Source organism: Arvicanthis niloticus, chromosome 10 (assembly GCF_011762505.2).
Source record: "Arvicanthis niloticus isolate mArvNil1 chromosome 10, mArvNil1.pat.X, whole genome shotgun sequence".
In the NCBI taxonomy this organism is placed as follows: Eukaryota; Metazoa; Chordata; class Mammalia; order Rodentia; family Muridae; genus Arvicanthis; species Arvicanthis niloticus.
The window spans coordinates 22,009,838-22,127,591 of NC_047667.1; the positions used below are offsets into that span (position 1 = coordinate 22,009,838).

Below are 117,754 nucleotides of genomic sequence, written 5' to 3' on the forward strand. Positions count from 1 at the left end.
CCCCTCCCCCACCCCCAAGAATTTCTTTTTCCTTTTTTTTTTTTTTTTGTTCTTTTCTAAAGATAGGATTTCTTCATGTACCCTGCAACTCACTATATAAATCAGGCTGGCCTCAAACTCACAGAGTTCTGCCTGCCTCTGCCTCCAGAGTGCCACAATCAAAGGCATTTGCCACCACAGCCGACTCTTTTTGTGAATACATTAAATTAAACAGAATGAGATTTGGGTACCATATTGCCCAGTCTAACTGTTTTAGAAACTTGGGTTCCATTTCAGAAACACAAAGTACAGGTGTATCCCTTACAGGTGACTAAATATGGTGTTTATGTTCACGCCTCCAAACAACTGGGCGCCAGGATCTCAGTGAGGAATGTAATTTCTGTTATCACATTGCGTATGAGTAAAAACAAATTCATCCTACACCATTTTTTACCAGCAGTGCCATTTCCAGGAATATAACCCAGGCTAAACTCAAGAGCTGCCTTCAGTTCCACAAGCTTTGCTATCTGCAGTACATGGTTGGCTGCCTTTCTGGTTCACCGAGTTCCCAGGGCATCTGTGGGTCTTGGCAGCTTCCTAAGGACAGGTGACCAGAGAAGATCTTGGCTTCATGGGACCCTCTTAAGAAACAGAAGACAGAATTACAGTTGCTTCTGAGGCTGGAGATATGATTTAGTTAACATTGTACTTGCACAGAATGCGTGAGGACAGGTCCCCAGTGCCATAGAAAACAAATAAACAATAACTCCCAAAGAAACAAACAAAATACCCACAAAATCAGCTCCAATGGTAATGTTTAAGAATTTATTCATTATATTTTTTTTGTGTACGGATGTTTTGCCTGCTTGTATGTCTATGTACCACTTGCAAGTCTAGTGCCCAAGAAGACTGGAAGAGTACATCAGATCCCCTGGAACTGGAGTTACAGCTGTTGTGAGCTGCCATGTGGGTGCTGGGAGTCAAACCTGGTTCCTCTGGAAGAGCAGCCAGTGCGCTTACCTGCTGAGCCATCTCTCCAGTACCCATCCTCCCTGACCGCCCCCCCCCACCCCCGTGGTATTTTTACTTAGGACTAGACAGAAGGTCATAGAAAAACACATGGGCCTCAGAAATGATGGCCTTTTCCTTTGATAACCCTTCATTCATCCGGACCAAGACCACTCAACAACTCCCATCTCCCAAGCTGATTCTCTTGGTTCTCCACAGGAGAGAAACCCCCAAGCTTTAAACCGTGTTAGCTCCACTATGCATTTGCCTAGGGCTGTTCTCCTGTCTCTAGTTAGTCTCCAATAGCCCAGAGGACAAGACTCTGCACTGGTGTGGTGGTTCGAATAAGAATGGCCCCCATAGCTCATACATTTGAGTGCTTAATCACCAGGAACTCTTCAAAAAGATTGGAAGGATTAGGAGGTAGGTCTTGTTAGAGGAGGATGTCACTGGGGGTAGGCTTTGAGTTTCTAAAGCCCATGTCAAACCCAGCACCCCCCCACACACACACACCTCTCTGCATGCAGATAAGAATGTAGTAGTTTTCCAGCACCACAGCTGCCTGGACCCTGCTCTCTGCCAGGATAATGATGGACTAAGCCTCTGAAACCGTAGGCAAGCTCTTAACTACATGCTTTCTTTTACAGGAGTTGCCTAGGTTGTGGTGTCTCTTCACAGCAATAGAACAGTGACTAAGACACCGGGGAGCCCGAGTAAGGGAACAGAGAGCAGCGGACACTCCAGCCAGCACATTTGAAAGCAAGGTCTGTCCAATCATTCTGCATGACTTCCACATTGAAGCCAACCGCTCTATGGTCACACTCCCCATAGTTGAGTCACCGGTGGAACAAAAATCCTCGCTGACTCCTGAGGCTCCATCCTACAGCTCCTGGGATGGGAGCTGAGCAAAGGAGACATGCAGCGGTGGAGAGTCCTTGAGAGGGAGGACTATGCTACCCCACCCAGCATCTCTCCTCTGTCCCCACCCATCTTCCAGGCACACTCCTTGCATGTTGTATGTTCAGGCTCTAGGCTCCTCTCCTTAGAGCCTCCAAATACACAGCCAACACACACATCAGTTCAGGATCCTGATTCTCCCACTAAATAGCCAAGTGAAGTTGAACCAAGGATTTTTTTCTAGGGGTACATAATCCAACATCTGTCTCTTAAAACATTCTGATGTTCTAGAGTCTTAGGCTTCCTGGCAGGACATCGTACTTACTAAGCCCAGAGATTAAACTTGGAGGGCAAAAGGTCAATACCAGAGCCAGTAAATCCTCTGAGTAATTACCTGCATACTCCCAAAGGACTGTGCATTAAGTCCCTGTCTTTTCCCAGGGAAGCATCTGTTTGAGAAAGCAATACCAGCAGAGGTAGGTGGACTTCTATAAGATCAAGGCTAGCCTGGTGTACATGGTACATTCCAGACCACTCCTGTCTGACGTGAGTCTGCATACATTGGTGGTGATCCACTGACACCACAGTGTCCTGTAAGATCAGACTCAAAAGCTTGGGGCCAAATCTGAACCCTCTACTCACTTAGGCTCCACCAGGTCTCCCTTACAAGACTTTTGAACAAGACCCTCTCTGGAAAAAAAAAAAAAAAAAAAAAAAAAAAAAAAAAAAAAGTTTATTTAGGGCTGGAGAGATGGTGCAGAGGTTAAGAGCGCTAGCTGCTCTCCCAGAGGACCTACATTCAATTTCAGGCACCTATATTCACAACCATCTATGGCTCTAGTTCCAGGGGATCCAATGTCCTCTTGTCACCTGTATGGGCACCGCATACATGTGGCACACCATCATACATGTAGGCAAAACACCCATACATATAAAATAAAAATAAAGGGAGAGATGATAGTGTGCAGTGAGTTGAAAGAGATGCTGTGTCCAGATACCATGCCCATCCCAGCTGTGCAGAGCCCCCAGTCCATCTCGGATCGGTCTTGAATGCACACTTGTGCCTGGATTGCTACCTTCCTTCTAAAAGAAGTGCAACAGGCACTTCTCCATGCTTGAACTCTGTCTGTAGTGGCCTCGAGTTCTGATCTCAGTTCTATGTTCTAATTATAAGGATGCTGTTCTATTTCCAGAGTCCTGGGTTTCCGTGGGATTTTTTTTTTTCTTCTTTGGTTGTTGTATTTGCTTTCTTTTTTTTTTAAGTGTTGAGAATTGAACCCAAGGCCTTATGCACACCAGACCAGTGCTATACCTCTGAGCCACCCACACCCCTTCTTACTTTTGTTTTGAAGCAAGGTCTTGATAAATTGCCCAGGTATATAATCTTTCTGCCTCTGCCTCTAAAACAGCTAAGATTGTGGCATCTCTATGCCTGTTGGGACTTTTCAGTTAGATGACACATAAAGGAGATCACTACCCTTGCCTCAGTCAGCAAATGCCCATTGCTACTCCTGACTAAGAGATCTCTATGAATTAATTTAAATGTTAATATTTTTACACCAAGAAGAGAAGCTTAATAACCTTCTGGAAGCCACACAGAGTGTGGTCCAGCAAGTTTCAGGCCCAGATCTCCCTGAATCTAAATTCTTTCCCACTGGGTTATATGAAACTTTTTTCTAAGCATTCATGTTGTTTTCCTATGCTTACCTAATGTGTATCAGGGTCTGCCACTCCGGGATCAGCCAGTGGCTAATAGGATTTGTTCACTGATTAGTTATTATTACCAGGTGTGGTGGCACATGGCGGTGATCCCAGCACTGAGAAGGCTGAAGCAGGATGATCACACTGAAGATAGCCTGGGCTACAAAGACCCTGCCTCAAAAACTGCAACAGTGGCAGAATTAACCAGCTGTTGGGCATCCACTGTAACAATTTAGTTTCATCTCAGTGCTGCCTGGGTCAGGCACAGCCTTCCAGAGTGTGTGCTCCAGTCCGGTTTAGACATTCAGTGGTGGTGTGGGTAATAGGAGGCAGGGGGTTGTGCCAACTCAGACCTGGAGCTGGGAAAAGAGTTGGCAAAATCTCTTCTTTGGACATGTGTCTGCATATGTTGATGGCCTTCAGGCTGGAAACTTAGTTCTGCTGACTTGACAAGTGTCAAGCACTTGGTGCCCTGCTGAACCCTCTACTCCCTTAGGCTTAGGCTGGTCGGTCTTCATTACAAAGGCTCTTCTTTCTCAGTGTTCCTTGATTTCCTGTCTCTACAGCAGCGCCCCCTCCCCACCCACCCCCCAGCCTCTGGCCTCTCCTCATCCTAAATCACTGCATACAGGGCCACAGTTGAGTTTCGAGATCTTGGTCGCAGGCTCTCCCACTCTGCACAACCAAGGTCATACTACCTGTACCAGAGAGATGCCAGGATGAGGACTCCACCTGTCCCAGCCTCCATTTGCTGGGCCTTTAAATGGGGACATAGGTCAGCTTGAGACAAGAGCTGTGTGAAAAGGCTCGGTGTCTCTTAGTTCATCCCCAGCTTTCCTCTGCTGCCTGCACCCCCATCCCCCAACCCCCACCCCGATTTCAGACAGCCCATTCTATTTTGCTTGCCTCAACTTTCCTGCCTTGCTGGTCCCCATTTTCTCTGCCAGTTTAAATCTTATCCGTCCAGCTGGGCTCAGCTGGAAGCTCAGCTCCTCTATAAAACCTCCCATGAATAACCCAGAGCGTTTCACTCTGTGTTTCTATGGCACCTTCCATTGCCTTGAAATGCTAAAAATTTGTTTCAAGTACTTCCAAGCCGTCCCCCTCAGCTCCCGCAGGCCATTATACCCCACAGCAGGGGTGGCGGGTGGAGGCCTGGGAGTAGTTCAGCAGGAATTTAGTATGTGCTTACTGGAAGGATTAAAGGGCCAACTCCTCTGTCTATACAGAACACAGAACTTCAAGTCCAGTCGACAAGCATGTAGGCATGGCTGCTGTCACTGCTGGCTGTATTCTTCAAAAAGACAGGACCCAGAAGCCCTGTGTCTGGCCAGGGACACTGAGCTGAAGCCAGTCATGAAGAATGGCCCCCTAAGGAAGCCCCGACTTGCAGAAGTCCCCATGCCTTGGGGACTTCTCTCATACTGACTTTCCAGGCTCTGGTTGGGCGTGGCCTGCTATGAAGCTGGGCTCTGATATCCATTCTGAGTGGGCCACACTGAAGGCCTTTCAAAGACTTGGGCCTGAAGCCTTCACTGCAGCAGGAGACCTACTCTTCTAAGCCCCAATGTGGGCTGGTGACCCAAATTTTCTACGCCACCAAGCAGTAGCCCAGCACCCATTTTCTGCATACACAGAGTCCTGCTTTACCTCCTAGTTTTATGGCTTCACGATGACCAGCCTGCAGGTGGAGAACCCTGCAACCAGGTCCCAGTGTGGACCTGTCAGCTCCTCCCTTAAGCCCACTGAGACTAACCATGTGCCAGGAGACTAGAGCTTCCTGTTCTGGAAGCAGTACTGGAAAGTCTACTTCTGTTAACAGAAGAGCCGCCAGCGCCCATGGACAAACTCAGCCACCGCTACCGTCCTACCCACCGTTAACTTGGGGAAGGTAGTATCAGGCAAAACTGTGGTCACAGCCACAAGCGGTGCCTATGAGCCACACCTGTCCTACAAGCTGAATTTCCCATCTGTTCTCTTGGCTTTTGCAAAAGGGTCGAAGGGAGCATGAGCAATGCCACTTATTTCTCCCCTGACCCCCCAAGCGCTATGCCCTTCTCCCCCTCTCCCGTAAGCCGTTGGTCTTGATGCAGAAGGACCTGCTCAAACTACGGCATCGGGCCCCACCCAACTCCTTCCTCTGGGATATGTGCAAGTGAGGCAGAAGGGGCTTCTGGCCACTCAGGAGTTAAAATGGCAGCGGGACTGGAGGGGGTTGGCGTGGCAAGCAGACAGGAGGAGGCGACCAGAGTGGGCTAGGGAGGTTGGGAGCGCGGCGGAGCAGCTAGTGAGGAGGACGAGCGCGAGCAGCCAGGAGGGAGGAGGCGCGGCGGGGGCGCCGGGCGCCGCGGGCCTGCTCCGTGCTCCGCAGACGCGCGGCGCTCCGGGAGCGCTGGCCCTGGCCGCCAGCCTCCGGCCGCGACGCGCAGGATTGGGGACACTGTCATTTTGCTGACGCCCTCGCAGGATCAGCGTTGCGACCACTCCCAAGACAAGTGCAGGTTGGGGAAGGCGCCCGGTGAGCCTCCCGGGCCTGGGTAGCAGAGCGCAGTGGAGAAGCGATCCCAGCCGGGCGGCGAGTGACAGACATAGGACAGCGCCCGCGCGGTGAGTGTGCGGCTCCCCGGCGGCCGGGGTCGTGGACTCCGAGGACGCTGGCGCGGCCTCGAGGGTCGCCGCGATCCTGTCCCCGCGGCCCGGGCTTTGATGACCGGGTGGGGGAGGGGAGCGCGGCCGCGACCGCGGCGGTCGCCGAGATGCCTGCAGGAGAGCTGGTGATTTAGGAGAAGGCCGGGAGGGGAGAAGGAAGGAGAGCTGGAGAATGCAAAGGAGGTGGCCGCTGCACCGGCTGGACCCGTGCGGCGGGGGGGAGGGGGTCGGGGCCTGAATCAACTGGGAGAGGCCCCAACCCCTCAAACTGTTGCTGGGTAGCGGGGAGCCCTGGAGATGTGGAGGAGCCAAAGAGGTGGCTCCGGGGTTAGAGAGGGCGTGACAGAGGCGGACTCGCAGGGTGGAAGCGCACCAGAGCCTAGGGTACTTTCCCTTCCTGGGAGCTCGGGTGGTGGCTATGCAGAAAAGACAGGATGGCCTTGGTTGGGTCTGTACAAAGTATCTGGCACCGAGAGCCAGGCTCCTCCGGAGCGGGAGACTGGGGTCTGACTGCAGTCTAGGATGGGACTTTTGGGTGGGGGAGGGGCCGGCCGGGCTTAGCCTGGGTGCTGTGCGGTTTAAAGCAGCTCTGAGGCCACCGCATCATGCCAGGGACAGGCTGGGCTGGCCAGCCACAGGTGGGCCGTCTGTCCTGCTGGCATGACAGGGTTGTGCGGGCGCAGACTGCCCAGCCAGCCAAGATCCGCAAGCGGCGGGGGTGAGGCAGATGAACTGAGAAGCTGAAGGAGAGAACTGGACCCCGGGGGTGGGCCCTGGTGGGGTGTTGCAATGCTCCCGGCTGCCCCTGCCCTTCCTCCCCCACCAAATGAACAGGAAGGAAAATGTCAGCTGGGCTTTGTGCTCTGTTCCTCAGGCTGCCGCAGCTCCCATCTGTTGAAGCCAACGCAGCTTCTAATTGGGCGACTGGCAGGGCTTGGAGGGGGTGGGCTGGGCACAGCGCTGGTTGCCGCTGGTTGCCAGAGATGGACTGGCTGGCGTCTGCTTGAAGACCCCAGGAGGCAAGAGGGCACTGGAGAGAGCAGCCAGGTCAGGACAACAGGAGTGGTCTTTGCCAGCTTCTTCACCATTATCAAGGGGACCAGGAGCAAAGATCTAGGCGTCTTTACTTATCCAGAATCCATGCCGCTTGCCTCGACATCACTCTGGACAGTGTTCCCTTTCCGAGGGAAAGCCAGAAACCTCCTGTCAGTGGCCGCTGGGCTCCTTGAACAGTCTTCCAAAAGAGCAGGGAGGAGCAGGGCTATGTGCAGGACAGGAAGGCTCCCTGGCCAATGGGTCTTCTCCCTACCTTGTGGTGGCTTGACCCACTTTCCCCGGCCAGGACGTGAAGAAGTGGAAGAGAGGAGCACAGATAGGGGTCTGTGCCTCTCGGGCCTTCTTCCTTCCCTGCACTGCCTCAGATGTTGCCTGCTGCCTGGTTAGGGGGCCTGGGGCCTAGGGTAGAATATTATTTGGAAAGGGTAGAGTGGAAAAACTCTCTGGCACCTCAGGGATTTTGACACTCCCAGGGTCTGGCACCTAGAAGCACCCCCCAAAACCGGATCTGCCAGAGCTTACCCTGAGGGAGACTCGGAATAGCCATAAGAATGCAAAGGTCTGGGCCTCATTGAACCAAGCTAGGCCAGCAGAATACTTCCTAACTGCCCACGTCTTCCCCCTTTCCCCTGTCCCTCCTTTATTCTTCCCTCCTCCGAAGCACCTCTCCATCTCCCTTTACTTTTACACTTTACTGCTCAGCTTCCACTATCCCCCTCCAAGTTTCCCTCCCTCCTTCCCTCCCTCCCTCCCTCCCTCCCTCCCTCCCTCCCTCCCTTCCTTCCTTCCTTCCAGGTCTCTACCTCCACCTTTGCCTTTCTGTAAAATGCAGCTTAAACCACAAGCTTACACAATGGCTTCCTCGACTCTTGACAGTGGGTGCACATGTACCGTTGTCCCTGGAGCATCCCCTTTGCAGAGAGGACCAGGTTGGTCGGTCTGGCACCTGAATTTTCTTGTTTCTGGTATCCCCTTTGCCCTACCACTCACTCAATTGCTCCTCCTCTTCCTCCCTACCCCCCTTGTTTCTTTTGTTTGAAGGGAAGGAGGGAACGCATTGCTTTTTAAAAAATTTATTTGTCCAACAACTACTCATTAAACACCTACTATGTGCCTGTTTTAAGCGTGGAGGATGTAAGAAATAGACAAACCTCCACCTCACAGGCAGAACTGAACTTGTATTTAACTTGATGGTTCCATGCCCGCCAGTTTCTTTCAAAGGTTTGGTGGAGGGAGACGAGGAGTATTAATAACTCCAGCAAATTAACAGCATAATCACAGAATGACCCTTAACATCTGATCCCCACTGCTTCCTATATACAATGTATCACTTAAGTTGTTTCTAACCTGAAAGGATGGAGTGGTTTGTATATCCAGGACTGGATAGAGGCCAGGACTGTGTAAACATCAGTGGTTCGTTCAAGAAAGGAATTAAAGACAGATTCTGGAGCAGCTGCTCTGCAGCAGGCTGTGAGGAGCTTTACAGAAACCATCATATTCAGTCCTAAAGGGCTGCATCCTAGTATCTGCGTTCTAGCTGGGGAATCTGGAGCCTAAAGAGAATGGACCACTTGCCCTCCATGGTTTTGGAAACCACCACTGCAGTTCAGTTGCCTCTTATGATACTTACGACATCTGCTGAATTCTACAGTTGCAACGGAGCCCACATTCGCCCTAGCTTTTCAGGGGTGTGTCTTGTCTCTCTACTTAGAATACAGACTATATTTGCTGAACGGGTTGCATGAATAAACCTTCTCACATGATCCAGGAAGGCTTCCTAGGGGAAGGAGGGCATTGCAGAGGACACAGGGAGGGCAGAGAATCCCTTTGACCTACAGAAGTAGGTGGCAACCACTCTCCCTCGGTCTCCACCTTTATCGGAGTGAAGAGTGAGGAGGTCATTGCTGTGTTTATCTGAGGCCAGTGTTGGAGCTTCATAGGTGGTCAGCCTAATGAGTCCGTGTTGCTCTTGTTCTTGGCTTCTTTGGCTAAGCCGTCACTGTCACAAAAGCCCAGAGATAGAGAAGGGGAGTGGGTAGCTTGGGTACCTGCAAGGACTTCGGGCCAGGACAAGGTCAGTGGTCGAAGGGGGAAGGGGGACAGGCACAAACAGGAAGAAGACAGTGATAGAGGATGACTTCAAAACAAACACAGGGGTGTGGGAAAAAAATAGCCACAGCAAGATAGGTCCTGCTGCAGAAGTGTGTGACTGGCCGCCAAGAGAGGCCAGACCAGAAAGGTGACTTTGTCTTAGATTTCCTGAATAGTGTAGCTGTCACTAGGCTATGGACAGGCATGGAATTTGTTTCATTTGAGCTTTACTTGTTCAGCCAACACATCTTCCCTAAAGCACCTACTCTGTTCAGAAACAGTTGAATCAGCTATTGTCTCTGCCCTTAGGGAACGCACAGTAAGGGTATAGATTCTGGAGTCACCCACCCAAGTTCTACCCAGGCTGCAACACTTGTTGCTGGGAGACGCTGGGAAACTCATCTACCCTCTCTGAACCTCAGTTTCTCTGTCTCATAACTGGTATGATAATAGCACCTACTTCATAAGGGGAGGGAATACAGGCCAAAGAGCCCAGGGAAGTGTCTGAGATGCAGTAAGTGCTATATAAGTTGCTGTTATTATTAGCAAGGAGTTGGTGCTATATAGTCTAGAGTTGAAGAGAGGAATGTATTTGTGTCTTTAGACTAGAAAAGACTTGCTGAAACACTTGATATTTGGGGCAAGGCCAGAAAGGGGGCCAGCTAGCAAAAGTGGGGAGCCTCAGGACAGTGGGGCTAAGGGTATCTGGGGCACAGGAGTTGTATATGAAAAGGCACCGAGGAATGTATGTATTGTCCTTTATGGAGATCACTAACACCACTTAGTGGCCCTCTTCAGCCTTTTTGTTCCTGATGCTAGGAGCTGGGTGTCTAGTGGGGCTGGCTAGCTGCCCAGAACAGCCCCACACCCCTTGGTCTAAAAGAGTGTGCTTCTAAACAGGGGGCTTGGTGCAGCCCTGCTGGGTTTGGTTGTGTGACCTTGACTCCCCACACATGTCTAAGCCACCAGTGTCCAGATTCTGCTATACCCAAGGCCTTGTATTCTGGTTTCTGGTACTTTCTGGGGACCTGGGAGATGCTTTGGCCTTAGAGAGCTGCCTTGTAGGAGGTGAGTTTAACCAGGTCTGCTTTAGAATTCAGTTTGTCTCTGTGTGTTTCTTCCACCCACATCTTCCCTGCTGTTCAGCGTTTGATGGACTTGAAGCAAGTTCCAACACGAAGAGCATGCAGAGAGTTCCTGGGGCAAAAATGGCTTCTCAGCTTCCACCTCTCGACTTGTAATGACACACAGTACAGCCCCTAGCTGAGCACTCGTGTGCCAGGCACTGTGCAAAGTGCTTGCCCAACTAGACCCCAAATAGCCCTATTAGCTGGGTGGCTTTCCTGTCCCTAATTGAAACACAGAACAATTGAGGCTTACACTTGCTGAAGTAGACATGAAAAGAGGGAGGGATTTAAACCCTTCTCTGACTTCAGGGTTCCAGCCCCTTCACCACCCTCCAGGACTAAGCCATTATTGGCCTAGAGGTACCCTGAGTCATGTAGCCTACTCTCTTAGCTAGCCAGCTTCTTCCTACATGAACAAGTTCCCCATGGTCCAAGCCAGTGGTCACCTTCCCTCTTTAGGAAACTTCAAAGTCTCCCCGACCCCGTCTCCCAGTTCCCACAGGTGATGATATTCAATACTATTAACCTGTTTTTATTGTTTGTTTCTTGGTGGTTCTAGGGATTGAGCCTAGGCTCTTTCACCTGCTAACCAAGCATTCTGACAATGAGCCATAGCTGCAACCCCCCAGGACCTGACAGTTCAGGCAGTGGTGGCACATGCCTTTCATAACAGCACTCAGGAGGCAGAGGGACACAGATCTCTGAGTTTGAGGCCAGCCTGGTCTATAGAGAGAGTTCCAGGACAGCCAGAGCTACTCAGTGAGACCCTGTCTCAAAATGAAACAAAACACAAGATCTAACACTACTTCTTTCTGTCTCGGTCAGAGCCCCCAGGGCCTCCAAGAAGCTGACCCCTGACTCAGTGCCCATGGACACAAGAGAGGGTCCAACCAAAGCATGGCTCTCTGGGGGAGGGGAGAATGGAACACAGGCGGCGAAGGTGAAAGGAGCCAGGCAGGCTATGTAGGGCCGGCAATGGGCTGCTGCTAACACAGCAGGCTCAGTGTGCTGGGGAGAGCCAGTGCAGCGGGTTCTGTTTACAAGGATCTCTTGAGGCAGCTCCTTCAGAGAAAACATGAGGTAGGAGGGGGCGATGGTTGTGAAGCAGCCAGCTTGGGTCCCCCAGGAGAAGCGGGTCTGTCTTATCTGATCCTTCCCGGAAGCAGAGAGAATAACAGCAAGGAAGGTTTGTGTCTGCATAGCACTGCACTTGGACATGCAGAGTAGGGCCAGAAAGGTCCAGCTCGGGAAGGCAAAAGTCTCCATGTCCTGGAAAACCTGTGCCAGAGGAAAGGGAAAGGAGAGGCTGACATTCGACCGGATGCTCAGGATAGTCCAGGCAAAGAGGGACATAGACTCCCACAGCCCAGGGGATCTGTGGAATGGCGCCACCCACAGCCCATCTCTGCACTGCCATGCCTCTGCCTTCATAAACAGGGTAGGTGGTGTGCCTCTTCATTAGCCAGTGTTTATCAAGCCTCCGTGCCTGCCCCAGGCGTACAGGCAGCAGGGAATATCGGAGAGCTCAGCCCTTAAGGAGCTTTTATGTTGCCATCTGGGGATACAGCAAAGTAAACTTAGAAAGCAACCAGCATGTTAGAGAGTGTGAAGTGTTCCAGAGAAAAATATAGCCAGAGAAATAGATAGATAGATGAGAGGCCTGGAGGGAAGGGGGAGGGGTAGGAGGAAGGGTCGTTCAGGGTGGTCACAGGTGACTGACTAGACATCGGGAAATGAATGCTGGGCAGAAGGCTGGTGTGGCAGCTGGAAGGCAGGATGGGGCCTGGCATGCTGGAGAAGGGCAAAGAGGAGGAGCCAGGAAGAGTATGGTGCTGAGAAAGGCAGAAGCTGAGGGTTCTGGTTGAGGACTTTAGCCTCTCTGGGTGAGATGGATTTGGATTTTTGAAACCCTAGGGTGGGGTCATCAGTTCCAGCGTTCTCTTGTCACCAAGAGTATTTTGGTCAATCAGTATGTGCCCACTTGTTTGTGGCACTTAGTGTGTGTGTGGGGGGTGGGGGTTGGGGTATGGGTGTGGAAAAGTGTAAGACCTAGTCGCTGCTGGTAGGGAGATGCTCAGAGGAGTTAGGGAGGCAGAATTCATACTTTGAAATAAAACGAGGGAATAATACCAGACAGTATTTAAAACCAAGTGCTAAACTGTGCGATTTAGACTATAAATGTTATCAGAACTGTGCGCTTTGTGTGGGAGTACGGAGGGAACGCTTCCCCGGGAGGTGCAGCAGATCGGGGGGGCCTGGAGAACAAAGTGGGGTTCCACTCTGCATAGGGGAGAGATCAAGAATCTATACCTGGAGGGGTGAGAGGGTGATCAAGCAGGAGGGGAGGATTAGGGGTCACCTTAGGGGAGGGAGCAAGTCAGCAAGCTCTGTGGGGGGGGGGGCAGGGAAGTAGGGGATGAGTCCCTTCCCTGTAGCTTCTGTTTCTCATGGTGTCCTCCAGGGTTTTTTGCCTCTTTTCCAGGTCCAGCTGCTTTCTGTTCTGTTCTCAGAATCTGAGCAGTCCACAAATGTCCTTAGCCCATCTGGTATCTGTGGCCTGTTGCTCTGGAACGCCCCTGGGCTTCATTTTCCTTTCTAGTCAGCAGCCAGCCTCTTCTATTGCATCTTAGTGGCCCTGAGCTCCTGTCTGGCAGGTTACTCCCTGACAGTCCTGTGAGTGAAGTGGCTGCTCCCCCCCCCCCCCCCCCGCCCCCTGTAGGGAGTGCTCCATGGGAGCAGGGAGTAGCTCACCCCTGCAGCAGAGGGTAAGAGAATCCACTGGGGTGCCCTCACCTCCTCAAAGTATAAGCAAAAAAATGCACCACTCCTTGGACCTCAGCCAACAAGTAGAAGCCAGGAGTCACACCGATAAAATCGCCACTATTCACTACCAGTCCCTTCTCCTGTTCTGGACCCTCAAGAGTTGAGAAAGGAACATTCAAACTATGCCGCAGGTCCAGCTCCTTGAAGCTACAGGGCAGAGTCTAAGGCTGTTGTCTTTGTGGCTCACAGTATCCAGCAAGTGGAGTCAGCTGGAGCTGGGTAAGAGCCCCATTTTCTAGCTACTTGCCCTTGGGCATTTTAGCTTAACCTCTCTGAGTCTCAACTTGGGCTCGTGTTAAGTCTGGGTTAATAACAGCTACTTCCCAGGGTTGTTAGTAATAATAGCTAACACTTGTGCGTGCTTCTGCGGTGCCCAAGGCTTTACTGCATTCATCTCATTTAATCCACAGAACGCTAGGAAGCAGACATTATTTTCCCCCATTTTGCAGCTGAGGAAACTAAAGCCGAGAAGCTTTAAGTCACTTGCCGGAGGCCACACATAGTCGGCAAGTGGCAGAGCCAGAATGCAGCCCCACATCACTGTGACTCCAGAGCTCTGGTTCTCAGCCACCACATTAAATGAACTAATCTGTGTGAAGTGCCTACTACAAAGTAGACACTCAATAAATATTAGTTTCTCTTCCTTTTCCCCAGAGAACAGCTTTTCCCTTCTGCGTCCCCTTTCCAGAGTCCCCTGGAACATGAGAGGTAGCAATGAGAATGAGCTGCTGGTTCATACCAAGGAAGAAACTGCTGAGAAGAGACTGATCCATTTGAATAAAATCTACAGACCTGGCCCAGGCCACGGTTACTTCCCACCTTTCTGTGTAGTGTTATTCAGCCTTACGGGGTCTCAGGCCCTGGCAGACTGTATCTGCCAAGACAGAGGACAGAGGTCAGGTGGAAAGAGAGAGGAAGCTACCATCTCTCCCCCAGAGCAAGGAGGAAGCTGTTTCACCTGCAGTGCTGGAAATGGCCCCTAGGACTGGTGAGCTCCTCACAAGAAGGTTCCAAGACCGAGCTTTCCAGTCTTGGGTATCGTTTTTTTGAAGGGTGTAGAAGAGAGGTTAGTATCTCAGCTTGATGACAGCTGAATCAGTGCGTCTCCTGCACCTGACTGACACACATAGCTCGATCTGAGCTTATCAGGAAAGAAAACCAAGAACAGACACTGCAGGGTAATCTGAATGTCAAGGTGAATGTGGGTGGAGCTAAGGAGGCTCTTTAGAATGGTTCTCATTCGTTCCTCCCTAGGCCCCCTTTTCTGGTGGTCCTACAGTCATCTCTGTGCAGCCTGCAACTTCCTGTTAACAGTGCCACGGGACATGCAGGTTCCAGAGTTCCTGTTGTTTCCTCGGAAGGAAATCTCAAGAGATGAGAGGAGGAACCCGGGTCTCAGTTACTTTATAACTGAGAGTCATCTGGCCTTGTGCTTTCCAGTGCTTTTAGAATTGGATGTTTTGCTTTGTCTCGAAACAAAACTGCAGTGTATGGTAGGCAGAGTAAAAGCCCTTTTGTATGACACTAGTCCCCCGAGCCTGTGACTATGTTGTCACATAGGAAAGAGATGGTAAGTTTGTGAATAGCAATGAAAGGTGCGGATCAACACTCAAATCAAGAGATGTCCTGGACTAACCTGGTGAGTACAGTGTAACCACAGGGTCCTGTGAAGAGGGGACAGAAGTCGGAGCTGGAGAGATGCAATTCAGAAAGACTTGACCAGTCATTGTTAGCCTTAGGCCAAGAAATGAAGGCAGCTTCTGGAAGAAAAGGGAAAAGCATGAAGCGGTGTTCCCTGGGGCCTCCAGAAAGGAATGAACCTATAGATACCTTGACTTTAACTGGGAGAGGCCCATTCCAGTCAGACTTCTATGTCTATAATAAATAAACTCAAGTAAGACACAGAATTCATGTTAATTTGTTACAGTAGCCATAGGAAAGTGAGTATAAGGCGATGATGATGATGATGATGATGATGATGATGATGATGATGATGTAGGGAGGTAGACCAGAACTCCACTCAAGATCCTGCTGACCTACCAGTGACCCTGGGGGAATTGCTTTATATCCTGAGGCCTGAAAGCTAGTTTAAAACATTAGACTTAAAGTGCCTCCTCCATGTCTTCCAGACAGTGAAGCCAAGGCACAGAGAGAAGGGACTTTGTTAGAGGTCACACTGAGTTGTCAAACGAGTTAGGCTTCCAACCTAGGACTTACTTTTATCTTGTCAAATCCTGCCTGCTTCTGTAAAGTCTCTCTTCCACTCACCAGTGTGTAGTGTGTGTGTGTGTGTGTGTGTACTTACCTACAAAGAGTGCTGTGCTAAGTACCTGGCCAAAGTAAAGTAAGACCCAGAACAGCATTGCTTGGATTCTGCCCTGCCTTCAGACCCTCATTGGGCCCTTAGTTTTTCCAAAACATATGTAACCAAGCCCAGGCTTCTTAGGGCTGCAGTACTCCTTGCCCTGGGGTTGCCAACTGGACTCTATCACAGCCACTTCCTCTGCACCTGCCCCCACCTACCGCAGCCTATGCAGGATTCATCATCCTACCAAGCAGCAGGTGAACAACAGCACACAGGTCCTGGGAGTGGGAAGTAAGAAAGGAGGCGGAGCCAGCAGTACCTCACAGTAGCACCTTATGATCGGCCTCTGTCAGGCAGTTCAGCCTTCCCAGCTCTCCCCCTAATATACCTGAGCCATTGGCCAGCCCCCAGGGCTGCCAGTTTCTGGTGTTGGTCTCCATGGCAACCCCACATTTACCCGTTCTGGTTTCTAATGACTTATTGGCATGTGTGGTAATTTGCAGAGCTTGGCAGGCAGAAGCTTGGGAAGCTGGGAGGAGGAGCTGGAGGCAGTGAGAGGCTTGGCCATGGGGAGGGGTTCAGAGTGTCCAATGGAGACTGAGGCACAAGCCTTCCTTCCTCACCTCTTTCAGTCTCTTTGGAGTAGTAGTTCAAGTAAGGGTGTTACCTCAGGCCTAGGGCCTCCCCTCTAAAGAGGATCAGCTGTCCCTTCAGACCTGCAAAGGAGACAGATGGACAGGCAGATGTGGAACACAGCTGCTCACCTGCCAGACAGGCTTGAACAGGTGTGGGGGAGCTTACAGCTGTGTTTAGCTGTAGCAGATCAGACCACGCATGCCTTCTAGAACTCTGCCGCCTGCTCTCCTAAGCTCTGGAACAAGGGGTCTCTTCTGGGGCGAGGAATCATAGGCCTCATGGGACATGGGTAAGGACAGTGTCCACAGGCCCTGAGTCTCGGCTTGTTTCTAGGCCTCTGGACCATTCAGAGAACTAAGAAGTACAGTTCTGAATGAAATGTAAGAGGGTAGTGGGAAGGGAGAACTAGCCCAGCCATCAAAGAGAAAGAGACGTGCAGGGAGCCAGACCCTTTTCTACTCTGCTTGGGCAAAGGTCCCTGAGCTCGGAAGTGTGCACAGCTTCCCCAGGATAAGGCCATGGGGAGAGGCAGTGGGGAGCCTCCGCTGCCTTCTTCCTTCACACAACTTCTCAGTCTTCCCCTCCACTCCTGTCACGCCTGATGTCACTGTGTTGTGAAGTTGTGGGGGCAGTTGCTGTGCTGAACAGTTCACCTTTAAAATTAGCTCCTAATCTAGGTTAGAAGCCGGGGGCCACTGCTTACTTACTCTGTGGCCTCAAGACAGGCTCTAAACTTTTCTTTAGGTCTCAGTTCACTTATTTCTAAAGTGGGATTAACATCTCCAGCTCACGGGATCATAAAATAAGATCAGCTCACATTTGTAAAAATTTGTGATGTGTGGTTGGCCCTGATAAATATTAGAGAATGTTTCTTTTTAGACTTTTAATTATCTACCCAAATAAACAGAAGTAATTCGATCGATAATGTAGAATTCTGGTGGACTTGGTAAGGTTTTCCTCTTTAAATATTTGAAATGCCTTCATTTATTCCGCAAATGTTTATTGAACATTGACTACTGAGTACAAGCATCCAGCCAGATAGAGGGTTTTTCCTGGTGTGTGCATGTAACACTTCTCAGAATTCGGGCACCCTGGAAGTGGTCCTGATGTGATGCCCTGAGAAGTGGCTGACCCCTAGACAAAGACCTGCCTTGTGAAGGCTCCAAGCAATGCAGGGAGATGGTGCTGCCCAACTAGAAAGGTTGAGCATCTTCAGGGCTGACTTGAGGAGGAGTAAGGCTTAGAGTTAAGGAGCTGACAGGTGATCACTCCTCTACCTTGAAGAACTTCTGACAAATTGAGGGGCCACCGAGGACCACCTAGCCACCAGCTAAAAGAGGAGCAGGGAGCATCTGCTCTCTCCGGGTCAGATGAGCATGCCATAGCTCCTTTGGCTGTGGCAAGAACGGACGATAGGAGAACAGGGGGAGCTAGGACACTTGGCTTCCTCTGTGGCAGCAGATGGGCTTCTGCCTGTAGCAAGTGTCTGTTCTTTCATGAGCCCGCCTACAGCCTCCTCTGAGAAGGCACACTGGAGATGCTGGTGTAATGGCAGGGATGCTGGGGCCCAGGGATGCTGGGGCCCAGGGATGCTGGCTCACCAGTTGGGTTCACACTGTAGCTCATATCCAGGTGACAACGTCTAGGGGTTCCTGCTGACCCAGGGATTACTATCCAAACATGCCATACTGTCATGTTTAATCTGGGTTGGAAGCCAGACCTCAGCCACTTCCTGAGTCCTACTTTTATTTATGAGAAAGTTCAGCTGCTCGGAAGGGAAATGACTTGCCTGAGGTCACGCCATGTGTTTAGCGCTGTGGGAACTAGACATAGAGCTTCTGACTTGGGCCTTGTGCTGCGTCTGTTGCCTGCTCTTCCTGATTTTCTCCGTTTTCCTGAGCTAGTTCCCAGGGCATGTCAGATGCAAGGGGAGGCCATTTCTCTACGCCTCGGAGTCACACTGCCCCTCCCTGCCTCTTTGCCAGCCACTCTCCTTATTAAGTAAGGCCTTTGGTGCCTGCCCATATTTCCCCTCTCCCCTCCCCCATACCTACCCTCTCTCCCATCCTCCCATAATGACTCCACCTTCTTGCCCACCTCTTTCCAAGCCGATCTGCCACCTGGTAAGATCAATGACTCTGTGGACAGCATATCCTACCTCAGGCCCAGCAGCCCTTCAGTGGGTCCCTCCATCAGGGCCAACACCTGCAAAGTCACCTAGAGGAGCACCCTGTTTTCTGATGACCATCTCCTCCTGCTCTCCCAGCTTAGTCGGCTAAGGACCCTCACAGCACCATTCCTGAAACATTGGGACCTTGGGTCCATTGGACCCCTTTCATTCGCTCGGCTGATTCCATACAGATTCTGAGGTCCATGTTAAGGATCCTCCCACCAGTATCCTAAGCTGTCTTGACCCGCTCTCTTTTTTATTGCTACCCCCCTCCCCCCAGGTCCCACTTCTGGATCAATTGCTCTTTCTGCTGCCTTTACCTGAGATCAAAACTCCTGAGGACATACACGCACATGTGCGCATACGCGTGCACAAACACACACGGAGGCAGATGGGGACATCACCAAGCTCACCATCACCAACGCAACTTGTTCTTCAAAAGTGCCTGGTATTCCTATCACATTCCCTGGTCCTCCCCGCTGAGTCTCCCGATGACTGTTTCACACCCTCCTCCCCAAACCTCCGCCTCCACTGGTGATCTCAGCCGAGGACCTCACCTCCCACTTTGCAGAGAAATAGCTGTCTACAGGCAGAACTTCCCAGTTTGTCCCTCCCAACCGTCAGGCACACTGCCTCTCACTATCCTCCTCGACTCCCTCTGTTTCAGCCAAGGTCACAGGTGCCACCTCAGTCAGCGCTTGCTGTGGATGGGTTCCAACACCTTCCTTCAGCCCTCCAGTAGTTTCTCCTGGCTTCAGGAAAGCAAACCAACAACGAAGTCCTTCCTCAAGCCCAGTTGCTGGCCCCCGCCCCCATCTTCATCCTCTCCAGCCAAGTGTCTTGAGAGACTTGGCTCCACCAGTGTGCTCTACTTCACACCGCCCACACCTTCCTCAGCCCCACTCGGGTATGGCTTCCTCCCCCAGCCTGGGAAGCAGCTCTCCATTCTGCTCAAGCTGGAGGGTAACAGGCTCCCTTTGTGGAGGCGCTTCCCCTCACTCTTGGCACTTCCCTCTCTCTGGCGTTCTCTGACCCCGTATTCCCGTATTCCCGGCTTTTCTGGCTACTCCCAGGTCATCTTTGCTGACTCATGTGTCTCCTCTCTGTCTTTAAATGTTAGCCTTCCTTGTCGTTGCCCCAGTTGGTGGTACTGTTTTCACACTGAAGATCCTGCCTCCAGGTCATGACTCCACAAGAAGAGCTCCCCTTATCCGCATGCAGGGGACCCCCAAGCTCTGTATCCTCATAGCCATATGCTGGGATGATTAAGGCTACACCGGTAAACTTTGAATTTGGGCTATCTCAGCCAGAGTCCTGCTTTTCCTAACTCCCCACGCCCTTTCCACCTCTGCCTGCCATGACTTGACTTTGTAAACGGTGCCACTTCCTTGCTGCTTCTGAAAGCCATGGGCTAGGACTCATCCACCATTCTTCCTTTCCTACCTGAGGTCCAGTATGTGGCCAGGTCCCATCTCCCCTTGTGCAGCCGCTTCACTGCCCTTCCTCCACAGCTGCACTTCAGGCTGCCTCTCCTTTGACGCCAGCCTTTGAGATTACCTTCTCCCTGGCTGTGACCACCTTACATCTCTAGTCTTGCCTCTCAGTCACTGCTCTAGTGACGTGTGTGGGCACATTCTGTCTGTCATAGCCTCAGCACTCTTAAGGGCATCCCGGTGTTCTTTGGGATGGCCAGGAATAGCCTCATGTGAGACTTGGCCCAGGCCTGCCCCAAAGCCCACTCTTGATCTCTGAGCTCTTGGAATATGCTTTCTCTCTCTCTCTCTCTCTCTCTCTCTCTCTCTCTCTCTCTCTCTCTCTCTCTCTGTGTGTGTGTGTGTGTGTGCGTGTGTGTGTGTGTGTGTGTGTGTGTGTGTACGTGCGCATGCAGGTTCAAGTGTGTGCAGGTGTGCAGGGGCACATGTGGAGGCCAGAGGACAACCTCAGAAGTCATTATGTTCCTCAAGAACTGCCTTATTTTAGAGAAAGGATCTCTCACCGACCTAGAACTCATGAAGTAGGCTAGGCTGGCTGACCAGGGAACCCCAGGGTTCTCTGCCTCCCCAGCCTCAGAACTACATGTGCATACTACCACACCTGGATTTATTTGTTTTGGTAAAACACAGGTGCTGGGAGCCATTCAAGTCCTGATTCTGGTGAGGCAGGGCCTTTACTGACAGCCACAGCCCCGGTTCTACACCTGTGCTTCTCTTATGTCCTCATGGCCTTCATGTCCTCTGTCCCCTGTCTGTTTGCTACTCCGATCCTATACTTCTCTTGAAATTCAGGGACAAACTTCAATTGCCTTTCTTTAGAAAATCGACCATCTACCTCCTCAACCCCTGGTGAACACTCACAGTATCCCATGTGTTTCTTTTAATCCTTTTTACAATTGTTTGTTTGTTTGTGTGTTTGTTTGTTTGTTTGTAAACAGTCCCATTGTGCAATCTAAGCTGACCTGGGATTCACAGAGATCCACCTGCCTCTGCCTTCTGAGTCCTGGGATCAAAAGTGTGCACCACCACACCTAGTACATCCTTCTTACAAAAGGTTTATTCTTATTTTTGATGTGCTTGTCTGTATGTGTGTGTGTGTGCCACATGTGTGCAGGTACCAGTAGAGGCCAGAAGAGGGGTTGGACCCCTTGGAGTTCCAGGACTTTGTGAGCTGTTTGACAAGAGTGCTAGGAACCAAACTTGGCTCCTCTGGGAGAGCAGCAAGTACCCTTAACCTCTGAGCCATCTCTCAGGTCCCACAACATGCATCTCAATAGCTAATCACATTGATGAGAACTTTGCAGAGAAATGCTTTTCTCCTTCACTAGGCTGCGACCCCCTGAGGGTAGAGGCTTTTCAGTTTAGTCACCTTGCATCACTGGCACCTGGCACAGATTAGGTATTTACGAATATTCAGAGCAAGTATGGTGGCTCATATCTGTAACCCCAACACTAGAGAGCTATTAGCAGAAGGATGTCAAATCCAAGGCCAACCCAGACCATATAGGGAGATCGCTCAAAATCTCAAATGAGGACTGGGTGTGGTAATCACATACTTGTAACACTAGTACTCTGTGGGTAGTAACGGAAGAATCATGAGTTTGGGGCCAGCCTGGGCTACATAGTGAGATTCTGCTTCAAACAAAATAAAAGGGCAGAGAGAACAAAAAAAAAAAAATGAATTAAAAATATTAAGGAGTGAATTCATTAAGAAAATAACTTTAAACACTAAAAGAATCTTATAGCAAAAAGCAGGTAGGAATAGAGAATTAGCTCTGAAGTTAAGAGCATTGGCTGTTCTTGCAGAGGACTGAGGTCCAAGTCCTCACACCCACATGGCAGGTCATAACTGTCTGTAACTCTAGTCCAAAGGGACCCAATTCCCTCTTCTGACCTCCACAGGCACCAGGCTCACATGTGGTGTACATACATAAATGCAAGCTACACATACACATAAAAGATCATTTAAAAATAAATATTTTTTAAAAATATTCCTAAGCTAGAGGAAACTCTGGCTCTTGAGTATGGCATTGGTAGGCCCAAAGGCTGGATCTCGCCAGTGGCTTCTGGGTGTTCCTCAGCACTTCTCACCCCTCCCTTCCACCAGCTGCAGAGCCAGCCCAGGTTTAAAGGGAAGCCAGGGGCTCTTGTGAAGGCCTCTCCCCACCAGTAGCTCTCTCGAGAACTCTTTCACATGTGACATTTGAGGGTTTGGTGGCTCCCGTGCAGTCCCGTGTCTGATCAAGCAGAGTTGAGCCTGGGCCTCGTGTTTGGGGCCTGACTCCAATCCTACCCCCGCTGCTACCTAGCTATGCTTGTGGGAAAAGGCTGTTGTCCACTCAAGACGATCCATAGCAAAAGATGGAGGAGTTACACCAAAACCCAAACCCCCATGGGGTAGAAGATAGGATCTGAGGTCCAACCTGCAGTTTAGGGGAGCCAGCCTTGTACTTTTCTCAGAGATCCTCAGAACCTTCACTCCAGACTAGGGACAGTGTCCCATCCAGAAGCAGAAGTCCCCAGAGAGTCCATAGTGAAGAACGAAGACCTGGGAGCTAACGGAGGACGGTGCTCCTTGAATCCTCTCCTAAAGACCAGGAGCCATGCTCTCCCATGCCTCTCCTCAGCCTTCACTGCCTTGAGCCAGCTGCCCTGTTCCCCCAGCCACCCTTTGCTGCTCCACACCTCTCACCCTGGGGACCTTCCCAATCTCCCCTCCTGGCTGGCTCTTCCCCACACCTCAGCATGCACATCTACTGACATGCCTTCCAGGAAATTCCTCCCACATACTGAGCACACTCTGCACAGTCTACAAAATGCCCTTATTTGCTGGTCCTTTGCTTCTGTTGGGTTGGAAGCTCCTCAATGACAAAGCCTGGGTTTTATTCACAGGGGTACTCCCATGCTGGCGTTCCACGGTAGCAATAAAATAACACGTATTGAACACTTGCTGTGGACTAGACGCGCTGAATTTTAAAGCAGCTTTTTATTTTAAACCAAGTATAGATTCGCTGGAGGTACAAAGAAATGTACAGGGAAGTCCTAAAGACGATTCATCCAGCCTTTCCTGCATTTAAGATCCTGCTTAATTACACTGCAATATTAAAGCCAGGAAACTAAGCCGGGCATGATGGTACACACCTCTGATGATAGAGGAAGCCAGATCTCTGAGTTCGAGGCAAGCCTGGTATACAGAGCAAGTTCCAGGACAGCCAGAACTTAACGGAGAAGCCATGGCTGGGTGCAGGAGAGGGAGGAGGGCAGGAGAGGGCAGAAGGGAGGGAGGGAGGGAGGGAGGGAGGGAGGGAGGAAGGAAGGAAGGAAGGAAGGAAGGAAGGAAGGAAGGAAGGCAGGCAGGCAGGCAGGCAGGCAGGCAGGCAGGCGGGAAAGAAGAAAAACAGGAAACTGACTTGGCGTGACCCATAGTGTGTGTGTGTGTGTGTGTGTGTGTGTGTGTGTGTGTGTGTGTGTGTCTTTGTGTTACTACAACTGAAATCAAGATACTGAACAGGTAGGCATGGTGAACATGTCTGTCATCCCAGCACTCACAGCTAGCCTATGTTACGTAGAGAGTTCCAGGCTAGCCTAAGCTACACAATGAGACACTATCTCACATTACTAAATAATGTAAGATAGTTAACTAGGGGCACTGGACTCCGCTCTGCTGTCCCTTTATAACAGTGCACCCCCACCAATCTGTTGCCACTAGTTATATGATGTCCAGATGTTCTGTTCTGTCACGACAGTTTATAGGATGTCCAGATGTTCTGTAAGATGAATCATACAGGCTGTAATCTTTTACCATTAGTTTTCCCCCCTGCACTAAGCATACTCTCCTTCAGATCCGTCAAGTCATGATCAACATCGATCAGCGATCCATCTTTGTTGCTGAGTAGTATTCCAAGAGAGGGAATGGCTGGATGTGCTACCATTTGTTGAACATTCAGCCACCAGGAGATAATTGTCTCACTCCGTTTTACAAGTAAGGACACCAACGTGCTCAGGGTCGCATGACTAGCCAATGGCACTTAGTAAATATTAAATGAGAGAAAAACATAGATATTTATTCTACTGAGCTCTACTGCATGAGGGTACTGTGTGCTCTAGCACCTGGAAAGTTGTTCTACACACAGTAGGTCCTCAGTAAATGCTTGCCCATGAGATGTGCCTGTGTTTACATGAGTAAGAGTCACATACGGCTTGCCCCGAGTACCACCACCATTTGCAGGACAAGACTGGATCTTCTCAATATTATGCCTGACATCCGCACTTTCCATTTTACTTGGAATGAAAGTAAAATCAATTGGGATTGTAAATGTGTTGATCACAGGCAGGTGTGCTATTTTATTGCCTAAAATGTCTAAAACTATTGGCTGTCTTATAATTTCCATATTTGCGTGGTAGTTGGCATCTAATTTGCAGGTTGCTCAGTTAATCAAAATGCCAAGCAACCTTTGCAGCCCCTGCTCCTTGTCACCGTTGCCTTCTCAAGATGTCAGATCCTGGGTCAGGCTGAGTGGTCTTGGGTCAGGGTGTGCAGGTTCTACCTATAAAAACAATCTGTTGGGCCCTGAACATGCCCATTGAAAGCTACAAAATCTGCCTGGGTGTTTTTGCTCCTGGAAGGGGTGACAAGTCATTACCACTCAGCAGGGGCCCCAGGAGGTTTAATTAAGGAGGATTTGTGGGGCTCTTAGTCCTCAACCTGAGGTGTGCAGTGCCAGAGGCATTAAGTGACTGGAAAGCAACCACGAGTTGGACCAGCCCTGCTGTGGAAACAACACCCAGGAGACATCTTGTTGAGCTCTCCTGCCTCCCCCTCTCTGGTAGGGTGACGAGAACAAATCACTGCCTGTAGGGACACACTAAGGATACACCGGGTATCCATGATGGGACTGATACAGGGGGCATGTGGAAATAGTCACGTGGCCTTGAGGAAAACCTATAGTTTGGCCCAACCAAGGCCTTACCAACAGCCATAGCTATAACTAGGCTTTACGTCTAGGAAGAGCCAATGACTTTGAGTCCCCCTAGAAGTGGTTCTGAATAATTGGACCTACCTCATCTCGAAGGCTCCAGCGCCCGTAGCTGTACCTGGAGGAGTCTGTTTTGAGCAGAATCTTGGAGGAGTCTCCTGTCTGCTGAGCTCATGCTGGGCACTGGAGAACCATTCTCTTAACTTGCTTTTCAGCGGCAGTGCCCCGGGGACACACAAACTCAGTGGGGAAAACACTGGAGGGAAGCAAGCACCGTCTGCTGAGATGTTTATTTTACAAACAGTTTAAAATGAGACTGGATAGTAATTGTGGCCTCCTGGTGTCCATTTGGAACTGTGTCCTCGGGCCCTGGAACATATGACTACTCTGCCATCGGGGCACCAAAGAGATGGCATACTGCTCTGAATAGGGGCTCCCAAAGGGCAGTGTATTAGAGGTATATTCCCCAGAGTGGTGCTGTTGGGAGGTTTAGGCCACATGTTGGGGGTATGTCTTTAAAAGAGAAGGAGTGTAGGAACCACAGTCTCTTCCCCTTGTCCTATCCCTGCCATGAGGTGAACAGTTTGCTTCACCACATGCTCCCCACCATGATGGACTTCCTTACCAGTGGCCCAAAGCACCACGACCGATCAGTCACCACTGGAACCTCCCAAACTGTGGGTTCGATAAACCTTTCCTCTTTGTAAGTTAAGGTATCCCATGTGTTTTCTTACAGTAGTGGAAAGCCAACTAAAGCAGAAAGAATGGTACCTAGGGATATAGAACAGACTCTTAGGAAGTGGGGCCACCCACTACAAGAGCAGAGGGGTAGCATATCTGATTTAGGATACGTAAGTAGAATATCTAAAAACACAAGTAGAATTTGGTGCTTGAGGGAACCGAAAAGGAAGGAAAAATCTGTATGAAAGATGGCCGCTGGGCCAACTCTGGCAGTATAAGAGATTACAAGAGGTTATAAGGAGAGCCCGTGAAAGAGGAGAATGGGCCTGCAGGTGGGCAGAGGTTGGGCCCAGAAAGAACAGAGTTCAAGGTAAGCATGGAGCTAGGAGTTGAAAATCAGGGCTCTTAGCCTGCCAGGAGCTCCGGGAGGTGGAAGCTAGGGAGATGACGGTAAACACAGCAAAGCCCCCGAGTTCCAAAAGCAAATCATGGAGGCTTAAGAAGAAGGGGTCTGTGGCTAGGAGTGACAGCCAAGGGGACACTTTGTCTTAAAGGCAGAGGAAGGGGAGTAAGTGAGTGAGTTTCCTGGGGTGGGAAGGGATGAGGCTGGCAGAGAGGACATAAAGGACAGCAGAGACCACACCTGCCAGCATCTACGTTGCAGATGGTGCACGGCAGAGCGTGTTCCATCAGGGCTGTGCAGAGTGCTGGGGCAGCAGCCAGAGGAAGAGGGATGAGCTGGAATCATACTCTATATAGGGCCAGTCTACCGGCTTACGTATTTTCTTCTGCAATGCTTTGGGAGGGGGCACTTTCTAATGTTGTAGTTGAGATGGAACAGCAGTGACCTCATCCTCCTGCAGAGTCTGGCCTCCTTCTGGAAGCCCATTCCCTCCCTGGCCTTGCTGTTTGGGAGATATCTCTCCCTTAAAAGCTCACATTGTTTCTCCTTGGCCTGACTTATGGATAGCACCGACTCTGAGTCCCTCTGCCCTCCACTGCAGTCCCTCTCCCCTGAGCACTGTTTCTTTTTTTTTTTTCCCTTCTCCTCCTATATCTGGCAACAGCAGTTTAATAGCCTTCCCAAGGGTCAGGCTGGGAAGATGAATGCTAGCCTGTGGGGGCTGTGTCCTGCCTTTCCATTAGGGAGGTGATAGAAGACAGGGTGCAAAGAATGGATAACAGAAACACACATAACAAACAGCTTGTAGGATAAAGCAGAATGTCCACCTATGCTGAAGCATGCTGTGTTGACGGGAGAGCCCCCAGTCACTGGCCTAATTAACGCCGAGTTGGAGAAGGCAGGGTGCGTTTTCTGGTGTAAAGTGGGCAGCCAGGAGAAATCACATTTGCCTCAAAATGTTTGCTGCGAAGGAGCAAGCGAACGACAACCACATGCATGCCCAAGCTGCCCTTGTTCAAAGACTTTGCACACTGAATGAGCGCGGTTACCACAGGATACCCCAGAACCAGCTGCTTCTCATGTGCCTCCCATGTTGTATGTGGGCTCCCTGCTAGCCAGGTTTACTAGTAGTGAGAAATATCATATGTCATCTTCTGCCCCTCCCTGTGCTGACACAGCCCATGTCCACGAGGCCTATGCACTGCTATCCTGTCTCCCCACTCGAGCGCTGGTTGGTGACCTCACTGCACCTTTGTCATCTATGGTTCAAATGAAAGACAGAGGGCACCTGGGGCAGAAAATACAGACTAAAGGGACATCTCAAAGGCTGTGGAAGTAAAGCCACAAGGAAATGTGGATCTGTGCTTCACTTCCCGCATGGGGTCTATATAATATTATGTTAACCTTAACCCCATCAAAGCTCTTTGGACCTCAGTTTCCCCATTGAGATCATTTTCTCAGCCTGGTCCCATGAGTCATTCTGAGAAAAGGAAGGGCCCCTGAAAAGACAGTTTCTAATACTTGTGAAGTAGGCTGTATCTGAGAAGGACCACTCCCAGTGATAAAGGACTGCAGCCGACTTAGGAGTATCCACCTTCTATTTCAGTTCCAGATCCCAGTTACCGACCGACTGATCAGCCTGGGTTTGTCACTCTTTGACTGCAGATTGATCTCTCCTCCATAGCATGGAGCTCAGTACCTGCTTCACATAACACACTAATAAACTTCAGTAAGGTAAGAACAATTGGGAAATCTTTAACTACCCTATCACAGACTGAGGAAAATGGCAAGCAGATTCCAGGCCTGAGCCATATGGACCTGAGTCTAGTTCCCACTGTGTGTGTCTGTGGCTTTGGACAGGTTGGTGACCGGTCTTGGTGCCATCATCTGCAATCAGTGGAGCATTACTCAGTGGATGATGGTCTTGTGAAGGGCTGATACTGGAACTGTCCCATGCCTGTGTGTGGCTCTACTCCTCCTGTTAGAGCCCTCTGAGGTCTTCAAAGGCAGCTCAGCAGACATCACTTGCACATGCTTTCAGACACCCAGCCTACCCCGGCATCTCTCTATTGGAATGCCACATAGTCTGTACCCTCCCCAGGGGCACATCTCCAGTCACACGTCTTCTGGACCTAGTTTCATCCTGCTGAACAGCAGCTGCATGCTGAGGAATGCCAGACTGATGAGGTCCACTCTGCAGACCCTGCAATCTCATGCCATCCTTCTGCTGGGGACTGCACTCCCTGGGCAGTTGGCCACTTGATGAGGTTGCCCAGCCATCTTGGGCAGGTGCCAGGGACAGGAGTGCTCTGGAGGAATTTTTCTCCCCTTGTTTTCATCTGATCCAAGCTTAGTCAACTGTCTCATCTGCAGTTCTGACAGCCCTTCCTTTATTGACAGCCTGAATAACCTCTGACTTTCCCTGCCATGGGCAACTGGGGACCCCTCACCACTTATGTGGCTCCTGGCAAAATCCAGACGCTTTGTCTAGATAGCTGTCCAAAGTTCTCTGTGCTCTTATATGGCCTGTGGGCTACCTGCTTCAAAAGATCCTTAAAGTGGGGTGCATTAAAAATGCAGATTCTCCATACAGTGAATATATAATAAAAAATGAATAATACATTTGCAATTCAGACCAGGGGTCTAGAACTTTGTATTTCAAATAAACTCCAGTGAGATGATAAGCACAATAAAGTTTGAAAAACACTGGGGGAGTTCCCGCCCCCTATGCTCTACTGTGGTAGAACTCATAAAGAACAAGCAGACTCTCCGTGTGCAGCTTGATGAACTAGAATGTGATGTGTGCAGTATCCCCTACGTCATCACTCCCAGATCAAGGCCTAGAACACCCAGTACCACCCTTGTTCCTTTATGTTCCTTAACAAGAGAAGCGAATGTGACCACATGGATTCCATCTTACCTGTTTTAAACTTCACCTGAACAGAATCTGACTTCCTTCCCTCAGCATGTCTGTCTGTGCTGCCTACTGTTAATGAGGCAAGCCATGTCTCTCCTATCCTGTGTGCTTTGGCTTCTCCTGAGACACAAAGAGAAGTCAGGCCTTAGCCCTAAACCCCTGCCATTCAGTTTCCTCATCCTCCTGACTTGCTCTTGTGGAGACTACACTCAGGTGTGGAGACCACATGTGGGGGTATCATTCTTCAAAACAGTACACAGGAGGCTCAGCTGGGGAGATCCTGGGCCAGTTCCTCTCTAGATAGCAACTAAAGTTGTTCATTTGTGGGTATGGGTTGCTAGAAAGTCCAGGCACACTCCAGATGAAATTGGCCAATTTCAGCTACAAATGAAAAGACAAATGAGATGGAAATTGCACAGAACAAGCCTCCTCCCTGTGTGGAGGTATCAGTGCTGACATGCTGAGCTGAGGAAGCAATTCCAGCCCTTTTCCCCAGCAGGGTCAGAAGGGCTTTCCTGGCAATGGGAAACACCATCTCCTCCCGCACCCGGGCAGGCAGAGGAGCAGCCACCCAGGGAAAGGTAGAGGGAGTGTGTATATGTGTGTGTAAGGAAGAGAGGACAAGACAGGTGGAGGACACTGGGCAGCTACTAGAGAAATAAGGTGACATTTATCCCCTCCAAAGAAAAACAAACATTGTTAATATCTACTACATGCCAGGCCCCGTGCTGGGCCTTCTGATTATAAAAAGGAACAAGAGCGGTCTCTAAGAGTCTCTTAGCCCAGGGGTGGAAAAGAAAGTGATGGTGGTCCTGGTAGAGAGGGCAGGGAGAGATGGGACACAATTACGGATGAGAGAATGAACGGCTGAAAGGAGCAATGAGCAGGGCAGGAAACTGGAGAGGAGGAGCAGAGGCCCCTATCCTCCCTGCCCCAGGGAAGGTGGCCAGGAGGACGCCCTGGAAAGAGGCCACAGACACCTTTGCAGGCACCAGCATTAGTTCTTGGTAAAGTATCATTCCTTCCAGTGAATTGGGAGAACAGACAAATGATAGATAGATGGTGTCTTATCCCCTGTTGTGTAAACTCCAAAGACCCAGGACTTCTCAGGCTCTGGGTCTCTGTGGCATCCATTTTCTTTGTTAAGACTGTTGCAAAGAAGCAGAGAATGCAAATTTGTTTTCATACGGACCCGAGCTAAATACAATTTTAGTAATAATAATAATAATAGCAAACACTTAGAAAGCACTTACCATGAGCCGGGCTGTTCTAAGTACTTCACACATATTAACTCATTTGCATAGTAAGTGTGCTGGGAGAAAAAAAAAAACCTATGATGCATTTCAAAACCAAACAGAAATGACTTTTGAACTATCCAACACCCACACACGGTCTAAGGGCTCTGTTCCAAACCGCCCCCTTTCCCACACCCACACACAAGTGAACGTGAAAGCAGAAGTCCTAGGAATTGGGCTTCAAAGCGGTTCCAAGTGGCCTTGAGTAATTCTAGACCTTAGCAGGCCGACAGGCTCATCCTCTCCTTTTCCTCTGAGTTGACACACTTTTCGGTAAGGCACTCAGGCTTAGGCGACCCTGGAGACATCATAAAAGGATGCAGCCAGTGGTTAGGGGGAAGGTGGCTTTCTATCTGAGGACTGTTGTGCTCCAATCTGTGTGCATCACATCACTGAGGATGTTACAAACATGATTGCCACAAGGGAACTGGTTTCCATAGCGACAGAGGTACAATAGACCCTTGACATTCTCAAGGGATACAGCCTAGCCCTTGAGTCTATGGATTAGAGAGACCACATCATTTTCCCCATAACATACACTAAAATATGGCTGGGAACTGTAATGAGTGCCTAGCAGGGGCACAATCCCCAACTCCTAGCTGTCCCAGTGCCCTCCCAGTACCAGTCTCAACCCTTGCAGGTCAGCATATCATGGTAGATCATGGTCAGGACAGCAGACACAACTTTATCCTAAACCTGAAATGCCAGTGTCTGCCACAGCAGGAGCTGGGAAGACATTCTGGTTAAGTATAACAGAGTAAACACATCCAGGAGTCTCCCTGCTCCCTCCCAAGCCACACTGAAACGAGAGCAAAGGGGGGGCAGGGAGGGGAAGCAAAGCTAATGAGCAGCTTCCGTGCGTTATGGAAACTGAGGAGAGTACACTGCCGTGGAAGAGAACAAAAAGCCTGTTAGAGGGGTGCAGGGAAGGCAGAAAGGAGGGATGGATGGCCTGGCTACTCCTGCCACAGAGCCACACAAAGGCTCAGAACTCCATGGCCCTAAAACAATGGTTATGGAACAGTGACATCCTAGGTCACCTAACTACATCTTACCCTGTGACTGTCCCGCCCTTACCCCCAAAACACCCTAGAGAAAACTCTGTTTCCCAGATACGTTGTGGTGATTTGGATAGGAATTTCCCCATATAGACTCCTGTGTTTGAATGCTTGACCTACAGGGAATGGTATTATTAGGAGGTGTGGCCTTGTTGGAGTAGGTGTGGCCTTGTTGGAGGAGGTGTGTCACTGTGGGGGGATGGGCTTTGAGGTGTCCTATGCTCAGGCTATACCCAGTGTGGCTCCCTTCTGCTACCTGTGGATCAAGATGTAGAACTCCCAGCTCCTCCAGCGCCATGTCTGCCTGCACGCTGCCATGCTTCCCACCATGATGATAATGGACCTCTGAACCTGTAAGTCAGCCCCAATGAAATGTTTTCTTTCATAAGAGTTGCCTTAGTCATGGTGTCTCTTCACAGCAATGAAACCCTGAAACACTGACCAAGAAGTGACTCTACTTGGAGACCTGAGCACAAATACAAAAGGCAAGCTTGAGAAATGGAGAGTTGCCAACAGCTTGCAGGCAACATGAAGAGTTCTTTGCCTTCCCCTTCCCCCTGCTTCTCCAGCAGCTCTGGGGTGCTGCTGATGGGAATGTGGGTGTTGAGCTCTCTCAAGGTGACATCTGCTAGTTCACAGCTCTCCTTGGGCATGTGGATTGTTTTAAATCTGCCTTTCAAGGCCTCTCTCAAAAAATGCAAACCATTGGCTTTGGCCAATGGTTTTTGAACCACAAGATTCTAAAAGAAAATTTCTAATATTGGGGGAAAAGGTAAGACAAATAAAAAGTAATATGAAGAAATCAAAGATGGTGAAAGGTGTAGGGGCCAACAGGCTGCCAAGCCACCATAGGTGATATCCTCCAAGGAGATATTATAATAAGATATAAGATATAAGATATTATAATAAGGAGATATAATAAGAGCACGGGATGCTTTTTAAAGTTAAGGACTAGCTCAGACTCCATAAAATTCATCTTACTATTACACACAATTTAGTGGGTTCTTGTGGATTCACAAAGCTGTGCACCCATCACCCCTAATTCTAGGATATTTTCATGACCCTCCCCAGGAAACCCTGTACCTATTAATAGGCACTTACTCCCCCATCCCTGGCAACTACTAACTCCTTTCTGTATCTATAGAGCAGCCCGCCCTGACGTCTTATATAAGTAGAATCATTTAGTGTATAGCTTTTCATGTCTGGCTTCTTGCACTGATGTACAGCGTTCAAGGTTCCATCTTGCTGCACACATTGTTACTTCGTCCCTGATGTGATTGGATAGCAATACTGCAATGCATGGATATATCTTATTCTATTTGTTATACATTACATTTTAATCCATGCTGGTAGGTATTTAAGGTTGGATGAAAAAGAAGAAGAGGAAGAAGAATGAGTTCTTGGAAATTTAAAATTTATTTTCTGTCTGGGTGTGGTGGCTCATACCTGGATCCCCACATATGGGGCAAAACAGGAGGGTCAAATGTTCCAGGCCAGCCTGGGCTACATATCAAGACTCTTTCCTAATACACCACGGTCATTGTTGCATTCTGTAAGTCCAGAATTTGGGAAGCTAAGGCAGGAGGCTTGCTTGAATCCAGGAGTTTGAGAACCAGCCTGAGTAACATGTCAAAACCCTGCCTCGAATTTCACAATCTCGAGGATAAATTTAAGATTCTGTAAATCTCTAGTAAGACAAAGACAGGCTTTGGGGTACAGCAGACTGCTCAGCAGCTACCCTGGCAGCAAGCAGACGATGGAACAGTACATTTAGAAATACTGGGAGCAGGTCGTTTCGATGTTGAATTCTACCAAAATGTCAGCCATGCAGATTGAAAGATGTGTAAGCATGCAAAGTTTCAAGAAACTTTTTTTTTTTTTTTTTTCAAAGCAACAGGAAGGGGCTGGGAAGATGGCTCAACAATTAAGGACACTTACTGCTTTTGTATTATGCCAAGTTTTTGCATGGCTGTAGGGATTGACCTGACAGGCAGGAAGGAGTGAAGAAAAGACAACTCCACACAAAAGCTGGGACTGGGTGGTCTGGACTCTCTGACGGAGAAGCCTCAGCACCCTGGAAACTCTGCCTGTGTATTATGTGGAGAGGCAGGGTTATTGCATAAAACTGAATCAAGGGGGCAGGGTTTATTTATTGATGAGCTAAATCAAGGAAGCAGATTTAGCTAATCTCAATAGGAGCCGTCTCTTTAGGGGAACTGTGTGTCTTGGTGTGGGGCAGAGAAAGCTATCTATGGTTGGACATTTTTTTGCACATTGCCAGCATTTGTACATGGATCCCAAGGGAAAGCTTTGTCAAGCCTCAGAGCTTCCCCGGGGAGGGTCTCAAGAAACTGAGGCATTGGATTCCTTGACATGGCTATGCCCATGTCAACAATACAACAATATACCATGTCACTCAGAACTTCATCTCTGCTGGCCTGTCTCTGTTTCCCACAGCTCAGGATCTGGGTTTGCTTCACAGCACCTACATGGCAGCTTATAGTCAGTCATCTCTAACTCCAATTCCGGGAGTCTTGACTCCCTCTTCAGGCCTCTTAGAGCATGTGGTGCACATACGTGCCTGCAAGCCAAAACACTCATACACAGGAAATTAAAATGAATAATTTTCAAAAGCAACTGGAAGATGTACTATATCAAAAAACAAGGTTAAAAAAAAAAAAGATGGCGTGAGATGAGGAGAGACAAAAAATGTTTATCACCACAGGAAAAAGCTGTCAAGACAGTGTTGGAGTATAAGAACAGTTAGCCCCAGAAGGGGATGCGGAGCATAGTTTAAATGTCCTCCATGTTTTTTTGTGTTTTCTCATTTTTCAATAATAATGTTATAGCGTACCTACCAATGGGTGTGATTTGTCACATGCAGATACAGAGAGCCAGAGGGCAGGAGAAGAAACAGAAATATCAGAAGCTAAGAGGAGATGGGTAGCTCTAAAGCCATTGTACCCAAAGCCAGCATCCTAGATTGCAGGTGCCTGAGCAACATGTCACAGCCATAAGCCACCTCTGCCCATCTGCCCTGCTGGATAAAAGGCTTCCTCAGGACAGACACTGGATCCTGTTTAGCTTATATACTGTCTCTGTCTTGCAGACAGAAGGTAGCAGGTCGTGAAATGGATGCACAGTGAGAAAGAGGAGAGTGTCCATGTAAGGTATGAGGGGTTAAGGACACAGACTCTGAGACTAGGCTGTGAAGATTCAAATCCCAGCTTTAGCTGCACGACCCTGTCTCTTTACATTCTTGCCTACAAATGGGGGTAAATGCACCACGGACGGGATGCAAGAGTCTATGCTAAGTACTTAGAACAGCTCCTGGTGGGGCCCCAGTATAGGGGCCAGTTTATCATTACTTCATGGCGGAGGAGTGGAGCCCAGAGAGGTGTAAGCATCCCTGACATATAGAATTCAGTTGAGAGGCATTGTGCTTTCATCCTGTCCATGAGTCGCAGACGCTGACTTCCGGGCATGTGCTTCCGGGGGCGGCAGGGCGCAAACCTGGCCCCGCCATTTCTTCCATTGGCAAGTAGAATGAGGCAGATGCAGGTCTTTGCTTCAAATGCACCGACCAGGGGCTGGAGAGATGGCTCAGTCAGTGGTTAAGAGCACTGACTATTCTTCCAGAGGTCCTGAGTTCAATTCCCAGCAACCACGTGGTGGCTCACAACCATCTGTAATGGGATCCAATGCCCTCTTCTGGTGTGTCTGAAGACAGCGACAGTGTACTCATATACATAAAAACAAATAAATCTTTTAAAAGTAAAAGCACTGAGGCTCAGCTTACCTTGCCTAGGGGTCAGAGCTGCCCAAGGAACAAGCCCTAAGGAGGGAGTAGAATTCGGAGATTCGCCTCCAAGCCAGCTGACTCCAGAAAAGGGGATAGTGGCTCTGGTCAGACACTGCCCTGAGACAGCTTCACATCTGAATCACCTACTTGGAGCTAGTTCCCTCGTAGGTCTCTGGATCCCACCCTCCAAGCAGCAGGAAGCCCCATGAAGGAGCATGGGGTTTGCACCCTAGCAGGGCTCTGTGGTTCTTGGGCATACTCTGCCTTTGTTTTGCTGTTTGTTTTCTTTTTGAGACAAGGTCTCATGTAGCCCAGGCTAACCTTTGTAGCCAAGGATAGCCTAGAATTGCTAATCTTCCTGCCTTGGGTTTGTGAATGCTTAATTATAGGCTTTTTTGTTCAGCAAGGGGGCTGCCATCTAGCCCTGGGAGGTGTGGCTCTCCAGCAGGAAACAGCCACCATTTATCCAGTCCCTACTCACATAGATCACTTTTTGACATCTCTAAGGAATTTCTACTCTAATTGTACAGAAGAGGAAACTGAGATCGGGGCAATTAACTTGCCAGACATGGAACACAATGAGACAAAGCTGAACCAGCCCTTTGCTCTCCCACAGTGCCCACACACCCACTCATAGACGGGAGAAGAGGGTGAGTGACAGGACATCAGAGAGGGTCCCAGTGCCTGCCTGCCTTTCCCTCCCTCTCTTTCCGCTTCTGTGAGGTTCTTCAGGTGTGCAGTCACTGTTTTGACAGACCTTGAAGCAGTCCACCACCTTTTCCTTTCCTTCTTTGCAGCCTCCTATTGTCTCCCTAATTAAGGACGACTTGAGAAATCCCCCCTGTGAGATGTGCTGCTTGGCAGTATGCCAACCCCCTGCTGGGGAAGGCAGCAGCAGGCACCTGGTACCAGGGCACATGGAGACACCTGAGCACTAGTAGGGGGCCAGCTGGAGAGGGGGAACAGAAAGAGGGAGGTGGCACAGGGCAGGACAGGGTAGGGTAGGCTGGCAGTGGTGCCTGTCCAGCCACACAGCTGGGGGGAGGGGCTCTCTCCTCAGTTACTCAGTTTGCATCCCAAACCTTTCCTCATTAGTTCCCAGGCTGGAAAGGTTTGGGGGTGCAGGACTTCAGTGCTAACACTGGAAGGTAGAAACAAGGTGGTCACCTCCTCTCTGATCCTTCATCATTACAGTCTCATAAGTCTCTTCTTCCAAGAGGCGGCCGAAGTACCGGGTACCACATCCCTGTTAGCCTAGCTCAGGTTTCTATTGCCGCCATGATATGTCACCAGTGGTAATGGCTTCAAGCCTCACACATGAGTATTGTCTCATGGTCCTGCCCCTCACAGGTCCAGCTGTGTGACCCCCTGTTTCCTCAGGTTTAGGCTACAAAAGGCCAAACCACGGTGTCAGGCAAACCATGGAGATCTGCTCTACCCTCTACCTGTGTGGTTGATAACATCAGGTCCTATTGTAGGGCTGTGGTGGTTTGAATCTGCCTGCCCCAGGGAGTGGCACTATTTGGAGGTGTGGCCTTGTGGGAGTAGGTGTGGCCTTGTTGGAAGTGTGTCACTGTGGGCATGACCTTTAAGACCCTCATCCTAGCCATGTTGGGAGCCAATCTTCCCCTAGCGACCTTCAGATGAAGATGTAGACCTCTCAGCTCCTCCAACACTATACCTCCCTGGACGCTGCCCTGTTGATAATGGACTAAACCTCTGAGCCTGTAAGCCAGCCCCAAATAAATGTTGTCTTTTATAAGAGTTGCCTTGATCATGGTGTCTCCTCACATCAGTAAAACCCTAACGAAGTCAAGGACCAACATTGTTTCTATGCTGGCCATCAGCCCAGAGCACCCTCAGCCCCCAGAGGCTCTCTGCTGCCTTTTGAACAGCTTCCTGTACCTCAGAAGCAGTGATACATACATCAAATCTCAAAGTGCTAGCACTCTTCTGCTTCTAGCTGAAGAAAGACCCTCCTCTAGAGGACTCATCTGCCTGGCCCAGGGATCGGGCGTTATTCAGAGGTGTGGCCTTGGTAGAGTAGGTGTGGCCTCAGACACAGCTTGGAGCTGTCCCACTCTCTAACCTTAAAGTCTTTTGCCATGTAAGGAAGCAGGGTCACCAGGTTTCATAATGGAGGTCTTTGGAGGACTCGTCTGCCTACAAAGTGGCTTCTGAGCTCTTATCACCTTTGTCACACACAACGCCCTCATCCCATGTCACTCCCATGAGCCCAGTATTTGTAGTGTGCATAGCAATGTCCCCTTAGTGCTTGGAGCATAGTGGGCTGTTAGGTGTAGTAAGTGAAGGAACATTCTGGTGGCCATTAAATCCCCAAAGGAAACAGAAATAGCTGGCAAACCCAAGGAGGGTTCCTAGGGCCCAGAGTCGTTCGTCTAGTCTGATGGCAGGTGGTGTCATACAGACCAAAGCTCCCTCCAGCCCTGGCACTGCGTGAGGTCCTCTAAGGACAGAAAATCACTGCTAGTGACTACATTAGGGAGTGCTGTCCAGGTGGAGGCAGGGTCTGCCTCCCTCCACTGGGTTCAAAGACAGTCCACCTGGGATTTCAAACAATTAATTTCCCCAATCTGCAAAACGATCAGCTTCTGAGGAAAAACAATTAGCCCGCTGCAAATTGTAATTGTCATCTCGCTCCTGATTTTAATTTCGACTAATGAGGGCTAAGTGATTCAGGCTGCCTCTGACTTCCACTGTCCCCAGGCCTAGGCCCTTACCTGTCAGTGGTTATTTAACCCTCAGTTGCCCACCCTGCTGCTGGGGCTGAGGGACCTTTTAGAGCTGGCACGGTGCCCAGGGTGGGTACAGCGGGAAGAGGAAAAGGAAGAGAGTCTCTGGCCCACAGGGAAGCTGCCTGTTTACAAGGCTCATAGGTAATCAAGGTTTTATTGAATGGAATTGACTACGGGCTTGAGCCTTGTCACAGCCAGTTACCTCTAGCCCTGCAGTCTCTGGGGGCCTGCTTCCAGAACATCTGTCAGATTCCCTCTTGCCAGAGTGTCTCTCTACTTGGTCTTGCCCCCACCACCACCCCGCCTTGACACAGCAGCTGAGGAAATACATAAGTGTTCACATCTGCCAGCTATTGGGGTCAGTTAGGAAGTGACCTTGGTCTGATAAGTTGTTTTTTTTTTTTTTAAAGATTTGTTTATTTTTTATTTATATAAGTACACCGCAGCTGTCTTCAGACACACACTAGAAGAGTGCATTGGATCCCATTACAGATAGTTGTAAACCACATTACATGTGGTTGCTGGGAACTGAACTCAGGACCTCTGGAAGAGCAGTCAGTGCTCTTAACCACTGAGCCATCTCTCCTGTCCAGGTCTGATGAGCTTAACCCTAATTCCTGATAAACAAATCAAGGTCCAGAAAGAGAGAGGGACTTGGTCAAGATCAGAACTCTGTAGGACCCCGGAGCTCTCCCTGCTGTTTGTCAATGCTTACAGAACCTCCTCTCCCCTGTGACTTCTTAAAATGCTTGCTTATGATCCACACCCACAATGCCTGCTGCATCCAAGGCTGCAAGGAAGGAAGGGAGAACCATCTTCCTGGTCCACACATTCTTCTGCCTTGACCCATCCCTCACCTGCACTCAGCCTCTCGTCTGACTAGGTTGGCTTGATTTATTTATCCATCTACCCATCAGTCTAGTCGTGCAGTCGTTCTATACTGCAGCTGTGTGCTGAGAGAAACATGTCACATTCTGGGGATGAAAAGATTAATTCCCTCATCTGCCCTTCAACCTCCCTGATATCCTCTAGTTATGGAGCCATCCAGCCCAGAGCCCCAGCTCTTGGGAGGTAGTCACTGGCATGATTGTCCCCCTGGATTCTTAACAGCAGCAGGGAGAGGATTGCACTGTCCCCCAGCTTCTGCTCCTTACAGCAGAGGGAACCACTTGCCGACCCCTCCCAATCCCTGTAGCTTGAGGACATGTTTGGAATAGGAATCCTGAGGGCTGACGTTCATCTGCTCTGTGACCATCAACAAATCCTGTCCTCTGATCTCTTCCAACTTGAAGGCAGGGCCTTGGCTCTGAAGCTTGCACCAGGCTGTGAATGATCCTGGAAGAAGCTCACCCTACCCAGCCAGCTGCCTTTCACATGCTAGTGGAGCCAGCAGAGATAGGCCAGGGTCCTACTTTGCTCAGAGAGGTGGAGATCTAGGCCTGAGACCACCATGAATAACACTGAATGCCTGAACTTCAGTTCCTCGTCTGAAAAGTGAGGATGGTAGGGCCCAACTGCGTGGTAACAAGTAGGCCTGGACCCCATGAGTCTATCCTGCAGGGCAGACAGGGCCATGTAACTGGTTAAGGGTGGATGCTCTAACCAGAGGTTCTGCAGGGCTAGAACTTGCATTGATCTGGACATAGGGAAAGGAAAGAATGTCCTGTTTGCCTTCCTGGGAAGCCTAGGACAGAGGATGTGTCAGGCTTCTTCCAGCTCTACTATGTTGGAGTCTGCAGTAAGACCCATGACAGTGAGGGAAGCCTATAGCTGGCCTTCTTCACCTGTGGCCTGCCCAGGTACCTCTCTCTCTGTGTCCCCACTGCCAACCCCTGACCCAGCCAGCCTTAGTCCTGTGCTCTTCCTGATGGCCCAGCTTTAGCTGAGTCCCCAAGTAATTAGTGGAGGTAGGATTCGAACCTAAGTCTCTAATCCACAGTCTATGTCCTCTAGAAATAGAATACAGCCTAGAGTGTAATACAGTGTACTGACAGTACTCGAATGAACACATTAAATAAGTAAATGGGAACAGGAGAAATTATTATCACTAAGCCTATATATAAAAATATTATTTCAGGGGCTAGAGCAGTGGCTCATCAGTTAAACACACACACACACGAGGGAGGAGGCTACTCTTGAAGAAGATCTGGGTTCTGTTCACAGTACCCATGTTGGGTATGTAGTTGCATGTACACCCAGCTCCATTTGGAGCCCCACAGTCACAGCTACTCAGAGGCCACCTGGGAGGTGAGGCTGTCACATCAGACAATTCAGGCCACTGTTCTTAGTGCTGTTCCTTTCTTCTTAGTCACGAGGTGACTCACTTCAAAAACCAAAGCCACTTCGCCTGGCCTGGGTTCCTCTGGACTCCAGACTGCCCTGCCTCTGCTGTTCTTCTTTGGACTCTCTGGGCATTGACTTCCTTTCCACTCACCTGCTCAGCTGCTCACTCCAGACCCCTCCCTCTTCCCATCCTTAGCTCTCCTGAAGAAAGACTTGTCCGATTTTTTTCCCCTTTATGTCATGAAACATACGAGGCACATGATCCTCATTTGCATTCAGGATGGACCTGAGGTTCCGGCCTGTTGAATGGCACCTCTATCAAAACATCACATTTAGAAATGTCAGAGCGGCTTTTTGAAAAGCCATCCGTCACTCTGAGGGTGGCTGACAGACGCAATGACAGGGTGGTGTATCTAATGCACTGTGGAACGCATCTTTTACAATTGCATAGTATTTTATTTATTCAATGCGCCGTGAAATCTCCTGAAGGAAATGAGTGATTAACCCCACAGGCCCAGCCCCCAAGGGCCTTCTGCAGGCCTTTGCTTCTAGCCTTTGCCACTTCCTCATCCCTTTGCTGTCTTCTGGTCAATATAGGCCAGTTCAAAGCACCTCCACAGCGCCTCCAGTCTCGCTGACAGCCAGCCACTCCCTGGGCAGCCCTGACACCCACACAGGGAGTATATGAGTGTTTCTGGGACCCTGCTGGGGATCTAAGAGTGGCCTGCCTGGATCCTGGCTAGACCACAGCTCACTCATACAGGAAGGACATCCACCATGTTTCTAGCTGCTCTCCCTTTCCCTCCTTTCCTCCTGCTTTCCAGTACACTCCCCATGTACAGCTCCCTGGCTGTGGCTCTCCATCCCTATTCCTCTTAACTTCAATGGAAACAACAGCGTTTGTTTGTTCATTTGTTTGTCTGTCTGTTTGTTTTAAGGAATATTCAGTTAAGAACTAAAGAAAAACAGCAACATACATATAAAAAGGGGAAAAGCCAAAAACTGAAGTAAGTTCTGAAAGCTTCAGATCACATATTTCTTACCAAAAATAAAAGGCACCAAGTCCCTGGGGAGATAGGCTCGTTGGATCCCAGCAGATTGGTCCCAGCCCTTCCTCTCTCTCCCATGTCTGAGGTGCTCCTCTTCTCTCACACAGAGGACGTCTTCCCTATTTCTTTCTCTGGTCCTCCTTCCATACAGTGGAGCGGCAAGTCAATAACTTGTCAGGGATGTCACCGAGTCGGAGAAGGAGCCATTCTGGAGCTTCTTGTCAGTTAAGAAGAGAGGACAACCCCTGCTTCAGGTGGTGTCACTTGTAGAGGACACCTTAGAAGCAGATGTTGGAACATACATGCTGCCATGCTATTCAGTTCCTCTGCAATTAAATCAACCAATTTCCCATACACACACCCCACACACATTATATATGTGTGTACATATATACGTACATTTATGTATACATTTACCTATCCATCCATCTATTCATCTACCCATCTATCCATCTAGTCACCCACCTACCCATCCGCATATCTATACCCATCCTATCTTATCCATTCTTGTCTTAGTTAGGGTTCCCATTGCTGTGATGAACCACCATGACCAAAGCAACTTGGGGACAAAGGGATTTATCTGGCCCACACTTCCACAGCATTGTTCATCACTGAAAGAAGTCAGGACACAAACTCAAACAGGGTAGGAACCTGGAGGCAGGAGCTGATATAGATGCCATGGAGGGATGCTGCTTACTGGCTTGCTCCCCATGGCTCACTCAGCCTGTTTTCCTGTTGAACCCAGAACGACCAGCCCAGAGATAGCACCACCCACAATGTGCTGGGTCCTCTCTCATCAATCACTAATTAAGAAAATGCCCTACAAACCTGTCTACAACCTGATCTTATAGAAGCGTTTTCTTAATTGAGGTTCCCTTCTCTCAGATGATTTTAACTTGTATCAAGTTGACATAAAACTATCCAGCACACATACATCCAGCATGCATGCTTACATATCTAAATATACATGCACACATTTACCCATCTATACCCATGCATTTGCCCACTCATCCATCCACCACACATCCACCTATTTACCCTCCCATGTATCCATCCATCCATCCATCCATCCATCCACCCATACACCTATCACGCCTCCCACCAATCCATACACACATCTACTCATCCATCCATACACTTGTATAAGTAGCTTTTCTTGTTACTGTGACAAAAGCACCCGACAGAACAGTTTAAGGGAGGAAGGGTTTATTTTGGCTCACAGTTCAAACTACAGTCCATTATAGTGGGACAGTCACAGCAACAAGAGCTTCAGGCAGCTGGTTACACTGTGTCTGGAAGTTACACTGTGAGTCAGGAAGCAAAGAGAAATGAATGCTGAGGTTCAATTAGATTTCTCCTTTTTATGAAGTCTGGCACCCCAGTCCTTGAAATGGTGTTACCCATGTTTAGGATGAGTCTTCCCACATCAATTAATCTAGATAATCCTTCATAGAAATGTCCAGGGGCTGTCTCTTCAGTGACCCTAGATCCTGTCAAGTTGACAATCACTGTTAACAATCATATCATCTACCCTTTCATCCACCCACCCTCAAACCCATCTATCCATCCACCCACCCTCAAACCCATCTATCCATCCACCCACCCTCAAACCCATCTATCCATCCACCCACCCTCAAACTCACCTATCCATCCACCCACCCTCAAACTCACCTATCCATCCACCCACCCTCAAACCAATCTATCCACCCACCCTCAAACCCACCTATCCATCCACCCATCCTCAAACCCACCTATCCATCCACCCACCCTCAAACCCATCTATCCATCCACCCACCCTCAAACCCATCTATCCATCCACCCACCCTCAAACCCACCTATCCATCCCCACACCCTCAAACCCACCTATCCATCCACCCACCCTCAAACCCATCTATCCATCCCCACACCATCAAACCCATCTATCCATCCACCCACCCTCAAACCCATCTATCCATCCCCACACCATCAAACCCATCTATCCATCTACCCACCCTCAAACCCATCTATCCATCCCCACACCATCAAACCCATCTATCCATCCACCCACCCTCAAACCCATCTATCCATCCCCACACCATCAAACCCATCTATCCATCCACCCACCCTCAAACCCATCTATCCATCCCCACACCATCAAACCCACCTATCCATCCACCCACCCTCAAACCCATCTATCCATCCCCACACCATCAAACCCATCTATCCATCCACCCACCCTCAAACCCATCTATCCATCCCCACACCATCAAACCCATCTATCCATCTACCCACCCTCAAACCCATCTATCCATCCCCACACCATCAAACCCATCTATCCATCCACCCACCCTCAAACCCATCTATCCATCCACCCACCTTCAAACCCATCTATCCATCCACCCACCCTCAAACCCATCTATCCATCCACCTACCAACCCATCAATTTGTGCATTCTTATACCTATCATCTGTGGTCTATGAAAGAGAAATAGCAGGAACACAAACCACACAGATACAGTGTTTCAGTGTGAGCCTCCCCCACCCCCCACACTCCTATGGAGACTGTGCTGCAATTTCTGGCTCTAGTTTTAGCTGTGTGGCTTCTCAGATGGCTCTTGAGCAGTAAGTCACCTTGGTTCCTTCATCAATCTGTAACTGCAGGATGTCAGTCTCAGAGGGAGATGAGCCCACGAGTGAGTTCTCATGCATGTGCAGCCCTTCCTCGTCCCCATCCTGCCTTTTTGCTGCATAGGTGCAAGGGCTGATACCTGAGCTATGGTGGCTCTCTGCCTTGGCATGGAGTAGAGAATTGCAGACTCCAAGTGGCTACACCTCCAGTTGAGCAGACCTGGCCCCCATACCTTGTCTACACACAGGGCCAGGTTTGCTCTGGTAAGAACCAAGTGAGAGAGGAACTGTTCCCTTAACAAAAGCTTCCATCAAAGTGTACCCCCATAATCTGTTCCACCTAACACAAACCAATGAACAGTGCCCAGCCCCTGCTCCAAGGAGCTCAGCCTAGGGGAGGCAGCTAAGGTTGCTAGGGAACCAGCTCCTGCTAGGTTGGGCCGGCACTATGGCAGCAGGGAAGATGACAAGGGAGATAGATGGTAAGAGCCAAACAACTAAGACTTCCCTGAGCAGACAAGAAAATTCCAGAAGGACAGATTTAAAGACTTGGAAGCACAAAGGAGAGCTCCAGATCCTGTGAGTACAGAGACGGATGGAGGTGGTGGCAGGACTGGAGGAGGATCTGCCCTAGTCACCAAAGAGATTAGCACCTCTCATGAGGACAGAGGGAAGAGAGAGAAGAGAGCCCAGACAGAAAGAGAGACAGAAGGGAGCCCAGATGGCTGCTGTGGGATGTCGGGGAGTGGCTCCAGGGACAGCTTCGTGGGGAAGCCAAGAGGACTGGTGGGCTCCAGCCAGAAGCACAGGGCGAGTACCTCTGCCTACCACTTCCACACAACCAAGTGGTCACCCCACTAGGGCCCCCTTTCCCTTATACTTCATTGGAGCTACCAGAATGATCATGTGATCATGAATGGAAAAGAGAGAGAGAGAGAGAGAGAGAGAGAGAGAGAGAGAGAGAGAGCATGACACTCCTAGGGATGAGTGGAGGAGAAACTTTATTGTTAGGTATGAGGGACAACATAGCTAGAAGCATCTGGGAGAGTCTAGAGTGAACATGACCAGCAAACTGAATGGGTCATTGTAAGGAACTGGGGGACAAAGGGGAGCCAGAAGCTCAGGGGCCTAGAGAATAGGAACCAGGAACAGCAGCCAAGAGGCAAAGAGGCCAAGAGATCCAGCATGCACTCACACACACACGCACACACACACACACCTTCCCTTATATAAGGAAGAGAACGTTGGGGAAAGGGCCAGCCCAGTCTCTGGGCTGAAAAGTTTAGGGTAGGCAGTGGGGTATGCCAGCTAGGATATCTCCAGAACAAGTACTGGTGAGGCTGAGGAAAGCTGGCTGACAGCGCCCGCTTTGATATGTTAATAGGCACCTCAGTTAGCTGCTTGTCCCAGATTTGAGACCTAACATAGTAATTCCAGGTCCCTACCCATGCCGACTGGAAAAGAGACCTCACTTGTTGAATACCTGCCTTGCCTTATGCCAGACTCTCTGTCATGATGAGTCTACTTAACACTTAAGACAGTGTGAAGTACCGTTCTCATTTCATGATCTAGAAACTGACGCTTGGAACGGTTATGTCATTTGTTCAAGGTTATAGACCTAGAAAGATGTCAGGGCAGGATTTGGACACAAGTCTTTGATGTTTTGGAGGCTGTGTTCTCTTTCGCCATGCAGTGAAATGCATTTGGTTCCCAGCTTCCCAAACCTGATCTCCTTCTAGCCTCTAGGATTCTGGAAGAATTTATATGACACTGGGGCTGTTTTCATCATTAAAGGCTGTCAGCATGGTGACAGGGAACAGTAGATATGGAGCTGTCACAGCTGGGGGAAAAATGAGGCACCAAGGAAGGCACTCCATCACTGCCTGTGTGGTAGAGGAGTCCAGCGCTTGCTCCACACAGGGTCTGCAAACTGCCACAGTGTCATCTTCATTCAGGCCCTACTTGCTTCCAGCAGGTAGAAAAAAAGCTGTGTCCATAGCAAGAGGCTTGCCAGCATCCGGAATCAAGCAGAGAGCAAAATAGGGGACAGAGCAGCTGCTGAGAACCTCACCAAAACTGAACCCTGAGGCTACCTAATTTTTACCTAGCCCTGCCCTGACCTGGAATCTCCCACCATGGGCTCCCAAACTCAGAAAGCTTTTGAATACCGGGAGCTCTGAAGGTGGGGCAAATTTATCATGAAGTCCATCTTCCTCTGACTCCTTCCTGCCCTAAAGTTCCTGGAAGTGAAGGAGAAGTGGCGCCCCAGGAAGCCCAGCTTCCAGTGTGGAGCAGGGAAGGGAGGGCACAACCTCCCTGAGAGCTTTACAATTGTTTTAACTTCTTGGGGTCCTTGTGTTTGTAACGGTGTGGGAAGGCACCAGGCAGTCAGAAATGGCCTCTGTGGCCGACAACCTGTCCAGTTTAGAGCCCTTCTGGATCCTGACTCAAAGGAAGGATGCAGGGCTCCCCCAGAAAAGGCTCTGCAGGAGAGCAGCTGTTACTGCAGTCTGGGACGTTTCCATCCTTCTCTGGTGGGAAGGACGTACATTTCTGATACAGTCACCTAATTACTTGTTTAAACCAGGCATTCCATGTGTAATGACTCCTGGCTGAGACCAGAGAAAGCCATCAGCTGTCCCCTGCAGGGCCAATGCCTGCAGGATGTGATCCCCACTGGCTGAGAGACACTGACAGACCTGCTTGAGCAAAGGCAGCTGGGAAGCTCTGGGAAGGGGCGTTTGAAGGTTGGGCTAACACTTTTTCCTCCCAGCCACCCAGATCCTCCTGGGCATGGATACAAGCAGACCCACAAGAAGTGGGCACCCAGAATCCTTTTTCAGCTGTGACGTGGCACTCAAAGGCAACTTGCAAGGCTGGTCCCTGGGCACCTGTGCTTCTCTCTCAACTAGAGACAAAGTCTGGCCATACCTAAGCCATTCTGGGCCCTGCTGTGGCTGTAAGCCAGTTGGTTGGTTGGTTGCCCAGAGTTTTGAGGTCTGGAGGAGAGGCACTGAAGATATAGAAGCTGTAGGGTGTTCATTATTAGGATTTTAATCATTATTACTGGGAGATCAGTCCCCTGGTTCATTCCCTGAGAACACATGCTGGCACTGCTCACATCAACACCCACATCAGATGGCTGTAACTCTAGGGGACCCAGTGCCCTCTCCTGGCTCAGAGGATGGACACACACACACAGAGTAAATTTTTTTTTTCAGATTTTATAAAGGCCCAATATACTATACGCTTTTAATACATGGCACCTATTAGCATTCAAGGTAGATAACTCGCATCCTCATTTTATAGACAAGGGAACTGCAGCTTGATAAGATTGACTGTGGTCTGGATTTCCACACAAACCAAACTGTCAAATACCCATATTTTCTGGGAAGACCTATGTGGTGCTGTGAACTGGCTCCCTCCCACTGAGCCAATTGGCTTTCCTTTGTCCTATCTCATAATTCACTTGGAGACTGCTCAGGGTGTCACTTGGTGCCCAAAGCTGTAGCACAAAAAAGCAACCCTGGACACCCCAGGGTCTCAAAGGCAGGGAAGGGGAAAAGAGAAGCATCTCGTAACAACAGGAGGCCTTGTAGCCAGGCCCCAGGGCTGCAGCTCTCGAGCATGCTGGGGAGAGGAAAAGGCATGTCTAGGAAGTGCTTTGCCGAGGCTTCCTGCGCTGCTGTAATTGGGTAGTTGTGCCACTAACCCAAGTGACGAAACATAATTTACAAGGTGTTGGCATTTGGACACAATTAGGTCATAGGTGGGGGGCAGTACTTGTGTAAAAGCCCCAGAACTGTGTAACCCGCTCTACCACAAGCAAGCACGGTGAGAGGGTAGCCTTCAACCTCCTCAGCCTCATCCGCTGATGCCTTCATTTTAGACTACCCAGCTCCAAGAAATCAATTCTGTTCTTTATAAACTACTCGGTTTCTGGTATTTGGTGACTGTGTCCAAATAGGCTAAGACAGGGGCCAATCCAGCTAAGCAATAAAATAGGTGAGTGTGAGCTCACTGTACACAAATTCTCTCTAAAGAAGTCACTAGCATAACTGTCCCACACATGTGTCTGTAAGGTGTGCAGCTGCAGGTGTGTCTATACGTAATGGCCTATTATTGGCAGCCCTGGTTCATGCCCTTTCTAGCTGGGCAGTGGCTTACCTTCTTCTATGTCCTGTTTCCTTACCTGCATGACGAAGATGATTATAACATGCTGTGAGAACTTACAAGGATGGTTATTGGCAAGTACCTGGCAGAAAACTTTGCTAACTTTGCTGCCTCCGTTATCCCTTCTCCCATTAGAACTGAGGACATGGAGTCCACAAGATTGCCATCGTGGATATGCAAGAGTAGAGCCAGCTGGCTGGGTGGACTAAATCCATGATGCCGTGTCCAGGAGGCTCAGAGAAGGGTAGTTCTTTCCCTTTGCAGTAGGGCCCTGGCACTGGGAAGAAGAGTTCTCTTGAGGCCAGAAAAATCTAACCACCTAGGAAGCCCAAGGAAGCCCTATGGCCAGGAGCCTACTGGTGCCCTAAAAGCCAATGGCCTCCAGAACTGGCCAGGACAGGTCCCAGCCAGGGGCCCTGCTCCACTTAATGCAGATGAGGGGTCACAAAGACCACAGTGTCCATGGTGCCACCGGGCAAATCTGAGTTGGCTTCTCTGTGACATATAGTTGTCAAGGCTTGTTTACTTCACCTCTGTGTACCTCCATTTTCTCAGCTGTAAAATGGGAATGCTGGTAATTCCTGCTGCAGAGGAAGAGGGGTGCTCAATAAAGTGAGGCCTTAGAGTTCCCAAGATCCATCTAGCCCAGAGCTGCACTGGTAACACTGAAGCCAGGGTTGGACCCTGTCCCTGAAAAAGAGGCCACCGCTTGAATAGTGGCACTTGGACTGCATTCCCACACTGCTGCCTTGGGCCCAAGGCTGTGAGAGCAAGCAGTCACAGTAGGGATCCCCTCCAACCATGCTTTCTCGAGGCTAGACCAGAAGCAGCAAGGGAGGGCAAAGAAACCCCCAGCGAATTCTCCTGACTTCTCCCAGTTCCACAGCCCCTGCGGGGAACCAAGCTGCATAATACAATGGGATTTAATAAAATGCCTTTAACTCACAAAGTTTGTCTGCTGCCAGCTCCTTAATTAAATTGCCTAACTCTCTCTGCAATGGCAGCACGAACTCCAGCATTTAAAGAGCAGGGTGTTGCTATGGTATTCGCGCCAGGGCAGGCTCAGGGCAGGCTGTGGAAGAGCATACAGATGAGGCGCTCTTCCCGCCTCCGTGGCGCCAATGACATCCTTCCAGCCCCTCACCACGATGCCCACAGCACTACTCCAGCCCCTCGGTCCACTCCTCACACCACACACTGTGTTGTGTCACCTAGGAATCTGTCTTTCCTGGTGAGTGATGAGTTGGGCTTTAAAGCTGGGAGGTTGGGGACTGGTTGCATAGGGCAGAACTGCTCCCTGTTCTGAGTCCCAGCCCAGCCCTGGCCCACAGAGCAGCCCTGTGAGGTGGTAGCTGCATCTCCTACTCAGCCCCCTCCACTTCCCTGACACCCTGTGCAGACACATCTGTGCCCACTCAGCAGTGCCTCAAACCTTTGCTCAGAGGGTACCTGGCTGGGTAAGAAACCAGGTTGGCTCTTTCACTCATGTGGAGAGATGTAACAAACATCTGTTTTCTTTTAAAGGCATGGTTCCCAGCCCTAGCTTTGCAGACAAACAACTAGGGTTTCCCCTAGACCAAAAATTTACTCTGAACACTTTACAGCGGACAGCAATCTTGGCGGTGCTCCTGTCTCGATGCCTGGTTTCACCATTAACCCCACCAGCTCTGTCCACTGCCCATCTACTTTTTTTGATGCATTTCAGACTAAGTCGTAGACATTGGTACACTCCTTCCTAGAACCCTGAAGCTTACGTGTTGCTTTTTTTGATTGTTTTTCTATTATAAAATTTACAAAGAAATCCGAACGTTCTGTTTGGATGCCATGCTTGGATCCTCCCCCTCAAAGATTGACATAATTGGGCTAGAGTAGATAGACTATGGGTATCAGTGTAATTTAAGAGGTCCTGGCTGGGTGTGGTAGTGCATGCCTTTAATCCCAGTACTAGGGAGGCAAAAGCAGATGGCTCTCTGTGAGTTCAAGGCCAGCCTTGTCTACATAAGAGTATTTCAGGCCAGTCAGAGAGATATAGTGAGATGCTTTCTTAGACACAGACACACACATACATACACAGAGAGAAAGAGAGACAAAGAGAGACAGAGAGAGAGACAGAGACCCCTCTCAGCCTCCCTAACATGAGGATTGTGACTACCCAAGGCCACACCATGCCGATTCCTTCACAAATCTCTGATATAGCAAGAGCTGAAACAAACATAACAGGGAACAAATGGTTGTTCTTTTCCCATTGGTAGATAGAAAGCAGAGCACGCCTGGCATCTAGGCCTGCCCCTGCTTTCCCTTCCCATACCATGCCTGTTCCTCGGCTCTGTGCCTGCAAGCTCCACATGGCCATGTGCACACTTCTATGTACCCCTGTGCTCCACCTCGTCTCATTATTGGAATCTCAATGTCTTATGTGTCTCTGCCAGTGGCAGAATCTGGGTCTAAGTGTGTACACATCACAGATGTGAGGCATTCCCATGTTCTTTTATGGTGACCAGGGTCTTGTGAGTCACAGGATGCTGACAGCAGATGAAGATGAGCGTGCCAGCTGAGGTCACTCGAATAGGTGGTGATGACAGACAGAGACCACCAAAGCTGAGAATGGACATCCTGGCAGGCTGGGGCTAGTGGCATTGACAGAGGAGGGGGAAGGGCTGGCGTTGCAGTTATAGCACGGGAGGAAGTCTCAGATGCTGGCATGTGATGAGACGCTGATGGCTGTCATGGTGTGATGCTGTCGCTTGCCCCTGTGAGAGTAAGGTGCCAACACATGCTTTCTCTAGTGATACCCAGCTGAGAAGAATCTTAGCTGTCATGGTGGCAGGAAGGTTAGTTCCCTGGGACCATATTTGAGACACCCCCAGCCCCCGCCATTGCTATAAGCTGCAGCTTCTTCTGAAATTCTGAGAGTACCTGAGAACCCGCTCCCCAGAGGAAGCGCCCACAGAGCAGCTGCCCTGTTGTGCTGCATTTGGGGACAGAACACCAGTGCTGAGTGAGGGGAGCCATTAGGAACATTTGCTTCGAGCGGCCCTTGAGGATAGAATTTTATTTCTGGCTCATGTCATCCCCAGTCCATTCATACGTTCTATGCTGTAAGGAAGACAAAGGAAAACTGCTCTGGGCCCCTCCCTTAACCCAGCCACCAGGGGCAGAGCCAGCAAAGCCTCAGAACATTCCAGAAACCTTGCTAATCAATACTGCCACCCTCTAGAATTGATCTTACTGGATGGGCTTCTGGGGGAGATGTAATGACAAGAACAAAACCAGACTGTTCAGACATGCTGGGTTTTCGGTTTAGGCTTTGGTTTTGTTTGAGATAGGGTCTTACGTAGTCCAGGCTAGCCTCAAATTCATTAAGTAGTAGTGTCCAGCATTAAACTGATTCTAATGTCTCTGCTTTCCAGGTGCTGTGATTACAGGTGTGCCCTGACACAAACAGTGACACACCACTTTTTAAAGTGGAGATCTAAGTAGCCCTAGCGGACCTTGATCTCAAAGTCACAGCAATTCTCCTGCTTTAACCTCCAATAAAATGCTGAGATTACAGGTATAAGTCATATATACATATATGTATGTGTATGTCTATGTATGTATATATGTATATATGTATATATGTATATATGTATATATGTATATATGTATATATGTATATATGTATATATGTATATATGTATATATGTATATATGTATATATGTATATATGTATGTATGTATGTATATATGTATATATATATGTATGTATGTATATATGTATATATATATATGTATGTATGTATGTATATATGCATGTGATAGCAAAAATATCTTTTAGATGATATTATGTAATTTTCCTCTTACAGATTAAGATCAGCTTGCAGAAAGTAAAACCGAACTAAAATGACAATAAAAACACCTTTTATGTTCATAGCCTCTCTAGTGACACTATGGGCACTCCTGTGATCTGATTGCATCTGTAGAATGGGCCTAGGACCAGGCTCATCTGACAGCTGGCTACTGAGTCTTTCCCTGGCTTCAGCCCTGCACCGGGAGGGGCTGAGCTAGCACTGCAGCTTGTCGTACATGTTTGCCCTCGTGTTTTAGATCTTTAAAAGAGCATGGTGAGGTCTTATCTCCATTTTTCAGAGGAGGTAATAGAGGGTGAGCATCTCACCCTAGTTGGCATGGGTTAGTAAGAGGCAGAGTTAGAACGTGAACCCAGAATCCCTGATTAACTTCCTAAGACCATCATAATAAAGCCCTACAAACTCATAACAACAAAAACGCATTGTCTGAGATCTGGAGGTTAGAAGTTCAAATCCAAGGTGTCAGCAGAACTAGCCTCCTTCAAAAAGACCAAAAGAGCTCATTCTTGCCTCTGCTGGCTTCTGCTGACAATCACCAGTGGCGGGGTAGGGCATATTCTTTTGCTTGAAGCTGAATCTTGTCCCTTCTCCCTGAGTATCTGCCTCATGTGGCGTTTTCTTACTCTTACGGGACGTTGGTCAGATTGGATTGGGGTCTTTCCTGACATCATCTGTCTAATTATCTATGAAGATCCTATTTTCTAAGAAGGGTACATTCACAAGTACCCAGAGTGGGAATTCAGTATATCTTTTGGAGGGACACTGCAGTGCATGGTGTGTCTGACATCAGGCTAATGGCCTTGCACTATGTTCCCCTTGCTTTCCTCCATGCTCCAGTTTCTCCCATCTTCCATCTCCATAGACAAGGTGCCCTTCTTCTCCAGCACAGCCCAGGGCCGCCAGAGCGCCGTTCACTTCTGCTCTACCAAATTATTACCAGCTACTAAAGCGGAATCATGAAATATAGGCGGGCTTTTCATCTTTTTTATTCACAGACAGTAAAAAATCATTAAGGCTTGCTCTTAATTAGTTTAATTTTGAAGCCTCTAAATATTGATTTAACCTCCACTCCTTTGTACTTGCCGCAGTCACTGAATTATGCCTGGTATTGATCACAGACAGAAGCATTTCCCTCCGAGCTTGAGAGCCGTCAGCCTGTCTGTGCCAGGCTGTGATGCTGCACAGGTATGAAGGAGAAGCTGGACCAGGGCAGGGAAAGGCTCGTCCTTGAGGAAGGCCTGTAAACTTAGGCCAGAGGCCAGCTTCTTTTTCTTGCATTGGCCCAGACCCAAAGGAGACTGATCAAGAAAAGGTCAACTGGAAATCTCCTCCATTCCATTATGGGATGGAGGAGAACTGGGAAGTGGGGCAGGAGGATGTCGAAGGATCAGGTCCCAGATCATAGGCTCTGGCACCATCCAGCTATGACCTGGATTTACCAATGAACCCTCTCAGGCAAGGCAGAGCACCCTCTCACATTGCAGTACAGCTCCTCGTTCCCTCGTCACCGTGGCATTATGAGCACACAGGCAACCACTCCTGTCAGACATCTGAGACCTGGATCACTGTCAGGCTGTTTCAGTGCCTACCAGGGAAATCAGGACTGGACTCAGGGCACATTGTGCCTCTGGCCTTGACCTATTACTGTGTGCTGGGTGAACTTGAGCAAGTCACTTGAGACTCTTTCCACGAAAACAGGGGCAGTGGCATCTGTGGCCGTCAAACATGTCTTCTTTGTGCGGCTTGAGGACAGCACCAAGGACTGGGCATTTAAAAAGACTAGAAATTTTGTTTCTCACAGTTTTGGAAGCTAAGAAGTCCAAGATCGAGGTGTCATCATGCAGGGAGGCCTGCTGTCTGCTTCCAAGATAGGTTTTTGGGTTTTTTTGTTTGATTTGTTTTGTTTTTTTGAATTCTGGGTTCCCTGAGGAATACAGCATCCCCACATGGAAGGAAATAAAGCAGACTAACAGAAAAAGACAAAACTCCCTCTCTTGTGCCTTTTAAAATATCGTGTGTGCATTCAGGAAGGTATAGCCCTTAGGACCAAAACACCTCCCAATGCTGAGCCATTGAGGATTGCGTTTCTTTTTATTGTGGGTTTTCTAGATACAGTTTCTCTGTGTAGTCCTAGCTGCCCCACACTCTATAGACCAGACTGGACTTGAACTCAGAGATCCACCTGCCTCTGCCTCCCTAGTGCTTGGATTAGGGTCTTGAATCACCACACTCCACAGGGGGGATTGGGTTTCTAACCCAAGAATCCGGAGCTTGCATTCAGACCATAGCTTCATAGGATAGTAGGGATGGTAGAATTTTAATCGCAAGGTGCCTGGCTCAGTGGATTATCAATAATGGCTGACATCTCAATGGCCTCCATGGGTCCTGTGACTACACTAGGCCTACACTACACACAGGATCATGACCAGACCATGCTGGCCCTGGCTTCCAATGCTCTTTACCACTCTCCTCACAGGCCACAGGGAAGCACTCCTTGCCATTCACTTCCTATAGTTTTCTCCCAGGGCTGTGCTTCTGGTGCCTCCTGTGTTGAATGTCTTCCCATTATCTGTATTTCCCATGACCCTTCTTGGTCCAGACTCCCTCCAGGAGCTTGGTCCTCCCACCCTAGGGAGATTTTTAAAGACAATCTTATCAAAGTGCCTATCAACATCACTCATTCTTTTAGATACCGGCTGGGATAAAACACTATAACCATAAGCAACTCGGGGAGGCAAAGGTTAATCTCCTCTTACACTTGCGCATGCTGTCCATCACAAAGAAGCCAAGGCAGAAGTCAAGGCGGCAACCTGGAGGCAGGAGCCAGCAGAGGCCATGGAAGAGCCTCGATTACTGGCTTGTGCCTCATGGCTCAGCCTGCTCTCTTACAGAACTCAGGACCACCAGCCCAGGGGTGACACTGCCCAGAGTGAGCTAGGTCATCTCCCATCAATCATCAATCAAGATGGCCAATCTGGTGTGGATGTTTTCTCGACTGTAACGCCTTCTTTCCCAAATGACTATAATTTGTGTTAATTTGATATAAAACTAGCCCACAAATTAATTTCCAGTATATTTCCTCTAAATACTTGCCTAACTTCCTACATGTGGGGGAACTATGTATGGCGGTTCCCACGGTTGAACCCTGCTGCCCCTCTATAACACCTTTATATTCCATAGGGAGTTTTCCTTTGTTTTCGTTCTCAATCTGTGAAAACCCACCTGCCCTCCCGGTACACTGTGCCCCTTGCCTTTCCATTGAGAGAAGTGCCCAGCATACCATCAGGCGTTTACTGATGCTCCTTGGAAGTTTCTCTGTGCTTTGGACAGAGGAAGTGAGGGGATTCTGGAAGACTCCATTCTTACCTGTCAGGAGAGTGACATCAAGCATATCATGAGTAAATGCTTTGGTGGTTTCAAAGTATCATTCCTTGGTTGATAGAGTGGAGATTTCAGAAGTCATCCAGCTCAAACATGGGTCTCAAGGCCCTATATGTCCTCAATCTCTGATCCTGGAGGGCTGGGTGGACTCGAGAATCTACATTTCTGAGGACTTTCTTGGAGTTGTTGGTACTGATGGCTCAGGGCCTATTAGGCCCGAAGACGAATGAGGCCATGATCAAAACCTATTCCCAGCCGCAGCCTGGACTGCACTGCCTACCACCAATTCCCACGCCCTGTGCTGGGCCGTCTCCCCTTTGGCTGTAGGGCAGGCAGTCCAGATGATTACAGAAAGAATAAGAGCTGAGCTGTGGAGGTCACCTGTGGGGTAGGGAGGACCAAAGGACTGAGCCAGGCCAAGGCAGACCTGGAAGAGTGGTGGAGGGCTAACAGGCTATCTCACTGAAGTGAAAGGGGAAAAGAGAAAGAAAAAGGGCCTCACCAAGGGCCTCAGCTGTAGCCATTTATCTCCCAGCCTGCCTGCCACAGCTGACAGGGGGGAAGGCTTGCGCCCGAAAGCCCAAGCCTTCTTTGCAGCATGATTTATCTCCGGGCTTCATCTGGTAAACCTGCTGATGAAACGAGAGTCTTCTTTTCTCCCCGCCTCATCAATTTTCATTCTGATTTCATTTTCCTTTTCTGTTAGAAGGGTTTAGCCTTTCTCCTTGCTTAACCAGCCTGCTCCACATCCGCTCTGCCTTCTAACCTGCCACCCCACCTCCGGCTGCATGTAGCCGGGTGCATGGGAGACCCACAGTTCCTCACAAGCAAGGCAGATTCCTTCCTCTCCGTGCCTTCCTCTCAGCTGGAAACTTGGGGCCTTCTCTAACAGTGCACAGAGAGGAGACAAGATCCCCACAGGACTGAAGGCTGTGGCTTCATCACGTTTGAGGGAGCAATGGGTGCCCATCCAGAAGGAAGTGCTCCACAGAGGCACCAGATTACTGAGGCTTTAGACAGGAAGGCACTTCCTAGACGTGCAGTGAGGGATGGGAATAGGGAGCAGCACTGCTTGCGTCCCTCTCTAGTGTCTTCCTTGTCACTGATTCTAGTGCCCTGTGGCTAAAGGCCATCTTGGGGCCCTGGCTCACAAGGTAGCTGGGAGAGGCTGCCTAATCAGCCTGGCACCTCCACCTGGCCAGCAGCTTGTCTAGTCTGCCCATCTGGCATGTGTCTGGGGCAGTCAGACCTGTCCTAGGAGCACCTCTGAAGCCTAGCAGGGAGCACCTGGGGAGAGAGTCGCTGCTCACCACCTGCATCTGACCTGTTTATTGGGCAGCTATTTTGTTAGAAATCTGTGATCTGGTGGATGGTGTCCTGGAGCTGTCCTGAAACATAGAGCCAAAGACCCTCCATTAAAGGCCCCAGGGAGTATTTTTAGTGACTTAGAAGAGGGCCAGTTCTCTTGGAAAGGGTGCCAGCCGCAGAGGAAAGAGCCCTAGCTCCTAACACAGAGGAGATCTAGAAGTCAAGGTACAGCCCAGCCAAAGAAATGTGATGACGCTAAGCCCCAGATCGGGACACGGATTTCTAACTCCACCAGGGCACATTCCTCCCCATCTGACAGATGAGAAGGCCCAAGAGCCCAGGAATAGCCAGAAACAGGACTCAACTGCAGAGCCTCCTCCAAACCAGTGTCTGAACTATTGGCTCGGAGCAGAAGCCAGTAGAGTCTGTAGAATTTCTAGAGGGATCTGGAGAAAGCTCTAGAAAGGTGAAGGCCAGTGTAAGATCCTGTTAAACCAGGCAGAAACTTGAATGAGAACAAGGTAACTTTTACCCAGAAGCAGTGACCAAGAAGGCAAAAGAACCACAGAAAGTCTTGAAGTGGGGGAAGGAATAAACTATGGGATGGTGTTGGTCTCTTTTAAGGGAAGAGAGGCAGAAAGAATCGCCCACACAAAGGCCTCTCTTCTCTGGTCCCTGTGGCTTCTGATCTCTAAGACAGACAGACAGACATTCCCTGCCTGTCCCTTGTCCAGTTATATTCTGAGTTTCTACTGTGCCAGCCTGGTCAAGCTGGCAGCTGAGCAAGGCTCCTGCCACTGTGGACTTCTCAGTCTGCAGGGAGAATACTCAGGCTCTGATGCAGGGATGCAGAGCACCCCAGAAGCTCAGGAGAGAAGCTTTGGTCAGAGAAGCAGTCCCTGGAGGTTTTTCAGAAACCCAAGTAGCAAGAAGAGGTGGGCCCAGCCTGAGCCACTCTCTGCCTGGGCTTGCTGGCCCTGCTCCCCTGCAGCTTGTTTTGGTACAGTGCAATCAGACAGAGATGACTTTACATGCTACCTACTAGCACCCTCCATTCCAATTAAGAAATAATGAGGCAGGCTCCCTTTCTAGCTTGGAGTTCCCATACCCTCTGCCTGGACAAGTCAGGAGAGCTGACAACGTAGAGATTCCTGCCTGGCAACAATACCCTTCTCTCCCCATCCATAAAGGAGTTTTACCAGAACCTTGACCTCTAAAATTCCTGGGAGAAGGAGGGAGCAAGGCTGAAGAAAGGAGTCTCACTATCCCCGCCTTGTCACCCTACAGGCCAGCTGAGCTCTGGCACCAAAACCCCAGAAATAACCAGAGCTGTGAATGAAGTCTCCTGGGTCCCTCCTGGCCATTCATGAGCCAGCTGTGAAACCTCAATCTTGTACCTTAGTTTCTTATTTTATTTTATTTTATTTTATTTTATTTTTTGGAGACAGAGTTTCTCTGTGTAGTCCTAGCTGTCCTGGAACTCACTCTGTAGACCAGGCTGGCCTCGAACTCAGAAATCCGCCTGCCTCTGCCTCCCAAGTATTGGGATTAAAGGCGTGTGCCACCACTGACTGGCTTGTACCTTAGTTTCTTTGAGCTACCTTTCTTGTCTAAGAATCCTGTAAAGAATTCCTTTACAGCTAGCATAATAGGAAGTCTGGCCCATGAGAGCCCTCAGGAATGGCACATGTCTTCCTGCAGTTGAAGTGGTGTTTGGGATAGGTTTATGGTTGAAGGAGAGTTTGAGAGTCTAAGGGAGCAGGGCATCACAGTCAGGGTGAGAACCTGCAGTGCTGGGGACAGTGGCAGGTTAGGTGTGGCAGATCTGAGAATGGAGGACCCTTCTGATGTTAACCAAAGAGCATCAAAGAGACCACCATAAGGGATAAAGACAAAAGGTAGGTGCATTTGCCAGGGAAGAAGGAGCAGTTCAAAATGGTGATTTCTAATCTTAGGCACGGCAGGGTGCTGAAGCTGACAAAGATGTGACCAGAGGAACAACAGCAGGTTGGTGAGAGATGTTGGCTTTGGAACAAGATGAAGAATGTGAGGGGCTCTGAGACTATCAGGTAGAGAAGAACGGGGGGGGGGGGGAAGAGCTCAGGGTAACTCCCATGTATCCTCTTGTCTACTGTCCCAGGACTCCATGATAAGAAGCCCTAGAAACATGGGTACCAGGAGGTCACCCAACTGTCTTCCTGCCTCAAAGGGACATGGAACAGCCAGACCCAGGCCATGAGGATTCTAGCCAGAGCTGGGACCCTGAGGCATAGAACTATTTCTAGGTGTAAGAACAAGAAAGAAGCTGGGCAGTGGTGATGCACGCCTTTAGTCCCAGCACTTGGGAGGCAGAGGCAGGCAGATTTCTGAGTTCGAGGCCAGCCTGGTCTACAGAGTGAGTTCCAGGACAGCCAGGGCTACACAGAGAAACCCTGTCTCGAAAAAAACAAACAAAAAAATCAAACAAACAACAACAGAAAAAAAAAAAAAAAAAAACAAGAAAGAAGCTCCATTTTACCTCCTGTGAAGGATGCTGAGAGGCTCTGGACCACTTGGAAGTAATAGTAGGCATTCTGTGAATTGCCCAGGTCCAAAGACTTGGTTCTCAACTTAGGATGAAAAAGAAATAGGAAACTGGGCTTAAAAATTAAACTGATGATTCAGTCGGATTCCGGCAGCAGCTGCAGCGGCTCAGGTCTTCAGTAGCTCTTTCTGTCTCCCTTTCGTTTCCGGAAACATGGTCTCTGGTGTGGCTGTCTCTGATGGTGTCATCAAGGTGTTCAATGATATGAAAGTTCACAAATCTTCAATACCAGAAGAAGTAAAGAAACACAAGAAGGCAGTGGTTTTTTGCCTGTGTGAGGACAAGAACATCATCCTGGAGGAGGGCAACGAGATCCTAGTAGGAGATGTGGGGCAGACCGTGGATGACCCCTACACCATGTTTGTCAGGATGCTGCCAGATAAGGAGTGCCGCTGCGCTCTCTATGATGCAGCCTGTGAGACCAAAGAGAACAAGAAGGAGGACCTGGTGTTCATCTTCTGGGCCCCCGAGAATGCACCCCTTAAGAGCAAAATGATTTATGCCAGCTCCAAGGATGTCATCAAGAAGAAGCTGACAGGAATCAAGTATGAATTACAAACTAACTGATACGAGGAGGTCAAGGACCACTGCACCCTGGCAGAGAAACTAGGTGGCAGCGCCATTATTTCCCTGGAGGGCAAGCCTTTGTGGGCCACCTCCAGCCCCCCTGCCTGGAGCATCTAGCAGCCCCAGACCTGCTCTTGGGTGTTGCAGGCTGCCTTTTATCTGCCAGACCAGAGGGGCTGGGGGGATCCCAGCAAGGAGAAGGCTATCCCTTCACCCTAGTTGCCAAACAGCCCTCCCACACCCTGAACCGTTGTCCTTCTCCCCCCATCCCTGACGGTTCTGGCCTTCCCAAACTGCTTTTGATCTTCTGATTCCTCTTGGGTTGAAGCAGACCAAGTCCCGTCCTAGCACCCAGTTGGGGGGGGGGGGCTGTATTTTTTTTAACAACACCCCTACTCCTCATCCTTCCCCATCCCATGCTGCCAACTTCTAACCACAATAGTGACTCTGTGCTTGTCTGTTTAGTTCTGTGTGTAAATGAAATGTGGAATTGACCCTCCCTGCACCAGCTGGGTGCCCTCTCCTTTCCCTTGATCTTGGCCAATCATAAAAGCTGGGCCAGTAAGGTGCCTTTAATTTAAAATAAATAAATAAATAAATAAGTAAATAAATAGGCTAATTAACAAAAAAAAAATTTAAACTGACTAGTGAGCCTAGAGGTAAGGACAGTATGTAACTGGGCGTGGTGCAAGGGCACATGGGAACCTTCTAGAGTGCTGGGGTAGTCGCATCTAGATCTAGATCTGCCCAAGTTCATGGTGCCTGGGGCTATACACAGGCCTGTGCAGTATCTTACACCTCAACCACTCAAAAGCATTACAAAGGATGGTGACAGAGATGGGACAAGAAACCACAGTAATGAGAGAAGAAAACAAACAGAGGCATTGCATCCGTCTCCACCGCTGCTGCATGTAAGGCTCAGAAAGCTGGGTACCTTGCCCAGGGTCACATGGAGAGTGCAGTGCCAGGCTCAAATGCCCTGGCAAAGCCTCGTCCCTTCTGTACTACCCGCCCTCCTTCCCGTAGACACTTATGGAATTCAGACTCTGGAAGACTAGATAAACGTGGTAGTCTCCTACCCAGAAGCTCTGCTTGTGTGTGATTGAGAGAGAAGAGTGATGGACTATTTCACCTCCCAAGGAAACTGGAGGCCACGCTTACAGATGGAGGCCTGCCTCCCACCCTCTGCTGCCCCTGCCCAGCGCTTATCTGCTGCTGAGGAGGCCAGAGTATAACAATGCTAGACTCAATTACACTGCCCCTCTGTCTCCACAGCTCAGGGGGACCTGGTACCAAAGCAGCCAAGGCCAGGCCACTGGTAGCTGCCTGCCTTCTGGCCTCCTGCTGAAGGCGTCTACTCCCAGGGGCTAGGCAGGGACTAGGGAAGGAAGCAGAGGACAGTGATAAGGAGGGAGGAGGGAGTTTGCATGCACCAGTAGATTCTGCCTCTGTGCTGTAGGAGATAGGGACACAGAAGGATGGGATGACACTGTCCCCAAAACTCTTCCTTTAGGGTTTTGTCAAGGGCCTTCTTAGCAGAGTGATTGAAGGATCAATTCTACCCATTCTGCTAAGACCAGAGATGATTCCTGGAGGGAATCCAACTGGAAATGGGTCCACTTGGATTTGTAGAACAAGCCAATGGTGTGCCTTGGAGGGAGCCACCAACCATGGGGCCTAGAATGACTCCAGGCATCCACTGCATAGTCAGAGGGCAGGGTCAGGTCTGGGTGCAGCAGCTGGCTTTGTTTGACCCTGTGGTTCTAGGCCCATCCCGGCTCAAACATTAAAAGTCTGTCCTGCATGTTCTTAAAGAGGGTCGGTCTTACCAGGAGCCAAGGAAGGGGTCTACTGGACACATCAGGAAACAAGATAAATTTACTAAGGACCCAAGTCCATCTTTGAAAGAACTTGCCACAGAGGCAAGTGTTCTAAGTCAGCCCAATACCCAGCTTCTCTCAAGCAAATATTGATCCCTGTTGACCAGGTTGGCAGGGCAGGTTGTAGTGGAAAAAAAAAAAAAATCTGTGTGACCTCTTCTGAGCCTCAGCTGTGCTCCTGATAAAATGAAAGTAAAGAATCCCTTTGTTGCCCACACATGGAGCTGGTGGAAGTATGAAACTTAATGTTCCGTGTTCTGCATGTTATATTATTCATATTCACTCACAAGTACTCCGAATAGCTTGGTTCTCTGTAGACACAAAGAGCTTGCAGAGCGCTTCTGGGTGATGTGCGTGGTCACCTGGGACATTATAGAGAAAAGTCAATTCGCTTTCTCTGCAGCTCCTGTAGAGCTCACTGATCATCTTGAATGAATAGGGCCCTGTCAGCCTTTAATGATGGTGGCAAGTGAATGGCAGCTCTGGGCTCCATTGGGGGAGTGGAACTGTGTGTGGCAGGGGAGAAGCTGTGTGTGGAGAGAAGCTGTGTGTTTCGGGAGAAGCTGTGCTGGTGAGAAGCTGTGGGGGGGGGGAAGCTGTGAGGGGGAGGAGAAGCTGTATGTGCGGGGAGAAGTTGTGGTGTGAAAAGCTGGGGGGGTGGAGAAGCTGTGTTGGGAGGAGTAGCTGTGTGTGTGGGAGAAACTGTAGTGGTAAGAAGCTGTGTGGGGGAAGAAGCTATGAGTGGGGGTTGAAGGTGTGATGGTGAGAAGGTATGTGCTAAGCCTCAAGGGAAAGACTGGTTTGAGACTTTACCATACTTTGGGGTCCCAGATTCAGCTACCTCTTAAAGCCAGCCCTGCTCCTAGCCCAGAAATAATATACCCTGCTGCTCCTGCACAGATAGACAGATAAGGCCAGCGGTGGAGATGTTTGCCATGGAACTTTGTAGGTTTTGGTAGCTTCTTAATGCCCTGAGGACAACTGGATCCTGGCTTGGCATTCAGCACAAAGGTATTGTTGGAAGAGAGAAAAGCCAGGGGCTCAGGTCTTATCTGAAGGTCAGTGACACACTGGGGTTTTCTCCAAAGAGCCCTTGCTACCTACGAAGACCACCTTCTTTGCTAGTTGGGAACTCTCATCCATTGGTCTTCGTTTCTGGATGGCTATGTTACCAGCTCACAGCTCTCCACCCCACCTTGGGGGTGGTATTGGGTTCCCAGGGGTAAGCTCAGTGGAAAGGGAGCTGACTGCACCCTATTGTCTGCTGTCTAGAAGACTATGCTTCCTTTAAATGTCCTATGGTCGCTGAGCACAGTGTGCTGTGCCTACACTCTGAGCACTTGGGAGATGGAAGGAGGAGGTCCTGAGTTCAAGGGCAGCCTCAACTGCATAAGAGGAAGAAAGGAAGGAAGGAAGGGAGGGAAGGAGGGAGGGAGGGAGGGAGGAAGGAAGGGAGGAATCAGAGAAGGAGGGAGTGAAAAAGGTCTTGTGTGGCAGGAGCACCTCCCAACCCTGGAAAAGGAGGCACTGACATTTCTACGACTCACAATATGAGCAACATGCCCATTTTAGTCTCATGATGGTCTTCTGTAAGGAAATAAAGGAAACATAAAGCAACAGATGCTTGGAGAGGTTGCACAGTTTTCCCAGGGCAGAGGTAGAGCCAAGTTTGGTGTCCTGGCATCTGGTATGGAAGTGTGGCGCTTAGAACCATCTGAATGACAGGTGCTTCTCGGCTTGTTTCCTGCATCTTCCCCACCCACAAAGTACACCCCGAGCCCCCAGCCTCCTCCGTGAGCCCCAGGTACCAGCTGGGCAGCTGACTTCCCAGGGCTTCTGCTGAACATGTATGCAGGCAGGCATGCATGTGTGCACGTGTGTTTGTTTGCCCTGAGATCGATGTGACAGCGCACACAAACCCCTACGCAAACCTCTGTGCCTTTCAAGTCACCGTTGTTTTTCCCACCTTCAGAAATAGCTGCTGAGAACAGTGGGCCGCAGTCAGATGCACACAGGCTTGCTGCTCTCCTCCTCGGTGGAGGCTGCCCTGCCCCCACTGCTCCCCGCCCAGCATCCTGGAGCAGGATGATGAGGCAAAGAGCCCCAAGTGGCCACCTGGAGGTGTTGCCCGGAAGCTGGTAAACGCCAAGAGCTTCCTGCAGCTTCCTGGCAAGGAGATCTCACCCAGAGGACAGGAATGGCACCAATCTGCTTCAAGGCAGCCAGTGCACCCTAGCTCTAGGCTAAAGCAAACCGGGCCAGACCTGAGGTGGGAACAGTGATGTATAAGCAGCCCTATCCCAAGGCTGGGCTTACTTCCTATCCATGGCTGCTTCCCAGCATGGAGAGTGAAGCCTAGTTCTTTTGAGTTCTTCTGGGCCTATGAAAACCAGAGGTGTGAGTGCTTCACTCGCAGGCCCGTTAGTATGGTTATGTATCAAAGAAGCTGGTCAGAGTCTTAGTAAGCACATTCTGTATACCTGCCGCTGACCTCTGCTTAGGAGGCAGACAAGGCCAAAGAGCAGAACTCAGAATCTGGCCCAGATTTGTGAAAGTCTTCTGTTCTAAGCCAAGGTTTGATATACCTTCAGGGCAGTTACACTCTGGTCTGAGAGAGAAGACAAGTTGATTTTCTACAACCAGAAGGGAGGAAACATTCTGGATTGGGTTCTGGGTAGAAGAGACCTCCTTGGGGAAGGAGTCCTAAGGACACAGAACTTGAACCCTACAGTAAGCCATACCCTGTGTTACAGGTGTGTTGAGAGGGCAGGGCTCTGGCCAGAGGAAGCTTTCTGGATGGCTTGGTCAGAGCTGGGACAACAGCAAGCACAACACTGCACCAGTCACAGTGCTTGCCCCTTAGCCCCAGAGGTGGAAGCTTTTTGTGCCTGTTGGCTACCAGCCTGTTGTCCCCAGACATCCTGCAGCCCCAAAGAAACTCTAAGACGTGACTGAGCTTGAGCCTTGAAGAACAAGTAGAAGTTGTCTGAGAGAAATGAGACAAAGGGGGGTGGTATGTCAGCGTGACCTCGCCCCCAAAAGGTTTGTGCACAGAGCCTGAGAGAGAAACCAGGAAGGGCCAGGCCAGATTACAGAAGACCATACAGGGCTGAGGTAATTAGAGTCCAGTTCCTGAACATCTGCTGGACAACTCTAACAGCCTGTTGAAAAAGGAAGGCCCATGCCTTCAGAGTGAAAAGTGGCCATAATCCAAAGCTCACCCAGGAAAGCCTAGGCAGAGCCCAGGTAGGACCACTCCAGCACCCAGGGAGCCTAGGCAGACCCTGGGTAGGACTACCCAGAGAGCTCCCCGGGTAGGAGTGTCCCAGCCCATGCAATTGTAGGCTAAGATCCTCTGTCCAGTTCCAGAGTTCCAAGAAACCCATCTCTATTTTAGAGCTGGGTCTGTTTCCAGTACCTCCTTCCTCCTGCATCATCAAAGAAATGTCTAGAAATGATCGTTTATCTCACTTAACCAGTGAGCCAAGGAGGGAAGGAGGGAAGAGTAGGAAAGGTCAAAAAAAATCTATTCCACATTTATCTGGATTTCATTGATGACAATTTCAGCCCACCCATTCTCCTTCCCTCCCAAACACTCACACATAACCTACTATAACCCCAGCATCACCTGTCACTACCATACCACCCTCCCCCCATCACACACACACACCCCTAAGTTATCCCAAGACTTCCTTCAAAGACTCAGAGTCACTCCTTCCCTGAGAGGACTCTGAAACCTTGAGGACTGCAGGACAGGGTCTGGGAGGCCTGGTTCACATCCAGCTCCTGGGCTCCTCTGGTTTCTGGAGCCCACCAGGGGAGGCTGGAGGGACGATTCCACCCCTCAGCCCTGCACATCTGTAACTTTATTGTCTCCTTCCAGGGCTACCCGACGAGGAGATGAGTGGGATGTCCCAGTCCAGTGCACAAAGATGAGGACCCACACCCAGACAGCATGAAGTGATGCCCACCCACCCTGTGTAGAATGACTGCCCTGAGAGGGTGGTTCCCCAGACTCTGGCAGGGCTGCTGAACCTCAGTCTGCAAGTCGTGGAGAGCAGGACTCTCCCCTGCCTTCCAGTTCCACCATGAGGCTCCTCGTGGCTGTCCTCTTGCTATCTTGGGCGGCTGGTACCACTGCAGCAGTGCCGGTGGTACCCTGGCGCGTGCCCTGCCCTCTTCAGTGTGCCTGCCAGATCCGGCCCTGGTACACACCCCGCTCATCCTACCGTGAAGCAACCACTGTAGACTGCAATGACCTCTTCCTGACGGCAGTGCCCCCAAGGCTCCCTGCAGGGACACAGACCCTGCTGCTGCAGAGTAACAGCATCAGCCGGATAGACCAGACCGAGCTTGCCTACTTGGTCAATCTCACGGAGCTGGACCTGTCCCAGAACAGCTTCTCAGATGCCCGAGACTGTGATTTCCAAGCCTTGCCTCAGCTGCTAAGCCTACATCTAGAAGAGAACCAGCTGAGCCGGTTGGAGGATCACAGCTTTGCTGGGCTGACCAGCCTACAGGAACTCTATCTCAACCATAACCAGCTGTGCCGCATCTCCCCCAGGGCCTTTGCAGGGCTCAGCAACTTGCTGCGACTGCATCTCAATTCCAACCTGCTTAGGACCATTGACAGCCGCTGGTTCGAGATGCTGCCCAACTTGGAAATCCTCATGATTGGTGGCAACAAGGTGGATGCCATCTTGGACATGAACTTCAGGCCCCTGGCTAACTTGCGCAGCCTGGTGCTGGCAGGCATGAGCTTGCGGGAGATCTCAGACTATGCTCTGGAGGGACTGCAAAGCCTGGAGAGCCTCTCTTTCTATGACAATCGGCTAGCCCAGGTGCCCAAGCGGGCATTGGAGCAGGTGCCTGGGCTCAAGTTCCTAGACCTGAACAAAAACCCACTGCAGCGGGTAGGGCCAGGAGACTTTGCCAACATGCTGCACCTCAAGGAACTAGGACTGAATAACATGGAGGAGCTGGTCTCCATTGACAAGTTTGCTCTGGTAAATCTCCCTGAGCTGACCAAGCTAGACATCACCAATAACCCACGGCTTTCTTTCATCCACCCCCGCGCCTTTCATCACCTGCCCCAGATGGAGACTCTCATGCTCAACAACAACGCTCTCAGTGCCTTGCACCAGCAGACAGTGGAGTCTCTGCCCAACCTACAGGAGGTGGGGCTCCACGGCAACCCCATCCGTTGTGACTGTGTCATCCGTTGGGCCAACGCCACAGGCACCCACGTCCGTTTCATCGAACCACAGTCCACCCTGTGTGCTGAGCCTCCAGACCTCCAGCGCCGCCCAGTCCGGGAGGTGCCCTTCCGGGAGATGACAGACCACTGCCTGCCCCTCATCTCTCCCCGAAGCTTCCCCTCCAGCCTGCAGGTAGCTAGTGGAGAGAACATGGTACTTCACTGTCGGGCACTGGCTGAACCAGAGCCTGAGATCTACTGGGTCACACCAGCTGGAGTTCGACTGACACCTGCTCGCTCAGGCAGGAGGTACCGGGTGTTCCCTGAGGGGACCCTAGAGTTGCGGAGGGTGACAGCGGAAGAGGCAGGCTTATACACCTGTGTGGCCCAGAACCTGGTAGGGGCTGACACTAAGACAGTGAGTGTTGTGGTTGGCCACGCTCCCTTCCAGCCAGGCAAGGACAAAGGACCAGGCCTGAAGCTCCATGTGCAGGAGACACACCCATATCACATCCTGCTGTTTTGGGCGCCCCCTCCCAATATAGTCTCCACCAACCTCACCTGGTCTAGCGCCTCCTCCCTCCGGGACCATGAAACTACTGCTTTGGCTCGACTGCCGCGGGGCACCCACCGCTACAACATTACCCGCCTCCTTCCGGCCACACAGTACTGGGCCTGCCTGCAAGTGGCCTTTGCTGATGCCCACACCCAGTTGGCATGTGTTTGGGCCAGGACTAAAGAGGCCTCTCCTTGCCACAGAGCCCTGGGGGACCGGCCCGGGCTCATAGCCGTCCTGGCTTTTGCCGTCCTCCTGCTGGCAGCTGGGCTTGCAGCCCACCTTGGCAGAGGCCAGTCCAAGCAGGGGGTGAGTGAAAAGCCTCTCCTTCCGGTCTGGGCTTTCTGGGGCTGGAGCGCCCCCTCTGTCCGAGTAGTGTCTGCACCCCTTGTCCTGCCCTGGAATCCAGGGAGGAAGCAGCCCAGATGTCAGCTGGGGAGACAGTGCCACCACCATTGTCTCAACATTGCTGAAGCTCCGCCAGGTCTCAGCAGTAGAGAAATAACTAGGACAACGCTACACTAAACGGGACGTGATCTGGGCCAGATGCCTGCCAGGAACGTGGCATTGATTGATCCACGTGCTTGAGGCCTGGCAGCTTGACCAAGAAAGATGGGGTTCTGCAGCTCCTGGGGATGCTCTCTCAGCCCCTAAACAGTTGCTGTTGCCTTCTGGGGGTCCTCAGCTGCGATTCTGAGGAGTGTGTCCAAGGAACAGGAAGGACTCTGCCTAGAGCCTCCTACCGCCCCAGAGGCTTCTGGGCCTCAGCTTGGCTGTCCCCTGCCTGTGTCCCTAGGCCCTTGGCCCACAGGAAATGTCCCCTTCTCTTCTCTTTCTTTGTACAGTCTCAGTTGCTTGCTCATCCCCCTCCTGGGCAAGGGCTGAAAGAGGCTTCTCCTACTGTCTTGGGAGCCCGCCTCAAAAGTGGGAGTGTCCCCAGCTGGATCTGAAGGATATTTGGGGAGAGAGGTATCCAGGGATGCCTCATCTCATAGCCTGGGCTCTGAAGTTGACTTTCTATAGGCAGTTTTGTATCTTTGTGGAGAAATGTGTCACCTGTCCCCAACCCAATTCACTCTTTTCTCCTGTTTTGTAAAAAATAAAAATAAACAATACCAATAACAATGGGGAGAAGGTGATCCTTTGCGTGCTGGGTATAAGAAAATCTCTTGGGTCTCTTCAAGACCCTGAAAATGACAGGGGTGGGGGCTAGGCGTCATAAGAGCTTGGAGAAGAGAGAGACTTGCGGGTTTTCCCTTTTCGTGTTAATTTCTAGCCCCTAGGTCCGCTCCAAACCCCAAGTCTCCCCATACCAGGAAGCACAAGAGCTAGAGGAAAAGAAACAAATTGAGGAGAAAGCACCAGCCAGGAAGATCGTGACACAGGCAAGGAGAAGCAGAGTGGGAGAGAAAGATGGAGACAAAGGCAGGCGTGGGGGGAGAGTAAAAATTTTCATCCCCAAACCTGGTCCCCCTTTCTCCTCTGATAAGCAGTTAACACCGGCAGTGCACAGGATGCACTTCCCAGCCTGTTTCTAATTAAACAAACCCAAGAGGCAGAATCATGCAGAGAATCCCTCATCGCAGATCATGAAGATAGCAAGAACTCTGGCTCGCAGGCAGGATGGAGCATGGGTGATTAAGGCTCTGAGGAGGGGGTGGTGATGTGCAAGGAAATCGCTGTTTCTCTCTGAATTCCATTCTGCTACAGTTCACAATGAGCCTGGTGTGGTTTGGTTGTTTTGTTCTTAACTGATTAACTCTGCTAACTGAGAGTGAAGAGGAACATCTGTTGGAAATCCAACAGGGATGAGGCCGAAAGGGGTTGCTGAGCGGCCAGGCACCGCGTGATGCCAGAGGCCCCTGGGAAATTGGGCTGACGAAAAGACCGAGGTTCCTGAGATTCATCAAACCCACCCAGGAGTGTGAAAGTCACCCTCTGTTATAGAAGGTAGACTTGGTGGACACACCCAAGCCATCACAAAGATTGTGAATGTAGACCTAGGTGGACACCAGATCAGGATCTGCACACTGAGTCCCAGGAATGTAAACTGAGGTGAGTCCCCAAAATCAGAGAGCAGAATCTCCCACAGCAGGACACTCAGAAGCTGCCATCTCTGTGGCAGGAACTCTTACACCAGTCTGCAGTCTACCTGCAGACGAGGTTATATACAGATGTCTGGTTCCACCCCTGTGTTTCCCATGTGCAGTTCTAAAGCAGATGCTGCCAGTCTGAGCACTACACTGGGAATCACTGGATCCCAGTCTGGGATAGCTAGAGTTTTTCATACCCATTCCATGCCTCTGCCATCCTCCACCTTCTGTTTTATGTTTGGTTTTTGAGGCAGGGCCTATATAGTCAGGCTGTTCTCAAACTGGCAATCTTCCTGGCTTGTTTGGTAGCCCTGGACTGGGTGGGAAGACCCTAAAACCTGACCCCCATGGGGCTAAGTTTAGATCTGTAGATGAAAATGTCACATTAGATGGTGTCCCAGGTTGGACGGTGGAGAAGTGTGTGTCATGGGTTCAATATTCCAGAGAGAGATGAGCCCCTGTCTCAAGAACAGGGGAACTTGTCATCTCCTGGGGAGATATTACCCAGCCACAAAGATCCCTAACCCTGCACTGCTGCTACCCAGCTTCTCAGATCCTTAGGAATGAAGCCCTGCCTTTCTGTAGATTTACTGGTTGTCTGCCTCCAAAAAACTAAGCAGGGTGAGGTGGAGAGCAAAAGGTAGCTAGGGACCACTTTCATGGGATGAGAAATCCCATTTTTCAGGGATAGCTAGTTAGGAACATGGAGGGAAAACACGTGGGTCACCGTGTCAGCAAGAAGATGGGAATGAACTGCCTCTGCCTAAGATGGTACCAAGCTAGACATGAGCCACAGTCAGGTGTGTTGCCACCAGGAAGGCAGGCAGTGAGAGCTTTGCCTTCTTCATGGTGCTACAGCCTTCCCAACTCCCCCACTGGTCCATTAAGCATACATATCTTGAAGCCCACACGTGTGCATGTCACTTGTAGGCCTATCAGGGCAGACTCGGTAAGGGCCCATGCCAAAGCAGGATGAAGTGAGTTTGTGGTATCCACCCCCGACTCAGTCTGGTCACTGAATCACAGCACATGAGATTGTAGGTCTAGCACAGAGGGCTATTGGCACTTTGCTGGTCTTTGCACCAAAAGTTCCATGTTTCAGGGACTCTCTCAGCTCTGAACTGGCATGGTTGGCCAGTACAGACCAGTGAGCTCTCTCTCCATCTACTCCCTCCAAACAATGACTCTGTGGGTACTGTCCTCAGAACTGGAGATACAGACGAAGAAATAAAAATGTGCAATATGTTGATGAAAATGAGGACACTGGAGGAAAAATATGTCAGGAATGAATAGAAACTGAGGGCTTTTGGTTAGTTATAAGGTTGTGATATTTGAGCAAAGATTTGGTGGAGAAAGCTACTCCCTTTCCTTTGGATGAGTGTTTCAGGCCAATAGAACATCAAGAATGAAGACAAGAATAAGGTAGCCAGCGGGGGGGGGGGGGGGGGGTGCAGCAGATGGAGGGGAAAGGAGAGGATAACCATTCAGCCTAAGGTCTGAGCAGCCGCAGTAGTGTTGGCCTTGTAGGCTACCATAAAGCATGACTTTCCTGTGAGACGGGAGCCATTGGAGGGTGTTGTACAGACACGGCATGATTTGACATCAGGAGACTCCTTGGATTTCCAGACTGACAGCAAGGGTTACATGTCAGAAGTGGATGACCCAATAATGACCTATCTAGTCATCCTTCTGGAACTTGGCATGGGCTATATATTTAACCTCTGTGTTTTCTAAACGTACCCTTTCCCTATATTTGGAGATTAAACCCACATGTTCTTTTACTGTCTTCTGACCCCTGTCCACTTCCCCACAACTCTTCAAAAATAGTTCTTGTTAACCAAGCCTTCACCATGGCATTTGTAGGCTGCGCTTTGCCAATCTCATAAAATAGGTAGAAGTTCATTTAAGGTGGTGGGAACAATCTTTACCAGCCTTCAATTCGACATCACTTGTGTCCTCTGTGAAAGTGTGTCACCAGGGAGTTGGCAACGCCGTGAGCGAGTCACACCTTCTCTCCCACCAAATGCTATGGATGCCTTGTCTGGTCTAGTGCGACACCTGCCTGCCTTCCTGGTGGCTTTACCAGTGGATGCTCCTCAGGGGAGTCACAAGGGTCAGGCCACCTGCCTCAGTCTACCTTGCATGGCTCTCACCCATTTGGGCTACTCTTTTGCAGTCTCCCTTTGTGGAAAGTATCTCGTATGTTTGTAGGAAGGCCGCGATGGCTGGCATTGAGCACTTCCTGAGTGCTAGTCCCAGTAGCAAGAATCTCCCATGTACGGGGCCATTTTATTCTCCACTGCCCCATGAAGTAGATGTATCACCCTTGTTTTACAGATTTAGAGCTGAGAGCTGAGGAAGTGTTAAATGAGATCTCCATGGTCACACAGCTACCAAGCAGCTGGGGCAGATTTAAATGCTGTCTGACTCTGCTCTACTGTATTCAAATCCATATACTTCTGGCTGTGCTTCATGATGCAAAGCTGTAATCTCAGAACTTCCCAAGGCAGAGGCAAGCGGATTTCTAAATTCAAGGCCAGCCTGGTCTACACAGTGAGAGCCCCATCTCAAGACACAAAAACAAACCCATACACCTTAATTCTAATGTTTATTTTTGAGACAAGATCTCATGAAGCCTAAGCTGGCCTCAAATTCACTCTGTAGCCAAGGATGATCTTGGGTCCTCCAACCCCACCTGCCCATTGCTGGAATTACAGGTATGTATCACCTTGCCCGGCTTCAAATTCATGATTTTAGAAGTATGTCAAAAGTTTTTTGAGAACATGAGCCCTTCTCAACGCTCTGTGCATTAGAGAGTTCCCCGTGCGGCCATTTTATTTTTAGCTACTGCCCTCATTAGGAAAAAAAAAAAAAAAACCTCAGGATAACTTGCAATTTTATTGTCAGGACTTTAGTTTCTCAACCCCTTGAATGGTGGTGTCTTGAGAACCAGAGCTGATAACTCCTTCCCCTGGAGTTCAGAACTGTGCTTTTGACAGATCTTAGCCATACCCCCTCACCTTCTCATCCCTGGCTCTGATCAATCTCTAAGGCTCTGTGGTGGCTCCCCCAGGGGCTCTCGCTTTCCCATTGGTCAGTTTAGATGAGCTCCGTTGTGTGTGCTCACATGTGTGGGGGTCATTCTTACATCTGAGCGCAGGGCTCAGCTAGGTAGGTTCTGATTTTATTAGGCTGGAGACTAAGCAAAAACTATATATCAAGTGTGTGTCCAGATGGCAGAGGGTCCTTCTCACTGTTTCCTCTGCCTCTGGGACTCTGAAAGTATGTGTTAGAAAACAGTTTTTCAAGCAGCCAACCATTCCAAAGTCCCCAGAGCCAGTCCCCTTTCATACCCATCCAAAGGCTGCTGCTTGGACTTAAGTCTTTCATTGTCCCGTTAGTCACGAGTAAGGACCCCATCCCTGCCTACCACCTGCACCACGCTGTAAGTCTTTATGTTCCTCCAGGTTCCCCTTTCTGCATCTTCCATGGGAGAACCCCTCTACCTTGTTAGTAGAAGCTTCCAAGCATCAAAGCACACACACACACACACACACACACACACACCCTTCAGCACCAGTGCACACAGAGAGAGCATGTTTTGTGGACCACAGTGTGCCCTTCTTCTGGATACCTTAGACTTTAATGATGATAGCTTCCTTGATCACAGAACACTGGTAGGTTGAAGGATTACTAAGGGGCTATTATTTATCTAGTTGCCACCCTAAGGGATCCAGAAGGACCAGGATGTCAACCTGTAAGAAGCTGAGAATGAAATCGGGCTCAACCTGTTCTCGTGTCCAAGTGTAATGCGGGGCCATGTCAGTTATGACTCAGACATGTAGGTTCGTCTTCACATCGATTCTCATTTGCTGAGGAAATGTCAGTGAGTCAGCAGAACAGATATTATTAACTCCCCTTTACAGGTGAGGAAGGGTGAAGCCTAAGAGCATTTAAGCAACTTAACCCAAGGTCACACTACCAAAAAGAGTCGAACTGGAATCAAGCCCAAGTCTTCTGAGTTCACACTCTCCTACTCTTGCTCCTTCTCCATGGAGATCCAGGAAGCAGGCTGGGGAGTGGGGCACTGCAGCACCAGGGAAAAAAAAGAGTCAGGTGGCTATGGAGGTGAAAGAGGCTTGTTCTCAGCTGAGTGCAAGGAGAAAGTGTTCGGTGTGATCACAGGACACAGGCATGGGGCTGGCCAGAGCAAGGACAGGATGGGGGAGGGATCTGAGAGGCGACCTCCCAGAATGAATGGCCACAGCTGAAGCTGCCTCCTCAAAGAGCCTTCTAGGGCAGGTCTATGCTGTATAAGCCTGGACACCACTGTCTCTCCTCACCTAATAGTGATGAGACTTGAGGCAGGGCAGGGTTGGAGGCAGGGGAAGCTGGAAGGCCATTCCTCAGTCCCTCCACGACACTGAGTGATTTCACAGCTGAACCACGAGTCTCTGAAGTACTGACAGACCTTTCTGTGTACACGGATGTGTGAAATGTTCTGTAGAGAGCATCTCGGATTTAGTAGGATTCTGAACTGTCAAGGAGGCCTGCCTTAGAGGTCTGAGAATCTCACTTGGTGCTGCAGGATTCAAGAGAACAGTTGTGAGCTGCCATGGGAAACAAAGCCACCCACAACGACTTGAGAGCCTGTCAGGAATGATTAGATTGACGAGTGTCTCTGTACCATCCATCTCTGCACCAAAATGGAACTTAACACTTACGTAGATAGCTATTTCCTTAAAAATAAGGAAAACGAAATGAAACCTCAGCATTTTAGCAAACCAAAGTTCAAGCTTTTAATCCATAGAAACCCTCAAGCCTCCTGGAGCTCTGCTGTACTCGCCAACACCAGCTCCCGAAACCCACACTGAGGCAACCTTCTCCAGTCCCCAACAGCTGTCTGACCAGCATGCATCAGGAAAGGCAGAGGAATCGTCCTAACGCCATATGTTACGTAATATCGCCATACATAACCTAGTGCAAGGCTCTCCTTCTCAGTCAAGGAGATCAGAAGCCATCGTTCCCATCCTCCTTATGCCCTCTCTCAACTCCTCAGCTTTCTGACTCACTCCTATGCAGGTGGGTGAGCTGTGTGCACATCCATGTGCTCCCGTGAACACATACACCTCGTAAATGTCACAGGCGACTGTGAGCCGGTCTCCCTCTCTACACGCCATCTGCCAGAAGCTATTTTAAGCACCTAATAAAACCATTTTTAGAAAGATTCCTGGGGTGATCTGCCCTTTGCTTTCCCCGGGGGCAAGAGCAATTATGCGCCAAATGGAGCTAAACTTCCGCTGTAAAGCCAAGACAGGAGAAAGAGACCTCAGTGACCCACCGTGAGAAGTGTTTATGTTCTGTGAGGATTGTAGGTAAAGAGGAAGGACAGACCAGTCCTGGCACAGCATTCAGGTCGCTGTGCTGATCCGTACTGCCCAGGTTCCCTTGAACTAATAGCTGAGTCTTTCCACTTCATAGACGAGGGAGTGGGTCATGCCTCAGGCTGGAGGTTGGGGGCTTGAGCAAGCAGTCACCAAAAGGTCCTGGAAGATGTTATAACACAAAGCCCAAGGTTCTTATTCCCTAAGTGTATGGCAAAGCTTGGAAATTTACATTTCTAATACATGGCTGATTCTGGGGGACCACACTCTGTCAGCTTGCAATGAGACACAGGTAAAGCTTTGGTACACAGTAAACCTTGGCTCTGCACGGAATCACCTGAGGAGATTTAAAGTTCCTGACACCAAGCACCACAGACCAAAGTCTCTAGAGATAGAGACATTGCTTCGCTCTCGCTCGCTCTGTCTGTGGCTGTCGCTCTCTCTCTCTCTCTCTCTCTTTCTCTCTCTCTCTCTCTCTGTGTGTGTGTGTGTGTGTGTGTGTGTGTGTGTGTGTGTGTGTGTGAAATGTGCGCACTTGTGAGCAGCACTTGTGCACATAATCACATGTACGTAAGCATATGGAGGCCAAAGATCAGAGCTATCCACTTTTTTTTTTTTTTTAACCTATGGTCAGACTCAGGTCCTTATGCTTGGGTGGCAAAGTATTTTCGACAGGGCCATTTCCACGTTCCTAAATGTTACTTTTTGTTCAAAAACCCCCAAATAAGTTACTTAATATCTTTTGTGTGAGAGTGTGCTATTTTGTTTCATTCTTTTAGACAAGTTCCCATTGTATAGCCCAGCCTATCTTAGTACTTGGGATCCCTCCTGCCTTGGCTTCCCAAGTGCTAGAATTACAGGTGGGAGCCACAACGCCTGCTTTGTAGAGCTCAATGAATTTTAAATGCCCTGTCTGAGATGCCCAACTCCTCCTCTCAGGGTCTTTGACCCCATTTCTTTCTCCAGGACTCTATGATCCACTGTAGCTCCTATAGGGAGAACCTGCCACTGCAGCTTCCAAAGAAGCTTTTCTTGGCTTTGGTAGCTAGAGAGGATACTAAGGATTACATGGAAGAGAAGAGCTAGTTCACAGATGCCCAGATTACAAACCCATAATACTAGTACTAGGGAGACTGAGGCAGGAGGATTGCCAGTCCAGGGCCAGCCTGGGCTACTTAGTCAGTCAGACTCTGTGTGTGTGTGTGTGTGTGTGTGTGTGTGTGAGAGAGAGAGAGAGAGAGAGAGAGACAGACAGACAGACAGACAGACAGAGACAGAGAGACAGACAGACAGAGACAGAGAGAGAGACAGATAAAGAGACAGAGAGATAGACAGAGAGAGAGAGAGCTGGTTCATCAATTCAGTGGTTTAACCACTCAATCAGATGGTCCTTTACTCATCCATCATCAACCAAGCTGCCGTGCCCATAACCACAGGGTACTAGGAGGATGCAGGGATGGATAAAACCCAGTCCGGTCGGCAGGAGTCCAGAACTTGGAAAGGTCCAATCCTATCTCCCTGTCAGCCCATTCCCACCTAACTAGTATCATAACATGCCTGACTTCACAAAGCTGCCCCAGCCGTCAGCTTAACAATCCCACAAGTTAGAACAACCCATTGCTTTATGATCCCAGTCCTCAGCCCGGGCTTCATTTCCCACTTCTAGACTGATGTCCTTTGCTCTCTTCTTTGGCAGGGACACCATTCCTTACTACCATCAGCGTGGCAGAGTAGCACAGTCGTTCTTCCTGTGAATGAGCTTATCAGTGGCGCTTCCAACTCAGCACAGCACAGATGTACTTACCAATGAACCAGCTGCCCTGTGACCTGAACCCTGGTGCCTATCCTTCTCAGTTAACACAGCCTCTGCCCGCCCCTGCCCATGCTTTCAAAGTCTTTGCCAGCATCTGAGGATTGTGAATGCCTTAGAGACACAAAACCCCTATGAGACAACCGCAAAGAACAACTGTACAGCTTGTCAACATGGAGATTTTAATGAAGTTGATGAAATCAGTGTTGGGCATGTATTTTAATTGCCTGAGAAGCTACTAAAAATGTAAGGATCTGAGGAGGCTAATTATATAATAAGGAAGAAGAAAAAAGTAAACAAGGATCACGATGAAAGAGTAACCTTGAAAGTAAACAACGTGATGATCAAAAGTCAAGAGACATGTTTGGGAAATGCATGCAGCAGCACAATATTTTAATAACTGGAAGACTTTCTTTCCGATCCTGCTCAGCGGTTAAGAGTACAGACTGCTCCTTGCAGAAGATCAGTCCCCAGCATCACAGTGTAACTCACAACCCCCTAATAACTCCAATCTCAGGTAATCTTCACCTCTGACCTCCACAGGCACCTGCACTCACACATATACCCCGACACAGATACACACTTCTAACCCAACCTCTGCCTGACCCAGTCTATGCTGTCAAAGGTCTTTGCCAGTGCCACGTGCATGCTATAAACCAATTTCCAGAATGCCTTTTATCCTAAGACCTCAAAGAATGTCCCTGCTGTCTCCTGTGGCCAGAGCAATGGCCATTCTACCTTCTGTCACTATAGATTTAGCCATTCCAGGTTCCTCCCTTGTGGATGTCAAATACTACGTCTCCTTTTGTGGCTGGCACAATGTCCTCGGGGTTCATGTGTGCTGCAGCATGTCTCGGAATTGTCCTCCTTTTTAAGGCTGGTAGCAATTCCTCTGTGCAGTTTCTTGGGGTCTCATTTATCCGCTGTCAGTGGGCCAGACTGCTTTCTCCTCTTGGCTCTGCCTTCCTTTCTCTTCAAGACTCCATTTTCAGTTTCCGAGGGTGAGCACTCGGGGCCAGGGTTGCTAGATCACTCAACAATTGTGTTTAATCATGTAAAGAGTGGCCAGTCTGCTTTCCACAGTAGCTGCACCATTGTTACCTCCCATTGGTAGTGCGCAGGGTTCCCGTTGCTCTAGCCTGCGTTACATCTGAGAAAATGGCTGAGAGCCAAGGACTCCCCAGACCTCTGGACTTGCAATGAGAACACAGGACCTCAACTACTGTTCCAGCCCTTCTCTGCCTTCCCTTGGGAGCCCACTCCCCCACACAAACACCCTCACCTCCCCCACACCAACTCACACACACTTCTGGAGGAATCTCCTAGCATTATTCAGCCCCTGAAGTGTCATGCCTTCTAGCAGGCCTGGGAGAAGTGAAGAAAATAACAGCCTTGAAGGCAATGAATAAAATATATCCCCAAGAGCCTGGTCCCCCACACACAAACCCTTCCCCACACCCACCCCACTTCCCTACCCCAGCCACCTCCTGTGTTCAGTAGGCAAGCAGATTCAGGAAACAGGTGGGATTCCCTCCCTCCTGAACTTCCCACAGGAGTGCACAGCCCAAGGTGTAAGATAAGGAGATGAAAGAGGAAAGACAGGCCTGCTAATCTCTCAGCTGGCAAAGGTGCTTGCCTCCAAGCCTGAAGACCTAAGTTCGATTCCCAGGACCCACACAGTAAAAGGTGAGATCTAATTCCTACAGGTTATCTTCTTACCTCCACATGTCCACTCAGACAGACAGACAGACAGACAGACAGACTGATGTGTTTATAAAAAGAGAAAGAGAATACGTTCTGTGAGTGTGGTAAGGTATGGGGAAAGGTGATGTCTCAGCGGGACCATGCTGAGGCATCCCTTCCCCCTGAGGGACCAGCCACAGGAGACAAAATGTTATAGTATAGTTTATTCAGGGTGTGGGGAGGGAAGTTAAGAGAGTAGTAGAGGCAGAGATAGGTAGAGAGAGAGACAGAAACAGAGACAGTGACAGAGAGTAGAGAAGTAGAGGCCAGCCATGAGCACGTGGGGGGTGGGGGGAGAGAAGCAAGAGGCAAGAGAGCAAGAGATGAAGAGGAGGGGGCAAGCAGCCCCTTTTCTAGTGGGCCAGGCCTACCTGGCTATACTGTGGGGAGGAGCATACCTGGCTGTTGCCAGGTAACTGTGGGGGTGGAGTTTAGACAGAATGCTAACACATAATACATAATAAATAAATAACATGTAATAAAGTGGTGTTCAAGCCTAAGTTCAGTAATTATTGGACATCATTGTTGATGGCTTTTTTGCTTTGGTTTTTGCTGATTCCTTGACTATTTATTCATTCATTCATTTTTTTATGTATATAAGCATTTTGCCTCCGTGTATGTTTGTGCCCCATTTGCATGCCCAGTGCTGAAGAGACCAGAAGAGAGCATTGGTCCCTAGAACTGGAGGTAGAGTTGTGAGCCTCCACACCTGTTCTAGGAACCAAACCCTGGTCCTCTGCAAGAGAAACAATTACTCATGACCACTGAGCCATAGCTCTTAATTTTTCTTTTTTTCTTTCTTTTTCTTTTTTTTTTTTTTTCCTTCAACTTTTAGGCTGGAAGAAAAACAAAGCAGAAAGTCCAGAATTCCCACATAGCATCTCCTCCATGTGGTGTCCTCCTCAGTATCCAGCTTCTGGGTGATCCAACTATACAACCCGGGGCACATCATTGCCACCCAGTGCTCACGCACGGCTCCCACTTGGGCTCACTCTCAATGCTTCTGTATGTTCATTGGGTTTCAGCAAATGTGTGATGACGTGTACCATGATAGTGTTGCCCCGAGCAGTTTCACACCCTGAAATACCCACTGTGCTGGGGTGGGAAGCACTAACCTCATTTTATACACAAAGAAACTGAGACTCAGAAAGGGCACATGACTTATGCTGTCTCAAGCCCAGAATGTGAACCAGAGTCTAATGGTTCTAGAGCTGTGGCCGCTGTGACCTCAGATGCCTCCTTTCCTGTGGTGTGTGGCGAAACCTCTCCCCAAGTCACAGCCCACAGGGACAGTGTGGAAGGTGGGCTAAGATATTTCCCTGCCCTGGTGGAAACCCCAGGCTCTCACGAACTTCACCATTCTCTTGATGCCAGTGGAGAAAACCTGGGATCATTCAGGCAGAAATGTCAGAACATAATTCTTCCTCAGTTTAGCGGGGAAAACCTTGTCACTCAGAACCCCTTTCAGCTGGGCCAGGTTGGAGAGTCCAAGTCTTCTCTACTCCTGGCTGCAGGGCCCCAAGTCCAAACTCAGCAGAGCAGAGCAGGCATCACCAAGCTGGGAGTGAGATGCTGCAAGTCTTGGAGCAGCTGTGTGGACAATGGCACAGGGCTCAGCCCACACTGTCTCACACACACCTCTGCCCACCTGGCCTGGCCAGGGCTGAATTCTGGCCCCAATTCCATCTGAATCCCTAAAGCTGGTGTTCCTGGCACTAGGGAATTCTGGGTACTAAGCTCAGGCTCATGATTCCTCCTTCCAGGTACCAGCCACACCATCATGGTCTGTAAGCATCACTGACTCCCACCATAATCCTTAAAACTCACAACAAGCTAGAATGAGGAAGGGAAGTCAGCAGCCCACACCGGTTGGCAGAGCCAGGACATTGGTGCTACCCCAGCCACCCTCCTCATCTGCTCAGCACCTCCCATCCTTTGCCCATCCATAGGTCAGGAAGGCAAGGCAGCATGTCTCCCCAGACAGCAAACAGGTAGGAATCATGGGTCTCAGAGACATTTGATAATTTACTCAAGGTCACACAGATGAGACCCAAATTGAGACCTCATTTCTACTACCATACACAAGATTTCTCTGCTGCTGACGAAGCTTTTCTCCAAGTCCTGGCAAAGCTCCAAGCTGCTGAGGGAAACACAAACACGTATGATAAGAGAAACAGCACAGGTCATCCTTCCTCTCCCTCCAGGAAGAGGAGCCTCGGGGGCAGGGCTTTAAAGCTCTCTGAGGGGGTCAAGCTTCTCAAACTCTCTCTCTCTCTCTCATCAGCCACTCTGGAGACCAGACAGAAAGGATGAGCAAATGCCAGGGAGAAGGAGAGCTGAACTCTACCTGGCCTTCCTCTGCCTGCTGCACACACCAGGGCTCCAAAGGAACAGAGTAACCAGACCTTCCTGAGCTGTCTGTCCATCAGGAGCCACCACTAAATCTCAATCAGGAGAAAATCAAAATCAGTGAGTATACAGAGTCCATGGGAGAAGCGTGTTACAGAACTGAAGCCTTCAGCCTGCAGTCAGAGGCCGGATGGAACCCGTTCAGTGGTGCCCTGGTGTGAACAGGTGTGAGCAGGTGTGAACAGCCCTCTTCATCTCCCCGTGGGATAAGATGAGCATGGGGAAAAAAACATACAGGTCCGAAGCTCAATTCAGACTGGACGTTGGCTTTCAAGTGATGACCAGAGGGAGAATAGAAAGACACACAGACAGATGAGACTCAGATGCTGTTCTGCCTTCCCGGCTCCACCATATGCACACGACACGTGCATATAAGCACCTGTGGACTCCTCAGAAAAGACAATTGCCAAGTACCCCCACACCAGGGTAGCACTCAGGTGTGTGCAGTCCACTTCCACTTCCTCCTGCCCTGAGGCCCCACCCCCATACTTAGATACTGGTTCCAGAATCACACATAACCTGGGGAAGCTTGCAGGTCTTGCTCTCTCACAGGACTTCCTGTTTGAGCCACGCTCTGCCATGACTCAGCCAAGAAGGCCAGACCAATGAAAGAATTTCTCTTGCCAAAAAAAAAAAAAAAAAAAAAAAAAAAAAAAAAGCTAATGTGAGGTGAAAGACATTAATGACTGCAGTGTCTAGACAGCAAATAATGACCCTGAGACCACACTGGCTAGACTTCACCTTGCTTGGTCTGAGAGCCACAGTCTGCGGAATTTGAGCTCCATCAGTATGGGGTAAGGCTAGGTAGGACCAGGATATATGGTAGCCCATGAGACCCAGAAAGCTGTGAATGAGAGAGGTGAAGGGTTCTCAGATGACACTCATAACCCCGTGGGTGAGTTTTAAGGAGGCGGGTTTCACTCTAAAAGTTTTTATTACATTTATTGCATGTGTGCATGTGCACAAGCCTGTCATGGACGTGTGGAGGTCCGAGGACAACTTAGGGAGTCAATTCTTTCTTTCCATCATCCAGGTGCTAGAACTGAACTCGGGGTCATTGGTGCCTTTACCCACTGAGCCTTCATTCGGCCCAGTGTGGACACTACATAACAAAGCTGCTAACACGGGGATCTTAACAGGTGCTGTTGGAATATGGACTCAAGCAGTCTAGGTTGCACTTAAGCTGCAGAGCCCACATCTTCTGGCCTTGGTTCCTGGCTCTGTTGTTTACTAATCCTGTGACCTTAAGGAAGTCCTTAAAGCTCATCTTCACCACTGGTCCACATGTGTGACGACCACAGGTCTGAGCTCACCTGAGCTTAGTGCACAGAAAACGAGATGCCTTGTAACGGTGAGCCTTGACAGATTCCAGCTAAGGTGGCTTCTAGCTGGGGAAAGCTAACAAAGAGAGCCTGCCCTGGCTGGGGATGGGCTAGGCAATCTCTGAAGTCCTTTCCAGGTCAAAGGACATTCAGATTGATTGCTTCTTTTATTTATTTATTTATTTATTTATTTACCACTCAATGTATGAACCACTGTGGTGGAAAACATGCTAGATCCTAACTAGATGAGAGAACATCCCTGCCCTCCACTCTCTTCCTCCCCAGTACCTCATCACAATGCAACACTTGAGCCCTGGTGCCAACCATGAATGCAGTGAATGGCTCTCCACTCACTCTGGGCACTACTCCTGACTGATTTACAATCTCACAGGTTGTCTCTGGGCTCTTTTGTGTTTTTAAATAATATCTTATGTGTAGGGGCTTTTTGCCTGCAAGTATATCTGTGCACCATATATGTGCCTGGTGTCCATGAAAGCCAGAAGAGGGTGTTGAATCCCCTAGAGATGGAGGTAATACTTATAGCTGATTGCAAGTGACCATGTGAGGGCTCAGAATAGAACTCAGGCCCTCTGGGAGAGCAAACAGTGCTCTTAATTGCTGAGCCATCTCTCCAGACCTGTCTTTGGACTCTTGATCTATGTTAGTCAGTAGTCTTGACTACAACACATCTTGACTCTGCTTTAGTAAGGTCTCTCTTCCTAGTTCATCAGGAATCTAACGTTTGGCAAAGAATCAAGCAAATTAAAAAAAAAAAAAAAAAAAAGCCTGTAAACCCCCATCACTATAAAAGTCATTGGTTGATAGTGGGCCTCATTCCACTAGAAATGTCTGTTCCAAAAGATTAAATTGAAACTCTCCCATGGCTGGGATCTCAAATCATCATTGGCCAGTGATACCAAATCATGAGCTCAGGTTAGGCTCTGCTTCAGAACATTTTAAAATGGCATTATCTAGTTGAGTCTTGGTGAGTCCTTGTGCTTAAGCCCAAGTCCCAAACCCCCTCAGCTGTGTCAACAGGGCCACTGTTCTTCAACAGACTAAACAAACTCTGTGTCCTTGGGGATGAAGATTAATGAGATTTGTGGAGTGGGTCATCTGGTCTACCCCATTGCCAATAGGAATTCAGTAGATATCGACCATGAATACAAATATTCTCAAATCCTGTGCCCACTCCAAGAGGCCCCATACAGAAAACCTGTTTCCTAAACTTCCTTGTCAGCAAGCTTTGAATCTTACTCCTGAGTGTCTGGCTACCTGGCTGAAACATCAACAACGCACAGGAATCAGTGAGTTCTTTTCTCAGGCTATGTTTTTCTAAGTAAATGAATCAACAACTCATACAGGTCAACTGGCTGATTCTGTTTTTCTACCCTGTGGCTTCTCCTGAGGAGAAACAACACTAGAGTTGTTTACTTTGAGTGAATATCAACATATCATAAAGAACTTTGCGAAGCCATCTCCATCCCCCTTGGTCATTCTCCATGCAGCCACAGATATAGATGGAGGGAAACACAGCAGCACTGGAGGGGGTGCGCTCACTGCTTTGGTGACCTGCTCCTCGCATTCACAGCCCACCACCTCCTTTAACACTTGCTCTTATCTACAGAGTGCTGCTTCAAGGGCTGAACTTACAGCTAGGTCAGCCATGATGGGCAGCTTGAATTACATAATCATGATCTGCCCAGTGACCAGGGGTTTATTCTATCCATGGTCCAAAGTAAAGGAAAACTGAGAAATACTAAAAACAAAGCATATCAAAATGTTGAACAGCATTAACATAAGTAGGGGAATTTCCATCAGTAAATACCTGTTTTAGAAAAGATACTTTCAACCCAGTCCAACCTACTATAAGTCACTGGCCTACAGTAAGGATCTATTTCTGTGTCTTCACTCAACACAGGATGTTCTGAAGAATTCATACCCCAACAATCCTGAATCTACAGAACTAACATAGCTTCTCATCCATCCACTGCTGGCCTCCTGAAGTTAGTGTAACTGAAGCTGAGAGTGGGGAGGTTGCCCTCTGGATCAGAGCCCTCTATTCTATTTGCAAGAAGCGATGCCCTGGCTATTCATGAGGTAGTGGGAGAGTGAGGGCTAAAGAGGAATCCATTTCTCAAACCCAGTCTGTGAGAGGAGGCAGTCACCCTGGCCCCAGAAAGCTTGGTGACCCCTTTGCCACCACAGGACTTTGTACTGACCTTCCTCTTCTCCTAGCTTTGCGTGTGTGTGGCTCCTCGCTCAGCTTGGTTCCAGCACAGCCACGATGACAAAGACCTACTTCCAACCATGTTCAGCAGCCTCTGCTCATGGCTTCTGCTTTGGCATCACCACCACCTAGATAGGCATCACCATCACCAGGTGACCACCCCTCCTCAGTCAGTACAATCTTTTTTGGTTTTGTCTTGAGTCAGGGTCTCACTGTGTAGCCCTGGCTAGCCTGGAGCTCTTTATGTAGTCCAGGCTGGTCTTGAACTCACAGAGATCCACCTGCCTCTGCCTCCCAAGTGCTGAGATTAAAAGCATGCCACCATACCCAGATGTAATCTTGATGGAACTTTCAGTCAAGACCCACTGGCCTCCCCTGCAAAGAGTGACAGAGACATTGTCAGATGTGTCCTGTCACAAAGACCCTAACACAACCCAGTGCTCACCCATGTTTTCTTTTGTCTTTTTGTCTTTCCTTTGATCTTATGACCTCTCCTTATTCTTCCAGAAATTTCCAGGTTTTCCATAGCCAGTTTCTACTGTTTGCAATAAATAACTCTGGGGCTAGGTATGTGTGCAGTGGTAGAGGACTGGCCTAGAGTGAACAAGACTCTGGGTTTCATTCCTAGCACTACAAAAACAAACAAAAAAAAAAAACAAAATTTAAAAAACAAAACAAACAAAAAACCCACAGAAACAGAAGCAAAACCAGAAACTCATTCCTTTATCTTTCAAGATCTAAAATGATTTTTTTAAAAAAATCTTTCCCTCTGGGTGGTGGTGGTGGCACACGCCTTTAATCCCAGCACTAGAGAGGCAGAGGCAGGTGGATTTCTGAGTTCAAGGCCAGCCTGGTCTACAGAGTGAGTTCCAGGACAGCCAGGGCTACACAGAGAAACCCTGTCTCATCTCAAAACAACAAAGCAAACAAACAAGTCGTTTCTATATTTCTTGTCTGTCTCTGCCACTAAAACGGAAACTGCGAATCAGCAGTGGCCTTTTTCTGCTCTGACCTCTGCCACCTGCTGAAGGGAGGCAGAACTCAGACACATTGCCTGCATCTTACCACACATGCCATTCGCACTGAATACCTGTGTGGAAGATGGGTGAAGGAGAGGGCCTGTGGAACCTTTCCCAGGAAAGCCAACTCTAGCTTCAGATTCCAAACAGAAGACTCCAAGACCAGAGCTCTCCTCTCTTCCCCTGTAATCCCACCAAGCCTGCATAAATCTCAAACAGAGTCTTGTAAATCTTTAATTACACGAAGATTGCAGCCCAACCAGCAAACACACAAACAGTGTTGATAAATATTTAAAATTGCTACAGCGGCAGATCTGAAGGGATTAAGAAAAGATATATTGGAGTGACAGTTATTAAACACTAAATCCCTGTAAACGTTACAAAGCAGATAAATATGCAAACTCCTGACACACATCCCGCTCTGTGGCTGAAAGATGGGGGAGGCATCTGTTCGGGGTGAGGTGTCATGAGGTGTCAAGGAGGCAAGGAGTCTGGAGAAGGGACAGTCACCGGCTTGGTTTCCTGGCTCTGAGGCATTTCCTGCCTCAGTCTCCTTACACTGCTGTCCCCTTGGAAGTGCAGCAGACAGTGGGCAGAGAGAAGGAAGAAAGGAAAGACGATGGAAGGACCGAGGGACACCTCAGCAGGAGTACATATGGAGCTGTCCATCAGACTGGCCCATTCTAGACTCCTTGATGGACACTGGAACTGGACTATTTGTTCACCGCCATCATACAGTCTTTGGCAGGAAACCAGTTTCCCTCCATTAACATCTTCAATTTGTGTTCACTGAGTCACCTTTCCCCACTCACATACTTACTGACTTACTCATTCATGCTGTCACTAGGCTCTGAATCCTGCCAAGCACTTTGTCTTTGTCACCTGTGCTCTGATCTACCCACCAGTGACTCACTGGCCTGGCACCTACTGAACACATCTCATAATAAATAGGAGGAATTTAGCCAGGCGATGACGACCCACACCTTTAATCCAGCACGTGGGAGGCAGAGGCAGGCAAATCTCTTGGGTTCAAGGCCTGGTCTACAGAGCGAGTTCCAGGACAGTCAAGGTGACACAGAGAAACCCCATCTTGAAAAATAAACAAACAACAGCAATAAATAAATAAATAATAAGAGAAATGCAGAGCTGAGCAAGGCCTTGGCCTCCCCCCCAAGATATGGAAGTTGAGAAGAGAGTCAACATACAGGTCTTAGAGGACAGAAGGAGACAGGCTGTTGGGTTCTCTGAAGAAACAGAACTTCAGGGTGGTGGTGGCATGCATCTTTAATCATAGCATTGGGAAGCAGAGGCCGGTGAATCTCTAAATTCAAGGACAGCCTGGTCTAGAGAAACTTGTCTCAAAAGAAGGAAAGAAAGAAAGAAAGAAAGAAAGAAAGAAAGAAAGAAAGAAAGAAAGAAAGAAAGAAAGAAAGGAAGGAAAGAGAGAGAGAGAAAGAGAGAAAGAGAGAAAGAGAGAAAGAGAAAGAAAGACTGAAAGAGAACTGAAAATGTAACATATTAATTAATTATATTAACTATTATATATTTAAAGGAGATTTATTACAGTGGTTTATAGGCTGTGGTCTAGCTGGGTTTGCAGTGGCTGCCTCAAAGCAGAAAGGCCAAGAATCCCACACTTGATGGATATCTCAGCAGCCCCAACCCGGTGCTGCAGTCCTGCAGGGTTCCTGGAGAGGTACTTGCCTTCAGTCTATATCAGAATCCTGAAGACGTTAGGGCTTAATACAAGGGCTTAATACAAGCTGCAGCAACAGGATAACCGACTTTGCTAGCAAGAGTGAAAGCGAATGGGAGAAGGCAAAGTCTTCCATGCCCTTTTATCTTTGTGGTCACCAGAAGGCATGGCCCAGATTTAGGGTGGATCTTCCTGCTGCAAATAACCTGATTAAGAAAATCCTTCACAGGAGTTCCCAGCAGCTCTGGTTTTTTAGTTGATTTCAGATATACTCAAGTTGACAACCGAGCTCAGCTGTCACAAGGACCACAGGATAAAATATAATACAGGAGGCGCTGGATGTTTGCAGATTCCTTATTTATAGCTTGGCTCCTCACCAAACACTGCAAGGTTCTGTAACTGTCAGAGTACACTGTTGTCCGCACAGAGACGGGGATCACACAGGTTCCAAAGCTGGTGTGTGGGGACGAGGAAGGCATTTGCAGAGGCCATGAGGCATCGGGAAAGCTTCCTGCAGGAAGAATGAAGAATCCTGGCAAGGTGTGTGGCCCATTTTAGGAGCTAGAACACTGGGAATACAATCATCTAAGATCACAACGGCACAAGACTAAAGCTAGAGACTGAGTCAAAGCCAAAGGCTTTCAGATTCACTCAACTGCTTCTTGTCTTGGGGCAGGCAGCCATCTACCTCCCCACAGTAAAGAAGAAATCTTCTCCCTTCTAAGGACAGTCTGACAAGATGATTTTGCTTATCTATTTGATATATGACTTATGTTCAGTAAAATGAACTTTAAGTGGGCAGTTTAATATGCTTAGGCAAATAACCAGCACATAAACCAAGATACGGACTAAAAGTCCCCATTACCTCAGAAAATTCCCACTGGATCTACTGTGTTCTCATTTCTGTCGCTGTGGATCCACATTGATGGTTCTAGAACTTTACACAAATGAACTCAATGCATACATGCTTTCTGTCTTTTAAGAGCAGGTTTCATAGAGGGCAGTCTCTGAGAAATCTCTAAACACAGAGAGGTGACAGACTACCAAATTCTGGCTTACTGCTGACTACAGGCACCAAGCACCTCCTTGCTGACCTCAGCTCTATTACCCAAAGATGCTCAGAGACCCCCAACCCCCAGGTCTATAAGACTTCCAAACTTCCTGAAAAGGACATCCTCAGCCTGTGCTGGCCACCTGCTCACTTGCTGTGCTGGGCCAAGCAAGAGAGGCCCCCATTCCCCTTGGCCTCAGGATTCCTCCCATCCTCCTGGTTATTCTGTGCTTGTCTTACCATGACTGCCTTGTGTCTCCATGGAAAGGATTCCAAACCAGCCCAGGGAGGCCCACCCTCTTCCTCAGAGTCCTGGGTGCCATCTTGGTTCTGGCTTTCTCTAGCTTGGAAGTCTCTAAAGTGGGTACAGGGTCTCTGGCTTCACCTCAGCTTCTGTGTCAATCAGACCCTTGTCTCTGTCAAAACCATCATTCTCACGGCCCCATTTCCTACATGGAGTTGTTGGGTTTCAGGAGTCACCCCACAAACTACAAGAACACTGATCCCAGTCAGACAGGGATAGTTAATTGAATGCACACCCCAAGACTAATCAATCAGGGACATAGCTCAGACTTTGGGAGCTAAAGCTACAACCCCGAACATTTCACAAGGCCAGCTTAATAAAGGCTAAAACTGCACAGACCACAATGAGCTCATAACACGGGTGCTGGAAGCGCTGCCGGGTCGTCAGCCCTGACTCGAGCTACTTTAGACATAACAGTTCATATTGACCTTTACTTTGATGAGTCCTAAGTGAAGCTTATGGTCGCGGAATTTCTTAAGATTAACAAACCTCATAACATACAAAACATAACAGCATACATGGTCAGCATGACTCTGCTCTGAGTCAAGTTATCTTTCTGCATCAACGACTGGTGGGCATATTACAGCAACAATATGAAATAGTTTGCGGGCATGGAACAAAATGGCTATAAATATGCTTAGGGGGCAGACATCAACAGAGAATCTCCCTGCTTTTTGAAGGGCAGGGATGCCTGCAATGCTTTGGCTCAGCAAATGAATATGCCAGCTCAGAGAACCAGCCTTGTAGATCAAGGGCAGGATATCCCAGCATCCCCCAGAGAAAAGAACAAATGCTCAATTATATTTTCACCACCCAGGAAGGAACGTGACCTTTGTATATTAGAACATGTAGCAAGGTTTTCTGGCACAGGGTGTCTGGGATGGCTGTGGGAATTCCCCAAGAGTCCTCTTCCAGGAGCCACTGACATGGCCTAGGCCTGGAGGGGACTCAGGAAAGGAGCACCTCAGGTCATAGTTGTTCTGAACATCCCAGAACCTATGATGTAACTGAGCTGAGCTGCTAGATATGGCTGACTGAATGTTTTTAATTGAAGTCCTAGACATCTCAGAGTGACTATCTGCAGTTCAGGCTCCCTCCTCTCCAAGCAGCTCAAAAACTAACGTGCCCAGTGGTACTTCCAACACACCGCCCCAAAAAGACTCAGGCTCTGTTCTCCTAAGTATTTCCTCTAGAAGAAAGCAGGGGCTGAGACAGGATAGATGCTTAAGCTCCAGTGTGTATCGATCAGTCAGTCAGCAACCACTCAGGGTCCCTTCAAGGCAAACACTGATTGCATCCACTCTGCTCTTCTACCATCTGCTCCTCCTACCATTTCCTAGTATGATAGATTGGTGGATGGATGGATGATGGATGGATGGATGGATAAATAGATTAGATAGATAATGTATATATGTATGGTTGGTTGGTTAGATGGTTGGATGGATGGATGGATATATACAAACACATACATACATACATACATATGATAGATAATGCATCTATGTCTGTATGTATGCATGGATGGATGAATAGATAGATAGATAGATAGATAGATAGATAGATACATACATACATACATACATACATACATACATACATACATAGATACATAGATAGAGATAGACAGATTCCTCCCATCTCCTCCTCTCCCTTTCCCTCTGTCTTCCTCCCCAGTGTCTCCCTCTTTCCCTGCCACTCATTCGGCAAAGATGACCGATTTTTGAGAATCAAGCTGGTGCTCAGGAGCCCCAGGTCAGGTTTTTGACCTCAGCTCTCCTACTTACTAGTTCTTGGGCAAACTGAGCATCACATACTGTGTCTGTAAACTGGCAACAATCCAATACTCTCACGAGCTGCCACAGACAGTGAATGAGATTCCAGCACTCAGGCTGCAAGGGGTCTTGGTGGGTCATTTCTCTTAGAATTTAATTCCTTCCTTAGGGTGGAAATGACGGCTGCCTCTGCTGCACAGCATCTAAGATGATATTAAATAGGAAAGTACTTGGGTTTTTTTTTTTTTTTTGGTTGCTATTTTTATTTTTGTTTTGAGACAGGATATGTCTATGTCTAGCTGACCTGAAACTCACTATGTAGACCAGCCTGGCCTCAAACTTCCAGAGACCTGCTTGCCTCTGCCTCCTGAGTGCTAGGATTAGAAGAAGACTTTCCATGAACTTGAGGCCACTTAGGCTACATAGTAAATCAAACACCAGGACTAGATAGTAAGATCCTGCCTCAAACAAGAAAAGACAAACAACACTACCCCCCCCCCTCCAAAAAAACCAACCCCTTCAACAGTATGTTGCAAGCAAGCCATGGTGGAATGTGCCTGCAATTCCAGTACTCAGAAGGATCACCTGTTTGGGGCCAGCCTGGGCTACCTAGTGAGATCTACCTAGGAAGAACAAATGTGTGGCATCCTATTGCAATAAAGGTATTTGTGATCATTACTTCTTCAGAGAAATTCTCAAGTCCATGAGTCTACCCATTGCTCAAGAGAGCAGAGCAAGAACATGTGGCTTCTGATCTGTCCCTCTCAAGCCAGAGTAATTCAGGGGCACTTCCCCTAGGAAGCCAGGAGCCCTTTGATGAGTTGGGGCTCTGTTACTGGGTGATCTTGGATGTGTTAACGTCCTGTGCTCCAACCTCTATGAAATGATCATAATAAAAGTGTCTGATTCGTTAGCTATTCATACACATCCTGGCACAGAGTGAGGCCCACTTACTGCTCTGCTGTTTCATAACACAATGTGGGGATCTGGAGAGATGGCTCAGCAGTTAGAAGCCCTGGCCGCTCTCCCAGAGGACCTGGGTTCAATTCCCGGCACTCATGTGGTAGCTCACAACTGTCTGTAAATCCAGTTCCAGGGGATCCAATGCTCTCTTCTGCCTCCATGGGCACCAGACATGTGATGCACAGACATACATGCAGGGAAAACGGGCATGCACATAAATAAAAATGAGTCTTTAAAATAACAGCACTGTGCTTGGGCACAGAGATGACGAGCTCATGACAGGCCTTTGGGGTATTTATGGCTTGTCAGAGGAGATGGACAGTTTTTACAAAGCAATGTGTCAGAACAGCTGCTAGTGACCCATCCAGCAGCCCTAGGGCAGGGTCCTCTCCAGTAATATCCTGCTACCCAGGGCTGGAGCCTCAAGGCAGTACTGGTCAAGCACCAATTGCCCCTCTTCTTAGAGGCTGAGGCTGAATCCCTGAACACACAGGAACACAGTGTTGGCCTGCACCTCGGTGTCTGCACACCCCAGCCAGCTTCATGAAGAAAGACTGCAGTGCTTCCTTCCATAAAACATCTTTATAGACCTGCAAATGCCAGATTCTAACGTTCTCTCTCTAGAGTGGACCTGCCCGAGTAAGCTACACCGCCCCCACAGAGACTCCTAAACGAATGGCTGGGTGGCACGGTAGTTTCCATAAGTCTAGCTGCATGGGACTGAGACACCTGTTAGGCTTGAAGAGAACCCCTACTGTCTCGTCTCTCAGGCAGTGTGCAGCTTGCAGCTTGCAGCTTGCAGCTTGCAGCTTGCAGCTTGCAGCTTGCAGCTTGCAGTTGTGTGTGTACTTGCTAAGCCTCCCTCAAATGTACACTGTCTAGGGGACTCCTAGAACCAGTGATCCACCTGGTTCCTTCCTAGAGATTGCATATCTACATAGCAATTACAACAAGACACCCAGGGTCCCTGTGCACTGCACTTCCCTTACAGCGTCACTGACTAGATAAGCCATGCACAACCTGCCTGGTCCAGGCCAGAGTCCCTCCTTACAAATGTGGATTTGGAACCAAGAGATTCTATTGACTTCTCCTTAGCCTCAGATTCAGATATGCTAGAGGTGTTTTTCCCTCCATGTGCTAAAGCATGCACAGAAAGCTAGTCTGCAGCAAGAAGGAAAAATGAAACTGATCCACAGAAAGAAGGCCCATCACATCCATGCCCTTGGGTGGTGGCGCACACCTTTAAGCCCAACACTCAGGAGGCAGCGGCAGGCAGATCTCTGAGTTTGAGGCCAGCCTGGTCTACAGAGTGAGTTCTAGAAGAGCTAGAACTACATAGAAAAACCCTGTTTCAAAAAAAGAAAGGAAGAAAGAAAGAAAGAAAGAAAGAGGAAGGAAGGAGGGAGGGAGGGAAGGAGGAAGGAAGAAAAGAAGGAAGGAAGGAAAGAAGGAAAGAAGGAAGGAAGGAAGGAAGGAAGGAAGGAAGGAAGGAAGGAAGAAGGAAGGAAGGAAGGAAGGAAGGAAGGAAGGGAGAAAAATTTGTACAATATCCTCATGTTTCTTTACATTTGGTTCTCTTACTCAAAGGCAATAAAATAATTGAGATGTTCTTAACATCTCAATTTTGTGGTTTTGTTCTCAGGGGACATTTGTATGTAGGGTTATAAAGACAGGAAGGAAGGGTGTCACCATCTAATAGACAGTCAGGCCTCCGAGCCATCTCATGGTGCAGGACAGACCAGACAGATAGGAATCATCCAGTCCAAGATGCCAAGAATTGTCAAGTGCTGCTGTCCAGGGCCCCTGGTAACTTGAGACACTATGCTTGCCTCCACAGTGAGAGACTTGCCAGGATGCACATGGCCCCAGCACCGAAGACAAGCAAGATGAGAGCCTCCTTATGTTCTCCATATTTTTCTGAGGATTCTTTTATCTTGAATGATAATGTTCTGGTGGGGAGAATTCTCATGCCTTCAACAGCAGAGTCCTGCAGATCGATGCCAAGGCTCTGAAAAATCATTAGTTTATACAGAGCCCTTTACATTCTACCTCTGAATTAATTACTTGGTAGAAATACTCCTTGATAGAAAATCTTAAGTCTGAGACCCCCACAAAGGTGGAGCCTGAAGGATGTTTAGTGCAGCTTTATGTAGACTTGAGGACTAGATGTAGTGAACCAGCCAAAAGTAAACATGTGCCAGCCATTGGAAACAGGAGCATCTGGGGGCCTTCCTGCGTAGGGCTTTGGGTGATGAAGAAGGAATACAAAGTTTTTAGCCACTTGCAAATTCACTATCCTAGAAAGCTTTCAAAGCTTTGCAAAATTTGCAGGTAATGGTGTGTGTTGGGAATTCATTAGGTTAAGTATCATGATCAGGCAAGCCCTAGTCAAGAGTATCAGTGGAGGGCAGTGTTCAGCTCAATCAAGATCCATGTTTGGGCTGCCAGAGTCAATAGGTTGTCTATTCCACTCCTTCTGTTGCCAGCAAAGGACATTGTGACCATGGTGGGCTGGTAGACAGGTCGTTTCTGTGAAGTGAAGAGGCGGGAGCCACCCAGTGGGATTTTAGGGTCGAGACACACAGATAGAAAGGTTCATGCAGGGCACAGCTAGGCCACAGGTTGGGCATCTAGTACCAAGGCCAACAGTTGGATTCTTTGTAGTATGAAAGCTGAAAGGACCCAGGGCTGGGGCAAAGGGACAGTGACTGTCACAGATGTACTCTCAGTAGCCCACAGGAAAGAAGGAAGAGAAGAGAAAGCAACACCCATTGGGGGAGAAAATGTTTTAGGAAAAAAAAATATGTTTAATGCAGCTGCCATAGCTGCAACTCCAGCCAACAAGAAGAACCTTCCCTTCCCAGGAACCAGTATGTTAGAGGTTGTAGAGAATGGGGAACAGATAAGTGTTAACATTACAGACCTAGTCCTGGGGACATGGAGGACAGAGGAAACCAGGAACTGTAAAAGGCTCCTGAGTCTGCCTCCTCCCTGGTGGGAAACAGAGAGGCCCCTGCCTTGGTGATGGCCAAGAAGCCTGGCTAGCTGTCAAAGGTACAAAGGCAGAATACAGCCGACAGGCTTGAGAACTGACTATGCAAACTGGAATAAGCCTCAATAGTAGATGCCTGTGGTGGGAGACCCTGGGTAGCTTTGCCTGAAAGGGGCTGGGGGTTCTTTTTTTTTTTTTTTTTTTTTTTTTTTAAGATTTATTTATCTGAGTATACTATAGCTGTCTTCAGACACACCAGAAGAGGGCATCAGATCCCATTACAGATGGTTGTGAGCCACCATGTGGTTGCTGGGAATTGAACTCAGGACCTCTGGAAGAGCAGTCAGTGCTCTTAACCACTGAGCCATCTCTCCAGCCCCGGGTTTGCACTTTCAATAGCTGGCCAAAAAGCTCCACTCAAAGAAAGTAACAGCTGTGGGTGGGGCCGTTCTGGTCCCTTCTGTGACGGATGTGTTTATTTGGAGGAAGTCCTAGGGCAGCCTGAGCTGGCTTCACTCTCTGTTTCTTTGCTTGGTCTGGGCATATCTTGGGCTGAAGACTTCCAGGGGAAACAGGCAACGCAGAGCCAGGGTCAACTGCCTGTCACAGGGCCAGATACGCAACCTTCACACACACATCCCAGATTCCACGTTTTTACTTCCTTTGGAAAGTGAGGAAGTTAGGGACTTCCCCCCTCCTGTGGCCTCCCCTGTTCAGAAGGGTAGTGTCAAAATAACACAGGTAAACAGATCTCTTAGGAATAGCCAGCTCAGGGCTTGAGAGATGCCTCGGAGGTTAAGAGCTCAGAAGACTTGCGTTAGATTCCCAGCCCTGACATGGCAGCTCACAATAAATCAGTTCTATAGGATCTACTGCCCTCTCCTGGCCGCTTGCAGTACTGCATAAGAGTACTTCAGGAAGAACACAAAATCTAATTTTTAATTTTTTTTTTTTAATTTTTTAAAGAAATAGCCTGCTCTTGCACATGTCTGCTCCTACTGCCGCAGTGTTTAGGGTAGTTTGAGATAATAGGGTAAGACTCAAATTATTCTGTCTTCAAATCAAAAGTGTTTTGCCACTCCCCTCCTGGCAGCAAACAGACCCATCCTTCCCCAGCTCCCCAGATGTCTATGGCGGCCTTGGCCAGGCACTTTCCTGGTCCCCCTTGCTCACAAACCTGGCCCTGATTCATCCCTCGTGGAACCTCCCATGATGCTCCTCTGTGCTTCACATATGCAATGCTCTGTCTTTTCTGCTTTTGTTTTATCCTAATCCATCACGAATCCCCTGGGCACAGGCAGGCTGTCGTGACGTTTTTGTTTTTTGGTTTTTTTTTTTTTTTTTTTTTCTAGTATAGTGCTGGGAACTGAAGCCAGGACTCGAACATGCTAGACTCCCACTGTACCACAGGGGCACATCCCCAGCCAGGCATGTTACTGACAATTCAGCAAAAGTGCATGGGTTTTAATGAATGAGTGAATAACAGAATGTCTATGAATCATTTCTTACAGTATTAGGAATGGTCATTATTAATCGTTTACTCCAAGGGTCCTCATTAATCACCCACTAATCTTCACTAGGCTGTATGGGGCCTTGGGTGATATGTAATGGAGTCTCGCCCTTGAGGACTTCACAGGGGAAAAGAAGAAGAATTTGCAGTCTCAGTAACACAAACATATTAACACAAATGTGTGCCTGAACAGGCTGGCTCCCAGTTGTGATGGTGTGGCCAGGGGTCTTCCTGACGGAAGTGATCTGGGATCCAGCTCAAGCCTTACCCACTTTGATCTACCCTCTTCCTCTAGCTCACTTTCTGCCCTGTCCCAGACCCTCCTGCCCAGGCCACCGAGGCCTCACGGGCCACATTAGCCTGTACTGCCACATGATGGTTTGTAGATGCTCAGCCCAGGGAGTGGCACTACTAGGAGGTGTGGCCTTGTTGGAGTAGGTGTGTCACTGTGGGTGTGGGCTTTAAGACCCTTATCCTAGCTGCCTGGAAATCAGTATTCTGCTAGCAGCCTTCAGAGGAGGATGTAGAACTCTCAGCAAATCCTGTACCACGTCTGCCTGGATGCTGCCATGTTCCCACCTTGATAATGGACTGAATCTCTGAACCTGTAAGCCAACCCCAATTAAATGTTGTCCTTTATTTATAAGAGTTGCTTTGGTCATGGTGTCTCTTCACAGCAGTAAAACCCTAAGACATGCCCTTTGCCTAGACCTCCCCACCAGCAGAGATTATGGACAGCTGAAGCTGTGGGACCAAGAGCCCCATACACTCTGGAGTCCACCAAGCCCTGGGACAATTCTAGGCTCTACTACCAGCTATGTGAGCAGATATATTTACTTTGCCCAAGCCTCAGTTTCTCGGAGTACAGAACAGGGACAGTAGTAATCAGTGAGATGGTAACAGTTAAAGGGAAGAGAACTGGACGTGGGTCCTGGGGCCCTCGAGAGATGACTAAGCAGTTAAGGGCAATGACTACTCTTGCAAAGAACCAGGGCTCTGCTCCCAGTACCTGTGTGATGGCTTACAGTTAACTGTAATTCCAGTGTCGGGGGAATCCCAGAGGTCCTCCTCTCCTGAGCTCCGAGGGCACCAGGCACCAGGCATGCACATGGTACACATATATGCATGCAGACAAAATGCTCATAAAAAAAAAACAAATCTAATAAAATGAAAGCCCTCAATAATGTAAACTCTGTTTACTTCTGGGATCTATAAAATTTCAGTTCTGTGGGAACTAAAGAGAGGGAGGGCTCAGAGGTTAAGATATTAGGTGCTCTTCCGGATGACCCAACTGTCCCCAGAACAACTGTTCCAGGAGACCTGCTGCCCTCTTCTGGGCCCCATGGGCACAAGGCAGGAAAATGTTATCTAGACAAATGTCAGCTAGACAAGGTACTAAAACACATAAAATAACCCCAGGACTGTGCATCCAGGGGTAGGTGTGCTCTGGGCTGACCAGGTCTGTTACTCAGACATTTCATGGGCCCTAATTCTAGACTTCAGAATCTTACATGGATTAGTGAAGCCCAGATCTCCCATGATTTATAGGTCATTCCGGAATATTTACTATGTACCTGAGTGAAGAGGTAAATGAACTTGTGGGTCCATTAAAAAAATGGTCATGTTTCAGCCTTTAATCCAATGAGACATATAGGCAGGTGTATTTGTCCTGGTTGAAGAAACAAAATCCAAAAGGGGGAAATGATTTGTCTAAGGTCATCAGCAAGCTGGGAGGAGACGCCAGAGCAAATTCATCCTGTTCACGGCCACATGTGGTGCTTATCACCCACTAGTCTGGTGGCACTCGGGATCCAGAGTAGTGCAAAAGCCTTTCTAGCTAATGCCGGTATTCATCAGGTCTGGGGAAGACAATGCTGGAAGATGATCAGAAGTCAGACTGTGAGCTGGGAAGCCAGCTCAATGGCTAAGACTGCTTGCTGTGCCATCATGAGGACCAGAGTTCAGACTCCAGAAAGCATGTAGCAAGCTGAGCATCCCTGTAGCCCCAACTCCAAAGAATACTGGGAGGAGCAGAGAGATGAGAGGATTGCTGGTGTCGGCCTTAGCCAAGAAAATATGAACTCCAGGTTCAGGGAGAGATAATGACTCAAAGGAATAAGCTGAGGGTGATGGAAGAGAATGCTGGGTAATTACTTCTGCCCCTGTGCTCACATAGGTATGCACACACCCCTACACACACACACACACACACACACACACAGAGAGAGAGAGAGAGAGAGAGAGAGAGAGAGAGAGAGAGAGAGAGAGAGAGAGAGAGAGAGAGATTGAGAGGTTAATCCCTCTGAGAATGTCTGACAGTCCCACCCTGAAGTGTGCTTTACAAGTCTCCTAGGATCTTCTCAATACAATCAAGTTAACAGATTAACCATTACATAAAATACCACCTCCAATGTCCTCTCTCCTCCCTTCCAACAACTGCAGGAGCCCAGAGAGTCCTAGTAAACCAAAACTGTTTGCTGAGGGACTGAGGGGCATCTGCTTGGGTATCTCGGGCCTCTGCTTCCTAAGACTCAGTTTCTATTGTGCTTGGCCCTTCTTTGTGTAGGGGATTGGAGTGCAGTCACAAGCCAGCCTGCCTGGTTCAGGTGCAGAAGCCCAGAAGCTCAATGGCTGACCCAGGTGCAGGACAAGGAATCCAGAGTCTATGGCAGAAGTGGTTGCCAGGCTAGCCTTCTCTGCTCTCCAATAGCTGGCATCCAAAATGACAGTGGAGTGGACAGTACGGAAAAGGAGGGAACTTTTTACCTAAACCAGTTCACTAGATGAATTCAGGGAGAACTCAAATATCAAAACTGGCACAGACAAACGTTGGGAATAAAAAAGGTGGGGAATGACACATCAAAGATCCAAGCCCCAAAGGAAGAGGGCTTCCAAAGCAATCCTGTGGCCCAGTGGGGACTTGATATCAGGTACATAGTCTGTCCAGAATGCTAGTGAAGTTGACAATTGACTGGCCCTTAGGATTGGCCAAGGAGATCAAAGCTGCCTCCTGCAGTACTCACTCTCTGGGGAAGCTGGTAGGAAAAACAAATGGTTTTCGTGCACGCACATACACACACACACACACACACACACACACACACACGCGCACACGCATGCACATACACACCAAAAAGATGAGAGCAGAGAAGAGCACTGGGCATGGAAAGGTAAGAGAAAAAGCAAAGGATGCAAGACCAGGCCAGGCTCTGCTCCAGGGTGCCTACCTCACCCCTAGCCTCAATGACAATGGATGATACCCTGTGTTCAGGCCCCTGCAGCAAAGGTGCCTTGCCTCCATGCATATGGAGGGTCCCTCCTGTAACTGCCTCGTTTTTCATTCGTGGGAGCATAGAAGCTACCTGATCTCATTGTTTCTCTTTCAGGCTCCAGGCCTTGCAATCGCTGCCACCTTGCCTGTCATATCCTTGGAGTGGGTTCTATCTCTCACAACCAAAGAGAGTCTAATTTAAGAGTGTGCTTTCATAGTCAAGTGATGATGGCACAAGCCTTTAATCCCAGCAGTTGGGAGGCAGAAGCAGGTGGATCTCTTTGAGTTTGAGGCTAGCCTGGTCTACAGAGTGAGTTATAAAGTCCAGGACAGCCAGAGCTATACAGAGAAACCAGAGAGAGAGAGAGAGAGAGAGAGAGAGAGAGAGAGAGAGAGAGAGAGAGAGAGAGAGAGAGAGAGAGAGAGAGAGAGAGAGTTTTCATGGGAGGGCAAAGTGGGTTGTGGGTTGTTAACTACGTGGACACACACACAATATGCAAGAGAGGCGACAGTTTAGCTCTGCCAAGACAGAGTAAACGTGTCCTTCACAGTTCCTGCTTCATTTCAAGATTTATCAGATGGTTCTGAGCCAGAAGGCTGAAGACCGATGCTCCAATGTTTTGAGGAATGAGGAACTGTCCAGGTAGTCAGCTGTCTCTGCAGCTGGTTAAGTTTTGGAAACTATGTTTTGTGCTTCCTATATCTTCAGGTAATATTTAATTCATTCTTGGATTTCTGATGGGGTTAAAGACTAATTATAGTCTCATAATCAAACTCCAGTTGTTTAACATGGAGGACAATGATAGAGAAAGGAGGGATTTCAGATGGTAATACAAGTTAAAGTCAGAACATGATTCAGGTATAAAATTGTAAACTCTTTAAGTCAGATAAATCGTAGAGTACTTTAATTGACAAATATGATGGACTGGATGTTAATTATGTATCATACTTTGTAATTTACATAATTGTTATGGCTATGCTCGATTTGTGTCTGAGAAAAGAGCATTTTTTTAAAAATTTGGACACAAAGGGTGAGATGCTGGGGATTGGCTCTAATGCTTTGTCTTAATTTGGTTCCCATAGGCTGCTTCTAGACCCAAGGGTCCCTGCCCCCAGCTGGCTTTGATTGGTAATAAAGAATTGTCATACAGCCAATGACTGGGCAGGGAGATGGGGTGAGACTTTTAGGTTGTGCAGGCAAGGGGCAGAGGGAAAGGGGAAGAGAAGAATCACCATAACTCAGAGGAAGAAGGATCAAATTTAAGAGCTGCAGGAGAGAAAACATCCAGCAATGTAGGTTGAAAGAGAAAACAGCCCTATGTGGGGTGGGGGGAAGCTACCCAGAAACTAACAGACCAGCAAAAATAAAAATACAGATTTAGAAGTTGTTAAGCCAGGAATACTGGAGGGAAATGTGTGCTTGCCTCAGGGAGGTTTAGAAGTGCCCAGCTATTGAGCTAGTCAAGGCATATCAAAATTAGCTGGTATGTATGTGTTTGTCTTTCATTCGTGAACCCAGAGCTCTTGGGTGGGTGCAGCATGTGAGCAACCCACCAGGAGTCAAAGCAGCTTAACTAATTCTGCACTACAATTAATTTCTCTCTGTGTCCCTGCATGGCTATTGAAGGAATTCACATTTCTCGCCTTATCATAGCTTTGTACTGTGGCTGACATCGGGACCTAGTGGTCCAGGCTCTTGGCATCTTACTCAAAGAAACGAAAGAAAGGTGAACAGCAGTTGCAAAGTAGCAAGGGGACTTTATTCAAAAGCAAAACAACAGTAAAGATAAGGTACGCCACCAAAGAGCATCGGACACCGAGAGAGAGCCCGGGGTCCTAGGCTATTGCCTAGAGCTTTTCATATGAGGTCTTAAGAGATGAAGGGACTCATTGCTAAGGTAAGTGAGTGAGTTGGTTCTCTATTTTGAGTGACAGGGTTGAAATAGGTAAGTCATTGCTGGCTGTGCATGCCCCATCTCATGATGCATTTGATTGTATGTATCTAATATTAAATATCACTATAATATGCTAAATAAAGGACTAGAGAGTTGGCTCTGCAGTAAAGAGCAGAGGACCCAGGCTCAGTTCCCAGAACCCACATGATGATTCACAACAATCTGTAACTTGTCCGGCAGTGGTGGCACATGCCCTTAATCCCAGCACTTGGGAGGCAGGCAAATTTCTGAGTTCAAGGCCAGCCTGGTCTACAGAGTAAGTTCCAGGGCAGCCAGGGCTACACAGAGAAACCCTGTCTCGAACACCCCCCCTCACAAAAAAAAAAAAAAACACACACACACACACACACACAATCTGTAACTCCAGTTTAGGGAATTTCAGGGCATCTGAAATACTCTTCTGGCCTTCTTGGGTACCAGGCATACAGATGGTGCACATACTTACATGCAGGCAAAAGACTTGTGTACACAAACTAAAATAATCTAAAAATATTTTTAGAAGAGGTAAATGGGGGGGGGGGGGGTGAGGCTGGAGAGATGGCTCAGAGATTAAGAGCACTGAATGCTCTTCCAGAAGTCCTGAGTTCAATTCCCAGCAACCACATGGTGGTTCATAACCACCTGTAACAGGATCTGATGCCCTCTTCTGGTGGTTCTGAAGACAGTGTGCTCACATATATAAAATAAATAAATCCTTTTTAAAAAAAACTTTGACTTGAAAAAGAAGAAGAAGAGGAGGAGGAGGGGAAGAGGAGGAGGAAGTAGGAGAACAAGAAGAAGAAAAAGGAGAAGGAGGAGGAGGAAGAGGAAGAAGAAGGAAGAGGAGGAGGAAGCAAATGGGATTTCTTGTTTTCTTCTTTTCTTTTATATTTTTTTTCTTCCAGCTCACTCAGTGGACAGTTTGCCCTACTGCACATGCACCCTGCCACAGTGACTGGTCAATTACTGTGAAGAGACGCCGTGAGCAAGGCAAACAACCTATGAAAGGAAGCATTTAATTGGCAGCTTGCTCACAACCCCGGCGGCTTAGGCAGTAATCATCGTGGTGGAAAGCAAGGCTGCAGGCAGGCACGGTGCTGGAGCTGCAGCCGAGCGCTTACATCTGATCCACAAGCAACAAGCAGAGGGAGAGAGACTGGGCCTGGAGTGCACTCATGAACCTCAAAGCCCACCCCAGTGACATACCTCCAATAAGTCCACGCCTCCTGCACACATGCAGCTGGATGCACTAAGAGGTGCTAGGTTGTCACATGCATTATTAGAAGAGGTGTGGGGAGTCCCAGGCTGCTGTGCCTGCCCCAGCATCCCTGGCCTTATTGTACAGTTAGGGTATTCCCTGCATGGTGTTTTTGTTGTTGTTTGTTTTATTTTTTACCTTGCACAGCTTCCTTAAATCAAGTAAATGCATTTTCAGTTGCCCTGTAACAGAAGGCAGGGAGGCAAGGGTGCATGAGGTGGGTCATGAGGCAAGTTTGACAGCATAAAAGAGCGAGCGAAATGAAGTGCAGTCACATGATGTTCTTGCCGTAGAGCCCCCATTATCTTCTCTGTCTCTAGTGAAAACTCCCCTGAATGCCTGCCTTAATAGCATGCAGCTGTGCTTCCCTTGCTTTGAAAACTCATAAAGTCAGTCTATGCAGCCAACCCAGCATCAGGTCTAGTCCATATGCAGCCTTTGGTTGGGGACCCAGACCCAGCTAACAGATGTGAAGAAGTGCGGGGTATGATGGTACACACCTTTAGTCCTGGCACTAAGAAGTCAGAGGTGGAGGCAGGGGGATATCTGTGAATGTGAGGCCATCCTGGGCTTTATAGTAAGACCCTGTCTCAAAAAGAAAGAGGGTGAGGAAGAGAAGGGGAGGGGAAGAGAGGAGAAGGGAGAGAGGAGAAGAGAGGGGAGACTCCCAAGTGGATTCAGATAAGCCAGGGGCGGGCCACTCCTTGTGTGAGGAGTTAGGCTGGGATTCCACAGACAGCGCCAGCCAACGGCCATCACATGAGGCGCATTATCGTCCAGTCAAGCCCAGGCGTGTGCAGGAGGATGGGCAGCCCTGGCTTGGCAGAGTCTGCCTCGCCAGGCCTTGATTTACGCACAGAAGCTGCTAAAACTTGCCGCCGTGCCGAGGTCCACCTGCGTGTCCTTGACTCTACAGGGAAATCACAGGCCCGTCTCACCGGTCACCGCCCACACACTGCAAGCTGAGAGATTCTAGGGACAATAATTTCTAAGTGAATTACCTAAGTGCAGAAGTTCTGCCATGGGAACTTGGGGCATGGAACAGAGACAGACTGGACATTCATCATAATGCAATCAGTGGATGGCAGGGGCCTGGAGCCACTGAGTCTGTCCAGTGGGGAAAGCAGAAGGTTGCCTGCCAAAGAACTCTCATCTGTCATGAAGACCTTGCTCACCTGGCTTCCAGGTGCCCAGGCCTCCTGGTTTTCCTACTAGCAGAGATGTTGTCCTGGCCTTCCCTAACCTTGATCCTGCCTGTGTCCCTGCATCCATCTGTCCTGCTACAGTTGGCCCAGACCCTGCTTGAAGCTGCAGCTTTGGCAGGTTCACCTTCAGGAAGCCACTTATTGCATGTCCTCATAGTTCTGAAGTCCTGAGACCTGCTCTTCTGCTCTCCCTAGTTTCCAAGAAGTTCTTTCACTCGCTGACTTATAAGATCCTTCCCCAGCATCTCCGGCCATCTCTCCACTAAGCACAGAAGACTGATCTTCGTGAGGCTCCCCTTAACCTCCTTGAGCCATTCTGGACTTTGCCTTAACCCAGGTTAAGGTCAAGATAATTAACATTATTTTCATGGCAAGTATAGCAGACCTTCCAGACCATTGCCATTTAACAGGGAGTAACGACCAGGCACACGCCTTTAGTGCCAGCACTTGGGGCAGAGGCAGGAGCATCTCTATAAAGTCCAGGCCAGCCTGATCTACATAGATGGTCATTCTAAGGTCTTTCACTGTAGTGCCATGGAAGTATTAATGAACCCCAAAAAACAGACAGGAGCCAATCCTATGCAAGTCACAGCAGGGCCTTTAATTAGAGCTAGCTGGGGCCCCTCAGCTCACTGCCAACACACAGGATGGTCTTTGGTGAAAAGGAACCCCAGACATCTATAAGGTAAGGCTTTATAGAAAGCACTAAGCAGGGAGGGGTGGGAGTGGGGTGACAAGCTAGCCTGGCAAGTATCTAAGTGGAAAGCTACTATGGCCTTTAGCATAATTGGCTGGTGCTGGAAATCAAATCGTAAACTTAATTTTTATTTCCCTCTGCATTGGTGGTCAGGCAGGTGGTGGGCTTGTAACCTGGGGGTGCAGATCTGCTGGGGTAACTTGGAGACACAGGTCTTGTTGAGGGTGAGCCTAGAGACTGGAGCTAGGCTCAGGTTTTGTTGGGGAGCAACTTGGAAACTAATGCTCCATACTGGCCTGTTAGTTTACCTAAGTTCAAACTTAGGTCAGGTTCTCTAAAAAGGAGTCTGAATTTAAAAGATTTGGCCTCTCATCATAACTTAACGCTGAAGTTATAAGCACAGAACATGAAAAAGGGGAGTCACCTAGCCTAGCCAGGTGGCTCCTAGATCCAGTCCCTTCTCAGGCCTGGGGAAGCCACATGTGGGATGCAAATGAGAAAAGGTTGTGAGGCTGAAGGGACAGACATCTCAGCAGTTATGTGCATGCGCTGCTCTGCACAGACCCTCCCAGCATCTTGAACACAGGCGTCTATCTATAGAATGTTAATACACTTCTGATGTTTATAAATTACCCAATCGTAAGTTGTTTTGCTGGATCAGCTCCAACGGTCAACAACAGGGAAAGGGCACGTTGTTAAGGCACAGTGCTGCTGGACCAGAATGCAAGTCCCCTGGAGCCCTCTAGGACCTGGAAGAACACACACATTGGAGGTTCAGGTTCCAGCTAAACCCATGAGGCGCCCCACTGTGCCTGAGTGCAGAGTGCTTGGGCACCAGTGTAGGTGCTGCTGGCCTTCTCCCTGTTGGTGGGAGGAAGGACAGAACAAATCAAAGCAAAGGGCCCTGGGGAAGATGGGCTTGGGTGTCTTCTTTTTTCTGTTCCTACACACCAGGTAAGATGACAGGATTTGGCTATGGGTCTGTTGCCGGGGCTTGAGTTTGCACTACAAACATAAACCAGCTCCAGAGCACTGGTTCTCAACTTGTGGGTCACGACCCCAACAGGGGTCACATATCAGATATTTACATTATGATTCGTAACTGTAGAAAAATTGCAGTTATGAAGTAGCAATGAAAATAATTTTATGGTTGGGGTCATCACAACACAAGGAACTCAATTAAAGGGTCACAGCACTAGGAAAGGTGAGACCCACTCTAGAGTTTGTGTGTTCCTGATTCTCCCTTAAAAGATCACTGATGCAGAAATCCAGAGTCTCACGTCTAGAAGGGGTGGACACGGCAGGAGTGACAATCTCAGTAGAGTCACTGTCCTGGGGTGCTCCTCTGTCCTGCGGCTGGTTTAGACGGTGTCCTCCAGTTCCTTCTGGTATGCACTGAAATCTTGCCTTGCAGGATTGTAGGGCATACAAGACACCAAAAACCTCGCTTCCCTTCTACCAGCCAGACAGTGGGCACATTCAGATAGGCCTGGCCCTCACTTGACCCACAGGTCACAGGACAGACTACAGATTCATGGACAGTCATTTTTTATTAGTCTGCCTTTTGGCTGAAGATCTTTAATTATTATTATTATTAATTATTATTATTATATTCAGTATTTATAAAACAGAGGTTTCATAGGAAAATCTGTTTTTGCATATTCTCTTGAAACATGAGACAGGCAGGCAATGAGGGCCCTCCATCAGCACCTGTACCACACATGGCTGGAGTTACATTCTTGATGATGGGCATGGCTCTCTAGCTTAGCCCAGTCCCTCCTGTACCCTGCCCAGCTCATGTCTTGGTCTATGAGTTCCCACTGGACTCTACAGCTGGACAGCTGCAAGGCCAGTCCCATCTATGCTCCAGGTTTTACCAGTGACATGGCCAGGACAGTCCTAGAGGTCAATCCCTTCTGGGATCATGCTCCACCCCAGGGGTCTTCTTCCTCATCTTGCCCCAGTGACCATCTGTGGCCTTTGTTAATATAAAAACACCCAAGCCAGGAAAGCAAGGCTACATGTGAGTCTCCTTCATGTCTAAACACCTAAATTAGTGACCCTCTGCAGAGAAAGGCCGCTACTACCCCACCCAGAGGGCATCTGGGAAAAGGCTGCTGAGTGAGGCCCCTCTTCCTCCCCCTCCCCTCCCCCTCCCCCTCTCTGAAACAAGGTCTCATTTAGCCCATACTGGCTCAAACTTCAAGGATAACTTGAGATGATTCTGTCTACTCCTGAGGGCTGAGATCATAGGTATGAGGTACTGAACCTGGCATATTTGATTGTGGGGAGTAGAACCATGCTTCATTAGAGCTACGCAAACTCTATCTAGTATGTATGGTATGTATGTCCTCAGGCTATCACATGCCACTTACTTAACTGCACCATTCCTATGTAAAATGAGAATAACAATTCATTTCTCTAACACTGTATTTCTTTCAGAATTGTTATGATCATGAGATAATTATGATATATTGTCTTTCTAATGTTAGGGATGGAACCTAAGGCCACGAACAGTGCTGAGCAAGTGCTCTATCACTGTGCTACACCCCCAAGTGCAAAGCAGATACTTGGCATGCACAAGCCTTAGTAACAGTGACTCCCGAGGATAGTGAGAGGGAGAATCAGAGTGCCTGTCCACAGTCCTGGATCTGCTAAAATGATTGATGTGGGCTACAGACAAGGCCCACAGCTAAGAGCACTTGTTGCTCTTGTAGGGTTCCCAGATTCAGTTTCTTGAGTACGTGAATGTGTACACACACACACACACACACACACACACACACACACACACACACACACACACATAGCAGTAACTAACACTAACTTCAGTTATAAGGGCTCTAATGCCCTCTTTTGGCCTCTACTGTCACTGCATGGATATGGAACACAGTCATACATGCAAGCAAAACACCCACACACATAAAAATAAATCGTTATAAATGAGATAAATCTGGTATTAATAAAGTTTTTGTCCTGGTGATGCCACTTCTGTTCTCTAAGGAAAAGGAGGCTGGCAGTGATTTCTGGAGAACAAGCCATCTCAACAATCTCAGTATTCTGTAGTCCCATGGTCCTAGGATGTGCTTGGCATTTCCTTCTGGCTTACTAATTTAATGCACGTCTCTGGGACAGTGGTGAGCTAACTTGGAACTGTACTTTCTTCCCACCAGATTAACCTAAGATAGATGTTAAATGTTTATGTTATGTACGTTGGTGACTTGACTGCATGTGTCCTTGTGAGGGTGTCAGGTCCCCTGGAACAGGAGTTCTGTACAGATAGTTGTGGGCTGCCATATGGGTGCCGGGAACTGAATGAACGGGGTCCTCTGAAAGAGCACCCAGTGCTCTTAACTGCTGTCTCTCCAGCCCACTAAGATTTTATGACGTCTGATACATTGTTCCCCTTTAGTCAGTGATATTTGGGGGAGACATGTTGGTGGTCTCAACTTTTAGGTGTCTCCCAACTCATCGGAAAATTTTCTCTGGGGGACAAGGCTTTCTGTAGTGAACATTTGTGGATTACTAGACTCTCACAGAGCAGTTCAGTAGACAACTTGTAAAGCTCTACAGAGTTCAGATACAGATCACTGCCCCCTTTGCCTGCTGAGATGAAAGCTGACGCTGTGGGAAATGGGAGACAAAGGGGCAAGGTCTACCAGAGGATGGAAGGAGCAACACCATGTGTTGGGATAAGCTGGGAGCTGAGAGAAGACATCTGTAGCTAGGTTCTGGGCAGGCTTGAGATGGAGATAGTACCGCAAACGCTGACAAAATAAAAATATGATATTCTTCATGGCTGGTGTGCAGTTAAAGTATCACGTGTTCTTTTACTTAAGGCTATGGTGGTAGACTTTAGACAAATCTTACCAAAGATCCCTCAAACACGGTGACTATGGATATGTAAAGACGTGAACCTAGGATTATCTATCTACAACCATACTAGGGAAAAAGAAGCATCCTCAAGTTTTAGGTTACTAGTGCCCTCTAGTGGGAGACCAAGGCTATGCCCATTGGTGAAGACCAGAGCCAAGCTCCTCACCAGTGGACCTCATTTGTCCACTATGCCTGTTGTATAAACCAGGAGCTGAGGGTTAGAGGCAGTAAATGGTTTGCTTCAGGTCACCCAGTAAACAACTGGCAAGTCAGACTTCATGTCAAAGTTTTCACCAAGTGATAGTATTTCAAACTGCTTTGCACAATCTAGAGAATGATAACAGCCATGCTTTGGATTGTGAAGAAGTTTATTAAGGACATAGCCAGCAAACAAAAGTACAAAGTTAAGCCAGGCAGTGGTAGCACATGCCTTTAATCCCAGAACTTAGGAGGCAGAGGCAGGTGGATTTCTGAGTTTGAGACTCACTCTACAGAGTGAGTTCCAGGACAGCCAGGGCTACACAGGGAAACCCTGTCTGGGGGGGGGAAAGAAAATACAGTTTTGCCAGGCATGGTGATAAATACCTTTAATCCAGACACTCAGGAGGCAGGGACAGATAAATCTCTGAGGTTAAGGCCAACATGGTCTACATGGTGAGTTCTGGGGTGATCAGAACTATGTAGAAAGAATCTATCTCACAGAGGGAGAGAAAGAAAGAAAGAAAGAAAGAAAGAAAGAAAGAAAGAAAGAAAGAAAGAAAGAAGAAAGAGAGAGAAAGAGAGAGAAAAGAGAGAGAAAGAGAGAAAGAAGAAAGAAAGAGAGAGGGAGAAAGAAAGAAATAAAGAAAGAAAGAAAGAAAGAAAGAAAGAGAGAAAAAGAGAGAAAAAGAGAAAGAAAGAAAGAGAAAGAGAGGGAGAAAGAAAGAAAGAAAGAAGAAAGAGAGAAAAAGAGAGAAAGAAGAAAGAAAGAGAAAGAGAGGGAGAAAGAAAGAAAGAAAGAAAGAAAGAAAGAAAGAAAGATTTTTTTTGTTGTTGTTGTTTAAAGTACAAAGTAATGGGGCTAGAGAGATGCACAGTGGTTAAGCATACTGGCTGCTCTTTTAGAGGACCTGGGTTTAATATTCAGCTCACAACTGTCCATAAATCCAGTTCCAGAAGATCCAACTCCCTCTTCTGGCCCCTATGAGCAATGCACACTAGCAATGCAGACATACACATACATACCACACATGCACACATTGCAAAGCAGCCAGTAGCAAAGAGAAGACAGAAAGAGAGATAGTGAAACATGATCAAATCCAGCAGCAACCCAAGTGAGAGAGCAAACAAGGTGCAGTGGTGTGCATCTTTAATCCCAGTACTCAGGAGGCTGGGTGATAAACAGAGTACCTGGGCAGCCAGGGCTACATAGTGAGACCATCTCAATCACACACACACACACACACACACACAGAGAGAGAGAGAGAGAGAGAGAGAGAGAGAGAGAGAGAGAGAGGCAGTATCAGCAAATCAGGATCTTCCAAACATCTGGCAGAACCCACAGAGCAGAGGCGGTCATACTGCACTTCCTAGTGGGAGCTGTAGTTGTAGGCGAGCAGAGCATCTCCTCAGATGAGCATCTGCCTTCCTCCTGTAGACAGCTTCACATTATGGGATTAAAAACAATAACCTTGTCTAGGAATAATTTACTTTCTAGCCATTCTCAAGGACACAGGTAATGTTCATCTTAAGAGCTAATAGTATGGCCAAGCGTAGTTGCACATGCCTTTAGTCCCAGCAGGTAGATCTGAGTTCCAGGTCAGCCTGGTCTACAGAGGTCCAGGACAGTCAGGGCTACACAGAGAAACCCTGTCTCTAAAAACCAAAGGAGGGGAGGGGAGAGTAGGGGAGGGGAGGGGAGGGGAGAGGCTAATCATACAGGGGTTGTGTATATGTGCATGTTGAGTGAGGTGCCTGAGGAAGCCAGAGATGTTGGATGCCCTGGAGCAAGAGCTACAGGCAGCTGTGGACTACCAGGCCCTGGGGAAGAGCATCAAGTGTTCCTAGACTACTCTTAGGTGCTTGCTGTTTCCCATCCTTGTTACAAGTTAGGGGCCAGCTCTGCCAGGACAAGGAGTTTTAGAGGAAACAAGGGAGGATCTCCTTACTCCCAGAGTCCCACCTAAGCTTAACATGACAATTAACCAATATAATGTACACCACAGCACACCATACCACAGCTACATGCAGGTTCTGCAAAAACTTAAAGATTCCCAATTAGGGCAGCTGAAGTTTAGAGCCTCTACAAGTCAAATGCTCTGCGTACTGCCCACTAATGATCTTTTCCCAAAGGTTGAAGGGTAAAGCCCCAGATTGAGGTGAGGTCAGACAAAGTCATGGGTCATGTATTATTTCCTGTCTTTGCAAGATGAAGATGATCAAGTTATGACAAGGTCATGTTACCCTAAAAGACATCTTTTTACAAGCTGTGCCACAAACCTAGAACAAGTAATTGCTCTGCTGACATGTTCTCTGTGGGTTTTTGTTGTTGTTATTGTTTGAGATAGGGTTTCTCTGTGAAGCCCTAGTGTCCTGGAATTCTGTCCCTACACCAGACTGGCCTTGAACTCACCAAGATCAGCCTGCCTCTGCCTCCTGGGTGCTGGGATTAATGGTTCGCACCACCACCACCACCCAGCTAAAAAGAACTTTTAATTATGTGCAAGTATTATTAAGGCCAGAGGCATTGGATCCCTGGAACTGGATTAACAGTGAGGTGAGTGACCTTATCTGGGGCCTGAGACCCAAACACAGGGCCTCTGAAGGGAAGTATGTACTGTTAACCACTGAGCCATCTCTTTAGTCCCCGTTTTCCCCCCTCTCAATACCACCACAATCTCTATCGTTGGTCTCCTCAAGTATCCCACACTGGCCTTCAACTTTGCCCTCCCACCCCTGCTTCCAAGAGTTGAAGTTAAAGGTGCAGACCAGGTGTGGACACAGGTTTTTATTCACCTTTTTTTTTAAAAGTTATTTTTGAGACAGTTTGACTACATAACCCTCACTGGCCTGGCACTCAGAAGTTTGCCTGCTTCTGCTTCCCAATAGCTAATTAAGGCACACACCATCCCACCTGGCTTCACTCCGAATCCACATGCCCCAGCAGCTGGCTCCCTTTTGCTCACTCCACACCCATCACTAAACGGTCTGTGTTCTCCACCATAGCTTCTCCCAAACTCAATCACTTCTTTGCTATTCGTCTCAAACATACCAAGGTAAGTCACTGACTGCGATTCTCAGTGACTTGGACACATACCTGATGCCTTCACACCTTTAACACCTCATGGATAACAGACCCAAATCAGTGTCTCCAGGCCATCAGCTTGGGAATGACAGAATTTCCAGCTCAGGCCTTTCGAGGCCTCACTATGCTCCACTTCTGCTCTACAGCACTTGTCTGCAGAGCAAACACCATGTTGGCCCAAGACCCTTTTGTGGATTACCAGGGTATTTGGGATGTAGATTCACGGCCTGGCCTGGCCTGCAAGCTTCTGCCCCTCAGCACTCCAGCCCCTTGCTCTGCCCTCACACACCGTTGCCAAACAAGTGTTCTCACCTTCATGATTCTCTCACTACTGCCTCCATGGTCAACGCTGAGTTGATCTCTCATCCTAGTTACGTCCTTAAATGGCAGCTAGCTTGAAGGCAGCTTCCACAGTCATTGTTGGTTCCTTTCCCACTATGTTTACTATTTACTGGATAAATCTATTTTGAATATAACTAATCATGAATAAGGGGCTGAGAATGTAACAGTTAAAATTATCCCCATATTCTCCAACTACAGTGCCATTCAATTTTCCTCTCTTTATGCATTCATAGGTTGTGTTGCTGATCTGGGGGTGGGCGTGGCCCCAGGGAGATGGGAGAGGACACTGACTTAGCATCTAACAAGTTCTGCAAGCCTGGTGATTGGCGATTGGCTCGGCTTACTTGCCCTGGAGCATCACATCCATCTTCCACCTTCAGCGAGGTCAGCTCAGGTGGAGCACAGCATGAACCTCAGGCAACAAGATGTTAGTTAGGCCAAGCCGAAATTATATCACAAAGTAACTTAAAGAGCTGGGGATGGCGATGCAGACCTGGAATCCCAAGACCTGAGGAATTATGTGATTATGTGATTATGTAATAAAAAAGTATGTAAGGTTAGCCTGGGCTACAATAAGCAGACCTCTCCATCCCAAAACCAAACCAAACCAAACCAAAAGCACCTTGAAGATGTCACAAAGTGTGAAAAGGTTGCCAAGATGAAAGCAACAGAACCGATGGCAGTCTACTGCTCCACTGGCTTGGGTCCCACTTTGGTGTAGCACGCCGCACCATCCCAGGGCTCACTCAGAGGACAGTATTTATCTGGCAGCCCGTGAACAGTGCCTAAAGGTGTGCCATATACAACCATGTGTATCGATCACACGGCAGCCCATCCCCACCAAAGGCTGGAGAACTGATTTTAGTGCTATTTGGGTGAACTGCCTCTTGAAAAGCATATGCACTGCCAAGCTATCCCTCCAAAGAACAGAATCTGAGGACCATGGGATGAAGGCCCTGATTCAATATAAACCATTTACACCAGATGGGGTGGCACATACCTTTCATCCCAGCACTTGAGAGACAGAGACAGAGGCAGGCAGATCTCTGAATTGGAGACCCGATACGTATCAAGTTCCAGGCCAATCGAGGCTATCTAGTGAAACCTTACCTAAAAACAAACAAACACACGCACTTGTTATAGAGCTTCCATACATTTCATTCATTTTCCAAGAACTCTACTCTCCAAGGGTTCACAAGTCACTGCTGGACACTCCAGCAGATGCTGGGGACATACATGATCAGTATGTTTCATGACAAACATTTTGCACTAATCCTGACTTGAAAATACAGTAAGCTCCATTTTGAATATTACTCTGCAGATGTTTAGTTTCTTTCAGAAACGGGAATCAGAAATGAATACAATTACTCTAATAGGCAACTTAAGGAAAAGTTGCCACTGACTTTAATCACCTCCCCAAATGGTGCCAAAGATAAAAGAAAGTGGGTTAGCTGTACATAAACAAAATTACCTTTTTCCAATAATGACAACATACAATAAGAGGAAAACTGTTTAATCACACACACAATAACACAATAAAAAAGCATTAGAAGCATTACATAGTGCAAACACCCAGGTATAGGGCTATTAACTTAATGGCACTGTAAAAAGTTACACAAGGACACACAGAGACATTTCCCTCTGGCCTCGTTAGTGAGCTGCCGCTCTTCTCGGTTTATCACCTCTCATTTGCTACTGCACTGCTCCAGACAGGAATGTCAAGCAGCTGCCTCTCTACACACCAGCAGAGTAGCTTATGCCAGCTACTCAGGTGTATACTCAACGAGTCCCTATACAGCAGGACCACAGCAAGGAAGTTCCATCAGGATAGAATGTGCTGTCCACATTTACATGTGCTTCTCAAAGTATCTGGAGACAACTCTTCCTAATCAAGAGCCTAGTGTCAAGGAAAGGACAGGCAGCGGGCAGAGACTTAAAGCAAGCAACACAGCTTCTACTAGGCAGGCAGCAAGGAGAACTGCACTCAACTCACTTCCAGACCATAAAGGATTCTCAATATAAACCTCAGAGCACAGTCAACCAAGACTACTAGCTTCCTCCACCTTCAAGGCAGTCAAGAGTTTTTAAGAGCTGTTCCTCCACAGTCTCCACAACAAACTGAGGTAGAAATGGGTAGGTGTGTGTGCTGGCTTTACAGGTGAGAAAAACTACAGCTTACAACTTCCAGAGTAGGACACAAGCTGCTGGCTAAGAAGACCAAGAGCACTGCATCTCCTCCCGTTTTCTCTTAAGGGGGTAGTTCTTACTGAAAGGGAAGTGAGAACTTTTGGCAGGAAGAGGGGGAAGACTGACCTCAAATTCCTTAGTGCTCAAACAAACCAACACCCCCACAAAGGAAGCCAGACCACAGCTGTGCCCTTGCAGCTTCCCTCCTCTCTGATAGAGCTCACAGTCCACTCTGTGACCACAACACTGCTCAGGACAGGCCAAAGAAGGACCCTACATAAATGCACTATACCAGAGTGACAGCCTGGCATAAAAGCAATGCCCAAATGCAGCTAACTCAGAAATAGGAGAACATAAAAGCAATGGCGAGGGAGAAGGGAGGGAGAACAAAGGGAAATGTCTACACATCAAAGTACTTGCTGTGTAAAAATACAAAGCATCTTTGGGTAACAAATCAAATGCTCGGATTGGCCCTCAAGTGCCACAACACAATGATGATCTTCAGTAAAGCATCTGGCAAGCTCTAAAACCACTGAAGAAACTACTTGGCCTCTTATCTCTGACTCCTCCAGCTTAAGAAACAGGAGTTCTGCTGTGCTGTGCTGTGCTCCTAGACAGGACTGAAGGAGGCGCCAATGCAGACACATTAACAGGGAAAGCAGCACCATGGATGTGAGATCACTTTCTGTAACATCAGTCATTCAAAAGGCTACTGAGGATGGGCGTGGTGGCAGAAAGGCAGAGACAGGCAGATCTCTGTGAGTTTGGGGACAGCCTAGTCATAAAGCAAGTTCTAGGTCAACCAAATAGCGAGACTCTGTCTCAAAAACAAAACAAACAAACACCCCCCCCAAAAAAAAAAAAAAAAAAAAAAAAAACCTAAGGCTATCAAGAGAAGATCAGAAATAAATTACAATAAGAGTTTAACAATGCTACATTCACCAATAATGGCATTACCTGGGATTGCACATTTCATGAAAAGATCTCAAAATGTCTACAAGACAGTCTTTTACAAGAGGGGAGAGCTGGCAGCTCCTCTAAAGAAAGCATACAGTATCTGCAAACCATGAAGAACTGTCAACAGAAAGACCCAAGATAAGTCTAGGGAATCACTTTAATCAACCACCTGTCTCAGGTACTCATTACCAGCTTAGCCTTAGAGGGCTCAACAGTTCCTCTCATAAGCTTAACCGCAACTATCTACTCATAAGTCTGAGGAATCTGGTGACACAAGCTCACCTCGTTCCCTGTGGCAGTGCAGAATCCCACCCATCTGTAAACATTGTACACTTTACTTTTGGCACAGAGGACAACTTCCAGGTTTCTTTATCTTTGAAGTGCAGGTTCTAAACAGCTAGTTCTTTATCTTAAGACATTTTTAGCAAAGGTAGCATCAATCTAGACAGTGTGCACATGCATGAATGTAAGAGGCATCAAAAAATAGTATTCTTTAGACTGAATCAACAATTTGGGCTAAAGGGAAAATAACAGTCACAGTATCTAAAGCCATGGAGGTTCACAGAATATCATGGGAACAGAAAACAAAACAAAACAGCTAAACAGCTGGTCCAAATGTGTCTTTCTTGCTAAAGAGAACTAAACAGGTAACATTAGAGAACTGGGAATGCTCCCCAATTCCTCAATCAACTTTTCAAAGGCCCCAACATTACATTGAACACAACGGTTACAAATGATCCTGGCTTTCAGAATAAATTCTTTCAAACCATGCAAAGTATCACATACATCTAAATATACATAAACAATGAATACATATCCACATAGTCACAAATGCTTGGCAGTACAATGATCTATTATACAATTTTGTGGCAGGTAAGAGGCAAGTCTGGCTGCTCTAATCTATCAGTTCCAGCCCTCAAATCATAAATCTACTACATCCTAAATGGGCTAGGGAGGCAGTTAATACCTGTGTGAAGCCTTGCTCTGAATTTTTCATCTGGCACAGTAGTAAACAGAAGCACATTAATGACCATGAAATCCCGTGAAGAACACGTTAACAGTGAAACCCTGGAGACTCTCCTAATAATCCATCATCTCTGTTCTGCACTTTTTGTCCAAGATAGTATAACAAAAACTAACATAAATGAAAAGCAAAATAAGAAATTTAGTCAGTACATGCCTAAAATTCTACCACTCCAGAGGCAAAAGCAGGAAGGTCACTGCAAAGCTTAGGCCAGCCTGAGATATAGGGTAAAGCCCAGGCCAGTCATGGTAAAACAGCAAGACTCAGCCCCAAAGGACTAAGAGAAGCATTAGAATGAAACTGACGTACTATATGATGTATCCTATTTTGAATGTAGTGCTTGGAATTAAACATCTTACTGACCCAATTCTACCCAGGAAGCCCATGTCCAGGGTCAGAGATATCATAGCCTATTCTCAAGTAGGGACTGTGACTGACGACATCCATGATCCCTCTAAGCTACTTTTTTCTCACTACCATGGAGACGTGGATGTTGATCAGTCTCTTATCAGTCCCCCAAAGAGAATACAAATCAAGCCCAACAAGAGCTGCAGGATTTTCAATACAAGCAGAAGATCCATAATAGCAAGGACTTTCCACTGAGGAAAGGCAAATCCTACTTATGTTTGCTACAACTGTGAAATGACCAACTGGGAGCAATGACAAGCCATGGCTAGGAAAGAGCTCCTTGTCAAACTGGTGGTTTGAATGAGAATGCTACCTTCTGCTCATGCAATATTTGGTCTCCAGTTGGAAAACTATTTGGAAAAGATTAGGAGATGTGGCTTTGTTAGGAGGTGTGTCACAAGGTGAAGGCTTTGAAGTTTCAAAAGTCCATTCCTTTCCCAGGCTTCTCTCTCTGCCTCCTACTTGCAGATCAAGATGTAAGCTCTCAATTGTTCAATCATGAACTAAAACCCTCTGAAACTATAAACCCAACAAATGCTTTCTTCTATAGTCTGCCTTGGTCGGGGTGTTTTGTCACAGAAATTGAGGAGTAGCCAAGACACAGAAGCTGGTATCAGGAAGTGGACCTTTGCTGTGAAAGACCTGACCATGTGGTTTTTTGGAGGAATGTGGAAGACTCTGGGACTTTGGACCAAAAGAAAGGGTTCAAGGCTGTAAGCAGAGCTTACTGGGCCCAGCAGAAGCCTAGAAGACAGGAGTGCTGAGGGTGCGATCTGTGGAAGCCTACATCAAGAGGCTGCAGGGTATAACAATTATTAGCAACTGGCTAAAGACTTATTCTTGTTATGTTTTGGTAAAGAATGTGGCTGTCTTCTACCCTTGTCCTGAGAATTTGCCTATGCCTGAAGTGAAAAGTAATAGACTAATTTATTGGATAGAGGAAGATTTCCAAAAAGCCTAATAATACAGTCTCTAAAGCAGAGTAATTACTAATTCTTTTCATGCAGAACTACAATAAAAAAGGAAAGAGCAGCAGGAAAGTTAATGTTGGAGCCAAGACTTGTGCTCACAGAGATAGAGATTAAGGAGAGGCCAGATAAAGAGAGGGATGCCCAGGATAAAACCCTGCCCAGTTAAACTTCCAACTTATGAAAGGAAAAGGCCTACAGAACTCTCTGCTCCTAAAAGGCAATAGCACATGAACCCTGCTGGGAGTGATTCAAGGTCAGGCTCCAGCCCACAGAAGTTGGCAATGCCATCTGGCTTTAGATTCATGAAGGGTACATGAGTAAAGGGCTGTGGAACCTTCCTCCACAGTTAAGGGATCACTAATGTCACCCAGTGGGTTGCAGGGGAGTTTGTGCAGGGTGCTGTGAAGGTGAGGCCTGAGTGTACTGGAGCCTGTGAGTGTTAGAGGTGTCAGATCCATGTGTTATCTATCAGCCAGGGAGAGCTGCATACAAGAAATGGAATCAGACAAGTATGCTGCAGTCAACAAATGCAAAAGGGTAGCTCTAAACTTTTTGACACCAGACATGGAGTCATGGAACTTATAATTTTCCCTGCTGGGTTTCAGTCTAGCTTTGGTCCAGTATTTTCTCACTATTTCTGAAATATAACTTTTTGGAATAGTAATATATATTCTGTGTCACTGTATGTTAAAAAATGTACAATTTGCTTTTTTGCTTCTTTAGGGGGCTACAATTATGAGACTGTCTTTAAGAGTTCAGAAGCGACTCTGACTTTAAATTATATCAAG

The 117,754-nt window shown here is 48.5% G+C and overlaps 1 protein-coding gene, 1 long non-coding RNA gene and 1 pseudogene across 3 annotated transcripts; 2 read left to right on the forward strand and 1 right to left on the reverse strand.

The window, feature by feature from the left end:
* Positions 1–11,024: 11,024 nt before the first annotated feature.
* Positions 11,025–30,587, reverse strand: LOC143443662 (uncharacterized). Of its 2 annotated transcripts, XR_013112815.1 has the most exons (5): positions 30,351–30,587; positions 30,166–30,224; positions 24,996–30,060; positions 14,968–15,091; positions 11,025–11,786 (listed from the first exon to the last, which is right to left on the reverse strand). It is a non-coding gene; the product is annotated as an uncharacterized LOC143443662 (long non-coding RNA). The 2 variants fall into 2 exon arrangements; XR_013112814.1 differs by having other exon boundaries at positions 30,166–30,587.
* On the forward strand, positions 27,603–68,380 carry Lrrn2 (leucine rich repeat neuronal 2). Its single transcript, XM_034513655.2, is given in 3 exon segments — positions 27,603–27,729; positions 65,386–67,679; positions 67,682–68,380. Coding segments are annotated over 2 exon segments (2,136 nt in total). The 5' UTR covers positions 27,603–27,729; positions 65,386–65,590; the 3' UTR covers positions 67,729–68,380.
* Positions 58,858–62,072, forward strand: LOC117716582 (cofilin-1 pseudogene; annotated as a pseudogene).
* Positions 68,381–117,754: the final 49,374 nt, after the last annotated feature.